At 37.4% G+C, this 110911-nt stretch overlaps 8 protein-coding genes across 44 annotated transcripts in view; 4 read left to right on the top strand and 4 right to left on the bottom strand.

The window, feature by feature from the left end:
* Positions 1–5931, bottom strand: part of LOC111249959 (COMM domain-containing protein 10-like) — an 8156-nt gene extending 2225 nt beyond the window's left edge. For 2 of the 13 annotated variants that reach the window (XM_086986102.1, XM_022804450.2), the window contains exons 1-2: positions 5481–5696; positions 659–835 (exon numbers count right to left, since the gene is read on the bottom strand). In XM_086986102.1, the coding sequence (XP_086842228.1) occupies positions 659–803 (145 nt within the window). In that variant the 5' untranslated portion in view covers positions 804–835; positions 5481–5696. The other 11 variants (XM_086986110.1, XM_086986104.1, XM_086986112.1 and 8 more) reach the window with 11 other exon arrangements.
* A 110-nt stretch (positions 5932–6041) lies between these two features.
* Sf3b3 (splicing factor 3b subunit 3) lies at positions 6042–24364 on the top strand. Its single transcript, XM_022805783.2, has 9 exons — positions 6042–6279; positions 10184–10445; positions 12875–14035; positions 15672–16196; positions 16465–16847; positions 17702–17842; positions 19665–20236; positions 20375–20849; positions 24101–24364. The coding sequence occupies exons 2-9, from the start codon at positions 10205–10207 to the stop codon at positions 24239–24241; spliced, it is 3639 nt and encodes a 1212-aa protein (XP_022661518.1). The 5' UTR covers positions 6042–6279; positions 10184–10204; the 3' UTR covers positions 24242–24364.
* Positions 24365–30168: 5804 nt separating this feature from the next.
* On the top strand, positions 30169–40281 carry LOC111250472 (protein-L-histidine N-pros-methyltransferase). Of its 3 annotated transcripts, XM_022805793.2 has the most exons (4): positions 30169–31698; positions 31887–32000; positions 33067–33289; positions 37268–40281. In XM_022805793.2, the coding sequence occupies exon 1, from the start codon at positions 30367–30369 to the stop codon at positions 31393–31395; it is 1029 nt and encodes a 342-aa protein (XP_022661528.1). In that variant the 5' UTR covers positions 30169–30366; the 3' UTR covers positions 31396–31698; positions 31887–32000; positions 33067–33289; positions 37268–40281. The 3 variants fall into 3 exon arrangements, with proteins under 3 accessions (XP_022661528.1, XP_086844604.1, XP_022661529.1); XM_086988478.1 differs by lacking the exon at positions 31887–32000; XM_022805794.2 differs by lacking the exons at positions 31887–32000; positions 33067–33289.
* LOC111250473 (putative phosphatidate phosphatase) lies at positions 32039–44645 on the bottom strand. Of its 6 annotated transcripts, none has more exons than XR_015327373.1 (7): positions 44248–44645; positions 40129–40280; positions 37969–38156; positions 37522–37708; positions 35232–35511; positions 32979–33148; positions 32039–32307 (listed from the first exon to the last, which is right to left on the bottom strand). XR_015327373.1 is itself a non-coding variant. In XM_022805800.2 (6 exons), exons 1-6 carry the CDS (start codon positions 44306–44308, stop codon positions 33268–33270), a joined length of 876 nt encoding a protein of 291 aa, XP_022661535.1. In that variant the 5' UTR covers positions 44309–44645; the 3' UTR covers positions 32596–33267. The 6 variants fall into 6 exon arrangements, 3 of the variants coding, with proteins under 3 accessions (XP_022661535.1, XP_022661533.1, XP_022661530.1); XR_002673385.2 differs by lacking the exon at positions 32039–32307 and adding an exon at positions 34002–34078 and having other exon boundaries at positions 32596–33275; XR_015327372.1 differs by having other exon boundaries at positions 32979–35511.
* Positions 44646–44781: 136 nt separating this feature from the next.
* LOC111250474 (protein MEMO1) lies at positions 44782–54771 on the top strand. The gene is made up of 4 exons (XM_022805801.2): positions 44782–45213; positions 48037–48304; positions 50060–50223; positions 52763–54771. The coding sequence occupies exons 1-4, from the start codon at positions 45059–45061 to the stop codon at positions 53082–53084; spliced, it is 909 nt and encodes a 302-aa protein (XP_022661536.1). The 5' UTR covers positions 44782–45058; the 3' UTR covers positions 53085–54771.
* On the bottom strand, positions 45471–99120 carry LOC111250469 (signal transducer and activator of transcription 5B-like). 12 transcript variants are annotated; one of them, XM_086988471.1, is made up of 13 exons: positions 98963–99120; positions 97825–97982; positions 94611–94892; positions 93930–94186; positions 90993–91943; positions 84273–84465; positions 83350–83528; positions 77435–77650; positions 76548–77031; positions 75029–76317; positions 73945–74204; positions 64350–64413; positions 45471–46596 (listed from the first exon to the last, which is right to left on the bottom strand). In XM_086988471.1, exons 8-13 carry the CDS (start codon positions 77588–77590, stop codon positions 46483–46485), a joined length of 2367 nt encoding a protein of 788 aa, XP_086844597.1. In that variant the 5' UTR covers positions 77591–77650; positions 83350–83528; positions 84273–84465; positions 90993–91943; positions 93930–94186; positions 94611–94892; positions 97825–97982; positions 98963–99120; the 3' UTR covers positions 45471–46482. The 12 variants fall into 12 exon arrangements, with proteins under 12 accessions (XP_086844597.1, XP_086844591.1, XP_086844593.1 ...); XM_086988465.1 differs by lacking the exon at positions 83350–83528; XM_086988467.1 differs by lacking the exon at positions 83350–83528 and having other exon boundaries at positions 93930–94123.
* Positions 84762–101259, top strand: TyrRS-m (Tyrosine--tRNA ligase, mitochondrial). Of its 3 annotated transcripts, none has more exons than XM_022805789.2 (5): positions 99150–99271; positions 99429–99601; positions 99846–100127; positions 100349–100605; positions 100717–101259. In XM_022805789.2, exons 2-5 carry the CDS (start codon positions 99429–99431, stop codon positions 101103–101105), a joined length of 1101 nt encoding a protein of 366 aa, XP_022661524.1. In that variant the 5' UTR covers positions 99150–99271; the 3' UTR covers positions 101106–101259. The 3 variants fall into 3 exon arrangements, with proteins under 3 accessions (XP_022661526.1, XP_022661524.1, XP_022661527.1); XM_022805792.2 differs by having other exon boundaries at positions 99152–99271; positions 99429–99581; XM_022805791.2 differs by lacking the exons at positions 99150–99271; positions 99429–99601 and adding an exon at positions 84762–85159.
* A 3712-nt stretch (positions 101260–104971) lies between these two features.
* LOC111249338 (uncharacterized) lies at positions 104972–107910 on the bottom strand. Of its 5 annotated transcripts, none has more exons than XM_022803084.2 (7): positions 107836–107910; positions 107690–107751; positions 107484–107613; positions 106291–106433; positions 106102–106209; positions 105572–105906; positions 104972–105188 (listed from the first exon to the last, which is right to left on the bottom strand). In XM_022803084.2, exons 1-6 carry the CDS (start codon positions 107843–107845, stop codon positions 105802–105804), a joined length of 558 nt encoding a protein of 185 aa, XP_022658819.1. In that variant the 5' UTR covers positions 107846–107910; the 3' UTR covers positions 104972–105188; positions 105572–105801. The 5 variants fall into 5 exon arrangements, with proteins under 5 accessions (XP_022658819.1, XP_022658820.1, XP_022658824.1 ...); XM_022803085.2 differs by having other exon boundaries at positions 104972–105178; XM_022803089.2 differs by having other exon boundaries at positions 105572–105745.
* Between the last annotated feature and the right edge of the window lie 3001 nt (positions 107911–110911).

The raw sequence follows: 110911 nt of genomic DNA, 5'->3' as shown, positions 1-110911 counted from the left end.
AAAAATTATCACAGAAAGTAAGTGTATTACTTTCTTAAGGCAATTGAGTAGCATGTGAGAATGCTATTCTTGACCGAAATTTTTCCGATGGTACACGCTTTTATCTAATTTCGAATACTAATTAAGATACTCTTGTGTTGGTGATAAATAATACCGCACTATAAAGCGTTTCTTTGTTAATAATGGCTGCATAAATTCCAACTATAAACATTAACATTCGCTGCGTGTATATACACGCTGGGTTTATACTACCGGCTAGTAACTTAGGAGCGCGAGTTTCAGATACACCTCTGACCTACCAATCCGTTTCGAACGATCTCGCGTGACAACTGTGGCCAGCAACTTTATTGCTTTAATCATTACTTTCACTAGTGTCCACTAAGTTTCATAAGTCGTTACATATCAAGCTGGGGACCGCATTGGGGTTTTAATGTTGCATAAATTTTAGATCATTTTCGCGTTAAAATTTTTCTACAGCACTGCATATCTAGACAGTGTTAGTACTCACGCTCACTTAACGATTGCAAGGAAGAGTCCATCCTCACTAAAGGAATATATTACTTTTTTATATGACTTATTAGGAAACAAAATGCAGATAATAAATGCAGATAAAACGCAGGAGATAAAAGCATTAAAAAAAAACGATTTCTTTGTTTACCGAGGTGCCTTTCGTTGGATGGTGTAGTTTCAGCTTTGATACGAGCTATTGCAGCGTTGCACAGGCATTCCAAATCAGCGACAGATAGAGAGTTTAGAGTAGGTAGCGCTAACTGAAGCGTCTTAAGTTCGGTAGACGAGAACATTTCAGCACAACACACATTGCATCCTGTAAACTCTAGAATAAAATGAACACAGTCCAGAAGGTACCATAGACACCAAAATAAGAGTTTGTATGCTAGCACCCTGCCGAACTTTTTAGAACAAAAACAATATATCTGAGAAGAGTTGTTATTATAGTAGAAATAAAAATATTTTTCTATGTCCTAACGTAAACTGGGAAATAATCTATATGTTTAACAGATGTCTAAAAAATTGGCAGTTGTGTTATGAATTTGTGATATGCCTAGACAGAAGAGCTTTCAGGCTCTACATAATAGTTACATAATACAATTTGAAAATTACGAGAAAAAAAAAATCCTTAATTGCGCCAAGCGCCAAATATAGTCATTTTATAGGAACACGAACACACACGGATGTTTCCGTATTACTTGATTATTCGCCCGCTTTTATAAGCGGCTTAATATATGCAAGCGATTTTGAAAGCCAAACATCAGTTCGATATTGAGACAGAATAACGGGAGTAGTAAAATGGATCAAGATTAACATAGTAAAGATTGTTGTTGCACTACGGATGATAGACACGGAACGCTTGCTACAGAGTTACAGGACAACTAGAACGTAATAGTGGACCCCCTAAATCATGATAACTGAATAACCCGAACAATGTAGCAAAATTATTAAAGTAAAGCAATCGACCTGCTAAAACAGAGTAATCGATAACACAGGAAAGTAAGCTAACTCGAACAATGGAGGAGGCTTACTGAAACGGCAAAAATTGAACTAGGAAACCGGACGTAACGATAATGCAGATAGGCCAATAAGCTGGTAGAACAACTCCACCTACCTTGGTTTCGGCAGGCTTAGGTTATATTTAGAAAATAACTAGGTAGTGTTGCGTAGATTTCCGTGTACGTATTATATGGATGATGTGTAAGAAAGTGGCAAATGCATGAACCTTGATAGGTCACTGTCGGTATTGTTGATACGTCGGTGTTGATGGGTTGTGTTGCCAGTTATCACACAGATAAAATGGCGATAACCACTTGCTACCAATACGCGAACGATTTTGTACTTAGCATTATTGACGTTTTAATTTTGAAAATTATATTTAATATTGTGCTAAGTTTTATCACCGTAACCCAAATGTTTGTCTTAGGAACAGCGAAAGTTAAAGAGCCAACAGAGACTCTGAATTCCTGAAGCTACTAATAATTTCTTACTTTATATCAAATTTAGCTCAAAACTTCTTAACCTATTTTTTGTATAATAAAAAAGGACATTACAGTAGGAAATAAAACAAGTGACCGAAAAGAAACTTATTACATCTTTCAGGATTAGTCTTACAGGGTTCAGTCTTTTTCAACTTACAAATACCGCAGGTAAAAAGATTGTCCGCAGTTATAACACGGTAAGTCCAATAGTACTGTAGAGGTTTCGCAGTGATGAACTAGTCGTAGAACATCGATTCCTTTCATGCTCGCTTGAATGCTGTACGTGGGAATCTATTTCATAGGACTTATACTTCGCTGTTTCTAATAAAATAATTGTATTTGCTTTTGAATAAAAGTTTCTATTTCTTCATCGTCAAGTTCAATTGTCGTGCATTATGAAGCTATTTCCAAAAGACGTTTTTTTTTAAATTTTTTCAGGCCTTACAACGTTTCCAGCTCTACATATGCGCAATACGTTATATATAACCTGTTCATCTTCGGACTATGGCAGCTTTCCGATACTTGGAATGTGGGTACACAAGTTGGCATCAAACCCTTCGTTATTAGAAATATACTAAGGCATAATATAATAAATAAGGCTGTCTGCTTGTCGCTCCAAAAGGTCTCTATAAAATCAAATATCCATTTCGCCTCTAACACTCCATGGTCCAAATCTCAGTTTTTTTTACTAACTGCCTTTAAGTCACTGCCAAAAATTCGATATTTTAAAGCAAGTAAGTTTGTCAACTGGCGAGTAACAGAGATCTGCATTGAGCCAAGACTTGACCCCCTATTTTGAACCGATTCATTTTAAAATTACTTTTCTGAGTTTATGGGAAACACACTGTCAACAAAAAATGCACTTTATTTTCAATGTTTTCACTGTTAATGAACACAACTTGCATCCTAAGAATATCTAAATAAATAAGTGATATATTGTACAATATATTCTGCTCAATCATTCGGGCGATCATTAGCATTATCAACGCTGTTCCATGATGAGGGGAGTAATTTTTTTTTTTTTTCGATCACCATTGTTCAACGTTTTGGCAGCTCGTAAATACGTTTAATTAGATAGTGCGGCAAGTCCACAGTTGAAGGTGAATATAACGTTTTGTAATGAAAAAATAGATTACCGGTTTCATTTCAATCCTACAAGACTAACCGTAAAAGCTTTCTTGATAAGAATTAACACTCACCACTACAAGGAAATCGCTTCCCTTCTTAACTTACGGGCTCGTTTAGTTTTGTTCTTGTCATAAATCTTATAATACTTTCTATCTCACAAAACTATCGTTAAAACGTTCTTTTTAAGATATATTATTTAAAATTTTATGCGTAATACTTCGTAGGTCTGAAGAAAATTTTTTATTACTCCACCAAATTCCACCGAGCCTTCTCCTTCAAAAAAAAAGAATATCAAGAAACAGAAATTCCCCAAAAGGCATCGTCGAGTCAGTCACTATCCGACATACTCACTCCGTTTAGCATTAAAAAACATGTACACTATTAAATTCTTATAACGCCATAATGTGCTAAGGGCCAACCGTATGTCAGTTTTCGGAACTAAGTGCACCATTGAATCATGTCGCGTACGGAAGATTTATTAGGTCAATTCATCCCTCAAATATTTAAGTCCAACGTATTTGTTGCATTAAGGTGCCTCCAAATATCTTTTACTGACACATCGACAAAGATATTGGTAGTGAAAACTTATAGTCTTGATGAGCTTTCAAAAAAGAGCTCGGTAATACTTTTGCTGAAACTCCTGGACCAATTCCGTAACTTTGGAAGAGAACACTCGTAATAATTTATATATGGGAGCACAAGTGGTACATGGCTGTACTGAAGCTGCCAGAACACTGACACAAGCGTCATTCTAGTTCACCTAGTTCAACATTTACTCAATTGCAAATAGGTTGTAATAGTCTGATACAATCGAGAGGCTTGCTGTTGGAATCTTAAACCTAAATGCTTCGAGTTTTACGTATGGTATCGGCGTTAGGCGTTCCATCGAACGGCCAGCTCTTAGTACGAAACAAAGTGTATTTATGCCTGGGTTCGAATCTAAACCACCACATGTTACCCATTAAACTATCAAGTAGACAAGATGTTGAATCTAGAGGATACACTCACAGTCAGCGTCGGCCATCCATTGGTCAATGAAGAGCTCGGATTGTAAATAGCTAATTAATTGGCCAAGAAGATCCGCCGCAAACACTCATGAATAGCCAGACATCTTAAATGTGTAGCATTTTGTTAAAAATTAAAAGCCACAGTTCTCCACAGACTGGGCAGATCGCACAAAGAAGCATAAAAACAAAATTGTTCCTCAACACCTCTCTTGGTATCGAACAATGCTCAGCCACAATGACATCTTCTAGGTGGCGCAGGAATGAGAAAGAAAATGAGTAAATCTCCATTATAAAAAGATTACAAATGACTTAGACACTTTTGTTGGGGAGTTCTTGATGACTCAAACCTATATTTTCCCTTACGCATTCCGAGCAACTAAAAAAACTAGTCATTTCATATAATAAAATATATGCTGACGTCGCTTATTTTTAACTTAGCTACCCTAAAAGACTAAGGAACGTCTTTGCATGCCAAATTCTTTTGTAGACATTTATAGCTCAGATACTGTTCACAACGGTCAAGATTTGTGCAACAAATAAACACTTTACGGCTGCTACGGACAAGAGAGCCATGTGCAAAAGGTGCACCTCTACTAGCTCGGGTGCCTATCTTCGAGTCTCCCAACGCCGCAATCTAAGAAATCTCTATGCTATGCTGGTGATTACAAAGGTTTATGAGTGGGGTTTACGTTCAACTTGCAGATGGGGTTTTATTTCGTTATGTCATTTTCGGTGGAGCTCTTGCGTTCAGCAGAATAGGTGCGGTAACCATTATACCACTCGGTTTATATTTTTAATAGACATCATACTCTCGCTCATCCCCCTTTGCACTTTGGTACCTGTGCTTGTTTTCTTATTAAGTAATAAATATTACTAGGATTGGTGTAAAGATTTGAGACATTAAAACGCTTATGTCTTTTAAAATTAGAAGGAAGAAAAAGAGAAATAAGTAATAGGACAGGATCTTTGAAGTTATTTCTCTTAAATTTATCTTTAAGGTCGTATATTTTTGCATAACCGCAACATAGTAGGCTCGAAGATGAGAGCATACTATGTTAATTCAAGTGGTGAATAAATACTAAGCCAGGGGGCCAAAAATGAGTGCTCATATTGGAATAACTCGCTTTTGATAATCAACTTGTACTTTAAAATGAACCGTTATGGTGATAATGACTGGTACCATATACAGTATAGATTTAAAAAATAGTCATTAGGCAAATTCCATAAAAAAAATAATAATTATTATTAAGATTATCTATATTATAACTCATTAGCATAAGCTCGGGAATTAGCGCTCGCAAAATACATGGCAACTGATTGAGCGCATGATTCACAATTATCAGGGTCGACTTACCTCAGTGGCTTGCAATAGCTAAATTACTTTTACTTCCATCGCTTAATATTCACTCAAGTTGGCATTTCAAGTCTTGTCTTTCAGTCTAATAAAATTCCTAAGTTACTTCAACTAAATTCTAAATAATATTCAGTCAACTTAAACATGTTTATGTGTTGGTGAATGCAATGTTAACGCTACAAGCATTAAAACGCTTCAAGAGATTAACTTTTCTACTCTTACTGATAAAACGTCGGCATGGGTGCACATATAACTTGTTTTTTCGGTTGTCAAATGCAAGGTGCACATCTTCCGCGCTTTATTTACTCAACGGATATATGGAAGGAACGGAATCCGATTGGCTGCTTGTAATTTCTGTTTCTGATTTCACTCCTTTTATAGAAATAGGTACATTATTGGCCCTATAGATAACAACTTTTTAACAAGTTAAGGCTGCAGACTCCGAGTTAACCTCTAGAGGTTACCCATCCTGTGCGATTTACCACAAAGTGTCTGCATTTTAACAAACATGGCGATGTTTGATAACAAACTCACTATGTCAGCGCGCCGATCGGCGTTCTTAATGAACGTCTAAGAAATAGGTGTCTATGAACCCCAAATTAGTGAAGGCTTGGATATCCAGTGTTTATTGGTATCTTCAATAAGCAGATACTTGCAGTAAAGTATCCTACACTAGGATTTGATAGATATATGTGCATTTGTTATTAGATTGACATATCCGTTGACATATCCAACACTAAAAACGTTTTAAAACTACAGTCTTACGTTGGCCGTTCTGTATACTGTTTATTTAAACGAGGTAAGTCGCGTACATAATGAGCAGGACTGTCAAGTATGCACATGCCTATTCAATGACTTTATCATTATTGCATGTATACCGATATAATATTCCTCGTTCCCGCAAAAGGTTAAAACCCGCTGTATATACTGTCCTGCCGTATCTTCATAAAAGTGCCAAAAAATAGGATCGTAATTATAATGCGCGAAGGTGCTTTTATATCAAGTTGTTTATTAGACCCCGAATCTTTCTCTTAACAATCGTATTTAATTCTACCAAATTTCCTAGTGTTATAGTGCTCTAGCGGTGTGCCTCTGGCTCCTCAACGTCCCATGTTAGTATAGAACACATCATTCACGTCGCACAACAATGTCGCTTTTGTTCTAAAAAAAACTTTTTTTTTAAGATCATTGAGGCCGTCATACTTGTTCCATCTGTTCCAAATTTGTCTCGCTGGATTTTTTCTTTTACAAACAACAAAAGGACTTTCAGAGGTACTAATGATGCTGTGAAGGCAGCTATTTGGAAATCTGTTAAGTAAAGGAAAGATACTTAAAGCTTTCGCGCGGCGACTAATCTGTGGGCCAAGTGTGCTAAAGTTTCGGAATATTTCAGCATATTCTTTATGAGCAATACATTTATTTTCGTCCGTAACCTTCTCAAAAAAAATATTTAACGCTTATGGCTTATATTAGTCTAAGACGAATTCATTACATTTTATTAAAAAGTTGCATATTTTTTTTTACCAGAAAACTGAGTATTTTTAAAAAATTACTTTTATCAAGCGTTAGCAGAGTGAACTCCCGTGATGTCTCCTGCGGGTCTTAGTTCAAGTCAGTTCTTTTGATCTGGCTATGGTTCTGTTTACGAGATTGCTGTCTCTAACAATGAGTCTTAAATACTTTTTTTGTATATTTATCTCTATAATATAGACCCACTTGCATATAAGAGCCTCAAAGAATCATAATTTATATAGTTATCGATATTTGATTCTATATAGAGATGCGGCTACCGTGTAGGTTACCTTGTCGTTGGGAAGGTTACCATGATTAAACTCTGTAAACTTCTTGTAGCTTATAGTAAATTGAACAAGGTAATGACGATTGAATATCCCAAATCCTTTCCTTAACATAATATCTACTTAATAATGGGCTAGGTCTTTATATCGGTTTCTCTAACAGTTTGTGAGAATTTCCTTAAAAAAAATTAATGGATTGTTATCTGAAAAATTATTGTAAATGTATATTGGGGAATCGTAGGAGCTGATACGATATGCATTTTGGTAAAAATTATTGTTGGAAAAAGACAACTTATTCGGAAAGTGACTTACGTAAAAACGATTTTTTATTACTCATCCTATGTCTGAGATAAGCATATAAGAAATCATCTTGTTACCCTGCTGAAGCTATTCTAATACTCTATTTTAGGGACTAGATTATGTTACTTCGGTAATTGCATCGCAATTGTTTGGGAAGCGTATAAATCTGTATAACCGCGAGCCTGGGTATGTGATGGGTTGATATCTAAGTTTTGTTTTAAATCTATTCCTTGCCTGTTGCAAAACACCACAAATGATGAAGATTTGTGACATGAGTGATACTGTCATTTACCTGGCGCCATTCCGCAATCCTACCATGGCCTTTTGTAGGACCGCCGCACTGCGGCCGCTTTTCGCGTTAGCAAGGATGTAGATATCGTCAGCAAGGACCTTGTAAGCTACTATATGAAAGAAATGTTGTCTGATACTAAGAAAAAAAAGCTGATGACTAGGAGCCCCAGTATTGCACAGGACCGATTTATATGATATGCCTTTTTGAGTAGCATGGCTTTGTATATTTAACTGTACTCATTTTAGGATGTAACATAGAACTAATCGCAGGTAGCTTGTTTGTTTGCTTGACGGGGTAAAAACCTTGAGGCCACATATTTGCACTGAGCATTGACTAATTATATGGGCGATGATGAATGGTTGAAGTATATGTAATGATACATCTAAAAAACGTAAATTTTCATGCAATACCCAGAACAAAAGCTTGTGTTAAATGAGGCTTGCTTTTTAATCTATTTTGAGATACTTAGACAGCTTCGAGCCTCTAGATGAAAAAGACCTGGAATCTTTGCTTATCACAGGCACGAAACTATGCCTGTGAAATTAGGTTTTATAAATTAGAAGTCATAAACTAACCGAACATTTTTTCTAAATAATTATTTGAGCCGATAATATTGAAGTTACTATTTCCCTGTTGTCTGACAGTCAATTTAGCGCGCAAAAATTGAAACGCTTTAGGATTACGGGTTGTTCATTTCAACAGTTTTTGCGGTGATTTCTTGTTTTTTGACTACCAACCACGCTAATACATACATAACCCGTGTTGTTATGCGCGAGACATGAACAACGTGAATGTTGACAGCCATTGTTCCCGTTGATAGTGGGCTCTTCACAATATTTCTGCAGCTTCTTTGCCAATACCCTAACGATGCCACCCGTTTCAAGGAACCAAAAAATGTTTCTGATTAAGTAATGATATCACTTGCTAAATAGTTATCAGTGAAATTTAGTTAGAGTGAACCTTATATTATTAGATGTATTGACATTGGCTGATTAGTCATATGTATATGCCTAATTGTGCTCAATTTTCATTGTCAAGGTTAGTACAACAGACATTATCGAAACTGAGCTATGACAGCTGAGAAAACTCAACATGCTTTTGTACGAACTGTTAATAGGCTTTTCAGATATTGAGACTATATAGATAACGGGCATACGATAACGGTTGGTAACTTGGGGCATTTCGTTTTACATAGTTTGCTTACATTACATTAACTCCTTCAAATTGAAGATTGTTGTTTTTGACACCTTGTCTTGGCACATCACTGCAAAAAGTAGTCGCAAAATAATCAATTGTTTTTCTAAAAAGATTCAGACTTTTAATTCAATGGGCACTACCTCATGCTAATTCTTTGATTGATTTCTAAATTCATGCACAGCCAAGAAGATAAAAACTCCTTTTCTTCTATACTGTTTTTATACTTTCAAGAGTTAAATATTAGTAAAAAACAGTGGGTTTGATAAATTGGGCTACCGTTATAATTAAACTTTAGTTACTGGATCCATGTGCTTCTATAGGATCATTTACTCTAATTAGTGTTCATATACGATTTATGCTCTCTAAATTCCTTACTTTACATAAGTGGTGTATTCATCTACTACCGTTCCATTAAAGCGGCATGAGCGGCTGCCTCAGCGGCAATACCTGCCTAGCGGAGGAAATTTCAAATTAAAGTTATTAAACTGCTAAGTCTTTCTCCTATTTGGAAAACTTTTGCAGCTAAAAAAACGGTGTTTATACATCGTACATATTGCATTCATCATACCATATGTTTTTTGACACACATAATCTAGCAAGTACAAGAAACAAGACATATTTAACGAAGTTAGTCAACATCATAATTTCCGTGTTCCCCATAACTGTTTTTATACAGGGTGCATTTTAACGAGATCTAGAGCTTTTTTGTCAATCGTACAAATATGAAGTATTTTAGAAGACCTAGTTCTATTTGTAGTTGACGTCATGCTTTTACTTGACTATTTCATGCTTAATATAACTATATCAATATATTAGACTGTAGTGAACATCAGTTTTGAGTACGTTATCTTTGTCTGGTAACTTAGGTAAAGCCCCATTCAGCCAGTTAAAAATGTGCAAGCAGAACTTCTTAACTGGTCACATAAAAGTTAGTTTTACTCTTCAAGTTATATATGTCTCGTAACGAATTTTGGCATTGAGGCTCTGATGAAAATAAAATATACCATTAGAAAAGCTTTGCTATAAGCAAACGCTAAATATGAAGGAGTAGCCTAAGCTAGACGTTCTAATGGTAGCATGTGTCTATCTAATTGCATTATGTGGGTTTTCATTTAAAGGGGCAGATCAGAACCACTTCGATGTTCCTGTACAATCTGACGCTGCAGCGGGCTACTGCGATAACCGCTTCATGTCATGGGAACTTTTCTGGTCACAAGCAACAAGAGATAGCTGTAGCGAAAGGGAAAATTCTGGAAATACTTAAGCCTGATCCGAATACCGGAAAAGTTCACACAGTTTACGCTACGGATGTATTTGGTGTAATTCGCAGTCTCGCCGGGTTTAGGCTGACTGGAGGGAGTAAGGACTACCTTATTGTCGGTGAGTTAAAAAATCTCAATTATTTTGATACCATAAATCTATTTAGAACTTGCATGTGCCGAAACAGAGGAGTAGTGCTTACCTGATCTTAGCATTCATTATATATGATCTTTGAAACAAAATGAGATTCGTATCGTAGGAGCAACAAAGGCTTCCAAGATACGTTTTCTTATTTCAATATAAAAATGGGGTGTCTGAGCATATGCTTTTCGTGTAAAAACGAAGAGGTCGATCGAATTTTTATGCCATTGGAAGCTCATTTGTAATCTACGTTTGTTTTGATAAAACGAGCAGGGTTTCTGTTACACACAGGTAAAATTTCATAGCAATTTGATGCAATCTTGAGTTTTTCGGTGAGGTTATGTTTATAAATTAATCGTTCTGTATTCAAAATGAAGTAACGGCCATGCATTGGGTATTCTGCGGAAAGTAAAATCAACGAAATAGAAACCCTGTCGATGTTGCGGAATGTTTATGAAAAACATACATTAAGTAAAGTTCAGGCAAACAGGTTGTTCATGCTTTTCGGAGACGGATAGGAATCCACCGAAAACAATCGTCATCCTGGAAAGCATATGAGAGCGACCATCGACGAGAATGTGGAAAAGGTGAGGCGACTCAGGCGTGTCACTTGCTAAACCATCACAGAAAACTGACACGAAAGGCAAGGATTGTCTCATATCAGACCGTTTTTACTTACTATTTAGGCGTTAGAAGTCTTACAAAAAAATTTGTGCCGAAACGATTGAACGTCCAGCAGATGGACAGCCGCGAAAAACTGGGTTGCCTAAACCTTTTGGTACTTTAAGAAGAGCCAAGCTTGCTTGAACATATTATTATAGGTAACTTGACATTGGCGTACGACTATAACGAGGAAGCCAAGATATGATTTTCTGAGTATTAGTTTAAAAGCGAATTCCAACTAAAGAAAGTCACACGATTCCATGACGTCCGTCTTTTCGGTCACCAATGGATTATAAATAATTTTTAAGAGAATTGCTCCACTCTATCTGATGCGGAAGGTTAGAACTGTGGCAGAAGTTCCGAGTCCTCTGTCACATCAATGCACTGGCCCTCAGAACTCGTACAGCTTTTTTTTGAAGGAAAACCAATTGTCTGCGTTGCCTCAGTTCCTGTTCATATTGGACTTAATCCCCTACAGCATTTTCCTTTTCCCAAAATTGAAGAAAAGTTCGAAGCGGAAGAGTTTCGATAGGATAGAAGAAAGAAAAGAAAGATCGCTGATCGAGCTCAAAGCTATCTTGTCGATAGAATTCAAAAAGTGTTTTGGGGACTGGAAAAAACTCAAAGCATACGTATATTGCATCCGGCGCGAATTACTTCGAAAAGGAAAACTTGAATTGGGATCATCTAATGCAGAACCAGCGTGAATCTTTTGCTCAACTCAGTCTCAACAGTTAACAGCGCAAAATGAAAAATAAAAAACCGCCAATCAGAACAGGCAAAGCCCACTGCCAGCAGCAACAGCATTTCTGAGCCAATGGTATGAATTCGGTAGCCCCGTTTGCAAGTTTACAATTCTGTTCAAAGTAACCACGAAAAAGGTGATATCTCTCATGCTTCTTTTTCCTCTATTTGAGATAACAAAAAAGTCAAGATTTAAATAATATATCAACCAAATCTTTTCTCTCTGTGAATGTGCATGCCTCCTGTGTGTTTGCCATCTGGATAATGGGCGCTAAATCGTTAGCAACTTAAGAGCAGGCTAGCAGGTGCCCGCGCACTTCATAGCTTCCGTAGTAGTTTGTCCAAAAAAACTCCAAAGCCAGATTATTATACTCTTTTGACGTCTAGCGAGTAAAACTGGATAGCTTTCTAATAAATAAGTGAAACCTTTTTGGGAACATACTATATCTAGAAAAGAAATTATATTGAGTTTTGCGGAAAGTTCCAAAGTAGCAAAAATAATAATACACTGATAAATGGTCTCAAGAAGGTTAAGGATATTAGTATCCTCTAGTTTATATACGTATATATATATAAACGTGAAAAATACCATTTTACATACCTCTTTGAGGGTTCCGTTTGCCTTTCCTTTGCCGATTTGTCGTTTTTTAATGGCCCTTCCTTAACTCTACAATATTTTGTCCTCACTTTGCCCAGATAACAGACCTTGCTTTCCTTTTGCTATATATATATATATATATATATATATATATAACTTCTTGTTCTACTTATATGTAATGTGGTTTACGTCGGGATTGGCGCTTGAACTAGTAATTCCTGGTTCTTTGACTAGAAGTTTAGGCATCCGAGCAACTACGCCGGCGATGCGAGAGAGTGAGAGTAAGTTATTTAAAAAGAGAGGTAATGGTGTCGAGTAAATGATCAAAAGCAGATAAAGCTGTCATATTAGTGAAGGCTCAGCAGTTTATTAGTGTTTATTTACTTGCTTTTCTGTGTGTTAGGTTCAGATTCAGGTCGCATCTGTATTCTCGAGTTCAACCCAACCAAAAATGTCCTGGAAAAAGTTCATATGGAAACCTTTGGAAAATCGGGATGTCGGCGAATTGTTCCAGGCCAGTATCTTGCCTGTGATCCCAAAGGGCGTGCCGTTATGATTGGTGCCGTGGAAAAACAGAAGCTTGTCTACATCCTTAACCGAGACAGTAATGCCCGTCTGACGATATCGTCACCATTAGAGGCACATAAAAGTAACACTTTGGTCTATCATATGGTAGGCGTGGATGTTGGATTCGAAAATCCGATGTTTGCGTGCATTGAGCTCGACTACGAAGAAGCTGACAATGATCATACAGGGGAGGCTGCCAAATCTACACAACAAACTCTTACGTTCTACGAGCTTGATCTTGGTCTGAACCATGTAGTCCGCAAGTACTCTGAATCTCTTGAAGAGGCCAGTAATTTTCTAATTGCCGTGCCAGGAGGTTCAGATGGACCGTCAGGTGTGCTCGTCTGCTCGGAAAACTTTATAACATATAAAAATTTTGGTGATCAACCCGACATCAGATGCCCAATTCCACGTCGTAGGAACGATTTGGATGATCCAGAAAGGGGCATGATTTTTGTGTCTTCTACACAGCATAAGACAAAGTCCATGTTTTTTTTCTTGGCTCAAACTGAACAAGGCGATATATTCAAGATCACACTCGAGTGTGACGAGGATATGGTAACTGAAGTTAAATTGAAATACTTCGATACACTTCCCGTTGCGCAAACAATGCATGTACTCAAATCCGGATTTCTCTTCGTTGCTTCGGAATTCGCCAACCATGCATTATATCAAATTGCGCACCTCGGTGATAATCAAGACGAACCGGAGTTCTCATCGAGTATTCCACTGGAAGAAGGAGACACATTTTTTTTTGTACCACGTGAACTTAAGAACCTAGTGCTAGTCGATGAAATAGATTCGTTGGCTCCGATAATGACTGCGCAGGTGGCTGATCTCACAAATGAAGATACACCCCAGCTATACGCTGCTTGTGGCAGGGGGCCACGATCATCATTAAGAGTGCTTCGTCACGGTCTTGAAGTGAGCGAGATGGCTGTTTCAGAGCTTCCCGGCAACCCAAATGCTGTGTGGACTGTAAAAAGAAGAGTGGACGGTGAGTGTGCTATTAATTGGAAAATTAAGATTAGGTAAGTATTTGTCTAAACAGGTTTGCCTAATGTGCCTTATTTTGTCTTGGATACTTTCTTATGACGATACATAAGTGCGTCAGTTTGAGTGAGCGGGATTTCAACCATTCAGTAATAAAGTCTTAGACGTTTGATTGGCCCGTCCATTGTGGATCTTACTAGTACCGTTCAATATTACTTTATAATCGTGAATGCCATTTTAGAGCTTACAAATTCATATATTTGGGTAGGGCCCAAATATATTAATCCGTAAGCCGAACTAAAATATATTAAAAATAATAAAGATAACAAAGTTATAGCATCTTGGACGTCACTTTTAGCTAATACATGTATTGCATCCATCTGTTCCTTAAGTTCTTGTTCACAAGGGACTTTTGGCCATCTAAGCGCTATGAGTGGCTCATGGTTTTTGCTATGGGTCTAATATTTTCGAAAATCTTTAGGCTCGCTTAATTAGTGCCACAAATGCATATTTGTACGCCGAACCTTATTAATTTAAATTTACGATATTAATAAGGTGTACGCGTCTTTTTTTACTTAATGAAAGTGTGAGACACATTAATTCAGAAGTGCTGTATCTTTTGTCTATTCATTAGTTTTAAAGCATTTTCGCTCTAAGACCTAACAGAATCCTAAATAACTTATACTACGCACCGGATTCGAAAGCAGCAGTGTTTCTATGCATGTGTTGTTATTTCCTTTTTTCAATATGTCTAAATATTATTCTGGGAAAACGTCTTCATCAGTTTTTGTGGTGGAAATTCTTATGATTTTGGCACCAATAAATATCCGTACAAAGATATTCAAGTCCCTAATGGAGTGTATGGTATTTGAGCATACTACTTTATAACTAACCAAGGACTAAATTTAAATTTAATATAATTTAAGCTTTTACGAACCTTGAAAAGGTAATATTTCAAGAGGTAGGCTTCCGTGACACTGATATGCCACTTTGACACTAATGAGGGCACCGTTCGTTTCGAATACATAACACACAATATAATAAACTCAAACACAATTTAAAAACATTAGCAATGACCACTATCCACAAAAAACACCACATTGATTGGATTGACTGGGCTGGCCCAGTTTCCACACAAAATAGTTATAATAATGCTAATACTCCGAGTTCCCACTGAGTTAAAAATATTGCATGATATGTTTTTTTTTTTGAGTATATATATATAGAAGTATTTTTGTCTCTATATCGCAAGATCAGCAATATGCTAGGGTCCAGCATTTTGTTAGTTAAACATTTTGGATCTACATTTTGGAAGGAAAGCAATATCTTACTTCGGTATTTTGGAGATGTTGTATTATTTTATAGGTTTTGTTGTGTCATATATTGCTCTAGCATTACGGCCTTTTGACTGCCTTTTGATTTAACAGCTTGCCGAAATATCAGCGAACGAGGTTCAAAGTGTTTTAAGTTAGCCTTATGCTGCAAATTATGTAATAATCTGTTGAGAATTTAAAGTTTGACACTTTTTACCCGAGGTTTTTACATTTATATCCATGTTCTAGAAATGCAGTTTGTACATTATTCACATTTGGCATAAATTAATTCTTTAATCACTAAAATTGAGTGTCTTCATTTTTAAGACGATTACGACGCGTACATCGTGGTGTCATTCATCAATGCCACGTTGGTATTGAGTATTGGTGAAACCGTGGAAGAAGTAACGGACTCTGGATTTCTCGGTACAACGCCAACACTGGCGTGTCATCAAATTGGTGATGACGCTCTTGTTCAAATCTATCCAGAGGGAATTCGACATATACGAGCTGATCGGCGTGTGAATGAATGGCGTACTGCGGCCAAGAAGCAGATTGTAAAGTGTGCTGTTAATCAGCGTCAGGTGGTAATCGCATTGTCTGGTGGGGAACTCGTTTATTTTGAAATGGATTCCGCAGGTCAGCTTAACGAGTACACAGATCGCAAAGAAATGAACGGTGATGTTCTGTGTATGGCGCTCGCATCAGTGCCTGCAGGAGAACAGCGAACACGCTTCCTCGCTGTTGGGCTCGCTGATGAAACGGTACGTGTAATTTCCTTAGACCCAGCAAGCTGTCTGGCTCCTCTCTCTATGCAGGCGTTGCCAGCAAATCCGGAATCATTAGCAATTGGTAAGTTATGGTTCATTCATGAAGTTAAAATTCCTACACATTATTTGGTTCTCGTTTACTTTATCATAATCAGGTCATAACATAATCGTTTCACAGTATAACGAAAACCATACACAGTTCGCAAATACAATTTACCAAGACAATAAATTGTCTTTTTTAAGATCTTCGGTTGCTTAAGAAAATTTTAATATATTGGTAGTCTTGACTTAACTACTTACTATTTCTACAAAAAGCACCGACTTAACGTTGCGGCTTTTTTACGTTACAGTTGATATGTCTAGCCACGACGAAGACAGTGAACTTTCCGCGCTATACCTCAATATCGGTTTGCTAAACGGGACGCTACATAGGACTGTTCTTGATGCCGTTACCGGTGATCTTTCGGACACACGGATACGTTTCCTAGGCTCTCGTAGCGTTAAACTATTCAAGGTGAAAATGCAAGCGACCGATGCAGTATTAGCGATGTCCTCTCGATGTTGGCTATCGTACTTATTTCAAAACAGGTTTCATTTAACGCCGCTTTCATACGATTCACTCGAATACGCGTCAGGGTTTTGTTCAGAACAATGTCCCGAAGGTATCGTCGCCATTGCAGGCAACACACTGCGTATTCTTGCACTCGAAAAACTTGGCGCCGTGTTTAATCAGGTAAAACATGCTTTAACTTGCGCGTTTATGCAAAATATATTTTCTAGTAGATAATATAAGAAAAAAAAAATATTTTTTTATATCTCTTTCTTTTAAGCAAACTCTTATTTTAAGATGCTGTTTCACAAATAGTGTAGTTGAAAGAGTTGAAAAAAGCGATGCCCAAATATATGTATTCTTATAGGAAACAGTGTAGTTTTTTTGTTTTTCTCCCTTTTAACCATTGGATCTTATTAGCTTTTCTATTTATTGCTTTTCTATAACTCTAATTAGCTTCAATGGTAACAATCTTTCTTGACAAAGTTTAGAAGTGTAGCACATTCCGTTTTGAATTGAAGATATATTATATAGGCCTTTAAAATAGAGTTATCTCTCATCCATACATTTGTTAAGTCATTTTTTTTTAACATTATGTCAAGCCAATAAATTGTTTTTCCCCGTAATACCGTACTACCTAATTCACCTTAGTACATTAACTTGCTTGGAAAAAAGCTAATTTTAAATTACATCATAATTCTGAAATAATTATTTTTCAATGTGAAATTGGCGACCTGACTGTAGCTGCTTACTGCTGTCGAATAGGCTCTTGGTCGGGGCTGACAAGCAATCGGTCTGATGCCAGACCGTATATTAGAACCTACTGAGACAAGAATTTTAGTTCAAATTTGATCATGATGTGTAAATGTTTAAGCCCGGTAAGGAAATCGCCAAAACAGTTATTCATCTGACAGACATGATACTTTAAAGCAGCTAGCCGGGTAGTATTTCGAACATAGCCTGCTAGAGCAAGCTTTAATAATAGTAAAACTAACCGTTTAATAACATTTATATTTTATTTAACGTTGCGTAATTAGGTCAGCAGTCCCCTTGAAATGACACCAAGGAGGTTCGCCATTGATACCAAGGCGAGAAAGATCATTGTAATTGAGACGGAACATAACGCATACAATGAGCAAATGAAAGAGAAGAGGAAGCAACAAGTTGCTGAGGAAATGGTCAGTATCGCTTGTTGCCATACCATGATTTCAATCATAATTTAGGGCTTCCACGCCCGGCTCATTGCTCAGTAACATGACAATGATGAATGTATCAATTAATTACTATAAACATAATTTATCTTTCTATAGTATATTTTTATTTAGTCAAGGGACGCTTTATAGGCTGTAGAAAATGTGCTATGCATTGCATTTTCATGCCAACCAATTATTATACTCACAGACGAGTTATAATGCAAGTATCAGATCATTTCGCAATGTTGATAAAGTGTGATCTATAAAAAAATCTACGCATCATTATTTATTTTGACTCTGTTAATCTAGATGGGCTATTTAAGATTTGGTACATGAGCCAAATTTCACACAAGTAAATTTAGGCTTTTCTGTTATTACTTATTGTACCGTTTGAGCCTTACTTTACTGAGTAAGCCACGTTAGCGCAATGTGACATTGTTGACAATAGGTCCGAACATCAACAACTAATGCATGCTCCTATTTCATTCAATCATATAGCATTTAGTTGTACAGGCCTCAGTTTAAATATCTAACTGGTGTGCCAGTATATTAAAGATACGTGATAACCTGAGGCAATTAATTGTAACCTGTAAATATATATACCCGCGATTTTATTCATTAGAGATATTATTGACCTACGGCCGATACAAAGTTCTTTCGATTATATCAATAGCAATTTGTTGCTCCTCAAAATGTGACAAATTATTAGCCAATAGAACCAGCCAGGGTTTTGTGATGACTGTGTTTAGTTCCTTAACTAGTTGAGCCCTTTGTAATTATTATTGGTTATTCCTGTAAATGCGAAATCACAACCCTTAATCGAAAATGTAGGCGATATACTACATAAAGAACTGTTTCGAGGGTTACGTTGACACTGCATCAAAACTGCCCCCGCTGCAAAACGTATTTTATTACCTTTTTTTGATAGCGAAGAATAGCAATGCCTATGTGTACCTAATGCAATTATGCTGAATCGCACGCCCATTATTGAATATATCAAGTTCACAGCCTCGACGACGGCGTATTAACTGCCAAGTTTTCCATGGGTACTGTTGATAAGCTTCTTGCGAGGAGTGGTGGAAACCTTATCGTTTGATTTTCAAATGAAGCTTAAACACATTACGTAATAGAATCTTCTGGAAGGAGTGTTTCGATTGAGCTCTAGAGCATATCCGCAACCGCCAAGGATGTTAGCCAAAGAAGGACAACAGCCAGGGAGAACTTTTGCCGGGGCATCGACTATTTCGCCAAGGTGAACGTGCTGTATCGCCAACAAGCTTCCATGGTCCCAGCAGTTGTGAATACCTATCGCTTTGATCTCTGAGATGGTTAGATTTATAGCAGGCATGTCCAATGACGTTGAGGATTCGAAGTAATGCGATGCAAGGAACCTCACCGCAATATGAAATCCTCATCGACATGTGCACATTACAGCAAAATAGTGTACGTGACAGCCAGGGTTGATTAGACAGCAGCAAATGGTTTCTAAAGAGAAATGGGAATCTGTTAAATTATATCCGCTGGGCGATAGCGGATACCGGCATCAAGATAAAAACTCTTGCCTAATAAGCATATCCGATTTATGGTGAATTGATACTGTAATATGACTTTATCAATAAATACATATTTCTTTTTAACCGTTAATCATTGTTTTAATTTATACTAACTAGCAAATAGTTTAGTAGCAATAGTTTAGGCCCCGTCCTTTGCACTCCACTTTTTTTATGTCGATAAACCCTTAGCGCTAGCCCGCTCGTGTTTGCGACATTCTAAAGAATAGTCAATACCTATTTGATTGATAATGCAGGTAGAAGCTGCCGGCGAAGAGGAGCAGGAAATGGCCGCTGAAATGGCTGCGGCATTTCTTTCAGAAGATCTTCCCGAGGCGACGTTTGGCGCACCACGTGCAGGAGCTAATCTTTGGGCTTCACAAATCCGGATTATCAATCCTGCCGATTTATCAACAGTCTTTAAGCTTGCACTTGAGCAAAATGAAGCTGCTGTCAGCTGCGCATTGGTTCACTTCAGTGGAGGCAAAAATGACGAGGGAACTCTTTTGGTGGGAGCGACCCGAGAACTACAGCTTAATCCGCGAATTGTAAAGAGCTCTTCGGTACGTGCTTACCGCGTCTCAGATGACTGTACGTCGTTAGAACTTCTCCACACTACTCCTATGGATGACGTGCCCCAAGTCATCTGCCCGTTTCAAGGGAGGGTTCTTATTGGAGTTGGCAAGTGTCTTCGCATATACGACCTTGGGAAGAAAAAATTGTTACGAAAATGTGAGAACAAACACATCCCCAACCTCATTGTTACCATAAATGTTATTGGAGACCGTATAGTTGTCGGCGATCGCGAGGAAAGCTTTTTCTTTGTCAGGTGAGGTATGGTGGATACGCTTCATGTCTACAAAATGCCGTCATTCGTTTATGCAAATATTTGGACTAAACCGTATGAGCCCTACACGCCGCACAGTTGTAGTAATTATCATTTATGTAACAATGATCTATTTTTCAGGTACCGTCGACAAGAAAATCAGCTAAATATATTTGCAGATGACTTTTCTCCTCGATGGACGACTGCGTCTTGCATGGTCGACTATAGAACGATTGCCGGCGCTGATAAGTTCGGCAACGTAGCTGTGCTAAGATTGCCGAGTGAAGTATCAGATGAGGTGGACGAAGATCCCACAGGAGTGCGAAGTCTCTGGGATCGCGGATGGCTAGGAGGGTCTGCTCAAAAAGCTGAGATTGTTTGCGCCACCCACGTCGGTGAACTGGTTGTCTCATTGCAGAAGACTGCGCTTATCCCAGGCGGACCAGAGGCTATCGTGTACACAACACTTGCGGGTGGAGTTGGTGCGCTTATTCCTTTTAGCACAAAAGACGAGCACGAGTTTTTCCAGCATCTTGAAATGTATATGAGGACAGAACATCCACCTCTCTGTGGACGAGATCATCTGTCGTTTCGAAGTTACTACTTTCCGGTAAAGGTGAGAACTCATTTATGCGATTTTGTACGTATTTACTTATATTTTTCTTTATAAGAAGTACTCGAGCGCTGCAATTTAGCTTATTATTTTTTCCTGGATTGTTACGTCCCCAGTAATACTAGGATGATTGCAGGACTAACTTTACGAAAGCAAAGTTTTGGAAGCATCATGTTTTGGGCTACATCAAACTTTGTTTTCCCACCAGCATTTTTAAAACAATGAATCTTAGGACAAGCAAGTTCTGTATTTTGTGAATGCTGTCTGTTAATACAAACATGGGAATGTGCTTGAATCATATATTTTTGCATGAGTTATAAAATTATACCGATTTCGAGGTGAAAGGTACCGTCTGTCGGGTAATTAATTTTGATGCGCCATTGTTTTGAAGGGCTGTCCCGACGGCATGGCTATTTCTGGAAGCTCAATAAATTTATTTAATTATTATGAATGCAAATTTCTCTCCGTACTTATCTACGTAAAAGAAGATAAATAAGTCTATTTATATTTGAAAAAAAAGATACAAACTAGCTTAAAATTCAATAGTATTTTTGTTTCTAACTATTATATTTTATTACCGATAATTACATAATGTCAACAAAAATATAGCATTCCAACCAAGAGTATCATACTTTAGTAGAACTTATGGCAGTTGCTGTATCACCATAAAACTCTTATAAAACTATTTGAATTCGTACTAGACGTCTTTCGTAAAATGCATTCATTTAAAGTTTTAAAGAAGAACGAAGTGTTGACTAAACTTTACACCGCGAATATATCGCATTTACGAAATTAATCCTGCTACCCTCGAAGTATTGCAAATGAGAGCGACTCACACAAATATATGTATATATAGGGACATGCAAATTTGGACCTAAAAAGCTGTTTCTATCTTACTAACGAAAACAAATACTTCTGTGAATTTTTTTTCTATATTTTAAAAGCATCGGTTTTGATAGTGGTTCTTATTTGATATAACTATCATCCACGGAGGTTAAATACTCAATTAAGGGTCTATACCACCCATTAGTAATTCTAGTTCGCAAACAACTTTTTTTTTTAATACTAACCGTGTGCCAAACGATACTGGTAAGTTTAGCTTGTCAATGTATCGCTTAAATACGGTAAATACAAAAAAATTCCAACCAAATTAGATTTTGAGTTGATAGCGTACCAGAGATCCCAAAAGTGCAAAGGCTCGAGACTGTCACTAACTAGAGTAAATGAAACGACCCAAAAAAGTTAACCATTCATTTGGGACTAATAGCCTGCTCCTCAAAATCGCCGTTGGTTTATTCATAAAAAAAAAAGCATGAAAAACGCATGAAGTCGTGCCCGTTAGGCACGACAATCGGACGGCATAGTCGAAGGCCAAAGTCTTAAAATCCTGAAAAATCCAAAAATGAAATGTGATTTATATTCAACGCATCGTGTCCATTATTACAGTACAGATTATCGCTGTGCAACGATTTTTATTTAGTTTAGTTATGCGCAATTTTCCTGTCAATTTCAGAAAAAGTTTCAAAACTGGGCAGTTCAAAAGAGAGTAATTGCTTTCTAAAATTTTATAATGGATATGAACCAGGGACCTAGTACGAACGATCGTTTTCCGCGTCCTGTCTCAGAACTTGTTAAGCAATTGCTTCATACATCATTACACTTCACTGCAGCTTACTAATTTAACGTCCTCACAACATATGCTCCAGCTTATATTCAAGCGGTTTAATTACATAGGTTATGTGTGATAAACTAGCTGCGTAACGAGCTGATATTTACGACTGCTGCATCCGACAAAGTCTGCCGGGATTTGAATGCCTCACCCTGTATGCCTTGTCATGCACCATCTATGAAAACAGAGAATTATGGCGAATACAAATGATCCGAGGCGTTTCCGCCACTGTCGCTACATAACGATGAAATGATATAGTTGGTGAGACGAAAGCGTATAACTGAAACCGAACTGCCAAGATACAAGTCAAAAATGGAGTATGAATGAAATGGTTGGCCAAGCTGAAAGGCCAAGACCTGTGATGGAGCGTTTAAACGCAGAAGGACTCGAGTTATTACCGAACTCATTACTTCTAAACTAGACGACACAAAAGATTTCGAGAAGCATCTCCGTGTGCATCAGTGCACGTGATCTCAGTTGCTAAGGTAAAAGTTCCGGTTCGAGCAGGTAAAACGAGCGTGGCAAAGCCACAGCGGTAGCACGAAAATGTTGGAGATAATTGCTTAGCTCTGCTTGGTGAATGGTGGCAAACACATCTAGGAAGCGCAGCCAAGTGTTTCGGGGCGCACCAACAATTCTAAATGAGTCGGTGGCGATAGTTATATAAGCATGAGGTTCTGTTATAATAAATCGTCTCTGTGTCGGTGGTAGTATGAGTGACTCACTTTCTCTGAAAACTTACTCAATAACTAAGCGATGCCCCTATTGAATGCAAAACATCGCCATATCCCATTCCTTACTGTGCAAAACATGGTATACAAAAACGACTGAATGGACCGTTACACCTGGTTCTAGAAATATATAACCAGCATGGTTTTAAAACATATGTAACATAGGTGCAAGTATGTCCATGCTAGAACTTGCAATTAAAAACATCCTACTCACAAAAATTTACGGAGTGTGATTCTATAAATCTCTGAGATAATCTAAAGCTACACCTGTAACAACTCATAGCTTCAATATTTGTTGTTACGGCTCTCTGCGAAGTATAGCAAACGGTACTGAATATAGGTAGAGTGGAAATGTTACGGTATTGTACGCTTCGAGGTGATAGTCGAGCGTAAACCAAAAATACTATAAAAGTTGAAAAAAACTCTACCTTGCTTATTATTTATTTAATTTTTGTTTATATAAGCAGGAAATATACGAACAAGGTGGATTTCGAACCCCTTTTTAGAAATAAAGTGTAAGACAATGTCAAAATCCCGAAAACGGTTAGCCAAAGCAAAAGGTTTACTAGGACACTTTGCAAATGCTGCTAGCAATTTCGCCGCAAAAATTATGCTTACAAACTTTTTTCTTTATTCTCGACCGTTTTCAAAAAGCTAAGGAAATTAATTTAATAAGCAGCTTGTGTACGACAAGACTCATGACAACAGAATAGCATAAAGTAGGTGAGCAAGTATAGATAGACGAAGCTTCTGTGGTGATATTATAGACAGAATAGTATTGTTTTTTTTGTATATAGAACATCTAACGCGCTTATTCGTTTTTTTTCTATGCTTTGCCGGGATGAACTGTGCAGAACATAATTGACGGGGATCTGTGCGAGCAGTACAACTCATTGGATGCGGCCAAACAGAAGCAAATAGCGGAAGACCTTGACAGGCAACCGCACGAAGTGGCCAAACAGCTTGAAGATATTAGAACCAGATTTGCTTTCTAAATTGTATTTTGTAGAAGCTGTATTATTATATTGCCGAGAGAACATGGTGATTAATTATGTGAATATTCTGCGTTTTTCTTTATTTTTTCATGAAATGCGAATAAAATATTTGTATCAGTTTTATGTGCTGTTTTTTATTACACAACCCTTGCATGTCACTTACATTACTGTTATGCGAAACATTGCAGCTGTTTTGAGGCACTTTAAATGCAGGATCTTAAGTTTGACCTGCGCAGGCTTCAAGTCAAGGCGACGCAGTGAGCTATTAACTGTGCAGTAATTTTTCCAAGGAAGACAGGCTCCTCAAGTAGTTGAACTGTTTTACTTTCAGGTTTTCACTTGCGAATAGCGCAGTTCATATTTACTTACCATAGTAAGAAAAATTATTGATCTGGTCTTATTCATCGGTAAATAGATATCACTCTAATTTTTAGGGATCTATTGTGTATTTTTGCATCCGCCACTTTTTCATTTGAGAATTAAAATGTGAATGAACAATGAAAGTGAACAAATGATAATAACTCGGTGATGAAAAATTTTTTAAATATTTTGCGAACTTTCGGCAGCATACCTACAGCAATATCCAAAATGTAACCATAATTTAAATTATGATACACATTGCCGCAATTCTTTTATTAAATACGCCATCTTGTAATAAATACTTTCTGTGATATATATATATATATATATATATATATATATATGTGATAAATACATTCAGAAACATAACTAAAAGATAAGACAAATCTTTAAACTGTGAGCGAGATGTCGGATGAATTTTTTCATAAGAGTACGTCAAGGTCCGGCCAACATGTTGCATCAGCCGTAAGCTTGTCTGCAATTACATTCTCCTACTATTTTTTTGCCCAGAAAAATTTTCTCGCAATCCTGAAGATAACTCGGACTTACAGTTATATTCTCTTACTATTTTTCCCAAAAATAGTTTTTTTGGTTATCTCACCGTCTTGATTACAAATCGAAAAAACGACATAGTAAGTATCTTGTATTTGAAATCCGCTGATTCCTTTTCCAGTTAGTCATTCATATATATATATATATATACAGATGAATGACTAACTGTGGAATATATAAATACATAACAGTAATGAATAATCTTATTAAGGACAAAATCTGATAGCTGGCGACAAGCAATTAGCCAGCCAGTTTTCACTTCTGGAACTGACCAATTAGGTCCTTTTTGCTCACCCACGCTACCAAGCAGGATCTCGGTAGCCTTGGCCTAATCCCTCCGGATATATTTTAGGTCAGCGCCGATACGCCGCTGCCGTAGCCCGCGTAATCGATAGGTATACCACGCAAGCCATTTCTTGACACTCCATTTGGTTCGAACTTAGGAAACAGTTCTAAGAACGCCTGGGACAGTTGGCGGGGGTCACGTAGAGACACAAGCTTGCAAAAAGACCTGTTTCAAGAACCCGTCTCCGTCGGAGAAGCCAAATGCGAACCATCCTTCGAAACTCAAAAGCAAAGAGGCGGGAACGCTTCGAGTGGCCGCAACTCTGCAAGCTCATCGGACACTACGGCTTCGAACCCATGGAACAATTCCAACGAAGTTGCGCTTAAAACTTCACTTACCGCTGTGTTCATCATGAACGCAATTGCTGAAGGTATCGCCGTAACGGAATGGCCCGGCGTCTCCAGCAGCTGCGCAGAAAGCCACTCTCTAACGGTGCGGATCGCTCAGTCTGTTTGCTTACGAACGCAGTCCCCATGTGGAGAATGTTAAAGCACGCCAAATACTGTTCGATGCGCTAACTTCAAAAGTAGCTTGCGTTGTCCGTGACAATGGCACTTATGGCCCGGAAAACATTTTAAAAAGCAAAGACAATGTTTTTTGCATAAAACGAGCCATCATTTACCGAGTTAAAAAACAAAGGGAAATGAAGCGATTGCGGTAGTTTATACCAAATAGAACAAGGGAGCACATCCCGGGACGCGCAGTACATTCATAAAATCCGAATTCTAGCGGAAAGCCATTCCGCGGATCCACGGGCGTATGGGTCAGCCGAATGAGCCGAGGCTCATGGTTCAACGGCCGAGATTTTGTTCTTTAGCAAACGCCGCAACTGCGAACATACTCCCAAACTTTTGTCTACACTCCGCATTTTGGAAAGTAGCGGTATACCGTATGGTGGATTATTTTTGTCAAGTTGGAATAACCTTGAAAGCAGGAGAACTATCCCTGCTAGTTCGACAAATCGTAAGAAGACCAGCCGGAGACCTCGTTTCCCAAATGGGAAAGCATGACTCTACATAATAGGATTTCAACTATTTGCTGTCCTTGGATGACAGAACAACTTCGCGGCCTTTCTGAAGCGTAGTTACAATTTGAGCCTAGCGTAGACATATCATCATATGGGGCGCTGTAGTTGACCCAAAGTCAGCGCCTCGGTTCAATGTCTTGCTCAGAACTGTCACAATGTCTAGACGTGGCAGGTAGTCAACAATGGGGTTCGCTGTGCCACTCCAATGTTAGATTTCGAAATCGTGTTCTAGCAAACGAATCTTATTGCGCGATGCCCCGAAAAAATCATAACTCGCTTTCAGTAAGTCGCAGCTGGGCGTCTTCGACAAAGCCCGTACAAATCGACAGTGGTAGAACGCTAGCCTCAGAAAAATTTGCAGCTCGCGGACGGTCGTAGGAAGCTTCAGGACACCTATAGCAGCTGCTTTATCTGGGTCGGGAGAAATGGCTTAGAAATGCCTTTAGATTGGCTAACGTTGGAACGTTAGCCAATCTAAAGGGCATTCGTTTGAATTGATCCAAGCCTTATGGAATGCAAAATGCCGTTTTCTTCTTATCCTAGGGTGCTAAGATGATCTGCCAGTAACTGCCCGCAAGTCGAATGTAGAAAATACTTGGACTCCAACCGTTCTATTGTATGAAAACAAAGGGTGAAGCCTAGAAGCTGAAAGAAGGTCCAATCACGTCGATACTCAGCCTTGCACATGATGCAAGATTGCTGCTAGGCTGGGACGACTTGACAACTGCGTTCATACAATGGGGTCTGATCGCTGGTCGAAACTGTATGACTAACGAGGTGAGTCCTAGAATGCTTCTTCGGTTTCCTGGCAGCTGGGAAACCCACCTGGCGGAGCTTGGCGCCCGCCGGTCATATGCGTGAACAATTAACTTGAAAGTTTCCATGTTCTGTGCAGGAATAACACTATGTAAGCTTCTATGATCTCCGAAGTTCTCGAAAGACTTTCCTTTCGCTTTCACAGGTTTGAAAAATTTCTCGGAAGACCGACTTCATCCAAAAGAAAGTGTTCTTCCAGTTTTTGTTTAAAATCTAGTTTTCCGGCCTCTAGACCGTATAAAACCAGATTGGAGCCATACAGGTACTGTTGTATATGCATCATAACTTGGTCTTGACGCCATTACTGTTCCGCCGCCAGATGCTTAATTCCCATTAGCCACTTGGTCGGTCAGCTAGCGGCAAAGTCAATAGCCCCTGCTGGGTTTGCTGCAAACTATCCAGAAAGAGGGGACCCTTTCGCCTTTTTCGATTCCATCACTGCCACCAAACTGAAGGAACGATGAGCCACTGGCCGGCTCAAAATATATATATCATTACATGGTCTAAGTCGATTTCTACAAAATTTCTGAAGCGGAATGGTTTATTCTTGTCATTCGCCAGCAGGAGCGGGTGCTTCCCTGTGTGCTTAGATAAGCGTAGAAGTGTATTTGTATATTTATGTTATTATAACGAATTCATTGTAACTCGGCCACGGTTATCTGGCAGGATGACCTCATCCCGCGGTTAATGTCTTCTAGTAACCTCCAATGACCAGTGCGTTTAACCTTCTGTTGCGCTGTACAGGCCCATTTGCATTCTTTAAAGGAATGCACCGGGTGGGATTCCAAAGTCTTTAAAACTAGTTGATGGAACAGCGACTGGCGTTCGACGCTGCCAGAAATGTCTTGTATAGGTTCGTTGCATTCCACTACTCCAATCTCCGCTCCGAAACGTTTGGACCATTCACGCACTGCGCTTCTGAAATAAACTCAACCGGTTTCCACTCAGAAGTTCCAAGAAGACTGTAGTATTTACCAGTTAGATTTACTCTGCTAATAGCCTGTAGTTATTCAGTGTCAAAGTCCGGTAGATATACACGGAGACAACGTAGGTTTCATACTGGAACGATGGTAAAAACGGGTATGCTACTAGCAATGTATATCTAAAAAAAGTGTCTATTACTTTACAATTACATCAACTCTAATAATTTAGTTACTTGAATGTCATAAATGGCACACTGATTTTTGCTCATATCAATTGCGTGTCGCAATCATGTGTATATAATTTATGCCTTTATTTCACCAATGGAGCTCAGATTTTTAACAGTACTTTTGTCGCTAATAACGCGAGTGATATATATGAAGTAGTCACCTCGGTGAACCACGTCCATCGGCGTACCTGTTATTATATATGCAAGCCTATTGTCGATTGAGAAACACATTTAGTTACGGCACAGTGGCTCTTTGCCCACTACTGTTCGAAAAAATCCGTATACGAAAAATAGAGAGATGTCGTGTAGGGTTAATAAATACGGAATTACAGTGTCCCACAGCACTACACGATGCACTTCATGGTTAACGATCCTATCGGAGACTATAATTCATAGCGGACTTGACTATTGACAATTTACCAAATGGGGATTTTTTCGTAAAATAGAAAGCGCATAAAACTGGCTTTATCCGACCACATAATTTTTTCATAGACATTCTTACTTTATTTTTTTTACTTCTAGGCCTACAAGCGACATCTATCTCAAGAGTAGCTCCATATTTTAAATTATCGGAGTTTTCAAAAACAGTTCGAAGTACTAACATTTAACCTTGCTGATGGCAGCAGCAATTACATACGCCTTGTCATTTCAGACTTGTAAGCCGTATCTACGGCTGGTAGAGGCGTTCTAAATTGAAGCCAATTCTTTCGAACCTGTTCTAATTTCTCCAGTAACTACTCAAATTCTTCAAGCCTAAAGTTGGCAATCATTATAAGGTGTGCAACAGCTACCTATGTAATGTTTCCTTTTCAAGTAGAAAAGAAAATGGGAATACATACTGAGCGAGATCACTCTATGCAGTTGTTAGATAAAGCAGAATCACCGTGATGACGTAGTGGGAAACGTTTATGCTATTCTTAGGGACATGTTGTGGTATAGGTTCGAATCTGGGCGTAAATATGCTTCGTTCCATGCTAGGAGCTAGCCGTCTGATGGAGTCTCTAACGACGATTCCGATAAAACTCGAAATATAGTGAGAAACCGATAAAGGCAAAAGAGTAGACCAAAATGTTCAAGGGATATTTGACCATACTAAAACCAGTTAAGCACTAGTGCGGCCAGGAATTTAAAACACCATAAGCATTACTTCCAGTACCCAAAGATCCAAGCTCTGCACCATAGATTTTCTTTTCTCAGGACCAGTGCTAATTACTATTGAGGAGCTTTCAAGGTTTTTTTTACCCCAGATAACAAAAAGTGTTGTGAAAGCTTTATTTACTGCTCTCTTGCATAACATTAAGCAAGTATCGTTGCAGGTATCCCATCAGGTGGTCACAATCAGTATGAAGACGAACTTGTTTAAAAAAATACTAATTGATAGAGCGCTTAACATTTTTGAAATGTAAGGAGAAAAATTTATCCAAATTATAGTCGCAACTTGGTATTATTTTTTATGTTACCACGTTTATAATGTGGCATCTTGCATTTATTGCGGTATTCAATCGCACGTACGTACTAGTGAGTAACAAAGGTATTTCCTAAAAAAAAGAATAGCTATTATGAATTAAGCTACGTAAATCGGGCTGATCCGATGGCAAACGGAGCTACTCATTCATATTACTAGCGCGTTTGCTATTCCATCAAAATCATCGTCGCGTCCAAGCGACAAATGTTTGCAAACAAACACCAGTTGATGACCCGTGAAAAAAGTGACGACAGACTTTGCCGGTCCAATTACAATGGCCGGTGTCGTGGTTGATTACTTACATGTTTGTGATCCAAAAGAAGTTAGCTTATTTGCTAAACTGTGTGAACGAAGCGTGTAATTCAACGTTTTAATTCTCATGATATATATATTCCTTTATTTTTAGTGGATGTACTACTGCTCCTATGCTGATGCGATCTTCGGAGACCGTTCGGCACCTAGCCGAAGCTTCGCCATTGCTCTAACATTGCTAGCGGCAGTGTTTGCTAGCACCATCCTGATGGGGACGGAAGAAAGGCGTATTAAACCTTATATTCACTCGCCAATCGCTCGTGCTGTTTACGAACGGTTGGTGAAGGAACAAGAATTTGCTAATATCGATCGCTCTCAATGGTATCACATAGATCTTGATGCAATTAGGAGCGAAAATGTTCGATCTAAGTTCATACAGTTATCGTGTGACGAAGACACCCAGGAATTCATCGAGCAAAGTACCGAAAAAAGTTCTTGGCTGGGTACACAGTTATGGCATGCCATGATGCGAGTATTTTTAGGATGGGCGACATCAAAAACGTCTCTCAATGGGTGGCTTAACCGGGGGTCGATGTTTGTGCTATCAGAAAAGCAATTCCTCAAACTAACCGGTTGGAGCTCGGATCATCTCGCAGAGTCAGTGCTAGACTTAGGAGCCGGAGATGGGAACGTCACAGCCAGATTTAGTCGTTTCTTTAAAGAGACGTATGTGACAGAGGTCTCGCTCGTCATGAGGAAAATATTAGCTCGCCGCGGTTACAGCGTTAAGGAAGTAGATGCGTGGTCTTCCCCCAGCGACAACATGAAATATTCTATGATAGCTGCTCTTAACCTTTTGGATCGCTGTGATGAGCCAATTACTATCTTGAAAAACATTCCTCACAAGTTAGCTAAAGATGGCATCATTCTACTTGCGTTAGTTCTGCCAGTTAGTCAGTATGTTGAGAATAATCCTCCTCATTACACAGCCTCGCAGCCAATTGAAGTTCGCGGCAGAACGATGGAAGACCAGATAGATTCTTTAGTCGAGTGCGTCCTAGTTCCGCTGGGTTACATTTTAAAATCATGGTCCCGTCTTCCATATCTTTGCGAAGGTGATCTTCATCAACCATATTACTGGCTTCACGATGTAATCCTTGTCCTCCAGCATGAGACCACACTGTAAATGGAAGCGAAAAATATTCTTGCAAGGACTAGTCAGTACTACTATTGAATCTGTGGGAATTCACGATTACTATTTACGCCAGATGATAGATAAAGAACTCGAGAACTGATTTTTTTTTGAGGCCAGCATGATTAGGGTGAATAATATTACGGATATGTTTTTATATGGTGTTCGTAAACAAATGGACGGTTGGTTCTTCAGGGTGTGTGACACTTGTGAAATACTGGTGCATATACTACTTTCTGCCTATCTGGAGTATAGCAATTCCGCCGGCAACGACTGACATTACCCAGATTTGCCTTGGTAAATCATCGCTTAATTTAAATGAAGTATTTGCATTTTACGGAGCAGTTGTAAGAACATTCGTAATGTTCTCTGTAACAGTGAAGTATATTCCTTAGACCAAAGATGACTATAAAATATTATGTACTCATCATTAAATAGATTTATTCATTTTTAAATGACTTGTCTCTTTTTTTTTTGCTTCCTAGCGAGTTCCTCTGTGAAAACAGTTTTTTGGTGATCTTAATTACACAGTTTTCAACGCTGGGAACGCATCGTTATCCAGATGTAGCGTTCAATGAACTACAATTTATTAAAAAAAAGTAAGGATACAGTCACAGGGCAAAAAACAACAACAATATTTTATTAGTTAATTTGTTTATTTAAGTAAGTGACAGTACAATTAGCAGTGCTCAGTCAATACAATTTATGCATAGTGCATACATACTTGTATATATGGGTCTCTGTACAAGAATCAGACTTTAGCTGTCAAATCGGTTAAAAAGTCCTCTTCGGCATTCTTGAAGTATCGTTAATTACTTAGATCGGTACTATTATTGTAGATATCCATTGTTATATAAGAAAACGACCGATGGCCAATTGAAACAGTCCGCTATTTGCCAGAATGTTCTGAAATGAAGTTCGAAATTTGAATCAGTGACTTCGTATTCAGATTATACTATTTCTAACTAAACTTTACTATTTAAAAAAAGGATAGTAATATTCTAACAGAATATTTGGTAAACTGGAAAATCACTGCGGTTAGAAAAACGTACATTTCTAGTGGACGACAGATGGGAATAAGAATAATGATTAATCAGATTTAAGGATACTTGGTTGGTTCACAGCCACATATGTGTGAAAATAGTGCTAACAGATGTGTAGGGATAAAGCAAAATGTAACTTAATAGACGCCACTCGCTTGCATATTGGCTACTACGAGCAATAACGCTCACATTTATTTCAATCGTATTCATTATTGCATTGCGTTGCTTTGTTTTATGAAAACATACGCCCTTCTCTCCTGCAAATACATTAATCCACATTACAGTAATATTAGGAATATATAAACTAACGAGTGCTTGTTGCCGTAGATAAGAAACCCTCACTCGCTAGTAATTTCGTCAGTAAAAAGCTTTCAAGGGATTTTAGTGAAGCACGTAACACGTGTTAGGGTGTGGACAATTTTCTATTGTGTTTCAGTCGATCTTTGAAGTGTTGAATGTTCGAGGAATAAAGGGTATCTTAATTACGATCGAATGCTACGGAACCCACATAAACCACATATAACATCTATTTACCATATTTTTCGGAAGTTTTACTATTGTAGTTTCTTCTTGGCCGTTGTTTCTGTATTGTCGTAATTGATTGGCAATTTTGACTGCCTAGTGGGCTTGTTGACCTCACGGAAGACCAAAATTGGGCCTCATGAGAACAGTCTCAGCAACGCGTGACGGGTGATCATCCTCGCCTGCAAAGACCTCAAAAGTCTTCACCAGGGCCTACTCTTCTCAAAGAATATAAATCTTTCACAAGAAGGTAGCATCCCGGAAGCAATCGATGCACAAGGAGGACAGAGAACTGCAAGCCTCACCGACCTAGGAATAAAATGGTAAAGATGAAGTTTAACACACCTGCCAAATATGGTATAGGAATGCACCACGAGCAGAACTTTTGGTTTCAACTAAGTATGCATGTTTCCGCTCATTGTCAGAAAAGGTGCTGTATATACTGATACGATTTTGATTAAGCAAGACGCAAAACAAAGCCTATCATGTTTTAGCCTTTTTTTTACCATCCACGCTTTCCAACCAAATAAAGTGACTAAGTCGTCCCATGGCCTCATAGTATGCGCTCTACCTCATTCGATTAATGCACAAGAAAGTGTCCATTAACATAAGGGGAAAGGTTTTTTCTTAGCTATTGATATTCACTTCTAATTTATATATTCATACAACATAACGTTCCCTAGTTTTCAAGCCATAATAAAAATACTACCGGAACTAAACTTTGGTAGAAAAAACCTAAGGTTAGACTAAACCGCCACTGCAAAGATGACATCCGGTGGAAAACCCAGCACCGAAACATCTACGAAATTTAAAGCTTAAGCAGCCTTTCTATGAGAATGTCTCTAATGCCCAAAGGTTGTTGATCTTAGGACTTGCTCGACTTTAATCATGACTTTAGCCACAACTAAAGTATTGACATTGCGTACACTGCATATTAAACACATTCTAGAATTTTCGAGGGATTTAGTTTGTCGTTCTAATCGATAGATTAATACAATTCATTGAATACAAGTGGTAATAATATTTCATTAATACCTGGCAACGCTTCCGATAAAAAACCTTGAGGACGGCACTACCTTGTAATCCATGCCGTCGACTTCATTTGACGTTGACTTAAAATTACCCATAAATGAGACACGGAGTTAACGGATTCGTGCGAGTACAAACGTGTAGCCATTATACCATAGAGATTAATAAATGGTACCTTATAATGAACTAAAGGTTAGGCAAATGAAAAATAGGCTTCGGTTTGTTCTGGTAATTGCTGCTCATTCTTAGTATTAACAATACCGGTGGCACGGTGCATTCGTAGCAAGAAGGCAGACCTTAACCCAAATATGTTCCATATATTGTGCATACAAAAAAAAAACACAGTTCGGATGAAATTGGTTATCGAACGAGACTGTGAAGTAACCTTTTTTCTAATGTTATTGCATTTTGTGATACCCTTAACCTTATTTTTTAACGTATTTCATTCGATTTTTTTCGTCGAAGCAAAACGTTACATTAAGCCTATTTGGGGGAAAATAAAAACAGACTCTTGAAATCTTTAATCAAATCCTAAAGTTCAGCTTCTAGTAAGTTGAGATTTTCCTATTCACTCTCAAATATCATAGTTATTACACAAATGAAAAATATACAACTTTCGACACAAATACTCGACAGATAGGAGCCGCTTTATAATATGCATAAACGTTTAGCAACTCATAATTTCGACCGTCGAAAGTAAAGTATTTTCCGTTCGAGAAATAAATTAGAACTATGGCAACGTCACAAATGATTGTAGCCCTTTTAGGCAAAACGTAACTTGATTTGCTGTCTGAGGTTACTGGACAGAATACAAAAAGCAAATAGCAGACTTTTGGGAGCGTTGTTCAATAAATCAACTCGTACGTTGGCGCAGAAGCTAGCTGTTGATTAACTTTTAAAATTTCGTAAGTCCCCTCAATGACTTACAAAACAATTAAAACCAACTCTTATGTGACTTTTAGTAACTTCACAATTCAGTATATTGCGAATTGCGACGCTTGAAACAGTAATTCTAGTTTTGATTGAACTGCGACCAGATTAAAACAGCTTTACTTGTTCCCGACACACAGACCACATGAATCTAAGCCGGAACTGAATGGTTACGCTCTAAAGGCTCGACCGAAAGTCTGTCTTCGTGGTCTTGATAGTTCGTATGCAATCTCAGCTGCTGATGCTGCGGATGCGCTTGTTGATGCTGTTGTCGATGAATGGCAATGTATTGTGTCTCGCCGTTACCTTGCTGAATCTGTTCGAGCGGTTCTGACGGATCCTGATCTTGGCGTACGCTGCAGCTGTAAAATTTGATGTTGCTGATCGGTGCGATTTTTGTAAATACAACAGCGCAAGTCACAGAACCTATGAGCATTCCTGATAAGACGTCACTCCAGTGATGTTTATAATCGGATACACGCGACATGGCAGTAAACCAGGCTATGTAAAAGAACAGCGACTGAAGAATAACCTTTCCAGCTTGAAGCATGACACACGGTACGGTCAACCTCTTCTCTAAATAAAGCTGAAGTAAGCATAAGAAGAATAAAAATATCACAAGTTAGGTACAGTGTTTGCTTTGCGCACTATTACCACGACCATCTAGTCGCAGGCGACTCCAAGATGACGCCAAAAAACACAAGTAAATATATTCAAATAAATCGTTATTACGCACTTCACGCATTTAAGATTCTACTTAAATACAATAATAGTGAAATGGATTCGCTTGCCTTTTTCATAACCGTTATTCCCTTCATTCAGTGTTAGACCATTTTTTTCGTTTACATCTGCCTCTACCTTTAAAATGGCAACACGAATATTTTTCTTAGGTTCGTCCATTGTCTGTGGTCTCTCGTAGACCGAGAATCCTATTTAGGCTAGGACATTACATCTCAAAAGAAACAATATCGTGTGCGGCGTTTAGGCCGAGACCATCGGTGGCCTTCTCTTTTTCAGCAAAATTTTAAACTCTGGTCACTACCAAAAGATACCCGCATCGTTGAAAAAGATTTTCAATATATATAGTTTCGGCAGGATGGTCTACCACATACCTAACAACATAATCGCAGTATTCACTTAAGGTGAGTAGTTGACTTCCAGGCTGGGTGATATCAATGGCCTCCTAGATCATGTAATGGACCGTTTTTGTCAAAAAGTAAAGTATACTAGAATAATTCATAGTCAGTGGACAACGTTAAGAGGATTCGTGCCGCCATTTTAGAAATAGGGCTAGATGTATATAAAATAGGCGCCAAAAACTGAGTAAGACAGGTGACTAAGTAAGTAAGACAGGCCATACAAAAAGCCCAAGAGCCTACAATATTGATTTTATATAAGTAAGATCCTGAGGGTATAAAGTTTATAATAAAAAATTATGTAAATGCACCGGATTTTTTATTTTTAAATTGCTCGCTACCAGGTGGCCGTCCCCGCATATACTTCAAATGGAAGAACGAGCTGGTGTGATCACGGAAGCGTTGGCTGTGCCTCTCTTGTTTGCTCAACATAAGATTTCTTTGCACAAAAATTGCAAAGGAATTACTGACGGCGAAGAGTAAAAGCCAAAGATGGGTTTCTTAAGAACTGAGCCCATGACAGATGGACTTATGTATAGTGCACTCAAGAGACAATTTGCGCAACTTCCGCATTTAGAAGCATCTGCCGAAATAATGCGATAAGCCACTTTCAATGATCTTTTTCAGATGTAATGCCCGGATCATTTTAAACTTATCTGCACATTTAAGAAACCACTTTGTTATCTTCGACCTTCTTAAGCTCGTACAATTAGTAGAAGATAAATGCCGTAGCTGCACAACTTCGTCGAAATTTACACATAACAGTTTAGTCGAATGTTATATTGCAGAACGCTATTTTAGCACTATGTTTTACTGGATGCATGCTATAATGGCAGGTGGAATTGTTATATAGTGAAATAAACTATGTTCGTACATAAGCAATCTATGAAAGCAATGAAATGTACATCCACTTTTTGATTATATTCGCTCAAAAAATTTATAGCGCTACCTAATTAACCTCCAGACTCAAATCTGACCGAGCATAGTATAAGCCATGCAATATCCACTTGTAAGAACGATAAAATGTCAATACACTTAACAGAAGAATTTACTTATTTTGAAAAAAAGCGTGAGTGGCCCTTGGTAGGAACCTACCCGTACACGACGTAAGCTAATATCCAATAAATAGATATAAATTAATACATGCCTGTGCGAATACATTCATAGAAATTAATATAAGATATATCGATTTATGTTCTATTCTAGGCGACTTGTCCGTGATGTGCCTGCTGTGAAAGTTCCAAGCGAAGTTTCTCCTTCTCAAAAAACGAATATTCGACTAGCGATGTACATGAAAAGAAGCATTCAACTGCATAAGCTGCAAATTCAGAATTGCGAAATTACAGGTTGCCCATTAGGCAAATACACTGACAGCTGAAGCAAATGCTCCGTCAATTGTAAACGTTTTTATATTCTACAAAAGAAAATATAAAAAACGTCGTCTATATTCTTTTACTTACAATGATCCAAAGCATACAAAACATTGAGAATGAGGAGTGTCCAGATGGAAACGACAATCGCATTTCCTTAAGGTGCTTCTCGGTATACTTTGTATTGCACTCGAAATCCACGATGTATTTATAGGGCAGTTTACACAATTCATCGAGATATTGTGGATTACATACCGCAATAAAGTGTGGACGAAGCCTATTGCAGTAATAGGGAAAGAAGAAATAGCACACAAATAGAATCCTATTAAACTACATGGCAAGAATACATTTTACAAAGGGATGCTTATATTAATTAAAAATGTTCGGAATGCAGTATCATACCCATAAATACAAGCTTTATCATTAAGGCAATGTATTTCGCTAAGCGTCAGATCAAAAACAATCATTAAAAATATTAGCATAATAATTCGGAATATTTAAATATATTAAAAAAATGCACTGTGTGCTTAACGGTACCGTCCAGTGGTGTATTTGGCGATATCAGTGACCATCTGCTGAATAGTTGCGCCGAGAAGAAACGGCCATGTATTTTGATAAATGTTCTGAATAAAGCTGGGCACACGGTACCGAAGGAATGGTTTTTCAAATTGGGGTTCGAGATTGGGCTGCCCTAGACGTACGTTGAGAATCTCCACGATGATGAACTATAATAAAACAAAGAATTAGAGTAAAGAAGTGTTTGCTATATTGGTTCTTCCAGTACTCCACGTGGCCTCTGGAGGGCTTTGTTTACATTAATAATTTAAAGTTACCAGTTCAACCTAACATACAATTCTACGGTTGAGCGTAACCGGTAATGTTTTCAATACAAATAATCCAGTTTCCTCAATAAAAGAACATCTTCACACTCTGAAAGTATACCTCCAATCACTCTATAGTATATGTCCTGAGTTTTACTTCTCAAACTGCGTTAGTATTGCATCTATCCATCTGCACGATCAAATATGTCTATTCGAATCCGCGTTACTATATTAGTAGAGGGAGGTGCTTCACCCGCGAGCCACTAGTATTTAAAGCAGTCCTTGAATCGGATCGGAAATTCAATATCATATGCGATCCACTGTGTAGCACGAAAAATGTCAAGGTAAACCCATCTGTACAAATTATCATTACTGTGAGTTTGCAGCTCTTATAATCACAAAGAAGCTACTACTTATAAAACGGCATAGTTTTTTAACGCGCAGTTCATTCTGACAAAGGTCACCTAAAGCGTGATAGGGCGAGTTTCAGTTTCCTGCCGAAACTCACGACGGGCAGGCTTACACAGCAGAGTGTTAGCTTCGATATAAAATACTACGCACCACACTTTTGGATTATGGTTGCTGGGTATTTCGTCCGTGGGTCTCGATGTACTTGTCTGGGTTTGTTTCGAACATGGTAATATACAACAAGGTAACAAAAGAGCAGCATATTATGTGTAGATATGATGGCTAAGTTCCTTTAAGCTACTGATGAAGGCTTGGCAAAGCTGAAGATCCTAAGCAGTGTTTCATCCACTGTTTAGTCTATAGACCACAGCAGCGATATACGTAGGAATACAGATTTGGTCTCACATGTCTCATGTATTTTTAGTGCATGAAACCTCCATATTATCCAATAAAGACTATAATTAACCCGATCCCTTATCGGACTGATTTGAAATGAATCCAATATGTTCACAAAAATACGACTTTTGTTCCTTGATGGAGCTATTTGCTTGATGTTAATTACAGTTGGAGTGAACTGGCATCTAACATGAGAAGGAACCACGTTTAAAGGTATACCGCTTGAGCTCCTAAATTAAAGCTTGATTATTTAAAGCTCTCGCAGCTTTAGCGCAAGTGTCTAAAACAATGACTACCGACCGTACCGGATTTAAGTCATTTACTTAGCTTCTGCGCGAAAATGTAATTCTTACTGATACAGCAGGTTGAAAAAGGACGATACTAATATCGAAGGTAAGCTACTTTGGGATGCCAATTTGATTTAAAATAAAACGGTTATCATTTCATATATTTTTGCACAAACTAATGAATCAGTATTCGCTAGCGAAAAGTGGATTAGAAGCTGAGGCTCATTGTAATCATTGAACAACACCTCCCTATTCGCCAAACTTAACCATCATCTACCTAAACATCCTTCAATAAAATCGTTCTCACTGTCGAAGAGAGATGAAGATCAAGTAAGCACTGCCTTTTAAACAGTCCAATAACTTTGCTTAAACGTTTTAGGATTGCTGGTCCTCGCTTTAAATTTGTTGAGTTAGTATTGTAAATGCTATAGCAAAGTTTTTAATGGTAGGGTAGATCCAGGAGCTGCTTGTTGAAGCACTACCGTCGGACACACACTAAAATTGCTCGAATAAGTATAGGATCGTATTGTATCATTTGCAGGCCCAATAAAAATTTTTTTCAAGGACACCGATTAAGACAATTCCAGTAAACATATATAGTCCGACCGATAAAATACAGCAGCAGAGACGAACCGTTAAGATGTCATGACATCGCATTCTAAAATCCTGTAAAAAAAAACAAATTAACCCGAGCAAGTCGAGTTCCCTTGGATCTTGCAGTATTCGCATTATGTGACTTATTAACTATAACGAACTATTGAAGAAAAATAAAGCTTATTACATACTGTTAAAATTGGAAGTCCGAATCCGTAGATATATAGAACGGTGCTGGTAACGGTACTTTCGTGGTACGGGTGTCTTAAAGATTCATCGTCACAAAAAAAACCTCGTTTGTAAGGCTTACCCACGAAATAGAAGAGCTGGACAGGAAGAGCCGCTGAAATATGATTTACTCTACGTTATTAAGAATATACTTTATTTGTTTCTTTTTAGGCCTTCTTAACCTTCAGTATGGTAGCGGTTGGCATATACATTGAAAAGCTTTGACCAAATACCCAGGTCTTAACAGTTTAGTGGAGCAATGAGATTTAAACCTACAGGCCTAGAACACTATATATGAAACTGGCCAGAAATATGTCGAGATCCTGCTTGTTCGCAGACGACAGAAAATAAGGCGGAAAGCGCAAACATCACTTATCAAATCGACAACAGATCGCTGACCGCTCGGGGATTGATTCGCCATTATAAACATCTGTACTACACGTAACTGTTTGTGACGTCTGATCTACGTGTTAATGCCCCAGAAGTACAAAAATCAATGGAGAGCCCAGTTGAGAAGGATTAGGTGCCCACAAAAGAAGATTTTATAAAGGAAGACAGTGCATAAGGCGTACCGGCGCCGCTTGTAGACTTTAACAAAAGGAATTTCAGAACGAAATATCCTGCCACAAACGGCAAGCCGTGACGCGAGTTCACGGAGGAACATTCAAGGTCTCGTAAGCCTCATCTTAGGAGATCTCTGAAATCCTCATAGCGCAGTCGGAAAGAATCGGTAGAATTTTTAAGTGTCGCGGGTTTGACTAAACGCTCAGTGTTTTATATAAACTATATATAAAGGCAGTTCATCGTTACGGCGTGCTTCACTGCCGCGCATAGCTGCGCCATTCTCGGCCGCTTGTTCTTATTGGCACAGCACTTTTTACGCTTCTCCCTTTTGATTAATCTATGCCTGTATGTCTGTGTGCCGTCTCGATAATCCTACAACGACCCTCATACAGTTCTTACTCTCTTTTTTTAATTTGGAATCTTTACAGTTTAAACCTGACTCTTCGTACACTATTTCATTCTTTGTACAAGCTTTTTCCCGCCCTTTACTTAGATGCCGGTAACCACGGAGAAAAAGAGACCCGACACCGCCAACAGTGCTAATGCTTGCTTTGTTGATGATCTGATCCTGCTTTCCGAAGTTGGACTCAGTTGATCATGTGACGCGCAGAATGTAATGTCTTCTTTTTCGGCCTCGTACGCCATTATCTGTAATAGGGTTGGAATCAAACTGACAGATTGTTGGCCGACGCCGATGACGTGGTGCACTGATCGCTTATGTGGCTTGTCGTGCAGAAGCGAATCATATCGCGGGCACTAAGTTCTGAGGGACAGGTCCTCGATCCAACATTTTGCCTAAGAGAAGCATGGGTCATACACTAACGCGCGTGTTAATCCAGGCTTCCGAATAATTTGCGCCACCAGTTCTGCTCCATGGAACCAAAGAAGGACACATATCTAAGGTTTTATAAAAAAAAAAACTGTTTATCGGTACTTAGGTGGAGGCATTATGCAAATAATAATACATTACTAATGTATTATTTTACTTGCATCAAACTCGATGCGTTAATAAAAAAATAATTGTGCACACAGAGAAAAATCATAGCAAATATTGTAGAAACAAAAATCGCCATTAGCTATCGTATCTTTCGCATTTCTCCGACACAAAAAAGAATATACGAATTCGACTGTTTTTTTAGTCAATTTATTTAAATTTTTTTTGTATAATGAAAACTTCGATCCGCAGTTTTTTGAATTTCTATGACAATCAAATATTTGTATACTTTAACTTGATGAACTTATATATAAACGTTGGATTGCATTTTGAAGATTTGCATAAGCACTATTCGTTGTTTAATTCGTACGTCTGCCTTCACCTCATGACCGTACTATGTACCTAAATGCGATTCTTTACTAACTTGGAGCGTTGCACTTCAACATCTTTTGAAGATTCGCGATTCTTTAATGAGCAAAAACTCTTACTCATTTAGTATTCGTTAAAGTATGTAAGAGGGATTTGTAACTGCATCATGCGCTAATATTAAAAACTCAATGAATTCAAAAAAATAATTAATATTTTAGAACTTTTATTACGAAAATACTGCATCACATATATCAAATGACAATTCAGTCAACAAACGGCCATATGTGTAAAGCAATATATTATGGAAAATAACCGTATTAAGACATATACGGAGCTGTATCATGAACACTACCAGGTAAATTATAAAAATGTTGAAGCGTACCACTATGATAACTCGGAGTTGATAAGCCGTTGTTTCATCAACCGAAAGCTAATGTTTTTAGCTAATCCAGTATGTTCAACAATTATCCTAAGGGCTCACCTCGTTGTTTACACTTGTCAATACTAAATGAATAAAATTGTTGTGTAAGTAAAACTACACGCTGTGCTATTCCAGATGCAGATACTATTAGGTAGGAGAGGATATGGTGATCGAATAGCGGCATGTAGACGGCATTGACTACTAGTTTTATAATTCTATGGCTGTATAAACACGTTTTCTAATGGTGTCTGTCGTACAAATACATTAAAGTACCCAATTTGTTACGCTCAGCCAGTCTTTATTGTCTGATCTTCAATGTGCGCAGAGAGGCAGTTTAAATAATGACAGAATTTAACATAAAACACTTTCTCTAAACAAGAAGACAAAATTCAAGTTCCACTATAAGGTTCAATTATAGGTATATGATTGTCGAAAAAGACTTCTAAACAAAAAAAAATATTGACGTACGAAATACCAAAAGGGTACGATAGTTTAGAAGTGTGTCTTAATTACTACTGTTAAAATTGAACTATGGACGCCGCGTGAAAGACATGCATGCTTTTATACTTAAACACGTTCGAAATATGAAGTAGACATGAAAACACCTTTGTAATTGGTCCCACAATTTTAGGCTATGTAAGCCACCATTGATTGCGTGCAAAAAAATCGGTCGTGTAATAAAAACTTTTTAAAAACGGCTGTGATCATGGCTCACAAAAATGATTCGTTATGATAATATATTGCCAAGTTACTATCACAGGTTTACACTGCTATTCTGACATTCTACTGTGTGAAGTGAACTTTGCTTGGAGGAGAAATCGTAATCTTGCATATCATTCTCCGAAGCCAACTTAACAAAACTGAAACTTGTATACCTACCGTGACTATGCCATAATAATTATCCATGGTAAATTATAACCTGAGATAATAACTATCCGCAATGTGGTGTATGTATCGACACATACTGTTTTATCCGAAAAGTGCTTTCAAAATTTCTTTCGACAGCAACCGCATACACTGTTGACAGCAACGCCATTTACTACAACGAGTGCGAAGCTACGATGCCTACATTTTACTAAGACATATACACACGTATATGTATTCCTACTATGTTGAGTTGTACTTTCGTATTGTTTAGCTCTTCTATTTTTCTCTAAAATTTGTATCGACGACATCCGGTTTCTTATATTCTCGAAACGTAGTGGCCCATACAGCCTAATCTTTCATTATACCATATAGACATAATGATCATATAATGTTAGGTAACACTGTTAACTTCTGTAAAAGGATTTACCGTTGGAACTGCAGTAAAAAGATAGAGTTTTTGGTTTTTATTGTTCAACAGAAGTTCGATGAAATGCAAAAAAAAAACTTAGATGTCTAATATAAACACATGTTTTAAGATTTAGTTAACGAAAGAAATTCAGCAACGTAAGTTGCACAGAACTTCTAACCTGTATGAATTTTAAAAATTCGTATCATAGATATTCTAAGTCAACGTTTTCTCGCTAGAAAAATCGAAGCGGCAAACACTCCCACCTTCGCCTACATCACATTGGCGCGAAAGTGACCATATTGCTCCCTGATTAATTCCTACTAATACCAGTAAGTGGTAATTGATAACTTGCAGAAATTCTATAGGCGGAATTAAGTTCGGATCTATTAGAAGCAAGTAAGTGTATTAAAGTATTCTTACCAGTCTCTGTTTCTGCCTTGTTGTCACCTGGTTAATCAGATATATTGTATTCTACTAGTAACAGAAAACTGTTACAAGTACTTGCGTAATTTACTTACCAAATAAAATGCAAATGACGTGACCGACAACCATAGCCACAGGGTTATCGCGTAAGCCCATATTTGAAGATTGATACCTTGCACGCAGTGGGTGAAGTGCTAAGAAGGTCAATAGTTTTCACTACTGAAAGCAGCTGTACGCCCAAATCCAACCATAAGACCGTAATGGTATAATCGACGGAGGCGCTAAAGGGAGAGGGACGATATGTACTGCCAATCTTATTTAACATGATGATGTTGCTGCCGCCACTACTATTACTACTACTGAAATCAGCTGACGCTTCTCTGCACTAGAAAACGCGTACATGGAGAGAGAGAAGAAGCAGTTGCACAATAATAATTTTAAAGATCAACTACACATAGATTAATTTCAAGTTGAAAAGCTACATTGTTGCTGACAATATTACTATACAATAAATGTCAAATTTTGATGTTTTAAATAAAATAACAAAACATTGGGCTGAGTGAAGTGAAAAGGGGTTCTATCAGCTGGTGAATGCGTTCATTTATCGTCTGCTTTATTGTAGCTGCTGGGCTGGCGGAAGCCAAATCAAGCAGTCGCACTCAATCAAACGAGCGATTCATTTCAGTGTATATCCTCTTCCCCTGAAAGTCAGTGCTCTAATACATTGCAAAAGCTCTCTTAACCTACGACGATCAATCTTGGTCTATATCCTAGGTTATTCGTGGTTCTTTGAAAAAAAAAGCTGCTCAACCAACGGCAGACGTGAAACTCGTGGAGTACTTTGCTGGAATCCTGCAGGTTCACCGGAGCTTAGTTCGAAGGTGGTTCAAACAGCTGATTCCCAGTATGTCACGTAGCTGTAGGCAGGCAACTCACGCGGGTTCGTGGTATTCGGAAAGAGGCAATGAGCTACGAGCTCAACTGGAAGATTGGCTTCAAGCGGTGGGACCCGTCACACATAGCCCCGCACGGGCTGTAATCGCTCCCCATGCAGGATACAGGTAGAGTTATACGCATCTGTTTATATGTTTTAGATTATGTTCATACTTGCTCTTTGTATCCACAAATGCAATTGTCAGTAGTATTGAAAGATTCGAAAGCGTCTCGTGTAACACCAAAAATAGCCAAGTTATTTAGATTGCGTAATCGTTGGACATCATTATTGAATGGTTAATTTGAACTCAAATTGCTTAACATGTTTAGTACCTCTAGTGATGCGTACATATTTAAATTACTGTAAAAGAGATTACCATTGTAATTACGGGACACATGGTTTATTGTCTTATTACGCATTATTTCAATTAGATTATTATTGAATTAAAACACGTATTGCAAACAAAAGAAAAAATGAAGACGACGTTTTCGTTTTTACCAGGTGCATAAGTACAGAGAAATTACATTGTCACAACGAAATATGTGTGAAATATAAACTAATTTCTAATCTGTTTCCGAATTTTAAAAATATATTTCCAATATTTATATTTTTTCGAATTTATATATCGAATTTTCGAAACTTCGAAACATTTCGAAATTTCGAAACAAAAAAAGGATTTCGAGCAAGGAAGGAACAGTAAATTTAATAATGCTCACTAGCCGCAGATTTAACTGTTTGATACATTCAAGCAGTAAACCTGCAGTCAGTGAGCTTACCAATGAGCTAAATTTTTGATAGCTCTGACTTGTTATCGGAAAAAAATCCTGTGTTAAATGGGACTAATAGGAATGGGCCCGTTAAGAAATCATTGTTGCTTTGATTATTCTTTTGCAAGCTTATTGGATAGATAGTTTTTAGAAATTTTTCTTTGCTGTTTGTCATAACTGAGTTTTTTAAAAAAACTCAGTATGTAAAATATCCCGTCTTTTTTACATTAATGTTTTTTTGGTTTTCATCGGTTAAGCTTATCCAACATCGCGATATACGCCCGTCTACATAGTCGCTGCCATCGTCAAATTTGCTTCAAATCAAAACTTGCACTCCAAAAACTGACACTGAGAGATAAGATGATGAATTCACTGATATTAAAAAAATAAGATGTCATCTAAGGAACTGTATGGTGGCGATTTTATACAGATAAAGAGCACTAAAAGCGGTAAAAAATACCCGTACCATTATTGGTACACGCTGTAACAACCAGCTGTGCTACCCGTGTATGTAACCGCCCATACGGCTTGGAGCCATGCGCTCTTAGGTATCGTCCGCGAATCCTTTATGCACGAGGTGAATCGCGGTTGGTAATTTAGTCAGGGTTGGCTGAACGAGATGATAATCACTAACATTGTTGAGGAACAAGTCGATGTAAGTCGCCTGCTCTGCATGCTTGGGCCGGAACTTTTCCTCTGTTGTTGAGCCCGGGTTCGTGTAGGCACACGCACCGTGACATTTTCTGCAATAATTGGATCAAAAATGTTAGTTCCAGTCGCGACTCCTTCCACGATTCTCTGTCCTCCCTATGTCATCGATTATAGTCACAACGCCATCGTAATTCTACGAGTGCTACTTACATAAGCAATACTTCATCTTTATACAGCATTAGGGACAAAAATGCTTAAGATTACTGTTACAGATAGTAACATTATAAATTTTGGACCACCGTGTTCTTTGTCCAAATGATTAGGCAGAAGGTAATACACTAAAGATAAAAGCATTTTGAATCGTTACTCATAATGCGGCTTGATGCTGTGAAAACTTTAACCGATAAGGATGCTTAAAATAGACTAGACAAAATGAACATAACCTTTTCGGAGCAATTCGTCATGGCGTCGGGTCCATGATTATTACGGCGCAATGGCCGCAGTCATTAAAAAATACAGTACATTCATAAAAGCATATACATATTTCTTACAAAATCATATACAGCACCAGTACTTTTTGCTACAAGGAGCTAGTGCCGCTCGGCGACGATCTCCAAACGAATTTTTTATGCGCGACAATTTTCAAAGTTTTACAAGCGAGATTAAAATTACAGAAATGCTTTTGCAGTATTTTTAAATGAATGAGAATTAATCGCTTGTTTGTTACTTCATAAATATAATTTTTCTAATTAATATATTATGTTTATATTATATTTCTGCTACCTCTTACTTAGATACTCCACTGCTGTATTCTAGTTATTCCGTGATAATGTTGTCGTCTTCTATGATATTTATCAACTTTTTGAGATGACCGTTACATATATATATATATATATATATATATATATATATATATATGCATATGCATACCTACAAAAACTTTCTTGTATTACAATATAGAGTAAGGTACAGACGTACCTCTTACCTCGACAATAAGTAACACTATTTTTTTAAAGCCTTTTTATTACAATGGTATTTCACTATTGAAACTTATATGGAATTATATGTAGAATCTAACCATCAATGTTAGCAAAAGTGTTTATTTTTATAATAGTTCGGCAATGAAATGTTGTATTTGAAACTTATATTTGTCCGAAATTAGAGTCTTATATTCTGTCGAAATGGTCAAATACAATCGAGTCGTATGCAATTTGAACTTTCATGTTTTTTTTTGTGGATTTCAGTTTGAGAGAAAAGCGATATGCTAAGTTATGAGTGTGAATCTTAATATCACCTAAGCGGAGCTTGTTGGCGAAGCACAAAGGCTCTGAAACGCTGTCAAGTTACTTTTTCTGAACTGCGCATCGGCGTTTGGTCGTTTAGTATATATATACTTTTTTTTTAAATAGTAACGGTCACTTATATTTTTAAATTTTTTAAATTGTTTCCAGCTTCAAATAATCTCTGAATATATCTCATTTTTATAATATATATATATATATATTATAATATTATACAAATTACACTTGCAGGTATTCAGGTCCAACAGCAGCATACGCTTACGCCCAGATTGATCCAGACCGCGTCCGCAAGATCTTTATTTTAGGGCCTTCGCATCATGTCTACTTAGACGGTTGTGCGCTTTCTCCTGCCACTACGTATAGGACCCCATTTATGGACCTTCCAATTGACAAAGGTGTCTATGATGAGCTGTATAAAACAGGATTATTTGAGGAAATGTCACTTGGAACTGATGAAGACGAACACTCTATTGAGATGCATCTTCCATACGTCGCAAAGGTAAGAGACGCTAAATTGTGAACAAATTAAAAACAGAGCGTTCTACATTTAAGCAAAAAGAATGTTTTACCTTGTTGCACTAACCAAGCTTTTTGGTCACAGACCAGCAAAGTGTTCGAAAAGATGCAGAAGTGGTGTTGTCACAATGGGATTGAAAGTGATATAGTTCAAATTTTTTTTGCTTGATACAGCAAATGAGCCTAATCGACTTTACTGGCCTATAGAAATGTCTACTATTTTTCTTTTACTATTAAAAAAAAAACTCACCGCGTCTTTTAGAATTGTGCTTACAACCTCAATTTCTATTCTGTTATGTTGGAAAGAGGTAGTTGGCCGTGCTACTTCATAATTAGATCGGTCACTTCCTTTTCACAAATCTAGAATGACTGAGACAGCGTTAAGAAAGGTTCCTGTGATTATATATATCTGTAATGATTAAATGTAATAGCTTCTCATTGGAGAGTGACCTGAAGATTGGCCACTGTTACCGTGTTGTGAAAGTTAGTTCCACTACCAACTAAAATACTGTAATTTCAGCTACGCCTATGTATCCGATGCTCTAATCACGTAAAAGCCAAGAATGCCTGATGTTTTATTAGCCACCTTAGGTTCAAGGTTTCTATTAAAACATCTTGGAAATTCTTGAGGACTTGCTACATAAAGAAAACATAAGATCTGTGCCCGCATTTAGTCGGTTGTCAGATCGATTCATAGCATTTGCTTATCATCAGACTGTGCTGTTGTCTGAATTGTCCAATATCGAGTTTATCCCGAGTAGTGAAAATCAACATTTTTACATGGATAAGGGACAAAAAGAGTTTAAGTTCTTTTTTTTTTTCAATTTTACGTACGTATTTTAGCAATTAGACAAGTCACCTAAAATACTACTCCTGAACTACTTACAAGATACGACTTACCCAAACTTACTCAAGTGCACATAGTACTCTGCTGGTCGTGGTTATAATAATAATAATAAGGTTAATAAATAATAGAGCAGGCAAGCGAATTGAGGCATGCTGCAAAGGAATAAAGCTTAGATAATTTTTGCTTGAAATTGTTATGCCGCTCTACATATATATGCCTGTATTTAATATAACTTGAACTAAAATAATCGATTCGGCGGACTTTCAATTGGGTTGAACGAACGTTGTTTTCAAAAAGTAACATTGTTATGGATTAACATGAATTTGAAAAATGAACTGAGGATTGTTTAAATAGAAATCCGTGTTAAGGTTAGTGGCAACGTAACCCTAGATCGTTAGTCTTAATAATGTATCTGATAAACTACTAGTTGCAACATTATATACAGAAAAAACTTTAAACCATTTGTCTCAAATTTGGTTTACGCAGCAAGCTGTCTTACAACGCAAGAATATGCATAGAATACCTTAATAATAATAAAATGTTAATTTATTTGATAGAAAATATACATTTTTACAAACTACAGCACAACCACTGCAGCAAAAGCGGTGCAATCGCTAGTTCATGATTTATTTATTTTTTATTCATAATATGGGTGAGTCGTTTGGTCTTCTTTTACGTACATTAAACAAAAACAGTTTAACTGAACACTCAAACAAGAGTAAGAACAACAAAACAATGATACCCCCAGTTCATACGCTCGTATGAGCCCCCTTGCCTTACAGGGCTTTAAAATAAGGCCATACAGCGGTACCACGCTCTGTCTTGTGTCTGTGAAGAATTTTTTACTTTTGACCTAAAATTCTTTTTCTTTCATTTAAAAAAATAATTCAGGTAATGGAGCGCAAGACCAACGGTCCATTCACCATTGTGCCAATTCTCGTTGGTGCCATCACAACGGAAAAAGAAGCCATATATGGTCGCGCGCTGGCGAAGTATCTCGCACAGGACGACGTCTGTTTCGTTGTTAGCTCTGATTTCTGCCACTGGGGCAGCAGGTATGAAAGCCATTTAAAAAATTTCATTGACATGTAGGCGCACTGCAGCCCGTGCGAAATGTCTCTGGTAATGCCATTTTTGGTCAGCACATTGAAGCATTTATTCTTCTGTAGCTATTACAAAAGTTGTATTATTCGTCAGGCTTCTGGGAACTATATGAAGTTTCTCGCTTTCTTATTAGAGGTATTAGCATTAACACGCCTTAGTGTGATTTATAGTTATTGTTCCTTCTATATTAAATGAACTATAAGGTTTATGGAAAAACTGTGGGATATACTGCTGATTTTTATCTGAGTTTAACTGTTATCTATTCCGAGATATAGATTGTAACTTCATTCTTCTTTTCTTGGAAACTCATCCTGTAGCTTCAAGTAAATTATCTTATCGTACGTTTTTCTTTGAAATGGATATTTTTCGAGTTACTTGAGGTTTTTAATGTATTGATCTTATTTCGACGATCTAAATGTATTCACGGTTTAGTTCAGCTCAAATCTTTGCATTAAGAAAATTATTAGCGTCGAGATCACGAGAGCGGCAATAGCAATTTGTTCTATTACCGGAAAGACTAATGCTGTAGTCATCCTGTACTACACGATATCCTGTATTATAACTTCTTTGTAATATACATTAAAGGATAGACATTATATTATATACACATAATTGCGTCGTCTAATAGGGAAATTATTAAACTAAAATCTTAGTTCAGCCTTATTCCACAAGTAAAGTTGTTCTCAGTCGAAGTGCGTACAACTGTTGTTTATGAGGCTTTAACGGCTTTAACTTTTTTTTTATTAGGCCTACTTCCATTCATTCCTACAACTTCCATTTAGTCATAGCAACTGAAGCATACCACCTTGACAGGCAATTGTGACAGCACGTTGCGACTAAAAAAATTCGCCATCAATAAGTTGCCGAAATTAAAAAAAATTGTAATCGGTGAAGGTAATGTCCTTCGTATCGTAGACGATAGACAATAAACATTGTTTGTTTGAATTCGTACATGTCTGCCGTTGTATTTTTGAGGTGCAGAGAGGTGGTTTACTTTTGTTTACATATTTTTGCAATCTGAGGTCGACAGTCAATTGTTGACAGAACATTTCAGCCATAATAGATGAATCGGAAATTGTGAAGTTACAGTGTGTAACCCCTGGACTTGACCGCCAAGCAGATATCATAAGCTTTTATCGTTTTACATTTAATTAGTGCTGATGTATCACCGGATAGTTGCATGATCGAAAATGTATAATGTAAGTGTCTGCGATTACTGCAGAGAATCCGTTTTTCATTACAAGATGGAAGGATGAATCGCTGTTGTAACGTGAGAGCAAAAAAGCGAGAGTCCGTTTTCATTTTTATCTTTATCTATTATTATGTAAATTATATGGCACCCGTTTGTTTTACCAATGCGAACATGTATATTGTTTTCACATACGTTAAATATTAAGCGCAAGCATATGTGAGAGGTCAGTTTCCAGTACAACCCTCAACATTGTTTCTTTAGCTTTTACAGGAGCTCTTCCATAAGATTTTTTTAGTTAAAAATTTAGCTCACAAAATTTTTAAATTAGCAGCTTGCTGTATGAGAGGTAATATATTCTCCACCGATAATTAAGTTGCATGTGAGCGATTCAAGTCACTTCCAAATGAACTTTAGCACTAACGTTGGTGCTGCATATAGGCAAAATAACCTCATTCATTCATAAAATACCTAAGATTATTAATTAAAAAAGATAATTAATAATAGCAACGAAACTATATGAAATATATTTTCCTTGCTATCATATGAAAACGTAATATGTATTAAAATAGAAAAACTAGTATCAGCAGTAAATAATAGTAATGGAAAAAGCACACAAAATAATTAAACTTGGACAGTTTATTTAACTGTCCAAGCCAAATAAGCGTTTTTACATGCATTTTTATGTAACTGAAGGATACGATCTGAACTGAAGGATAAGGGCTGAAGGATATGATCTATATGATCGTGTTTTCAATGTCGCGCATTGAATTTACAATTTACGAGCATGGGTGGTTTTTCAAAGGTATAAATGTGTGGTTCTTTACTAGTGCAGTGCATTTGGAAAGGGATATAATCAGATCATTGAAACTGCACAACTTCGAAATTGTACCTACGGCTTTTCGTGGTTTTGATCTTTCTAGAAAGTTTCTTCTGTCAAACTGGCCTACTAAAAAAAAGGCTGCTTTACGTTAAACTCAATTGCACTGCTCTATTCGCTGTTTTGCCTGTGTTAAACAAAACTTGTGATTGTATAGTTTTGTTTAACCAGACGTTAACTAATTCTAAATTTCGGTACTTTCCACGCTAAGAAGGGATGCGCCCGGTGAAAACCAATGGGGCTTTCTCGGAAAAAAATTCACTAGTGATTTGTAACACTCTGTCAACGTCCTTCAAGTGCTGGGGCAATAAGCTTGGACATAGATTTAATAAAAAAAACAATGCAGTAAAGCTTAAAAATATGTTTAGCAATGCAGTTAAATACGTTCTTTCGATTCTTACATCTTGATGCTCTTTTTTAGGTTCCGCTACCAACAGTACGACAAGGCTGATGGAGATATCTGGGAGAGCATTGAAAAGCTAGATCGAGACGGTATGAGACTCATCGAGGCACTAGACCCTACTGGCTTCGCAGCCTACCTCAAGAAAACAAGCAACACGATCTGCGGAAGACATCCAATCGGTGTATTACTTAATTCCGTAGCCACACTGCAGCAGAGTGGTCAGGAGTTTTCTTGTAAATTCCTTAGGTATGCGCAAAGTAACCATGTAATGAGCCGACAAGATAGTTCTGTGAGTTACGCTTCTGCTGCTGTAACACTTGGGTCCGGCTCCCAACATTAGTTCCGATTGGGAATTAGAATCTAAAAGCCTTCAAAATTTTGTAGTTGCATGGTGATCATCGGGTTGTATTTGAGAATCTGAGTGGTGTGTATCATGTCAATAACCGGAAAGATTTGAAAGTTGGGCTTCTTATCATGTGACCGCTCGAGTTAAGCCCATTGAAGCTTCTTAGATAAGATCAGGCCTATCGAATTTTCTTTTGTAGACCAAGCGGCTGTTCTTCCGAAACTGTACGACTGATGTGCATGCCTGGCGTGTTGCCGTTTTCTTTTAATGTATGTTGTATGTGACAAACGGAACTCGCTACCCCTGTACACAGAACAGCAAATAATACAATACTATTGCAAAGAACCGATATGTCGAAACTACTGCAAAGTGGTCACTGATGGTCTCACTTCGGCCTGCAGTTGCTGTACTTGCCGTTTCATTCTGTGAAGTAATAACTGAGTTTGCTGTGTGGAGTTTTATCTTGAAGCAGCCACAAGAGACACATATGACCAGCTTGTATGCAAAATACAATTTTGGAGATACATTCGTAAAGATTACTCCAGCTAGTTCATATCGGTGTTCAAGGTTGGACTAATCTAGTATTGTTTTGTCAGTGCTAAAGTGTGTTTTATAGCTAGGCTGTGTCGTAAAGGAAACGGAGGGTTTCCAGCTATGCCTGTTTCAATGTGCGTATCTATTTTACGTTATCCGAAAGTAAAACGAGATAAAGGAGGCGCCACCTAGAGCTGCTATAGAATAGCCTTTTTTTTTTTTGTATGAGCTTAATGCATTTTTTTGCTACTGGAATAGCGGATCTCTGCGACTTGTCTGACAAATGTACTTTCTTGATTTGGATAAGGACTTGACTAAAATATTGTAAAGGAGTATATCGCATATGCAGACTAAATTGAAGTGATGTTCTTGGTTAACTGTTATGTTCTTTAGGGAAACGAGGTGCAAGATGTGCACTGTCTCAAATAAGTTTCAGAAGTGTACATAACGTTACGTGTTTGTAAAGGCTAAGGAGCCAGGCAACAAGACTCTTATTAAGATATCCAGATATGATTTGCACCCTGTTTTATGATATTGCATATATTGCAGCATATTACAATAAACTCAATTGAATCATAATATGAATGCTGCGCTAGCTTTACAGAAAATTATTTTTATAAGAAAATAGATTACTTTTCGGATTTGCTAAGCTCAGTTAAATATATGATTGTGTAGTCTTTAGGACCTGCTGGTTTAGAACTATTTTGGATTGTGTGATTATGATTTCGTTCCAATTTTTCGTGTTTCGTGTTGTCATTGGTTGTAGTTTACCTGCAACTGCAGCACAAGCAACTCATATTTTTAAGCTTCAGAGGATATAGCTAATAGCAACAATTAACATAAACTAACATAGTAATAAGTGAATGAGCAATCACTTATGTTAGCATCATTATTGCAGTGATTATGCGTGTATAGTTATTTATTAAATAAAACTATTCGTGGAAGTCCACTATAGCGGAAATCATTGCCTAAATATTATTTAGGCATATGATTATCGTTCAATAAAGAATGTGTTTATCGCATCAGTTGTGCTTTCACGTTTCAGAATTCAATGGTGATATCAATTGTACACGAACTAGCTATGAGACACTTGCCACGTTACTTTGTTTTACGTAATATTAAATAAATATCGGCTTTTGAAAAGTGATTATGAAGGAAATACCATAGTTATTGTTAATACAGTAAACGAGAGGAGTATTTCTAATCGATTAAAATGGAATTTTTTATCCTTAAACCATAGTTATAGACTAATTCCTTGCGTACTTACACTATAAATTTCGTTTTCAGCTTCTGTATGTCGCCTGGTTTGGCAACTATTCGTTGGCTACTTTCCAAGGCTACTTTCACTGGCATTAGCCCCGTGGCACCAGTTCTTCCTTATCCTTCCTACAGTATCATTCTTCACGTGTATCACGAAATTCGATTCCGTCACTGGTACTGACGATATACTTTGGGATCCGGCTCCGCTGGCTTCTTGATTTTTGCTTTTACCGGAGAACACCTTCTTTGTACTGTTCTGGAATGTATACTCTTAGAGTCCGCTGCGTTCGGTTATCCAGCCATCAGACAGTCTGCCTGTATTGGCGTCCATGCATATGGCGTCACTGCTCCCTCCGTAGAGCCCCACCGCGTGAAACATGGCGGAGATCAATCGGATGGATTGCCATTCGGTCTCACTTAGGTGGGTCTCGGATGGAGACCTCGTTACCACTGTCATATATGAGTTATGCTTTAGGTCGAAGAATTATCGCCTTGTTGATAGCTCACCGGTCGTGGTTGCCAGCTTCGATATAGGCATAACGGATCGTATTTTTCAAACTTGTTTATTGTTACCGATCCCTGCAGTTTTATATATTGACAAAATTTTCCCATATATTTACGCCTACACGTTCAGTTAACTTGATCTATTTGAGGTTAGTAAGCATACGAGCGACTAAAACAAAAAAGGTTCCAGCTGTACAATGTGCCGCTACAAATAGTTGAAATAGGGGTCACTACAGTAAATATCAATTAAAGCTTGATATACCCAGGACAGGTGAATATGAAAAATCATGACAGACCAGATACTGTGGTAATAATATATCAGATGGTTGAATATATGGAAAAATGTGGCAATAGCAGATTCGGCTAGTAACAGTCAAATCTAAGTAAAAAATAATTTCGTAAGCAGTAGCAAAAGCTGAAGCTTCCTTGTAATATTAATACAGACATGTGAAGTCCTTCTTTTCCTGATACAGGCGGCGGCCAAGGGAGGCAGGACTCGAATAAAACTTTTGAAGAATCATCTAGTAAAAACGTCCCATTCACTCTGGATTAATTAAGCTAATGTGATTTTTTGATGTTACATTGGGTGTAGAGTAACTTGTAGCTTGGGTATACACTGACAGTAATTTTATCGCAGTTACCCGCTTCAACTATCCCTTTTTTCCATTAAAACGTCTTTTTAATGAACATGATTTTTTAAAATCGTGTTGTCGTCATAGTGCTATAGCATCTTGTTGCAATTATATGGTATTATGGTGTTTAGGTAATTAAGACATCTAGCCTAACTTGTAGCTCCATTTCGGTTACTCTGTTACAGTGACCCTGTTCCCTTACGAGAAGTTATGACAGCGTAATTACTTAGTTGCAATTAGACGATTCTCCTGCCTTAATTATCTAGTTTGCAGATTACACTTACTAGGTTACTACATTGCACGTGTCTTACTACCGAGCGAGAAACCGATATGGACCGAATAAGGATTCGACATTTTCATATAAACCAAAGTTCGCTTCTTCTGCATAAAGCTCACATTTTATCGTGTACGCGGCGCCAACATTTTGTTAAAATTTCATCTAATTTAAACTAGTTTAAATTAAAATGTATTACGATCTTTTTAACCTGTAAGTGACTCACGCTTACATTATTACTCACGCTTCATAATTGCAACACTCAGTTGCACTTATTTGCTTTCCCATTACAACTAATATATTTTACAACTTTCACACCACTCTACTTCATTACTTTCTCTGGTGAGTGGTCAGATCTGGGGATTCCAATCCACCTCGTTCGTCTGACGGAGAAGATTCGCAGAGTAGCGTCTGTAGCACTATGAGCTTCTGATTCTTGAATAGGAATCAAAAGAATAAGGAGTGTAATGTATGAGTTGTATAAGTAAGGAGCTTGGGCTTAATGGGTAGGGGACGTTGAGTGAAACCAAATATAGCTGTTAAAGTGGAGTCAACATCTGACTCACATGAAAGATGCTTTGCCCTTCTCATGTCCAGTTCTTCATCCTTTAATACGTAGAAAACATTGACATTAATGACTTGCAGTGGAGCGAGGAATGTCTGTGTCAGCCTATGTAATAGCTTTGGCTAATCTCAACACAATAAAAGAGCTAGGCTTTTAATTTTATGTATGTTTCAATTAACTACGAGAAAGGTACAAGCTGAAAGAACGTTTGGCTATATTTTGTACGACTGGTTTCGATACCGCTGTTAGGCACCTCTTTACACTGCTCGTCAGGGGAGTAAATTTATTACAATTAAAATGGTACAACGTTATTACAAATCACTATTATATACCCATTACCTTTCCTATAGCCACGAAACTAAAGCTAGATTTAAATTCAGACAGATTTAAGTGGCCTTATAGTATAGTGATAGTAGACAAACATATAGCAGCAATCACAGGCTCCATATCCCGACTCACTAAATAGAATATATCATCTAATATATTTTGAAAGTGCGCCCGAACGGACACTCTCCGTACTTAACAAGCAATGGTGCTAACTGTAGCGGCACTCGTTCACCGCAGCTCCGCTTTCCGGACTCGGTGTATTGGGTCCTCGTCACCTTTGAAGTATGTTAACTAACTTAGCCAAAGGTCCTCTACGGGAACTTCTTCACTTTATAATGAAACCCTTACATGCCACGATTGAGTCAGGATGTTTAGCTTTTTAACGTTTACCTAAGAAATGTTCTATCTCGTAGAATATATCTTTCTACGAAAATCTCAACGGTGATTCAGACACTAAACTACCTCGTTGTGTACCATATTTACGATTTAGTGCCTGGTCCTACCTCCCAGGGTAAAAACGAATATAAAATTTAATTGAAGTGGTCTTCATCATTACTCAACATGCCGTTAACATCATTTAGTCTGCCCAGTTCAATCATATGCTTATTTTACAGGTCGCGTAAGAAGCCAATGTGTCTGCTCATCTGAGAACTACACATATTCTATCACGTATAATAAACGAAAAAGGTCCCGGAACGGCACCTTACAGGCTGATTAAAATTATGAACAATACGCCATGATGGTTCATATTTTATCAATTACAAGTCATTTCGTCAATTAACCAAATTTTAATTGTAGCCTAAAAAAGCTGTCTTCTTGAAAAAGGTATTCCTACAATCAAAGAATATTAATTAAGATGGTTTATACGTCATCAGTTGTGAACCACTTCGACAGAAGTCACAATTGTACCTCTCAAACCAAAGAGATGAAAAGCGAAAATTGTCTCGAAGATCCGTGGAACTTGAGAAACAAAGATAAATCCCCAATATAAACCATTAACAAGCTTTCAACGATCGTACGAACTGCCAAAAAATGGTCAACTAGTCTAAATGAGCATCATACACTTACTACCTACTTTGAAAAAGGTGTTCATCCAATGAATTCAATATCGAGCACTGCCCGTCGCGGGACGTAACCCTGGCAGTAAATAAAAAGTTAGCCTTACTAAAGCAATATTAGTATACCATTTCCCATCATACGCTTACGAAATTCTTGTCAAACACTGTAACAGAAAGTGATGCAAAAAAACGATAGAGTATAATAGCAGTTACTTCCCTCTGGTTGGAAAAAGACAGCCGAAACTGCACGAAGACGACAAATAACCACATGACCGAACAAAGAGATACGCACTATCCTTTTTGTTGTTTAGTAGTTTGGTTTTAGTTGTATAGTAAATGATATTTTCTGTATGATGGTCCAGTTTTGTATACATGCTCATCGCGTTGGAAGAACCTCGTTGCATTTTTTCAGGTGAATATAAATTCGCATCTTTATACAACGACTTTAACCTTAAGACTAATTAAATATTTGTGACACTGAAAAACTATTTTCTCAGCAGTTTCAATCGTTAGTAAACCAGATTGAACAGATAATTCTAGCTGGTATTGCTGCTGCCATGGCGAATTAACCGCCTGTTTACACATTAGTTATTTTTTTACCCACTTAATTGAGGGATCTTGTATAATAGCACCACCCGTCTTGCTATAATACCCACCCCATAAGATTGTCGGTATCCCTGATAGACATTGCAAATTTATCATAATTTGAAGGAACGCTTAGTAGCGAACCAAAGAAATTTGAACACCATAGACAAGTACAACCACGTTTTCCTAATCTCATATTCAACATGGCCTGTAAACAACACCAATGAACTTTGCCCAGAAATCTGCAAATTCCTCAGAGGGTCATTCCTAAACAACGAAAATTTGAGCCTTTCTATTGTTGTAGTGTAGTCCTTTCAATAGGATGTCAAATTACGTATACCAGTTACTAACTAACAAAGCCGCGCTCTTCATACGCTACTTCGCTATGCCACTATATGTATGACGTACAACCAGTACACACGTAAATAACCTAGCAGTTACGATCGAGGTGGTATTTTCCACACGTTTTCACCGAGTGTTTACTACTGATAGAAGGAAACACCAAACTTGCCCTAGTTGGTTCAGTAGGAACACGTATGATATCAGTTCATATATGTATGTTTTGTAGGCCCCATCATAACTGGCTCTTTATTAACACCATATTCTGTATTGATCGTACGCACCCCTTATGGGCCCTGTCGAGAGCGCCGAATGCTTTTTTCAATAAAGGCACTGTCTCCCTGACTAGCATATATTTGAAAGAATATAAAACGTCACATGAAAATTGGCTTTTTTGATAACCACTCGGGTCAACCTGTAATATACATTGATTATGTTACCCCTGAAACCTCAGTAATACGTAAATAAAAATTCAATATAAGACGATAAGAACTTAAAATAAGTCTCCCGAATTGACTAATATATAAGAACAGAGTTGCCATTGGCAGTATAGACAAAAACTATGATCATAGGAAGATTACATTAATCGTAACCATTAGTGTGGTATACTTTGCCACACGGGTTTATTGAGGATTACAGAAGTTCTTTTTTTATTCAAGGAGTCTGAGAAGAGAGGAGTCTTATAATACATAAATACATAGTTTTAAATAGTCCGAATTTTTCAATTTTTGAACAACGCCCGTGGGTCACTCATCTAAATACAAATATACAAAATTTATGGGAATGTGCAAAAGCTTCTTGACGAGCAACTACACATTAAATATAGCCTCCTATGTTCAAAAACTTCCAGTCTCTAAACATTTCTTGTGGAAAGGAGCTTTAATCATTATCTTTCCGGTACAACCCGACGACGTTGCCTATACGATATTTCCATGGAGAAAAGTTATCCCATATTACCTTTATGCTTTTAAAAACGACGGACCTGGGGTTGTTACTGTAGTTGGCTTGCCATTATGTCGTTCTTGTTGGGAACCAGCCATGTGAAGTAATGCTCAAAAGCAGTACCCAGCCGTTTTTTAGTATTTGGTTTTCATTACTCGTAACTTAATGACGTCTCAACTGAAGTAATATGTAGAAGTGCACCTACGGTTTCCGTTGAATTACTTATCGAAGTCATGAATGGTGAGAACTTTGAAGGAATACCTACAGGTACTATCTTGATGATCAATCATAAGTGTACTTGTATTGATAAACGTTGTATACTCATTGACGATGCATAGGCTTCGCTATTCATATCGACCATGGCACTATCATTATACAGAAATCTACATTGCAGCAAGTATTTTAATAGCTATAGCTTTATTCTTTAACTTTTTTTGAGGTATACATATGACATTAGCTGGCTTATTGTCACGCCCACTGTTCGTTGACGCAGCTTGAAGTGGGAATTGGAAACAAGTATTTCCTCGCTAAATTTGTTCTTAACGTGAACCTTTAAGATATGTCCAGACTAATTATTGTCTATGATATTCTTAGAACTAGCTGTACATAACGGTTTTTGCATTTGGCTCGTTTCACTAATAACATCTATTCTTCTTTGAGAATAGGTTTATCTTTGTAACATTTTTAACAAATTTGTAGTAAGTAAACATATATTATCTTTGCTTGATTGCATATTTTGTAAGGAGCGAAACGTCGAAAGCACATTGTAGATTGCTACCAGCGAGAAAGGCGTAAACGTTAATCCGTCCTTGCGGAGGATAACCAACGCCTAGCACTTATTGCCAATACCTATATTTTAAGAAAAGGATTTCAAAAACTAAACGAAAACCATAGGGTATTTAAGAATTAAGTTTCGTGAAACCATGTTGAAATCGTGCGGAAAGCTTGGTTCATAATTTTACCCATTTTTCAGGTTATTAAGCTCGATGGCAATTCAATAATAAAACATTGATTCTAGTTAAACATTTGGAATCCATATACAACAGTTTTATAGATCACACAGCCTCGCAGGGTGAAAATTCGTGTCATCATTTGTCGTTGCAAAATTGTAACGGTATTCGTCAATTGGTATTTCAGCAACTATCTACGGCGTTTCAAAAGCGTGTATGAATTCAGATTGGTGTTCGTTAAATTTTATTCTTTTCTTTTGTGTGGTATTTAACTCCTAATGTTACACGCCCTCAGCGATGCGCATGGCACCAAGAAAATATTTTTAGTGGCTGCAAAGTCTTCTGAACTTCATGTTTGCGTTAAATTAGCTTCTAATGGAGAAGAACGGGGTATATTTGAAATTACGAAATAAATAAACGAGAATCAAGTCAAGTGTATCAAAAAAATCTCAACAAATATTGATACTTAACTTGTGGAATACGGGAAGCACTTAAAATTTGGTTTATTTCTAAAAAAAACTCCCCATATATATATAGATTTAGGGATTCAGCTTATCCAAGTTTATCCCAAGTTTATCCAACTTCTATTGTAGAGATGTTGGTTGGTATCAGAGAGTCTGCTGCTGAATGACTGTAGGAAGTTGCTTAAAACTGCTCTCCCGATCTTTCAGTGATTGTCTAGTCAAAAAATGCATGCCGCTCTGTAAAATGTTACATAATTTTAATGTTTCTTTTGCGTCACAAACAATAGAGTTTTAAACCCTGTAGGTAGTATGTCTGTTACTGTTAAGGTGTCGGTTGGTGTAGTCAAAATCATAATAATACATCATTATTATTAAATCATAGTTCAAACCAAATATACGGCAAGCTATAGTTCATTTGCATATTATTCAAATATGTTAATACGTATGAATCTATGTTCTACCAAAACTTCATTGGTATGTAGCCTACGTTCACAATTGGAAGTACTTTAAATGCCGGTGTCAGGGCTAGTGCGGTGAAGGAGAATCGTTTTAATTGCTCGACGAACTTCAGGATACAAAAATACACCCACCACGACTTGCAGGGAATAGCAGTGCGTATTTAAGTCGGCCACACCCCTTCATTCTAAAAATATTGCACAATACTTCGCTCTCCTTCCCAGTAATGGCTCTCCTCACACCAGTTAAACATCTCGCGGTTCTATCACAGTTTCAACGCAGACATATGCTACTCGCGAAAAACATACGTAACTAATAGAACAGCAAATTATTATAACAATCAGCCCCTATCCGTAATGTTATAGACATTTCTTATTTAACATATTCGATACAAACGTTGCTCATAATATGCGATACTGATAAAGGTTTTAAACTCTGTAGTCAAATCCGTTATACGTACTATTCGTGTCAATAGATCTTTCTCATGTGTCCAATGTCTTTTGAACTGAATATTTATATATTTTCATACTTGAAGCAGTGTTGAAGTTGTGTTTCTTTAATTGTTTTGCTGTTCCAAAACTTTTTAGTCCACTTTTGTGGCTAACTTTATGCATGTTAAACGGCCATTCCCCTTTAGAAGATTGATCGCAGCAGATGCGCCCTCTAGGTGAAAGACGACCTTTTTTTTTTAATCAAGCTTAACAGTTTTTCCGTACAAATGTCCTGCATTGATGTTGGAAATTGTTGCTTTTGGCCGAAGCCGCTACAACACTTCATAACATTTGATCAGCAGAACCTGACTCTTGGAAGAGGAAGCCGGCAACGATGCTTGTCTAGAGAGCTGTTGATTCGCTTAGTACTAAACAGTTAGCGCAATTTTGATATTTAGTTACCAGAAGGGCAACAATGGCTCGTTTCTGTATGAAGACCTTATGCCTGGCACTTTCTCTGGATAAAAAGGCGTCTTACGATAAAAAAAAATACAGAGCTCATAAATCTCATTCAAATTAGTTCCACTCATTACTTCTCAGTACTAAGTCATCATGACGGAATTGCTATCGGGCTACTCTTTATATTTTGGACGATCAGTAAAGCATATGCCGTACCGGTTCAACGTCGCGCCAAATGACAAACTTCAATTATGTAGTACACGTTGGTCTCAACAGAAAGTAGCAGTGCATTCATTGAGATAAATTGTGGTCACTGTTAGCGTCTCTCTTAGCTTCATACTGCAAAGAGACTCCTAGTGGTAATATATGTTGTTACTACAATCCTGAGTGTATGTTGAATGAATTTCGATGACATAAGTATGTATAAATTCTACAGTCAGCCTGTATGTATATACAGTTCTCTATGTCTAACCAATCAAATCTTCGCCTGTTTTGCTTTATTTTGTAACGGTCTTTCTTTTCTTCTTTGTTGGGCGAAGAGAAAAGAGTTGTTAGCGGAGCTTCCCTATTTAACGGTACATGTAAGCTTGACCGAACATGGTGTCGTAAGGCCTATGCATACATTCGAAATTTACCTTATTGTTTTTAATGTAAAATAAATACCACGTTGATCTACAGAGCTGACACTCTTTACTCTTCGACGGTGGTCCGACGTCTTCTCTTAATCCCCTTACTTAGCTAGATGTGTAATAGAGAAACCGCATCATAAGCTTAAATCGAACTGTGTTATATGAGTTTCGGCTTCGTTTTTAAGTGAGAGTTATATCCGCCTATGTTCCCTACTTGTATCCCGCTTTCAGTGGGATCCAGCTAGATCGCGCCAAGGAAAAGTATTGCATAACCGTCTTTTTTCTCCGATACTAAACTATCGCCCTCAGAGGAACAATGATGTGAAAAGGCGGTTATTTTTAGTACTGGTTGTTTTATGCTTTGGCGCAATTGATATATATATATATATATATATATAAGGGACAAGTATTACATTTCCATTATCTACATCTACATTAGACTTAACGATCATCATTAAGGTATTAGAAAAAAAAATAAAATTTCAGCTTATAAAATAATTAACAGATCGAACAGTTTGACGCAAGCATGGCAAGAAACGAAAACTCCACTAAATTTTCTAGCGCTTTACTTACGAGTACCATCAAGGGTAGTGTTACATTGTGTTGTAAACTCTAGGTTTACGTAACAACCCGCAACATGCCTGCTAGATCTTACCGATTTAGCTAACTATGATAATAGCGATTGTTCTCTGTTTATGCTGAAAATAGAGTGAAGTGGTTAGAGCCTGACTGTTAATTTGGTTGAATAGGTCACACAGAATATAATCTAATGTGAGGAGAGCCAGGCGCAAATTAGACGCCTGTGTGATCTGTTTTTTTATATATTGTTTTCTTCAGTAGCGATTGACACCTGTATAGCGCTGAGATCGATGTCAAGGTCGAAGTCCAACAGATCCATTTCAAGATCCATCATTCTGCAATAATAGATAACAATAGTTGAGAATCATTAGTAGGCTCTAAGTTGGAAACGACTAGTAATCGACTAAAGTGCTCTAGCCTAATGAAAAGTCTTTCAAGTTTTGGTAATTCCATTTGGCCAAAAACTGTTGATATAGAGCTGCCATTTTTTGAGTATAACGATCTTTAGTAACACCTAATTTGCCCACATGTGCCTCTCTTATCTTTCCTTTTTAAACTGCCAAAAGTAACTCTGTTGCCTATGATTGGGTATAGAACCTAAAATAAATGTGAAGTAGGTGAATAGTTCTTGCGCTTAAGATACGTTAATAGCTTGACCACTACACACGAATTATTGCAAAATTACTAACATCGTACTGCAATGTGTACTCTAAGATAATTCTCTTGGTGATCACTGCACGAAGGTGCTGAAGAATTAAGCTACAGAAAGAAACAGGTTTTGTTTAAAATGATCATTTTCCCAAGACCGAAGAACAAGTTCGTTGCAGGGACTGAATTAATATCATATAATAGCATTGCCAATACTTATACAATAGATAATTAATCCGGAAATGTACTTGTGTTTAGATGTATGTGAAAAACGCAATATGGACCTTCAAAATTGGGAAAGATAGATCCTTCTACTTCTATCGAATTTGAACTAGTATCTTGAAGAAAAGATTTGCTACTTCTAATAAATAGACGCAGTAGTAGTAGTTTCGGTATTACTTTTGGTCAAAGTATACGTGAAAGTCGAAGAAGCCGTTATCTATATATAGTATGTTTTTAATGAGATTAAGAAGTGATCCCATATTCGTCCCAATAATCCCATCGTTCTTCATATCATCAGAAACTAAACGGTCATTTGGCCTTATTTTACAGTGATACGCAAAAACAATAATCTCCCACTTTTAGCTGTTTTTGGTTTAACACTAAAAATCCAAAAGAAAATACAGTCCAAGCTAAGATCCACAAGTTCTTATACATACAAATTGAATGGTCGAAATGAAGCTGTTACATTTTTTATATGTACTAACCCTATCACGAAACATCGTTCATTCGGAACTTACTATGTTATTCGTCATTCCCTTGCTGTAGTTAGTCAAACCCTTACGTCTGCAGTCATCCTTAGGCCGAAGAAGCGACATAGGTTATATGAGAGTTTATTTGCACATAGAAATCTTAATATCAGAAAGCTATAATGTTTTGATATTGGTTTTACTGTTATCATGAATATGCTGGCTAGAAAACAGTTTCAATACGGAAGAGACTGGAACAGGCTGTCTGACTTGCTGGCACGGTACTCTAGCCAATTAATATACCGCGCGACGGGTCAATTTGCATCTTGCGATATATTATACTGTTTACGCTTAGAGAAATGGAAACGCATGCCGTCATGACTATTCTGGCTATGTAAAGTGCTTTAATCATTTGGTCAGAATGATAGAAAGGCGTCGAAATGTTGCATTAATGCAATAACTTAAATAGCACGTTATAGCCCTGACAAAGCGACCAAATAAAGACTCTCAGACAAATTCAATTTAGTTATAACAGTTTGGTGGGTGGCGTAGACTGCAAAAATCAATCTGATGGAAGATTTTTAGCCAATCCATAATTAGTCAATTTTGCCAAAAAATCGTAAAGGTGAAATATATAAGACGCCTAATAAAATGCAAAAAACATACAGACGGAACTATTGAGTTTTTTACCTTTCTGCGCCCTAAAACACGCATACGTCTTCAATATCGTTGACTCAAGTGTACATATTTTTATAGTGCTATTGATATACATTTTTTGAACATTCGACCGAGTAAAGAAGTTGAGAAAATATGTTTTTGCCATGATAAGATAAACGTATATATTTGACCCTTGAAAAATTCTTCAGGTACAAAATCTCATCGGATTAGCTACCTGGTAACACCACACAGGAAGTACTCAAAGCAACGATCGTTAACCACCTCAATTAACAACAGCAGGCGAAAACTGCGAAGAATCAATGGAAGTACCGCAGAGTGGCCTAACCTTCATAAATTATTGAGGCAATCTGACTGAAAGTCACCTAAGCAGGCACGGTTAGTAGCATAAAATTGACTTGCCTTATTCTTTGAATAGGCTTATGACAGCAAGGTGCCTAAAAAGTTTTTTAGTTAAAAAGCACTTTTAGAACATTGGCTTTTTTTAGATAAACACCCGCGGCAACAACACGACTTTCTAGAAATTTTGGACACTCGGAGTCATGCATACATAAGAAACTATCTTATATCACGAAACTATCCAAGTGTACGCTGAAACACACGAACATTCCGCCAAACATCCGTTGATTTGGCAGTGTCCCCATTTTTTTGTGCTGCAAGTGCGTTACCAAATGTTTACTTTTAATTTTTTGGCATTTGAGTATTGCTCATTACGCAGGGACATGTTAAAATATTCGAGAGCAGAGGCGATTTGAAGTAGGTGGACCATGAAAAAAGTACATATCGAAAGAGGTTTAGATGATGTGCAATATTTTTTGAAACAAATATATCTCATAGAAGAGCTGCAGTTTATTTTGTAATGTTCAGTCCTCCTCGATCATAAGCTCCATTAATTTTAAATGGTAATTATTTTAAATATATGTTCATATGGAATAACAGGAGAAAATGTTCTTATTATCGTTTTATCTGTTTTCATTACAACATTATCGTTACCTGCTTTATCTGGAACTGTTACAATATTATTAGCAGATCGTAATTCTAATACTATATTTTCTGACTCTTAGGAGATCCTATTTGATATTATCAATTATTTTGTGCGAATTTGAGTTACGGTTAACGATAACTGTTTGGACGACCTTTTGTGATATAGCTGGCAGCCTAACTGATATTGTGTACTTTCAGTTATGTTGAGAAAAGCAGGTGACAATTCTGCAGGTAGCACCCAAACGCATATATATATATATATATATATATATATATATTAATAACAACGTGGCAAAACCAATTTAAAATACTATACGTATGACGGCTCTATAAACTGGGCTAAAGTTAATACCATAAAAATAGTCAATCTGGGCTTTACGAAATTATGAAATTCTACACCTTGTCATTACCACCCTTTGGTCTTTTACTAAGGTATGCTGTCCAGCGATTGAACTTGTGGGCAGCGAGAAGCATGATACACGTTATCGGCTTGCCTAAAATTAGTACAAATTAAATATTACTTACGTACTCTGCATAACCTATGGAAGAGACTGCATAACACTTCATTACATATATATTAGGCCGTTCAAGTCCACTTTGGGTGTCGTCTATTACGGTTCCCGATTGATAGAATCCGGGATCGACCTGTGCGAATTTTTGATCTCATTTTGCCGGATTTTCTCAAAATGCCGTAGTTGACGGTAGCTTGAAACGGCGGCAGACAGTAGGTAGGCAATTCTGTTGCAGGCTGTTCGGCACAGTCCTGTAGTGCGACTAAGGAACGAGATTTTTATCCGGTCCACTTGCTTGAGATCCTCCTCAATTGCGTTCACCCTGTATGTGGAAACCGGTATAACTTTGTGGTCGAGAAGCTGCAGATCTATACGACCGCCAGGGGGTTAAATACTGAAGATGAAGCTATCAAAGCTATTCTGTATTTTTCTGTAACATTCTGGTGGTCATATGAGATGAGAAATCCTAAATGGATAAGTCGGTCACCAACGCTCAACGGACAGTCAGAGAATTATAGCGCACCATTAAAATTCTGCCACCTTTCTTCAGTTTTATCTCCTTGGTTTCGATTGGAGAGATTGTCAGGCCCGATCACAAGACGACTGATTGTAAGTCGGAAAGGACCTGCTGCACATGAACTACTATATATATAAATTGTCTGTATAAAGGACACGAACCTTCACCATATATAGATTGCACGTACGCCATTACAAGCCGTATCCTCGGGCCACACGAGGCAATGCCGTTGTTTTCCACAACGCGCTTTGGTCAGGTCCCTGACTCTACGATTTTAAAACGTTGAGAATCCGCCCCTGAGATGGCAGAGCCGTTCTTTTCTGAGCAGGACAGTAAACGGAGTAGAATCCCGGTAAGTTGAATGAGCCTGTTTTTGTTAGCACTAAAGCATCAGCTGTGTTCCAAGCACTTGTCAACCCACAGCGGGAGCTTCGATAATTCCATCACGAGCAATGACACGTTGAGCTTACTGTGAAGGTCTGGAATGGCAGCGATCCGTCGGCACGTTCTCTACAAAGTTCACACACGCTTTTCGGCATTGCACTCAGGCCAAGGACCTGTACTACCGAGTTTCGACGCGGAAGGTCTTCAAAGCTTCGTACGCGTTTCCATGGTCCGACTGCACTCCTTCCGTGGAAGTCTCTTTGATTCTCGCCGCTAAAAAAAATTTCGTTCGCTATACGCGATGCTATACGTAATTGTCTCAGCTACATCATACTTATAGCTGTGTCGGCGACTCTCAACAACCTGACGTACTGAGAGAAGCACAAGAGCAAAGGGCAAATTTCTCATTCCTTTTTAGCAAATATCTCGTTAAAAATTTTAAAAACAATCCGGCCTGAAGAGGAGGGTAGATAAGGCATGCAGCTCAGATTCCGGGCAATTCCGTGAGTGCTTCATAACAAGCGATTTAACTGTTGCTATGGGCCCGTCCTCCTCGAACTTTATGCAGTCAATTGTAATCTGCCTGTAGGAAGTGGCTAGTGGGACATTTGAAATCTCGAAGTGCATAGCCGCTTCGGCCATGACAAAATTTTCATCTATTTTCGTGGCGGCGCATATCGGGATGAATGTTTTTGGAACATGAGCTTCCCAAAGGATGCTCTAAGGGGCGTACTTATAGCTTCGTCCACAACCAACATTGCTTTCTCGACAGAGTTACTACGCGGGTCGTTCAGCTATTCAAACACGTCCATTCTTTTATTTTTCAAGATTGCGATCGATGGGCGCAACCGCTTACTTGTGCAGGTTTCCGCTACACTTTTTAATGCTTTAAGACGGCACAAAAAAGTGGTGTAAACCGTACTTTCGCTTACAAGCAGCGCTCTATTTTTGTATGTTAGAGATCACTGGACTGACCGGCTTTGTATAGCTCAGCTACGTGGACGACACAACCATCCCCTCACTAGCTTTTCTGCTGTTTCTCAGCTATTTATAAAATACTCTGTAACATCTATCGCAACATAAGTTGAGACTCTGCAGTATTTCGGCACATTGTGCATATTATCTTTTTATATATAATATATATAACATAGCATATAATATAACGAAATTTTTTCAAATATGGGGCCTCTGACATCAGCGATGCTTGTACTCGTTTTCGCCCAGTTAAAATTTTGGGCCCTGAAATCATTGGTGTATTGGTTACGGCAGCTATTCCATTAATCATGTTTTGCTGTTCACTCCCAAAATTACAAAAGATTCATTCCAAAGATTTCAGGATCTAATGGGGCTTTTTTGAGTTATCCTCTTTTAAACAAAATAAATCAGGTGTGACGAGTCTTAAACGTCGTTCATTTTATTTATAACTACTATCTATTTTTATGCAAGCGACATGAAATGAATACTAGGCAAGAGAGCAGTCGCATGTAATTATGACTTGTGCCCTGATTGAGTTAGCAGCTTTTTACAATTACATAGCTTATAAAAAGCAATGCCTGTCAAAAAGAAAGAAATGTATCTTTCTCTACTGGAATACCTCTACTGGTAGTTTTAATAGTACTATTGAAAAAAAAAAAACAAATCAAACTGTAGTACTAAAATGCTGTATGACAATAGATTTTAGTGAGTCGATACAGATAAAATTAGCGTTCACAGTGAAAAGGCTCCGCTACTCTCTAATGAATCGGACACTTACGAAGTCCGTCGGTGAAATTTTTTAGCCTTCTCTAGACTCTCGTATTCCTTTCCACTTTTGTTCGAACAAAGCTGGTTCTAACACTATAAAACGGTTACTTTGATACAAAGGTAAGTTGATCTTTCCGAATTCTTTGACATATATCTATTATTAGATGTAATATTAGAAAAATTCTGAAAATTAGTTTCTCTTTATAATTGCGTTTAATATTTGCTTGTCTTATGTAAATGCTCTACACTGCTTCCCGCTACATCAGACACATTAGTTTTCTCACAAATGCTCTATGTAAATGTAAGCTAATCAATAGCATTGGCATTACTGAAAGGTTGCAGTTTTAAGGGTTATATCGGCATGTACATTTTGACAATCTTCAATAGTAGCCCAGTTATTCCCATGTTAGGCCATGCAATTTCCCTAAAAATAGATCATGCACTTAAGTTTAAACATGCTTGTTTTGATCATGCGTGTGGGCACCTAAAAAAATAGTATTAGGCAGCACTGAACATATGTGGCAGTTGACAATTAAAACTCAGTTCTGCACAAATAAGATTATATTTTTATTTGGTTTTATCGTGATCTCACAATGGTACACTCAATTCGTTCGATACACTGTTACGTGACACTCACAATGATATACGACCCTTAAGTCTGCCCTGGGCTTATGGTAATAGATGATAAGCGTTACCAATGAGCCCCTGGTAGTTTATTATCGGTCCTACCTGTTTTTTTTTATAGATACTCATGTATATATTTACTTCAATTCACATCTCACGTGTATTATGACGATAAACGATTTGAGGAAAAGTCACATTTAGCACGCATTCGTCAAATACAGACCCCTTATTTTTACCCTTTGTAAGCACAGTTGTCATGTTGAAGACATTTGTATATATATATATATATATATATATATATATATATATATATATATATATATATATATATACACAATAAACGTGAACGTATAATATGTATATAATACGTGCACGCCTGTTGTGTAAACCATAGCTTAATGTTAACATGTACAATAGTTGATACCATTTGTTAGACCATAGGTTTCAAACGGGTTATAAATATAATTATTTTAGGTCTTCGATTTCGCAACTGACTGGTGGATTAGGCTATGTGTTTAAAACAACATGTGCCGATGTGCTTTTTACATTAGCGTTTGCGTCAGCATGTGCCCTCTCAATCCAGTTATCTACCATGCTTAAATATATTAAATCAAAAAACGGCGCGTAAACGCAGTACTATACAGCTACTTGGATAACGCGCTGCATGTCTGCATATAAACTAAATCATGATGATAATACAAAATTGTCATATACAAAACATAGAAAAAATGATATGACATATATCAAAGATGTCATTGATGGTGAGAAATTGCTTGCGATGATGCCTAATGCAATTAAGGGAGTCTACGGTTCGCACGCTTGCTACTTTGAATCAAATGGGCAATCGGAATTCTAATCTCACTCTTTTATAAGAATCAGTATGAGCGCAATACTGACTACACTTGCTGATAAATACTACTTCCGAAGATGTTTCCAAGCCAAGTATTGTAACCAAGTGTTAATCTTTTTTTCGTTGATGTCATTAGGATTGCACGGCGATTGCACCTTTTATTGTATTCAACGCCTTAGTGTTTTAAAATTCTTCTGCAGCTTCCTTAATTATGCCGGCATAGCATCTGACAAAGCTGGTACAGTGGCATTTCTATATAAATCGGACGTATATATCCATAATACTGCTCCCGTGAGGTCATCTTCTTAGTCCTTCCCTTGAAATTTAACTGCGTGCTGGTCCTTTACTATATGTATATCAGGCCTTGATAGTTGAAGACGACGAGACGATGTTAAACAGGATGAAACATTTATGAATCGTCCAAATAATTGCAGATGCTCACTAATGACTTGCTATCCCTCATTATAGCCGATTATAATTTAATAAATGGCTTATCCGGAAGGACTTCAGGACATGGTCGACACCTGCTGATGCTTTGTCTGTTCCTGAATGGTGTTGATATCACGATCCGCCTTCTGTTGCGATTCCATGTTGTTAGTACCGTTGCTGCAGGCGGTGGTGCTTGAATTATTTTGCAAGTGGTGAAGCCGTTGTTGGTGCTGCTGTGCTTGGGTTGTTCCTGTAGTTGCTTGTTGATTACGATTATCTTGGAGATGCTGACCCTGCGTTTGAGCGGGCCGTCAGTTGGACACTTGCTGCATCGTGCAGAAATCCTCATCGCGGAGTCGCTTCAGGGGTTGGGCCGAGTTTTGTGCAGCGGAAAGTGCGAAAAGCCTGCTCGAAAGAGAGGGAGAGACGAAAAGACGAGAGGGTCCCGAATTAGCAAACACACCAATCATACCATCTGCAGCAAAACCTGCAGACATGCCTCTGACACTCAGCTTCTTCAGCCATACATACAATATAGTGCGGCTTATCAGCACTTCCCGAGTCCGTTGACTAGCTTTACTGTTTCTGACCATATTTCTCTATTTTCTTCGAACCAAGGATAAATTAAGTGGCGTTAATAAGTATCCATCTCATATCCAGTATAGGTGGAAATGCGCACTGTTGTTGATTATGCTAACTAAAATGCAAGAAATTAGAGAATATTTACACAATCTCTATTATTTTTTTTGACAACTTGCTAATGATGAGAGGCTGAATAGGGAAAAAAGGTTCAACGCGAATTTCGTCATCATCCCCTAAACAAGTGGTCTTTGACTATTCCACTTATTGAGTACAAGATCCTTACCTCATACACAGTTTCTCAAAAAGCACTACTAAATGTTTCGATGATAAGCAAGGATACCTGAACAACTCAAAGTCATTGTCACATACATACTTGTCTAAGTATGAGAACATCTAAGTAAGGAAAATAAGACGAGCCGTCTCTCTCTCCCTTTCTTGGATATGTGTAGCAGATATAAGCCAGCGCAAACTAAGGACTACACAAAAAGCATTTAAAAACATAAAAAATTATAGCACAAAACACGCTTAGACGAATTGGAATAAAGGCTGATCGAATGTGGTGTATTGCAGCCATACATGATGTTATTATTGTGTGAGCTGGAAGCCCATGCCTATAACTACGGCGTGCTATTAATATATGTTACATATACATACACCAGCTAGCAAACACTTCATTCGCTCCAATTAATCATAGGAGGCCCATACCTGATCGAATATTACATGTTGAGGTAAACCTGTCTATAGGCAGGCAAATAAGTTATAGATGACGCTTGATTCGAGCGAGGCGCTTCAATCCAATGTTCTATCATGCAGCAACTTGATCAGTATCAATCGACAAAACTTTACGAAAATATTTATGTCACTTACTGTGCCTTTACTAACACTTACAGTGTTATACATTTTATTCAGCGAAAAAAGCATACAGCACTTAATTAAGAGTTTTAAAGTTTGGCTAGTTACAACGCCATTCGTATTGGCTTGCGTGCTCCCTTCGAGCTGTTCCGTTTTAATTTGTCCAAGCCAGACGTTATTAAACGCCTTTGTGTTTAACTTCACATAAATAAATTAAGTTTAAAGCGTGCTGTGTAGTTGTGCGACAAATATCGTCATTCCTAGAAATACATCCTTGACTAACTGATTCGTTGAGTATTGGAGTAGGTCACAGTGTGAAAAATAGTAGAACATTTTCGCGAAAATAAGAAGGTCGAAATTAAGGTGGCTGTACTTACTGCATCGAATTCGGATCCCCAAACGTCGTGTCGTGCGATCCTGCGGGGTACATTGTCGACTCAGAGTGCTGATAGAAAGGTACTGGGGTGGCTGGGTTTGAATCTAAAGTCGACTGCTGTGGAATCCCAGGGATCTGGGTAATCAGCATTGGCCTAATATATCCGTTACTATTTTGACCAGGCTGCGTTCCCACTGCAGGCGTGTAGTACCTAGCGAACGCTGTGTCCTTTACCGTGTCAGGATAGAGGTACAAGATGTTCTATATAGGGTAAGATTAAATCATGGATGTTTGTTAAGACCCGCACCTGCTTATTATTCATACAAAGAAGAGGATTAAACTTATTCTTTTACACACCCTGGTTATAAACGAATTTTCTTATTACGGTTAGTTGGCAAATTTTAACTTCGACGCAATTTCCACGGTAACAGCACTGTTGCAGAAAAAAAAAACTTACTCTTTTTTTTTTATGTGTTATCCATCTAAAAACGGTGGACTATCGCAGATGTCTAGGTGTTCCAGATATTTAAACATGCGGCCAATTGCTGCACCGTATGGATAACACAAAGCAAAGATTTAAAACTTTATTCTGAATTTAAGGGTTCCACAACCATTGAGGATTGAATTTAATATCAGTTAAAAAAAAATCAGTGTAAAATACTACGGGCACTTTCGCCAGCACTTGCGCCGGTGTCTTTCATCTATTTTCATGGAGCCATCTAGCCACGCACACGCAAGGCTTCTGTGAGTCATCATAACATAGTCTTAAGTGTGACGTCATCGTCAAGGGTTTCGAATTCTCTTTGGAGTAAGCGATTGCGCTTTATAACAATTGATATTATCCTACCACAATACGAACTACAATGTAAAATTATTCGACACCTTAGGCACCATGTAATGTACTACTACTAACTTACATATAGATATTTAATTATGCAATGTGAGCCAGCAGCTGATATAGAAGAAATATGCTAACCAGCTTTTACAGTACGATTTGCTTTTATAAATGTAACAAGGATATTATATTCGTATTTATGTTATAGAAGAAATCGATGTTCAAAATTTCTACAGTATTTGTCACTTACATGAAGGTCCGATATCCTGTCTGCAAGACTGCGGATCTGGAAGTCCCTGGATGTGAAGGGTTGCACCATAAGAATTTCTTTACCGCCGCTTTCATTCTCGGCGACCCAGGCAATAGAGACACCTCCGAGCTCAGAATCCGAAAAGCGCAGTAGAAATGTGCCGTTAAGTTTTTTAAGTAACATATCTTCCGTTTCGCGTCGACTTACAAAACCCCACACGACTCCATCATTCCAAAGAAGGCGCAAATGTTCTTTCGTGACTTTCATTATCGCATAGAACCATTCCCAGAATGTGAACCCGCGGTCTGGAAGTGGTTCCTTACAAAATAGAGCCCAGCTTAGCTTATGCTCACGGAAATCATGGCCTAAGGTTGAGTTACGGAACGCCTTGGTTGCGAGAAAATGTAAATTGCTCTCCGAAAGACCGCGACCAGTCGCAGATTGGAATTTTGTTGATAAAACCTGTGCCATTTGACTCCACGGTACACGCTCAGGTACTACAAATGGTTGTCTCTGTTGTTCTGAAAAAGCGTTATCCCAAGTGACCGTTGCCCAAGCGTGTGGCTCCTGGTTCCCATGAACAATTACAACGACCGGTAAAGATCGAGCCTGTACGGAGAACGTCATGTCTCCTACCTTGACAATTGACTGGAACAGCAGGCAGAATTTTTCGTCCATGACACTTTCCGTACCCTTTTTTTCTGCACGTTTAATTTTTTTTAGTGACATATTACGAAATGAGACGGATAGCTGCTTTGTAGCTTGATGATACTCCATGGCTCCGATATTATTCAAAATCTCTCCAGAGACTTCGTTTGATGGATACCCATCGTTACGCGCAAGAACCACGGCCTGTGCTTCACTAATAATAGATACCTTCACCTGGGGTGGTGACATGTGCACATTAAGTTTTCCACCCACAAGCAGACGAACCGTAGCAGAGAAGCGTGTATTGGTCTTCATCACTTGCGGAGGCTGCTTCTCAATCACGAAAGTCCCGCACACAAGCACCGATAGCAGAACCTTGATTCGGTTCTCCAACTGGGAGAAATTCTCTTTCAGGGTCGCCCCGGAGGTGGTCGGCATTTTATTGATCAAAAAGTCAAGCCTGCGCACTAGTTGCAAGTGCCGCCAAATCAGTTCTGCTAGTTCTTCACACCACTCCTGAATTTGATCTAGATTATCTTCAAACGCTTGACCGTTTCCAGCAAGCTGCTGCGCTCGGTTCCAGTTGGCAAGCTGAGTATCGACAATACGGTGTTGGAGTTGCGCCAGTTGCTGCACACTTTCTGCAATTAAATGTGCGGTGAGTAAGTAGTCGTCTTCCTTTCGGTAAACCTCTCAAACCTTACGATTAGCAAAGAATTACACTGTATCATATATATTCGCTTGACCAAGGACCCAAAATACGTGAAACCTGTTAGGAACTTTTAGTACTATGTTCTAGTTCTTTTTTTCCTAGGCTACTTATTCCTCTTTCACCATTGAGTCTTAACACAACCTCTTTTTTTTTGTTTACCTGTGATTCGTTTTTCAAAGCTCAGTCGAGCTTGGTGCAGTTCTCTTGCACTCTCTTTGATAAGAGCCTCAAATTGGGCTCCCTCCTGTTGAGTACGCTGTATAATCTCAGCAGACTGACCATTTGCTTGTAGTTGCTGCAGATGTGCATTACGCTTCTGCATATCCTGATATTGGATAACGAACGCCTCTTCCTTCTGTTGCATTTGTTTTATCTGATCTTCCATAACCTGTGCATTACGCCGACAGTCACCCATTTCTTGGAGAATCGTAAGTGTTGGATCTGATACACTACCCAAAAGGCTTAATCCTTGCTGCCCGGAGGATGCCTCATACTGAGCTATAATCTTTTGCTCACATATGACGCAATTGCGTAGGACACGAATGAGACAGGATGGATCATTACTGTAATCCTGTTTAAACTGATTTAAAGCCTCTGTTAATTTGATCCGCATCACGAAATCGTTCGCTCCATTCGCCTTCTCCTGAAAGATGGGTAAGTCGCAAAACCTGTTGTGAATACTCAGGCACATAATTAAAGTGAAAAACAAATCATTTTTACAGGTACCAGCCATCTGACTATGATTAAACCAATGCTTGGACTGGCCGGATTCCCTGATATAAAATACATATTGCTTCTTTCCACCCGTAGCATAAATAAACGTTTCCCTTAGCTCTTTCCAATGAAATTATCTGTAGGTAGTCAATTTAGGCAACTTCATAAGTCCTACGCCTTTCTGTCTATGATGTTTCAATTAAGCTTTGTGGTTTTTTTGAATGGTATGCATTGAGTATCCATTAGGCTGCTACTCCAGTAACTAAATGCGTCATCGAATATGTTCTATAAACTGTTTAAGTACTTAATCACCTGTTGCCTAATTTCTTTACCTCTAGTTCATGCATGAACTGTCGTACTAAGACAGGTACATATTGGTTCACATCCGGGTTGTCGGGATTAAGCGTCTGCCAGTCGTGTTTGTCGATCCAATCACTGAGTGCTCGACGTACCTCTATAGGCATGTGCACGCCATACACCTGTTGCATTTGCTGATGTAAACGCTCTGGTAAGCGTTGTATGCGCTCCCAAGTAGACACGCTTCCCCCCTGAAGTAAAAAACATGTGTCCAACACGTACAAGAATATCGTAAACAACTGCTTATCATGCTACCATTAAAACTTAAAAAGAGAAACAGCCTTACTAAAATAAACATATGCCGATTCATGAATGGATGACAAAACGTTTTAATACCGGTCTACTTAGAGTTACAGAAATAGTGTTAGTTCAGATCTCATAAGAGTTGGGTGGCTACTGGGCGTTCGAAATTAACGCAGGGAGAACAAACTTACTATGATTTTTGTCATGCGTATTATTTACCCTACTATAGTCATCGTTTGTCAATGCTGCGTTTACGATAACTAAGTCCTTTGCTATGACTAGTGTTGATCAATATAATTCAAGCGCTGGTCGCGATTATTTAACGGTAGGGGTGTTCTTATCATTTGATGTATATTGGCTCATGAAGCTGCCGCGTCTATTGTTTAAACATTACGGCATATGGGAGTGCTTTTCGGACAGCTTCGCTCTTTAGCATCGACTCATCTTGATAAATATAATATTTTTTTTTGGGAGCACGCTTGCGAATAAATAGAAGTTGTGTCTAAATAGCCAATTGCATGGTAGAGTAAAGACGCTGCCTATGAGTGTGCAGTGTTGGCTATAGATTTGTATGTACCTTTTCAAAAATGTTCTGACAAATGCTGGTTGCCACATGCGGTCGGTAGCCTCTTTTGAAAACCAACATGACCAGCATGAGGTTATTCCTAAATATTCTAGTAGCAAGATGTTATCAAGTTAATCTCAGCAAAAGAAAGGCTACATATAATTAGTGCACAACATCTAACACCAACCAGACAAACACGCCAAGGAAAGGAAAAAATTCATGTACGACTTTTTTTTTCACGACCTTATTGTTAGATATACATGTACTGAATGTAATGAAGATTCGTTGTTGTGAAACCTTGGTTTGCTACAGTAACCCCGCGACTTCTGTTTCTCAAATGGTTTTAATATTACCACTTTTTGTCTTGTAAGCTAGTCATGACCATCACAGCAATAGCAAATAAGGGAGATTTCATCGATTCGGAATCCCATCTACCCGAAGTGCAAGTTTAACTATTATATCTAAACTATTATGATTCTGTTTGCAGATGTCTGTAGACCAGAACTGTTACGGATCAAGGTACTCACATTGGAACAGCTAAATCACATTTTAGTTTGAGACGGCCATTGTTACTAAATAAAAAGCAAAAAAACGGTTTACAATTACAGGTATCTCGATCAACATAAACACGGTCCGACATCAGCTTCAGAATATGGGCAGCACCGAAAAACATGGATTATTTTTTTTAGTAGAAGTATATAGCTATGGTGAAACCAACCGATAGCCTTTACAATCATGTACAAAGTTTTTACTCCCTCTAGGCATGACTGGCCGTTCGAAATATGTCATTCACACAACCCAAAAGTAAGTGAACTGTTTTGTCCTGGTTTTATTGGCGAACTTAAATATTTGTAAACGGAGTTAGCCAAAACAGAAAATTTGGACTAAAAGGGTAACCTTTTTAGTAGACAGGTTTGTCGTATTGTAGCATTGTTGTATTGTAACATATTGTAACAAGTATCCGAAGAAAACACAAAACGCAGCAAATTAAGCTTTATCTCGTAATCGGACTACGGAAGCTAGGTTTGTCGGTTGTTCTGGTGAAAACCCCTTTCTTTAAAAAAATATTTTCAATTTCAACTTAAACGAATCATAGTTTTATTTTATTTTAAACCTTTTAAAACGTCTCCTTTTCTGAGTGAAAAAAAACTAGTCTACTCAAGTTAATTTCAAATCGTGTAAATTGTAATAAAGTAACAGATTTAGGGTCCTACCACTAGACAGGACGCACTGGTATATATACAGAAGAAATATGATTTGGGGTACGCATTGTTAGGCAACTCGAACGAAATTTTAGCAAATATTATGCTTATTTGTCCGCTATCTTCTTTGTATGTATTTTCTTTCGCTGCAATGCTACTCCAATCATTTTTCTTAATTTAAATCAGACACGTTGTTATCAAGTAAAGATGGGTAGACGTACATAGTGTTATAGAGATTATGAACGTAATCATATTATATCTAAACACAACATTGATTTATACATTATTTGATACAATAATAGTTATAGAAATATGTATGCGTGCATACTAATACACCGAGGGTTGGAATTATCGACAGGTAAAATGCGTTTGCAGAAAGCTTCGAAACTATTTATCTCCTTCTCTCTGTGATAGGAATCCATGTCTCTACTTTTGGCCTACCTTACTGCGATTGGAAGTCACCATACATAAAGCTGAGCAACCAATTCATCGCTTGTATTTTATTACCATTTGCTCACACTTTCCTGTTCATGCCCTTAATCGACCACTTAAACTTTGATCGATTATTGGTTTTAATTGCAGCTTTAATGCTAGTATCTTTGTTAGTGACATGGTCAATGTTTCTTACGCCCCAGAGAATAGTTTCATTAGACGACGACTAAATGGGTTCTAGTCGTTCTGGTTTTATGGGTGCATCGACTAATAAAATTAAGTCAACAACTAAATCTGATCAGTTCATTCTTAACTAAAATATACAAACGCTTGCTAGAATCTAACCTGTGGGACAACCTGTACAAATATGTAGGTGACTATATAACGGTGGACTGATGGCCTGTTAGGTCACACGGTTGCCAACGAAGGAACGGTCCGATGTATGTTGAGTGTATATGGCCCTTGACAATGCATTGTCACAGTTGTTTGTTGCTTTCGAATCAGTTGAAGGAAATGTGTTTTTATATTCAAACTCCTAGGTGTGCAATGTTTTTTTTTCACTGAGCTGATTCTAATAATGGCTATAATCATCTCTTGAAATAGTCGCAGAAACGCCGTTGACAACTCTAGTGTACACTGAATTTTGTTTAGATGGCAGCATCGAGCTATGTTATCATGATTTCAACAGCTACTTTCGGTATAAATAAAATTATAATTCATTATTTGTCTGATGGTACAATAGTCATCGTAACTGACTGAATTTTGAACCACTATGTTCATAGGAGTACTCAAACTATGGTTTTTCAATAACAATAAATTTAGCTTTTTAGGAGATTAACCGCTAATTGAGATAACCGGATTTGAAGTGTCGAGGAATCTTCATGTCAACGAAGCTCTTTAAATCAGAATACCAAATTGTACTTCCGTTAGTGAATTCCGTACAATTAGTGAAATTTAGTTTACAAAGTTAAGATGTTTCCAGCAAGTTTCAGAAACAAGACTACTTGCCAAGTTCTACACTGTATTAGTATTGTTGTGCGTGAGTTCGATTTGCTTTAAGGGCAAAAATAGTTTTTTGTATGATTGGTTTCTTATCTGACTTGGTACGGTAGTGTGGGCAACCGAAACCGTGTGCGAAGAATACCGGCTCTCACGCGCTAAACAGCATTTACATGCCAGTGGCGACGGTCGTACCCATGAGACCAAACAGAGGTAATGGCAGTAGCCGTAACCATCACAAAAGAGCATAGGCTTCGCCGATTGACGCAAAGACCAGGTAGCTAGAAACTGATGAAGACCATCGCGTAGGGCTAACACCCACGATGCAAGCCTGTTGTTTGCGGTTTCAACGAGGAACTGAAAGGGGCCGAGTTGTACCGTCAACCTCTCCTGAATGACCCTCGTAGTAATACTTCGGGGTTCAGATCCTTGATGGTTCAATATACAAAAAGTAGAGGCTGATTGTCAGGCACAGCTTGAAAACTTTTCAGGTTAGTTAATCTATCTATTATTTCTAACTGTACGATCGGGGTTGAATAACGGCAGGCAATAAATCTCGTGGAATATTTCGTATGTGACGCAAAACAAAGTATAGCCAAGTATAAAATATCGGGTTGCCCTTGCTTTAAAGCTCCGCGCATTTGTAACGTTCAGTTCAACACAATCTCACAGAATCATAATTTCACTTTAGGTTCATGAAAGAAATGGACGCCTTCCAATTTTGTTGGATGGATAATGCAAAAAAGAGAAATGAGTTCGCACGTATTTTTGTGTTAGTGCGAAATTAAGTCTACATGACCCGTGTGCGATTCTGGTACAAATCCATCATTAAGGCACAATTTAGTGAAATATAGCCGTCTCCGTATGAAATCTCCCAAGTTAAACAAAAGTCAACTTTTTTCTTTAAAATCAGCGAGCTTTAGCTGAGGGAAGCGTGGGTGAAATTTACAGAAATTGAAAGGATTTTTTCATTCAGATTTCACCACGGACAGCACGCCTTTGGCGGGTGCTTGTGTCGAGAAATCTTGTCCCGATTGAAAAATGTCCGTTCTTTGCCAATAAGTATTCCGTCTTTTTATATCAACCATCGTCTGGGTTTCTGCCACTTCCCTCTATTCCTGATGAACTATACTATAACACATCAAACAAAGAGGATCTGACGTTCTAGAGAAAGTCGTGGGAAAACCGAGTCGCAGTTGAGAGGGCATCGAAATGGCAATTTTTTATAGATGCTTTGCAATCAGCCGGTATGCTCATAGTAAACCCTCATTTTTCAAAATTGCGTTTAAATAAAAATTATTATTAGTATGTCCCTTCTAAACGGTAGTGCCCTAAAATATTCGAAGATATGCAGGTCTATTTTCTTTAAAATACACGAAGAACTCCACAACCTACATCTATTCAATCTATTAGCTGTTCTAAACTAAGAAAAAAAAAATATGACAGATCATCTCTGTACTATTGGGGGAGAAACCGCTGCGAGATATTCTGCGTCAATAGTCGATAGTAGTCAATGGTAATATTTATACTAAGGAAAATTTATCCAGTGTTGGCACTTTCGTTTGTTTAAGTACAAAGGACAGTGCCAATAATATGGAGCAATGCGCAGACCATATGGAAATATATTTAGAGGCTTGGAAATTCAAAGTATGAAATGTGGTAGAACATGATAAATGCTGATCATGTTCTATGCATGGCTGTTCTATCTTAGCTAAGCTTCAAATGATATCTGGTCTCGTTGATTGCTTTATCTCCTTTGTTCTTACTAAATATACCCTCTGTGATCATAGATGTCTATGTCTGTAGAGATAGCCTACAGTAACAGCGAAGTAACGACCTCGGTTAGATTAATCTTTTTGTAATAAAATCAATCGAGTCATGTCGCGGCTAGTGCGCAGCCACACATTTTGGCCTGAATGATGTCCGCAGTCAGGCAAACAAATTCTAATGCTAAGTTTCGTAAAAAACCTAACCTACAATTTTTCATAGACAACACGTCATGAGCTTATGACATTCTAAGCACTAATAAAAATTATCGTTACTTAGGTTGTATAGGATGTGTATCTAGGCATTAGGATGGGTTCAATAAATGTAGTACTTATTCGCTACAAAAGACTTCGTCGTTAATGGTACATTTTAAGCAGCCATTAGTTTCAAGCCGTCACCCCGCAGATACGTAGTATGCGTAGTTGCAGTGTCGTTTTATACGTAAGTAGCCGCAATCCTAAGGTTCTTTAGACAGGACCAATTCACTAAATGAAGAATGAGCATTAAGGGAACTTTCGTGCACAATTTAAGGTTTGCATTGGGATTTCAATATAGTTTATCCTGGCTGCTACCCTACCTTAAATGAGTGGACCTCTATTACACGATTATATTCAAAGTAAGAAACAATGTCTAAACAATCGCAATTTAAGGCAGAAAATGGTAGTCCTTGATGATTGCATACAATCTATCCAGTCGAATTTATTAAGGCACCCAAAGCCAGCTTATGAAATAAAGCCTTTTCAAAGTAAACACGAAGAAACGATCCAATACGGCCATATAGGATATCCTTTGCATCGAAAATAGAACATCACAGCAAGAAGTTTGCATAGGTTACAGAAAGGGAGGTGTTTCATCATCAACCTGCAAAACAGAGGCCGCATTTCCTATTTAAGAGACACCTTAGAGACAAATATGAGCGCTTTATATTTTTCCATTTCCAATAGTTTGTAGAAAAGATCGTACTTAGATTTATACTAAGATTCTGAAAAGATTCACACCCATAAAACGTATGTTTTGATAAAATTAAAGCATTCGTAGCATAATCTAGCATAAAAAGACTTAGATTATATTTATAGTTAAACTAAGCTCCCGTTCGAAGAACAACCACTTAGCGAATGCTACCAGTGATGTAGTTGGGCCCTGGCCGGAAAAGTAGTGGTAAACGTTTCTGGTCGCACATCCAGTAACTGGCAACAGCTTTTATATTCGGTACTAGAATGGTGAAAGTTGCCAAGCGTACCGATAAAGGGTACTACATAATGACATAGAGCCATTGCGCTGTTAAAGACAAGATGAAAAACCGAATGTTTCAAACATTTCACTGTGCCTATAGGTATGACGGAATGGGTCACTGTGATGGTAACAAAAGGAAACGACACATAATCGTAGATATTGCACGCGCCTAGACAGGCCTCGCGGCAACTGTACATGAATAGATAGTCCCGCGCAGGATATTTCTGGGTGGATATCCAGTTGGATCTTCCAAGTAGAGTCATGGGTACCCAAATGGCGGGCAGCCCGGCTGTTGACTTTACTATCACCAGGTGGCTTAACTCTAGTTCATTCACTCAACAAAACTTTGTCCGTAATCCTAATCGTACGTACCTCCATGCTGCTGTTAGCAGGCACTCCAAGCTGCGAGTGACGCGCCCGCTTCCACGAATCGCCTCAGACAGTCGAGAGCTCAGCGACGATGAAACAGCGGTAGCCTCCTTCTCTCACCACGGAGACATGGCAGCACACACACCACAAACGAGCACCACCGAACAACTCTCGCACAAGGCTGCGATTCCTGGAACTGAATGTCAGCGCAGCCCGAATAAAAGGCCACGGGGCGAGAGTTAATGTGAGTGAGGGGCGTCCTTGCTTATTGAGAGAGGGTCATTCGACGAAACGGCGGGCTGGGGCAGGGGTGGGGGAACGGGGTTGTTTGGAGACGGTTACGAGACAAGCTTGCAGCACATATTCTAACAGTATGGGAAGGAAGCGGAGCAAAATGCTTGAATCTGCAAGGCCATAATAAAATTAATGACCCACAAGAAAAGCAATCGTCAACCTGATGATACATACTTCTGTAGTTTGAGTGCGGACAGACTACAAGAGAGCAGGCAAGGTAGATACTGACAGGGTGCGTTAAAACCAATTGTAATGGCTCTTCAAGAATATGCTGCCTATAATTTGCAATAACCGACGTATATACGTGAATGTTATTATCAGTAAGATACGCAAAAAAATTAAGATGAAGAAGCAAAGATGTTGGAATAAGACGGACTGAACACAATTTTCAGATAAGACGCTTAGATTAGACATTAAATTTTGTGTAGAAAATGCGTTGGTCTACGTGAACGGATGACACTTTCTGTGACTAATATAATACAACTTTAGCCGTATTATGCTACGAATGTTGTTCTACTAAACCACATATTTGACAGAGATTGTCTTGGATTTATCGTCACGGCCTGGGAAGGTAAAATGTTTTATTATAGTTTGAGGTAAGCGGAAATTTCATTTAGCACACCGATCAACCTGATATTTCTAATATAATTCACTACACGCGAAGGCAATTTCTTCCACTGTGTTTGGATACTTATAAAAGCTAAGAGCCATCGAGTACCAACGCGTAGAACACAAAGAAAGTATTACCATAAAACTAAATACATTTTTAATTTTTTGATAAGTTCTTATTTGAGTTGAATATATTGTAATTAATTCTTTCGATGATAATAGATTCGTACGACAAAAAGTCCGGTACGTTGTGTTGATTGAGCTAGCCTTAGGTTGTTTAGATGGTGTGTAACAGAATCAGTCAATTAGGTATCAATCAATAGTGGGTAAGATCAATCTAATCAAAAACACACTAAATCAGCAGATACACGTCTCTCTTTTCTGGACCAATATGGCATTATCAGTTATACGAAATAACTACTAATGTTGATATTGCAATTATTATCATATATTCACGAATACAAAAATCTTATCTTTAACCAAGAAAATAATAAGTAAAGCATATAAAAGCAAAACATAGTATATGTATAAACATAAGCTTACAAATATACTTTGTGCAAGAATAATTTGAGCATAAATATACTAAAATATGCTTCATGACATGAAAAAAGAATGCTGCAGTTACAATATGTGGTTTCCATACTCACATTTTACATCTATATATTTTAATCAATAAGCTTATCCTTTCTTGTTCTGGAACCAAATGTTTAAGAGCCGCCCCAAAAATTTGCCTTTTTCGTAGATGACATACTAATAAGTAGTGCAGGCCAGTGCTCGAAAGCTCTGTTTTGTCATGCGATCATATAACCAAATGAAAGCACAAGGATGGAGTATCGCAATAAATAAAACAGCTCTGTCGTAATGATTTGAATATTATTTAACTGTAATTATTTATTTTACTTTTCATATTAAAACATTTTCTTTATTGTTTTGATAACTGCCTGATAAGGATAAATAAATTATTGATGGAACAAAATGCTCTAAAAGATGATTACTCAGTTGATCTTACTATCGTTTCAATATAAAGAGGTTTAAAAAAAAATGTGAGAATGTGAATTCACTGGATATCCTACAGCGCATCTGCTGGTGGGGCTAATTGTGTTACAATGGGATCTTGATACCAACTATGGTGTTTTCTATGAACAGGGGACTGGAAACTAGTTATATTAATTATAATAATACTGTCGCTATATTGGTTTAGTCACAATGGGCATTTCTTTAGTTCTGCGGTGTATTTTGGCTCTCGTTAACACATCAAGCATTTACTACTGAGATGATAGTTTAGTTATATATTTTTGATAGCCACATCTAGTTCAACATGTCAATCTGACGCAAATTTAATCAAAAATGTAACGCCAAATACATGTATGAAATAAGAAAGTATGCATTTTAAAAGAATTATAGTCTTTTCTGATTAATAAAAAGATAAAATTCCTCTATTGCGATAGGATTCGGTCCCTACTTTCCCAGAGAAAATTCAAACTAAAGTACAGATTAAAACTTGTTACAGCCAAAGAATCTTTTAAAGTAAATATCAACTTGTGTATAATGCTTATATTATATTTGTTTATTTATTTCTGTTCCCAATAAGAGGGTTCAATATTTATCCAGAATTTTCTGCAAGGATCGTTGCAAGCTTTCATATGGGATGCCTCATCACCCGCTATAAACTGGTTTTCTGCGCAAACTTTCTATGACAGTACGTTTGCCTTAATGACAATCGAATGTTTCAAGATTCTAGTTTTTTTTACTGCAAAGGAGCACGTAGCCTGAATGAATGGTATTTGTTTAAACGTTTTAAACAAAGACCCGTGTGCTCAAATAATAACACAGTAAGCGGCCATTCGATGAAGTCCATTTTACCTGAATGGTTCCTCAATAAACAAGACTATTGCATTTAAAGATCCAACAAACTGGGGGTGATTTTAAAAAGCTACTCCACTTTAGAAAGCCGACAATTTAGTACGCTAGCCATCGTCACTGTCACACTTTAGAAGGGAACTGACGTCCAAAGAGTAAACTTCGGCACAAAACCCAGTTATAGCCGGGCTAATAAAGGTTCCGCAGACTATAAGATGACGGAGACTATTTCTCAAAATGCGTCTAATTTTGAATGAGTAATTTTTATACCTTATTAAATTTTTAGATGCGCAGTCTTGGCTTACAGACCTGAGTATCTATTCTACGTTTCAAAGCGGGTAAAAGTTTGTATACATATATGAATTGTTAAGGGACAGTCTCTTCATCGGAGAATCACAATATATTGTCTAAAAACAACAGCTTTTATACCACTTCGTGCCTCCGAAATAGCAATTATGGTATATTTTCTTCGCCATAACAATATATATTTTTAATATTGGAACCAAGTGGCTCTTGCCACTCGGTCCACTCAAAAGCAAACCGCGTCCTGAATTGATCCTTAGTGCCTATGAACATCCAAGTTCAGTTACTTATTCATACCTTTCTTGCGCATGATTTGCACCTTACTAAAAACTACAGGATCGACCCAGCGTATGCATTCAGCTTCTGAACAATACACGTTTTATATAACCTTATTTATAACAATAAATTTCATTTAAAATATTTCAATAGGTCTTATTTTGGCATTTAATTCCTGTTTTATTTATACATTTCTGCAACACCCAAACCATTAGATCACGGGTTCACCATCATCCATATGCCAGGGCTCATTAGTTTACAATAGTGTCTATGGGGAAGCTTTTTACTTTCTTTTGGTATGAACTTAATTTTTGGCAGATATATAGATTTCACCGCAATGTTTTTGCGGTTCTCGTTGAGTTTAGCCCATACGCAAAACTCGCAAAAAAACGTTAGAGTTGTTTTTTGAGGGGCCTTAGTGTTCATTCATTATACGCGTTCTCACTCGTTTCAGAGTACATACACTGTGAAAGTGCGCACCGCGAACATTAATAACATCACAATTTCTAGATAAATGAGGCCCGAATCTGCATATAAGGGGCTACTTGAAGCCGAACAAATCAGAATTTGCCCGAACCAAGCCGTAGCTTGATTCGAGTTAAGCTGCAACTTGCCTCAAATCAAGCCACAACTTGAGTTAAATCAGGGTGGAATTTATTTAGAGTGAAGTCACGTTACCTTGCAGCGCTACTACGTTAATTCACTAGTTGTTCATTACATGCGCCGGTGGTAAGGTTGCTAAAAGTTGGATTCTTAGAATATTAAACATTCGATAATTGATGCATTTTTATATGCCAAATGCTCACGCCAACTATGATGGTGCAAAATGGCCACAGTTTGCACGATGGTAAGTAGTGCCTTACAGAACCGATCTTTTCCTGAATTTGTTTTGCTGTATTTGTATTTCAGCCCATTTCGGCAGAGTTGAGAAAGTTTAGCTTTAACAGTAAAAAGTAAATTACGAAAAGTATGAAGGCTCCCTTGACAAATAATGCAAAACTTGTTTATATAGACGATCTCCGGGGAAAGAAAAGTTATATTAAAATTACAAGAACTTCAAAATACGTTGCTCCCAAATCATGGTGTAATGAAGCAGAACTATAAAGTGTAAAAGAATAACAACGAAGGTGATTGACCTTAGATTTTGACTGTACAAGTACAATACGTATAAACACTGTACAAAAAAGTAATTGTTTTTGCTATGTAGAACTTAAATATGAGTGTAATTGTAACCAACTTATCCTTGAGGTACATTTTTCTACTGTACTGTTAAAAGCGTTACATTTTATGACGTTAATAGGGATAGTACTGCAATTGTGATCAAACCAAACTTGCGCCAGTTTCGGAACAACAACTGTGAGTGAATCAATTCGGAAGATCAAGTGGTAAAATCACGTCAGTAATCAAGTAAGCGTTGACGTCGAGCGAGAAGTAGAAACGGTATGAATATGTATATGTAAAAGTTACTGAAACATCTTGGAAGTAACGTGACTAGTGTGAGTAATCGACGGGGCGTTTTAAGTTAGGTTGTATGCACGGACATGTGTAGCTAGTTGACGCTAGAGTAGACACAACTAGAAAGCTCAATAGCTTAAGCGGGAATAGTCTTTTCCTTAATATTAGCGACTCTAGACTTTATTGATGATAGCTAATAGAAACAAATGGAAACGACATGCCCCTGGAAAATACTATAATGCAGCATTTGTAAATATGGGGTGCGAATCACAATGTAAATGCGGAACATTTTGCTCTATTATCTACTATCCTTTTTTCAAGAACTCCTTTACCGACTATTCAGATTGCCCAGTCTGATATCTTTCTGTCGTGTTCCAGTCATGGTTTGCTCCTGTAGGATATGCCAGGTATGGCATTCCCCCTTAGCAACTCCCCCTTAGCAATTACTGTGCTACCGTTGGCCTGCTACGGTACAAATGCGGTTATTCTTCCATGTCATGGTAAAACTGATTTTAACGTTCCGTAAATATTCCGCTAAAGAAACGAAGTTAGAACGAAATGCGAAAACATCACGTTTTTTTTTTTAAGTTTTGACCTTTTCTGCAGCAACAACCTCGTGGTAGGGAACAGGTAAAACATTTTTTTCTAAAAAATCTAAAAACGTACTTATATTTTCAGCGTAAAAAAGATTTTTTTCCATAGTGTTTCTCTTAGAGATGGTCGACTCATATATATATATATATATATATATATATATATATATACGCATGCATTGACTCATATTACAAAGCATACAAACGAAATAATTATGATAATTTTCTGGGCTTCGAAAACTTCATGAATATTAATCTACACAAAGTTTTTTGAAGGGGTTTACAGAGTTTATTTTATACGTAAACAAATACTATTATATATAGAATCAATAGAACTCACTAGCCCATAAATGTTAATAAATACTTCCTAGATTGGTCAATAAGCAAACATTCTGGGATATGTACGACATGATTTTTTACTATAATATACTAACGTTGGCATGGGTTAAGGAAAAAGATATTACATTGTGTAGCTATGCAGAATGGAGCAGAAGTCTTCCAACAGTTTTAGAGTTTTTATTTTGCATTTGGTAAAGCAAAAAGAAGACAAGTGAGGATTCTCGAACTGTTAAATGGCTTTTTTGAACTTCAAGAAATTTTCTCCCCCTAAATATCTGCTAATAAATACTATACCATTATCAGTACAGAACATTTTCCTTTAAGCCCATTGCCCGTGATACGGCAAGAGATGAAATTCGCAAGACTAGTTCATCAAAAACAGTTCATAATACCTTGAACAGCGCTTGAAGACTGGATATTTACGAAAACGATGAAACCTTTTAGCCCAGCTCATTACTATAAAGACGTTCAGTAAATGTAAGGAGACTCTAAGCCCACAAACTAAAATGGTTAGCATTCTTCTAAATCATGGTTTATGTCGAAACGTAAGCTATAGCTGTCAACTTCCGTTGTGTTTGACTGCTCAATCCACTCTTAATATAGTAAAGCTTCCTCATAAGAAAAATAAGTTTTCTAGGCTTTAAATCGTTAAGGCTTTCGTTGAGTTTTTGTCGCCCCTTCAAAGGCACTAACGCGTTGATTTTGTAAACTCAGGTTTTTTTTTTTGTCTAAATAAGCTTACTAACTGCCTTTAGATCCTTTTTTAGAAGCTTTTTTAAATTTGCTTCAAGCTTCGTTCACATTTTAATATTGTGGATTGTACCGTAAAATGTATTATTTCGTTAGAATACAAACGAGTTAGTCATTTCAGAAATGTTTAAGTGCAACCTGTTGTATTTTGGTTCAAAACGGTGATAAAGTTCTTTATGATAAAAAAAAAAATTAAAGATTAAACGCCGTGTCTATTGTCAACTAAAAATTAATATTTACCTACCGAATTGGCGAAGCTCGACCTTACATGGTAGGTAGATTTTACGTGAAGACTTTGTGGTAGAGATTGCGTATAGCTGATCTTCAATGTATTGTTAAGAGACAGATCCACAGATTGCTGCCCTAAAACTTCGTTTATTTCACTTAATACCAATGAAAACACTTATAAGGATATAATCACCGAGAAATATATGATAACGAAATGCTTTGAATCGATTAAGAACAAGAAGTATGAATATAGGTCCTATATAAATCTATATCCACTTGATCAATGTATAATTCTTCTTACCAACCCTTGCTAATGTAATACCTGTAGGCAGCTCAACATCTGGTGGAATAGCTGAAACTCTTTTCATATTTAAATACAGTCCTCCGTTATTAATAATTCTCTTTGCATCTTTCTCTGTTAGAAATAATTTAGCAAGCACTGATAATGAAACCAGATCAATCTTAGATTCGTCTCTTATACAGCGTGGTATTTCAACATATGCAGCCTTTGTAAATATCTGCTCAAATTCCTCAGTAGTAAGCTGATGAAGAAGGTCTAGTTTATTACCAAATAATAGTTCAGTGGCCTTGACAGCCAGATTCAGTCCTTCTTGCCCGTGTACAAGTATCGTAATGTCTGTCGCAAGTTTTTTTTGACATAATCGTTTCTCCGGGTAGTTATGATGTGCTCGAACAATTTCCTGTAACTCTTCGTTTCCGGCAAATACAAACATTCGAGCAAACCGCTCTGCCTCAATATCTTCCATTCGTAAAAAAAATTGATAAAGGTCGTATGCTGAATTTTTTTCCGATGACAGCCATATAGGGCTACACCCTGTTTTGCCGTATTTGTCGCCTGACTCAGCAGAAATTAAAGGAGTCGTTAGGCCGATCGTTTCTTCGTCGCCATAAAGTTGTTTGATTAGGTTACGTCCACCCTTGATGTTATCCAGTTGGTCCTGCCCACCTAGAAGGACAGCATCTGCCTCGTATTAGTAAATGCTCGCAACATAATCAAATAATTAATATCACACATTAAAATCGTACTTGATTCCCATGGCAGGATTGGCATATTTTATTGTTCCTTACAAAAAATGTTGCGCTATTACATTCCAACTAAAAATTGGTTGAGTATTTTGTTAGTCCCATCGATATTTGGAGACTTGCGCATACACCTTTAAATATTCGGCCGCAAAAATTTTTATTTTTAGAGCTAAAAAGTCGAGTGTGATGAAAATGTATTATTTGACATATTACTATTAGATCCCACTAAAATGGCTTGAACTGGATATTAAATAAGGTCTGAAGTTGTAGAAGAAAAGGCAGGCTCTGCATCCACGAAAACTTTCTCAATTAAGGCAGTGTCTTCCACACAATAACGTTTTATTTAATGCTTTAATCAAATATTTCATGCTCGGAAAATCATTTTCTTCCATATATTTCAACCTTTAGAGTTAAAATGAATATTGGCGTCCCACGAAACCATTCGAAAAATGCTTTGTTTACAGAGCTTCAACAGTTCTTCAAAGCTTAACCTTCGATTTTGATCTCGATTAAATCCTATATATTTTCATAAAATCGTCCAATAAGTATCTGTATTGTAATCTGATTTGTTATAGAATTAAAACCCCAACTGTCTCGAAAGCAGTTTTTTTTCTCGTATATATAGATTTGATTTGACTCGAAAATACTATGGTGTAAAATGTAAATCTGTAGAAAAATCTAGCCGACGACTAAATGTTTAGAGCTTCCCCGTAAACTTTAACTCATTACCACACAAATCGAGTAGCCACTACCTCTCATATTTTTTTCTTCTATTCTCTTTCTATTATAATTCTAATTCTCTCTAAGTAATAATAATTCTAATCATGCTTTGGCCACAAAAGGTCATTCAAGATGTTTCTGTAGCCATGAATGAACGGGCTGTTCAATAACATTCGCCAAGAGCTAGCGCTAATAAGCACTTTAGCCCTATATAACTTCTGGCTAGCGTGAACAATCTCATATCATTAATCAGAACCTTTTTAACAGGATGTTTACAAACACCTCAAAAGGTGCACTGTGCTTATCGTGGAGCGCATAGCCTTATCATAATTACTGAATCATTAATCATCAAAGAAAAGCTAGAGTATCCATTTCCAACAAGACTGATGTGCCCGATCTTCTAATCGAAACCCTTGGTAACACGACATCCTCCGCCCATATTAGTTGATTGTGTCTCGTCCACATTTAGTATTTGGTTATTTTGCAAAATGTTGAACCAAAACCGTTCATCGTAACCGGATCGTTTTAATACTTCCTTGACCCATCGTCCAAATATCTTAATTTGTTGTAGATGAGTCTATGCAAATGATTTAAAAATAAATAAGTATTCTTATCAGCTTCTATTTTATGCTATTTACGAAAGGTCAATCATTATACTTCCGTCCTTCGAGGATACTTTTTCAATACCAACAGAAATGAAAGAGTTCAATAGTGGAAAATCCGCAGCGCCGATCAAAACTTCTGATCAGATATTTCATATTTAAAAATCATTACCAAGAAAATTATTGAACTCAGTTTAAGGTGCATGTAAAACTTTAAACAGCCATTCCAACTTTATAATAAACCGTGCACAAGAATAAATTCAAGCCATTTTACAATTCACCTTCGAATCATGTTTTATAGTAATCAAGATATAAAGAGGTCCAACAAAAACATTCAATTCAATGTCAGATTTGAATGTCAAATGAAAGTTGATAAATTCATGGTAGGCCCGAATCTGTGTGTTTGATTACGCACTATCATCAAACAACTATAAATTTACTTAAATATAGTTGTTATAAGCATTCTAAAAGGAAACTGCAATAGATATAATGGTTTGGCGTCATTTTCTTGCCGTTGTGCTACTGATTAGAGACTAAAAAAAGATTCCATATTGCGCCATTGAGCAGTATATCAAAGAAAAACTAACCTATTTGTACGCGGCATCCATACTGCTCAAACAGTTCACTCCAGTCGTAGGCTTGAAACATTTGATATTTGAATTCAGCAACGTTCATGCCATCCGAATTGGCTAGTCGTTCTTGAACGCTGGCGCGCTCAAGCATCTTTTCTAATCGAAAATGTCTTCCGATTGTTGCTAGAAAGTGCACCACATTTACGTGCCTATACCAGCTTGAGTTACGGAGTACTTGCAATTTCGGGAGAGGACTGTCACACTGGAAGTATCTATTCATATGGATATTAATCAAGTCACATACACACGTCTATAAAATAAGTAAATAATATGTAATATAGCACAATAATATTTAATTAAAACATTCATTTTAATTATCTTTTCTTAAGATGTCTATTTAGTGTACAGTAATCTCAAAGAAGATAAATTAGTAACTCACTCAGCAATTACGTTTTCAGTGAATCTTCCTTCAATTATTTTACATATTCTAAAGGCGAATTGGTAGATTACTTAATATCAATAGAAAAGCTCTAGTAGAAAAAGTTAGTACTGAGACCTTGCAGCCGAAGAAATTGGAGCGCACCTATTATATTTTGCTATTTGTACAGTACTTTAGCAGCCGATAAATAGCCTGTTTGTAAAATCTAAGTCAGTCAGCTCGAAAATATTTCTATTTTATTAGTGTTAAATACATACGTTTGGTAGTTGTTGAAAATTCTCAAAATGTTTTTTTCAATCTTCGTGCAGTTATGTCGGATAGTTGCCTCAAGAATAGGGTCCCTCGCAGTTACCCTACAACTAGGATCACCGATTTTCGCAGTAACGTCGCCCAAAACCACTATTGGCTTTATACCTTGTTTTTGAATATGTAACAACAAAATTATTGGCAGAAGATGTCCTACATGAAGGCTATCCGTAGTAGGGTCAAAGCCACAGTACGCTGCGTTTGAACGATGCAGAAAACGGAGCAATTCTGACCTATGTGAATTTAAAATGTGAGGAAGGGTATGATTAAAAAACGAAAGAGATCATTAACAAGTAAATTCCGTTAACTTAAATGAACTTAGCTTAGACTTTTTACAGATAGCTGATATACTTAATGTAACACAGCAACCGAGATTAGCGTGGTAAGTATCTAGCTCTTAAGATATACATTTTTGCAGTTCCGTAAAAGCTGCTTTAAAACGTAGCTCATTTTATCTGAAGCAGTGCATTGTGCATAAATGACTGGCATTCTGTCTACGCTTCGGAAAAGCGAAAAAATATTAAGTGATATATATATATATATATATATATATTATATCACCTATTATTTTTATAAACATATTTAAACTATTAACATCTGACCGAAACTACAGACTGGAGCTGCTGGCTGATCGTAAAAAATTGAAAGCCAAAAGATGCCAAGTGGCTTGAGATGAGACTGGTAAGGAATTTTAGACTCTTCTTTCAAGAAGAACCGTTAATTTCTGCGTACGGGATCCTCAAAAATATCTTTGTGCACCTTCCTGTTAAATTTTTCAATCTAATCATTATAGCGGACCTTTATTTTTCTCGATAGAAATCGTCCTTGGGTTCCTCGGAAATAGCAAGCTTACTGGAAACGGTGTAGACTGTCATTTCTGATTGGTTCGTCCAACATTAACACATTAGACAAGACAGAACCTTGATTTGTATTTCACACTTTACTTCCACTATAAAGAATTTGTGCTTTTATTACTTCTTCCGGTACCGAGAATAGAGAGTTAAAGCATATCCACGATCTGGCAATAAGCAGCCCGCCAAAATATGCACTAATTTCTTCGAAACAGCCCGTGTACGGGTTGAGGCAAAGAGCTCTTAACACGCTGAGGAAAAACCTTTCAGTGGTCTACAGAAACATTTCTTAACTGTTTGAAACAAAAAGCATGAGGTCTTAACAGTTAAAGGGTCTTTCTTTCACATTAATAAAAGAAGCAGAAGGTAAAAATTAGTGCAATAATGGAAATATTTGACCCTGCAACGTATTTGTCAAAGCGGCACTTTATATTTTTATAATCCTATTATACAATGTTATAAGCATCCTATAGGATATAATATTACAGTGGCGTATACTGAGAGTGCAATTAAGAGCCGTCTAATAATTTTATCGATTTAGATTCGACCCTAACAGGTTTACACGATCCAAGCACAATTATAAATTTCTCGTCTGCCGTCAAAGTTGCTTTCTGGGTATAGCTTGTCATCGAGTGTGTTATGTGCAATATATTGAACTGCACGATTTTTTTTTATTTCATCTAGGTTTTGAAAAACAGTTGCTAGCAATTTGGGATGAGAAATGTGCGTAAATATATGTTTGTATATATAATCTATTGCATTCACGATGTTAGAGTCTAGAAGATTTAACACCGCCTCACTCGACAAACGCCAAACTTCATTCTGTACTAATAATTTGAACAGGTCTACACATATTGCCTATTCTTGTTAGATAAAAACACCATGAGAAGAGTCTCTTTAAGCTCAGGGAAAAAGAAATGGAGAGCACTAATTCTTAAATTGAAGGTGCCTCGCGCTCTATTTTCCAATTCTGATTTAAAACTAACACTTGCCGATATCTTAATAGGCTCGCGTGATAAGCAGAAGTCAGTAGTGATGTATTGTGCATAATATAAGTCAGACATTTCGTACTGATAATCTAGTTGATGACTACTTCATGCTGTTTAGGTTTCTTATACTGATTACCTGAACAAGGTTTTGTTAACGATAAATGGAAGTGGGTTACCAGACAATATTGAAACATGAAAAATACCAAGCAGAACGACAAAAACGGTGTAGGACTTTGGGACAACGCCGCCGTCGAGCCAAAGAGTCAACACAATAGGCAATAAGTTTGAGGATAGCGGATCTGTTGCGACGCAGATTGACAAAGGCTACGCAGGAAAAAAATCAAATATTATAAATCAAGCGTTTATTGAAAATCCCAAAACACACAGAGCCTTTCTTGGGCAACGTATTTCCCAAGGATTTTTACGACGTATATATAGTAGACTGCGAGAAAATGATCGAACAGACAAGAAACGTAAGCTACGTTATTTTGCCAATTAAAGTGCCATAATCATCGCCGTCATTGTAGTAGCCATTGCATTTTTGGACATATACTAACGCTATGTTATTATGCCATACTATTATAGAAAAAAATGGTGTTCGGATGCCCACATTACAAGTGTGCTATATAGTCATATCCGCCTATTTTAGTAATAACTTGCGTATCTACTGCTGCCTTAGCAAATGCAAAAATTAAGGCTGTTCGACTGATTAAAAGCGTTTGCCTCGACCTAATATAATTTGATTAGAATAGAAAAAATTGTTTTCTTCCAAGTAATAGTAGAACTCATTTGTTGTTTTTTTTACGCTAAAACCATAAATTGACTTTACTCTTATTTTAAATCTTAGCGTAAACCGCCTTCACGTTTTCTGTATTGAATTTTATTTTATTCTTTTTGTATTACAAATTTCCCAGAAATATATTTCTAAATTGATTATAATAGTATCCAGGGGACCTAGTATATAAATAGACAATCTACCATCGAAAAAAAATTAAATTAGACCATATTGCTCGAATATTGTTCATAGACAGAGTAACTACTCATTCGCTTTCTTATATATTCGTGGCAAAATTTCCAGAATAAAGTGTGAGAAACCACTGAAACGACTCTTTCAATAAAACTTCTGTTTTCAAAATACTAACATGAGCTTTTTAATAGAAGAAGGGCTTAAAACCCAACCAAATTAAACTATGGGTTAATTCTTTCAGCGAAGCCGTATTAAACTCGTGATTTATTTTTATTAATTATAGATTATTCGCTTTTTTCGAACGCTTTACAGAGTTTATTTTTATATTACTTTGATTTTTTTACCAACAAAACTTAACTCATTAACAGATGATAGCACCTGCTTGATAATGCCTCGTTCCTTTAGGCTGTGTAGACTTTTTTGATTACAATAGATTAGCGCAGAAGTGAGTCGCTGTTTCCACTCAACTGGTCGCAGGAAATGAAACGAATATTGATGATATCGACGTAGAAACATCTGCGGATATTTCCAATATATGTCATATATTATTAACAGTATTTAAATGATATATTAAATGTACTTTTGGTACAAACACAGTAAGTGGACTTCTCCATTAAAAAAATCCTGCTTAACTTCAAATAGGCTTACCGTGCAAAGTTTCCCTTGCATGCTACTTTTAGGTCTCATAATTGCTACAAAATGACTATTTATATTATATAGGTGCCTCTTGTCATTTCAAAGCAAAAAATTTCTCAGCAGTTTGCTTATTGATAAATAAAACCTATTTCTATAACACATTTATCTTAACATTAACGTAACGAACGGCACTGCTAGAAAATGTCCAAAAAGCATTCACCTAGTTCATAAAAAACAATAAGCCAACGGAGTAAAGTGGCCTAATACCGGAAATTTTTTTCATTTTTAGCGTGCCTAAACGTGTTGATAAGTTGTTGTACAGATTTTTAGGTTGTTTTTTAGCTGGAAAGCATGTAGAAGTCAATATAGCTGTTCTATAGCTATCAGGTATTCAATTACATGAGTGCTATGTTTATTTAGTAATATTTTGTAGTTTATAAGTAAGTATATAAAACAACACACAGATCAATGTCTAAGCACGTATTAATATTTATATTCCGCTATATAGTCATTATGTTACTTAGGTATGTTATTGGAGCGTTTTCTTTCCGTAGCAGCTATAGTTAATGGACACCTCGCACTAAGCTTCATAATGAGACAAATGAAGGTTTATTATAGGCAATAGACATTTCTAGAAAAACAATAAAAAAACCGAAAAAAAGCTATACAATTTAGTAAGCATCTTCTGTAGAGTAGCAGACATATAATTCTTCAGCTATGCAACAAATGTCCGTACTTTCTTTCCTGCAATAAATGAAATAGGAACGAGGAGTACTATATATCTAGTTCAAAAAAAGTAATAAAATAATGACCTGCAAAGGACAATTCAGTGTAGGAGACAATAATCGGTTAATCTTTACCTTGCCGAAGGGACAGCGCTGTTCTCAAGCTATTTAGGAGATTGTGCGACATTTAATGCGACCAACTTGTTAAAATTTAAACCATTCTTCTATTATTTCGCATACCGGTAGGCTAACTGCTCATGAACAAGATGGCGGACCTTACCTAATGTTTAGACATATGGTTTATGCGCGCGCTAATTTGAACACAATTCACTATAAATTCGCGTCTGCTCTTGGAAGTGCGCAGTATCTTTTCACAACAAAAGTAGGAAGACTGTCAGCTGTTTGGTGGTATCAGTTGAATCCACCTAGTAATATATTTCGGAGGTATGTAGTAAAATAATTAATTGGAAACAAATTCTGAATTTAGCAGTAGTTTTAAATTTTTCCTATAAATCTGCTCTCAATATAACGTTTAATTTCCTTAAGCTAATTTTTCATTTGTTGGACTTATTTAACCATAATTCTTTCTCGAAACTTACAGATGTTTCGGTATCAAAGAACCATGGAGATGTTGTGGGCTGGCCTACTAAATAGTTTTAAACAACAGAGGCGGTCTTTGAAAACATCATCAGTTTACCAAACTCGACAGCTAAAGTGTCTATACAGCCTGAAGCAGAGGGGAATACTAAATAAGGTGTTTCCTCCTATTGAGGAGTTAGTGTTTTTAGTGAAGACGGACGTACAACATAATAATTGACATTCTTATTTTTAGTAACCTTACGGTACTGGGTGCTAGCACCACTCGAGCTTTTTTTAGATGTTGTATTTAGGGGCTTCCGCTAAGCATTACACATGCAACCATAGACGTTATCGCATGAACCATCGCGTCGTGAATCCTACACACTGTTACATTAAGCCAACCATAATATTTTCTAATTAAATTTCTCTACTCGTAAAGTCTGCAGTTACCAAGCCTAATTCGTCAGTCTCAGTCGGTGTACTGCGGATTCGATCCTACGTCCGATAGCCTTCATCTCGGAAATCTCTTGCCAATGATTTTATTACTGCACCTGCAAAAAGAAGGCCTGACGCCTATCGTCGTCGTTGGGGATGCTACTGCGAAAGTTGGTGACCCTAGTGGACGTCTGACTGAGAGGAGTACTATGGAGCAGGATATTATCGAGAATAACTCTAAAGGGCTTGAAAAAAATATTAGAACAGTTTTCGACAATTACAAAAGGTAAGTGTGTGCTGTGCTTGCCTTTGTGCTGTGAAGCTGTTAACGGACGTGTGCTATAACTATAATACACGTCTTATATAATGTTAATATTCCGCGTAAAAGATTGCTTGTATAAATTCTTTTTTTTTGTCTTTAGCATAACAATAAGGTCGGTTTTCACTCCGGCGATAAAAAAGATATTCAGCTCAGACTTTAAAATTAATTGTTCACTTTTATTTTAGGTACTTCCATTACGGCAATTTTCTCCCAAATTTACAGCTTGTCCGCAATTCGTATTGGTACCTCGATCAGACGTTAGACAGTTTTGTTGGAACTGTAGAACGGCACTTTCGGCTAAGCAAAATGCTCAACAGAGAGTCCGTCCGCCAAAGATTAAATAGCCCTGGTGGTATGAGTGTTACCGAATTCAGTTACCAGATCTTTCAAGCATATGATTGGTTGCGGCTTTACGAAATGTACACATGCTGCGTACAGATCGGTAAGTATTATGTTTGTTATGCCTTATTATTTAATGAATAAATATGCACTACGCCAATGCTATATTTTCACATGGAATGAGCGAATTTAGAATACACATATTTGTTTGCAGGTGGACAAGACCAGATGGGCAACATTGAAAGCGGTCACGATTTAATTAAGCGAACTCATGGTGAAAATTGTTATGGATTTATGACCCCCATAATTACCACGGTGACTGGAGAAAAGTTCGGCAAAAGTGTTGGCAATGCAATATGGTTGTCACCTACTAAAACGTCACCTCAAGATTTGTATAATTTTTTGCTGCAAAGATCAGACACCGAAGCTGTGCAGCTTGTGCAGCTGTTTACATTTTTAAATGATGAAGAACTGAGGAAACTTCTGTGTGCTCATAGGGACTGTCCTAAGAAGAAGTTATGCCAGAGGAAATTAGCGTCGGACGTTACGACACTAGTGCATGGAGAAGAAGGACTATCTCTAGCGCTAACTAGCGGAAAATGAAACAAAATATTTATTTTTATATACAGTATTTAATATATTAAGGTGCTTTAAGATTTTTAATTTATTTTACTAAGAGTGCTGTTGTAACAACAGCCCTCTTATTGTTATAACTAAAAACACCTAATATAATTAAAAATGATTTTTGTATGAATTAGTCTTGACGTTTTCTTTGGGCGGAGTACGGATTCAAAATTTTGTCATACATGACACGCATTACAAGTGAAATGACAAATTTTAACTTTAAATACGACTTCTCAGCTCAAATACAGATGGCAACACGCCGAAGACTAGTAATTGTCAGACAGCTTGTTGGTAGGATTGCTAAACATCGTTCCAGGCCCACCTTAGGAATTGAAAGCGGACACTGCATAGATTGATGGGAATTGTGTTACTTCGGGTACGATGATGAACAACGAGACTAATAGAACGAATTGACTGAACAGTTTTGTCGTCACTCACTTTGGTACGCATGGGTTCTACAATTTCACTTCATTCATGAAATTCAAGCTAGATCTATCAAGGATGCATTATTTAGTAACTATTGGAAGTACGAATCGGGTTCTTTAAAGATGCTACTCATCAAAGTTTTGTTTCCGATGCGATCTGAGATTTAATCGAAAAAAAAAAAGATTTCAAAAATGATATCATTGTCAATTCCTATAAAGGGCACAGAAAAATTGATTTTAGAAGGGGCCTCAACTTTGCTGTAGGTTTCATTTCTCACCGATTGTTCACAATAAGCAGCGTTTGCGAATCTCTACGAAGACATTAACCAGATTACATAACCAAATAACAGTCTTACAAGTGAATTCGGCGGAATTTGAACCTGAATAATATTTTAGCTGCTGCTTGAGAGAAAGGTTTGATTCGTAAATACTCTTGTGACTCAAAAACTAGTAAATCTTGTAAATGAAGACTATCTCCAACAGAAACGAGTTCAGAAAAGAAAACATCCCTTAGTTTCGAAAATCAATGCTCTATGGTTAAGTTCCTATTCCTTGAAGGCCACATCGCCGCGGAAATTCATCTTTTTTTTTTCATTTATCATGTATATTAGGTAAAATAGCTGCAGTACGTGAATAGTGCAAGCGTTTCAAGAACGAATATTGGAATGCTAAAGACTAAAAAGAAGATGATTGGGTGTCGGGACCCGAAGAACAAGAACGCATTGCCATGACTGAAGAGACTTCTTGCGAAAGCAGAGTTTCGAGTCTAGGCACTCTCTTGGCCATTACTATAACCAAAACAAATACTGAAATTGCGAAAACTGGGTTGAAAATAAGTCTAACGTGAATGAACTCTAAACCAGTTAGAAATGTGGTTCCGCGGGGAATTAGCAGAACTTGAACTTCGAAGAACTTGGGTTTCCGCATAGATTTTGCAATTTTAGTTTTCACAAGCCTGACAATACATACAGGTGATCCAGATGCCTGAGAAATTGTGTTGAAGAACTTGCTGCTCATTGATTTTCGCTACCGCACACAAAACTCGTATAACCCGTACGACGCAGTGTTTCAAATGGTACGCCTCAACTGTCGATTACTTGGTTTGGATAAACGAATCTTGCAAGTGATTATGTGAATTGCGGGTGAAAAAAAAGTACGAATATATTGTGATCCAATAGTTCCTCAACACTCCGCAAATTCAATCATATGAATTTTTAATCTTAAATTAAGTTGAAAGCGATTCCCTGAAAAAACAATTAATGGGCTTTCGTAGCGCATTTATCATATTTGCAATGGTGATGGATGATATTTAGATTTTGGGCCATCGTGAATATAAAACTTTTACTAAGGTTAAAAACATTTTACCATCTGCGGACCCAAGAAAATTTGTGTACGCATTCGAGCACTAAGTAGGTTCGAGTTGAAGTTAAAACAGGTTAAATTTTTTTCCTTCAAGCTGCGGTTAATCCAAGTCTAATATACGTATGGCGAGCCACCGGTTTCATCCCAGTATAATTGGTTTTACTCGCTTCGTTCGATTCTGTTATCCCATGATTTCACAACAGAGTAGTCTTTACACTCGTGTGAGTTTCGAATCGAAAAAAAAAAAGTGAATGTAAACACTAAAGCAAAAACTTTTTTTGCGTATCCTTGTTTAGTGACCAACTTGCACGATCGGAGGCTTTTTGGTACTGCTTGTAGACCACATTAAAGTTTTGCTGCGGCTACGATGGGTCATCAATCAGGATCATATTGAATAATAATAAATTTATTGAAGTTTTCCAACTTCATCCAGACAGTGTTGCCGCACTTTCTTTTTTTATATAGTAATGTCTTTGATGAACCCCGAATGAATATCTTTGTTTGTCAACGAAGGCTATGTAATATATAACTATTTCTAGAAAAGACAGGTAACAAACTCGTTAAATCCATGTTCACTAGGAATAAGGATTAGAACTTATTCCTATAATTTTTTGCAAGGGTCCAAATGGATGATTACTTGATCGTATAATCTGACGAAGGCATTCTGTTCCTCTTCACTGTTCACTAAAATCCTTATAAAGTCAGTCCGTCTCATTTTTTTTTACGTAGTAACCCAAGATTGACATTTTATTGAAATTCATGGTATGAATCGGTGTGCATCAACAGCTTCATCAAAATGAACATTTGAGTCTCCGTAAATGCTTAAAGATGTCAAAAATAGACTGCCTTTTTATTTTTCGTAGTACCTGCAAGTTAGTGCAATACTGTTGCTCATGGTTTAAAGCACATTTCATACAGGATTTAGTTTATGGCTTCTGGTTTCATTCATCCTCATGTTCTATCTGTTCTGTCAACATTTTTTCTTGGCTATCTATAATCTGCACACTAATAAGTTGTTTCTATGCTATAGTGTGCTTTCGGCACATCAGTTCCAGTTTTAAATTTTTTTTTTTTTAAACTTTAACAAGTTTTATCAGAAAAAGGGGCAGGATAATTGCACAACTGTTGGTGTGTACAATTTAAGCTGGGCTGAACGTAATATCAATGATTGTCAAATCAAATGCAAAATACGAGTTGTGTAATCCTCTGGTCAATCCTGTAGCAATCTGCTACACAAAAATGAATAGTTCTGTTGTCTGCTTAATCGATTTGTATTCAAAATTCGTTAGGATCAGGTGTGGTACTGTATCGTTCTACTCGACAATCTTTATGAAGAAGGTGACCAGAACGTGCCAATGAACGAATCGCGAATCATTTTTGACTTAGATTAATCAAATGGTTGCGTGTCGCTGTTCCCATTAGATAACGATGGTTATCAAATGGTTGCGTGTCGCTGTTCACATTAGATAACGATGGTTAGCGTAGTGAGCTACGCACACCCGGAAATGAGAAAAGCTGCACTGCCATATTACACATACCGAATCACAAGTCATGAAGATATTTTATGTCGAATAAACACTGTCGCAAAGACTCAGCCGGCTTATCTTTGTCCGAAAACTTAAATTTGAAATCGATAGCACATAGGAAACTCACTATTAAAAAACCTGAGGGTGATCTTTTGTTAACAAGATTTGTTAACATCTTCCATGCTCTTATTTTCATTCAAATGCGGACCAAGGTACATGGCAGAACACTGGAGACTACACTGCACGTTCGCATGGAAGAGCGTACTTTTACAATCAAATTGCTTGTATTTTATTACCTTATATATAAAACGAAGGTTATAGCTTGCAAGTTTCTTTGAAGGTATATTTATCTACTCCCCGTACCAACACAGTCTGCTTCGTTTTTTTAGAACATTAGCATAACATAACAAGTTCACGCCAAGTTGAGATCTCGAGAGAAGCCATCTATTTACAAACTAAATATCTAGAAATTATCTAGCCAGTAAAAAGTAATTATCTAACATACATATGATAACTTTATTTTTAAGGCGTTTTAAGCACGTTGTACATACTGAACTTAGACATTTCAAAATAGCCGCATTGGCGGATCGTGCCAAATTATATTTGGAAGCTTTTAGAGAAGCTCCTTATGGCTGGCATCTCCAACTCCAAAGTGCGTTGATTCCGGATCCGATGCATCTTCCGGTGCACTTTGCTTTTTGAGTCACTAGGTGTTAGCCTCTCGTTTATCTGGTAAGGACTGAAAGAAGCTAACACGAAATGCGCAGATATATATATATATATATTATATAGATATATCTATGATATTATGAAGTATCACCATAAAGAAAGGCAGTATACCTTTCGATTGTGCTTTGTAGAGACATTAGCATAGAAACTGTGTGCCTTACGACGTCCTTTTATTACCGAAGCAAAGTGTAAGTCAAAGTTTCCCGGCTTAATGGAACGAAAATACATGATAGTAGTCATGGTAGCATTTTTTTTTTTTATTATTTGCATAAAAGACCTTTCGTTTCATAAAGATCTATATAATATATAAAATGTCTCATTTAAGTTATATTTTTCAAGCACACAACGTACTATGGCTAAAATCACGCTCACTAACCGGAACGGTAATTCTAATGAGATGTACCTGCTCAGTAAGCGATGGTATGACAAACTGACTAGGATTAGTGGTAGACTTCCTTATATCAATGGGCTGTCGGAAGATGTCTTCATTTGTACAGTTAATAGGCGTCGATAGAGCCGCTGGCGCTGTTGTAGTCGTGGCCCTACATCATCGTCACTAGCAGTTTTTCGTGCAGACCTTGAAAAAACATTAACAAGAGTGATTCAGTGGTCCTACTCCTCGGTAATACTTCCTTAAATCCTTGCAGATATTGTAAATGCAGGTGCATCCGATGTGGGAAGTACCAATGCACCAGTTCTTATTGGTGGCGGAGCCCACTTCGGTGACCGATCGTCGGCCTATCGCAGGGCACATATCAAATGCATTTTAACAACAAAGTAGTAAAACAATCAGGTATTATTTCCTATGCGCCTACAACTGAAAGTAAAAAATCGTTTGACTCTGTAGAAAGTTACATAATTACCGGCATTTTTGCTAAAATCAAGTCGAACCATGTTATTATTAGCAATACTCTTAACATTCACCTCTATTACCTTGGTGTTATTATCCGCTATAGCACTCAACATTTTGCGGGCTTCTTGTATTCTTCGCTGAAGCTTCCGTAGAAACTTTCGAGTCTCACGCAGTTTTGAAATTTCTTCCTATTGGGGTATAAAGAGACCGTTAAGGGTTAGTTATTCAACCGCGGAAACAATTATTATTCACGTCTATTATATGCTCACCTCGTTTTTGTTCTCTCTAGTTTCAAGACAGGCAATGGTTGCGACATAATCTTTACGTCGATTTTCATATAGAGATAAGGCCTTTTCTAACCCGTCCTTTTGGCCTTTTCGACGGATAAGGTACTTCGATTTGACATGATAATCTGAAAGAAAAATTACGTTCTAAATAAATTCAATGGGGCTAAGGAGACACTATCTCCCTTTGTATATAGCAATGTTTGCTTTGAGAAAATTCTGACAACCTGAAATCTGAAATCTTGCGGCTATGTTTAGGAATTGTGCCAGGGGTATTTCACGCCATTGCTGTATACACGATGCGCAAAATGGATTAGTGCACACAAGTGATCATGAACTGTGGCAGCGTGCAAAAAACCGTACTTCTACTTCTTGCTCTCTTACATTCACTTTTCCGCATATAAATCCAGTGTTGGTTCTTAAACTAATTATCGTGTGAATCTGGTGGAGTGGTTTTTTGTGTACGTTGCTCCGACATAGGAAAAGGAAAAATGACGCGTTTTACTAAGACAGGCTTTTACACGCACGGCTTGGGAATAATACCAAGTTTTGGCTGAAGTGCTGAATAAATCATATGGAAAATAAATACATATATACATATAAAAAATTACCGCTAGTTCCGGTCGAATTTAATTGATGATGAATGGTATATATAAAGTATAGTTCAAATGGTACTATTTTTTGTTGAAACATGAAAAACAATAAAATTAAAGGTCTAGAAACAAACAACCGACGGTACGATGTAAGTTACGTTTGTATACATGAGAAAATATACTTGTTGCTTGAAAGATCACATTTACTTTTCGCATAAAATAAACGTAAAACGTCTAAAAAGCAAACAATTTTATAACTACTTCTCGTATAAAATAAACGTAAAAAAGAACGAACAATTTATTATAACTTAAACATGCATGCGGGGTTTATAATTCGCTGGACATCACCTAATGTGATATTACGAAATTGTTGTTTGTCACCAGTAATTATATCGAGCACTCTGCGCAACCTGCTGTTCAGCGAAAGTATGTAGTTACAACCCATTATTTTTGTGCAAACGGGCTTAAGCCTATATGTGTACAGGGCACGCTTAAATCGTACCCGCAATGCACGCTGAAGGCTCATATTTGAAGAATATGATGTTATAATTTTATAGGTAACGAGACAAGTAAACATAGGCATACCACCGTTGACAGGCCTTTTGTCAGGGATAGACGTGTTATCGACCTCGTAAGTAAGTAAATCCTTAATATCCACATTAACTCCATCCGCTACAGTTGTTAGTCGAAGAACAGCCACCTCAACATGTTTGCACTGAAAAAAAGTTTACACATAATTGCCAATTATGCAAATGTGACGTCGCAAAAATCGAATCATAATTCACACATACCGTAGTGATCGCTGGTATTGTCTCCAACGTAGGTTTAGGGGAGACTTGGTGGATTTTGGAAGCTGCAAATACATAATTCGTGTAATTAGTAACAGAATTCTGTACGACCAGGCTATGAACAATAGAAATTATGACTAATCACTCACCGATAGCCATCGTTGAAATTCGTTTTTTAAAATATAATGACTAGCTGGAATGCTCAGAAGGAACCAACATGTAAATAAAGGTGGAAGGTTTGCGTAAATTAGTACGTGAAGCCGAAATATGTCTGAAAAATGCGTACAGTGCTCTTTGGATCTATTTAGGAGCAAGCGAGTTCCCAATAACTTCCGCAGCAATCATAAAAAACCATAAAAATGCTTGAAAGTATTAGCCTGTTACAAACGAATCCGGCAGACTTTGAATTGAATAATTTTTGAACCCCACGCTGCTAAACAAGATTTGACTGGCAAATGCTCCAGTCTTCTAGAAACTTATGAACGGAAGCCTATTGAGATTACTAAAGAAAAAGTAAGTCCAGAAGAAAAAAACGTCTTTTAGTTTTAATAATCAATGCACAGTGCTCAATTTTTTGTTCCTGAAAGACCACACCGCTACGAACATACATCGAAAACATAGAGTAAGGAGCTTTTAAATGAATACGCAGTGCGAATGTTGAAGTACAATTATTTTTTGTTGAAAAACGTTTGCCCTATTCCTTAGCGATAGAATGGAGATTGAAGGTCAGCGAGAGGGTAACCGGATATTAGGACCCAAAAGTCAAAAAGCATTGTCCCAATCGAGGGAGCTTTTCCCGACACTTGAACTTGATATGTAAAGGCTCTGTCGACTAATGCTGTGTATTACAAAATTAGGGCCCAAGTACTAAAGGCGTGACAACTGAGTAAGAAGTTGGTTTCCTGTAAAGTAACTTCATATCAATTAGGATCCAGTGCATGGGGTATTCCACGTCAATAAAGCGGGATCTTACTTCAGATACATGAAAACTTTGCTGGCGTATGCAGTCGCCATAAATAAGGCATGGCTTAACCTCTATCACCAGCCAAAAAGAAACGAGAGGAGCCAATGGCATCAAGAGGAAGTGAGTTCGGTCATAATACTAAGTAGATTTGGACATATGATGGTAGTGTTTACAATGACCATTAGGAACGTCTGCTACTATGAGATAGTCGACACAAACGAAACAACGAATGCGACCCGGTGTCTCAAGTTCCTCAAGAAGCTATTAAAATCCATCAAGCTTCCACCTGTCTTGAAGGCGGTGCCAATGAAAACTAATGTACGTGCGAATTGGCTGGACTGTTGTCACATCGTCATACTTGCTTAATTAGAATTTATGTATAAATTTTTTTGGGTGGCATTATTTCGGCTAAGAACCGCAGCGGATGGAGTTAATATCGATATTAAGCATTTACTTATCGAGGTCGATAACTGGCTTACGCCTAAAGAAAGACTCTGTCATACTTATGCTTGCTTTTCTCGTTGCCTTTTTAATTTTTATTACATTTTTTTACTTTTGAATATTTTCTAAATATGTTTCAGCGTTTCCAGCCGGAACAATCTAGGTATGTCCTGTGCTTATATAACTTTAAACCCGTTTCCACGAAAATAATGAGTTAACTATGTACTCACTTCGAGAATCTTGTCAAGACATGCACCAAATCATTCCGTTGTGGTTCCATAGATTTACAGTATGATCATCGGCGTAAAAATAACGCTACGAATTTCTATGCAGAAAAGGTCGATGTAGGTTAAAATTTTATTACTTGCTGCTGGTTCTCAAAATAGCTTAACTTGTGAGGTAGCTAAACATTCACGGATTTGATTTGCACACGAATCTAAAGAGTTTCAGTTATGTTGGTGGCTACAACAGACTATCTGACTTGTGGCTTGCTGTAGACTTTTTTCCAACATGAAGAAGGCGAAACACTTAGTGTGCTTTTAGAAGACTTCCAGCACTTCATGTGGCAAATTTCATTGGCTGTATCCGCAGCCGCTTTTTTTCTAGAAGTAATAAACTACGGTATGCCGAACATTTTTGCTTCTGGCTTTTCCTTTTTTCGAGTACTTATAACTCGGATTTTGCTAAGCTCTACCAAACGTGGGTGGATAGGCACAGCTTTTTATAAATATTGTAGTAATCCCGCTTCCCTATTACCAAAGGCCTTTTAAGCAGAAACATGGTAAATTAAACGAATATTTTAGGTAGTGCCCTCTGTGTTTTGAGTTTTACGTCTGCTATCACCGTTACGCATTTCATCAAACGGTTGGCTCCAAGCACGAAATGAGGTGCATCTATGCCCGGCTTTGAATCCACACCACGACATGTCTTCAAGATTAGCAGATGAATACATTACACGCTAAGCTATCACAGGGCAGGGACAGAGCTTGTGGCCTATACGCAACCATGGCCGAGGTGGCATTCGATATTTGATTTATCGTTGCACAGATATCCGGGTCGCAAAGCAAGTTTCTTATCCATTTTACTAAACAATCAAGGCCGCGTAAATGAAGAACTGTACTGAATTGAACTTGAAATGAGTGACGTTTATCAAAGTCTAGTATCACGTCCAAATGTCGGCACGATGATATATGTGTTTACCTTTGAAATTATTATCTCATATATTGCCTTATAAATGCTATTCTTAAGAAGATTGCATGCTGCCAAAATAAATAGTTCCTTAGATGTTTATACTTATCCTTGAATCTATTTTGCATACCACGTATACAGAAGTGGCGCGAAACATGCCTGGCATAATCCCTTAACAGATCCGTAAGGCCGTACCAAGTTTCAAGCCCAGGAAAAAGGAATGTATATTGAGGTCTTAAGTCTGATGGCAAACATTGTGATATTCGGAGAGAGTGGTTCTCTTCGGTCTGGTTGATTTTATTTAAAAAATTATTTTTTTTTCACATCTATAGGTTAAATCGAAGTACATTGTTCGTCGAAAAGGTCAAAGGGGAGCATTAGAAAAAGCCTTAACATTAAACAAAACTTGACGAAAAAATTGTAGTGCAATCGTCGTCTTTCTTGAAACCTGAGAAAACAAAAACGAAGTGACCATAGGCGGACTTCAGTTTAATTTACCCTTTTGTTGAAAAACTAACCCATAACAATATATTTTATACCTCAACAGGAAAAAAAGGAAAAAATTTTAAAAAGTTTAAAATTCTTTTATTGAGGTTTGAAGCTTTTACGAAACAGCGGAAAATAGAAGAAGC

Source organism: Varroa destructor, unplaced genomic scaffold, assembly GCF_002443255.2.
Source record: "Varroa destructor unplaced genomic scaffold, Vdes_3.0 BEIS01000004.1, whole genome shotgun sequence".
Taxonomy (NCBI): domain Eukaryota; kingdom Metazoa; phylum Arthropoda; class Arachnida; order Mesostigmata; family Varroidae; genus Varroa; species Varroa destructor.
This window is presented reverse-complemented; position numbering and strand designations above follow the sequence as displayed.

Coding starts and splice junctions, on each gene's coding strand:
- Sf3b3 (XM_022805783.2), top strand. CDS start 10,205: ATGTTCCTGTACAATCTGACGCTGCAGCGGGCTACTGCGATAACCGCT. Junction 16,848..17,701: donor TTGGCGCCGTGTTTAATCAG/GTAAAACATGCT, acceptor TTGCGTAATTAG/GTCAGCAGTCCCCTTGAAAT. Junction 17,843..19,664: donor AACAAGTTGCTGAGGAAATG/GTCAGTATCGCT, acceptor TTGATAATGCAG/GTAGAAGCTGCCGGCGAAGA.
- LOC111250472 (XM_022805794.2), top strand. CDS start 30,367: ATGTACTACTGCTCCTATGCTGATGCGATCTTCGGAGACCGTTCGGCA.
- LOC111250473 (XM_022805795.2), bottom strand. CDS start 44,308: ATGGGCTTACGCGATAACCCTGTGGCTATGGTTGTCGGTCACGTCATT. Junction 40,281..44,247: donor CGTCATTTGCATTTTATTTG/GTAAGTAAATTA, acceptor ATCATATTTCAG/CGGCTCTTCCTGTCCAGCTC. Junction 35,512..37,521: donor TTTGTATGCTTTGGATCATT/GTAAGTAAAAGA, acceptor TGCTTACTTCAG/CTTTATTTAGAGAAGAGGTT.
- LOC111250474 (XM_022805801.2), top strand. CDS start 45,059: ATGTCACGTAGCTGTAGGCAGGCAACTCACGCGGGTTCGTGGTATTCG. Junction 45,214..48,036: donor GCTCCCCATGCAGGATACAG/GTAGAGTTATAC, acceptor TTACACTTGCAG/GTATTCAGGTCCAACAGCAG. Junction 48,305..50,059: donor ATCTTCCATACGTCGCAAAG/GTAAGAGACGCT, acceptor AAAATAATTCAG/GTAATGGAGCGCAAGACCAA.
- LOC111250469 (XM_086988465.1), bottom strand. Junction 74,205..75,028: donor ACAGGATATCGGACCTTCAT/GTAAGTGACAAA, acceptor TACCCTATATAG/AACATCTTGTACCTCTATCC. Junction 64,414..73,944: donor GGGGATCCGAATTCGATGCA/GTAAGTACAGCC, acceptor CTATTATTGCAG/AATGATGGATCTTGAAATGG.
- TyrRS-m (XM_022805789.2), top strand. CDS start 99,429: ATGTTTCGGTATCAAAGAACCATGGAGATGTTGTGGGCTGGCCTACTA. Junction 99,602..99,845: donor GTGTTTCCTCCTATTGAGGA/GTTAGTGTTTTT, acceptor CTACTCGTAAAG/TCTGCAGTTACCAAGCCTAA. Junction 100,128..100,348: donor GTTTTCGACAATTACAAAAG/GTAAGTGTGTGC, acceptor CTTTTATTTTAG/GTACTTCCATTACGGCAATT.
- LOC111249338 (XM_022803084.2), bottom strand. Junction 106,210..106,290: donor CTAGAGAGAACAAAAACGAG/GTGAGCATATAA, acceptor ATACCCCAATAG/GAAGAAATTTCAAAACTGCG. Junction 105,907..106,101: donor TAGCGGATAATAACACCAAG/GTAATAGAGGTG, acceptor GCCCTGCGATAG/GCCGACGATCGGTCACCGAA.